Source organism: Pipistrellus hanaki (genome assembly GCF_964339955.1).
Source record: "Pipistrellus hanaki genome assembly, chromosome: 10".
Lineage (NCBI taxonomy): Eukaryota > Metazoa > Chordata > Mammalia > Chiroptera > Vespertilionidae > Pipistrellus > Pipistrellus hanaki.
In genome coordinates this window covers 40,842,882-40,973,824 of record NC_140512.1, presented here as the reverse complement: position 1 = coordinate 40,973,824, position 130,943 = coordinate 40,842,882, and the positions used below count along the sequence as shown (strand labels likewise).

General features: G+C 38.7%; 1 protein-coding gene and 1 long non-coding RNA gene across 5 annotated transcripts; one reads left to right on the top strand and one right to left on the bottom strand.

Moving 5' to 3' along the window:
* Positions 1-12,310: 12,310 nt before the first annotated feature.
* Positions 12,311-65,019, bottom strand: SP4 (Sp4 transcription factor). 4 transcript variants are annotated; one of them, XM_084896196.1, is made up of 6 exons: positions 64,230-65,019; positions 63,638-63,753; positions 61,586-63,140; positions 28,459-28,687; positions 21,539-21,735; positions 12,311-15,738 (listed from the first exon to the last, which is right to left on the bottom strand). In XM_084896196.1, the coding sequence occupies exons 1-6, from the start codon at positions 64,234-64,236 to the stop codon at positions 15,491-15,493; spliced, it is 2,352 nt and encodes a 783-aa protein (XP_084752322.1). In that variant the 5' UTR covers positions 64,237-65,019; the 3' UTR covers positions 12,311-15,490. The 4 variants fall into 4 exon arrangements, with proteins under 4 accessions (XP_084752322.1, XP_084752323.1, XP_084752321.1 ...); XM_084896197.1 differs by having other exon boundaries at positions 63,638-63,748; XM_084896195.1 differs by lacking the exon at positions 64,230-65,019 and adding an exon at positions 63,917-63,980.
* Positions 64,249-75,713, top strand: LOC311628709. The gene is made up of 3 exons (XR_014796059.1): positions 64,249-64,282; positions 75,055-75,146; positions 75,699-75,713. It is a non-coding gene; the product is annotated as an uncharacterized lncRNA (long non-coding RNA).
* The last annotated feature ends 55,230 nt before the right edge of the window (positions 75,714-130,943 follow it).

The following is a 130,943-nucleotide window of genomic DNA, read 5'->3' as shown; positions in this document are numbered from 1 at the left end:
TCTTCCTCTTCCTCCTCCTCCTCCTCCTCCTCCTTCTCCTTCTCCTCCTCCTCCTTTTCCTCGTCCTTCTCCTCCTCCTCCTCCTCCAGCGCGCCCGCTGCCTCCAGGCCGGAGCCCGGAGTTACCGCCGGGGCTGCCATCGGGCACGTCCAAGAGACACGGGGCTGGCCGGCTGCGCGCGCCCCTGCCCAACCCCAGGGGGCGAGGACACCGCTCCGCAGAGGCGCCCCTGCAGGCTCCCTACTGCTCCAGGGATCACAGAGCGCCCGCCCGCCCTTCCCCGCCTGCGGCTCCTGGGCAGCAGGCGTCGGCGCGCAGTGAGCCCCGCGGGAGGCGCGGCGCCGGCCCTGGAGGAGCAGCGCGTCCCGTTGCCCGGGAGACGGAGTCCCCGCCCCGTCCCACGGGGGTGGAGTCAGATCAGGGGGTGGGGCTTCTGGGGCCGGGCTTCGGGCTCCGGGCTGCAAACCCGACGGGGGAGAGGCGTGTCCTCGGCTTCTCGGCCCACTGGATGTCCCCGCGCCGCCGGGGAGGGTGAATCTCCGCCCAGCAAGGATGAGCAGCTGTGGTTTCAGCAGTTCCATCTTGGGCGGAGGTTATTGCCCTTCGCAGGTGTTGAGTGTTTTGCAAATGGAAGGCCAGGCACCCCTCCAGCAAAAGGGGAACAGCTGGCTTGATTGCGGTGGCCCAGGGTTACCTGCAAAAACTTCAACCCCTATGCCTCCCAGGAGAGCTACGAAGGAGTGTTGCCCTCAATAGTCCATTTTATAATTGGCTATTGATAAACAGGTGTTTCCAGCAAGATTCAGAGCCTCAACAATTTTTCTTTGGGGAATCGTTTTTTTTTTTTTTTAATATATGTTTTATTGATTTCAGAGAGGAAAGGGGAGGCAAAGAGAGAGAGAAATCTCAGTGATGATAGATAATCACTGATTGGCTGCCTCCTGCACCCCCTGCACTGGGTATGGAGCCCGCAGCCCAAGCATGTGCCCTTGACTGGAATCGAACCTTGGACCCTTCAGTCCGCAGGCCAATGCTTTATCCACTGAGCCAAACCAGCCAGGGATCTTTTGGGGATTTTAACTGTCTCTTGAAGACACCTACACGGTTTTTTAGTTACGTGATCAGAATCTTGAATTAACACAGGCTCCGGGAAAGCCTTGATCGTCCTGGGGCTCCAGTGGCTAGTTGCAAGTCTGGAAATCCCTGCAAACACCTCACAGTGCTGCTTATTCCAGTTTTGCGTCCTCGACCCCTGAGTAACAGGAATTCTGTAAATAAGAGTTGTATTAAGTTGAAAGTGAAAAATGAATTTCAGAGTCAGCAGGAAAGTTAGATAGTAGTGCAAGTATTAAAGTACAGGTTTCAAAAAACTATATAACTCCAAATATAGAATAGACATGTTTAAAGTCCCATTAAACTCAATATTAAGGAAACCAACAAAATGGAGAAGTTGGTTCCAACGAGAATTAGAAAAAAATTCATAGGCAGTGGAGAAAGTCTGTTGGGATAAGATTGCTAAACTAGAAAAATACTTTTTAATGTCCTGTAGGGCGATAAAATCTTAACTTTCTGGAGGGGGTTCTTTTTTTTTTTTTTTTTTTTTTTTGGAGTAATTTGTATTTCAGAAATAATCTACATCTGTAGTGAACAAAAATAAAAATATTCATATTCACAGAGCCTGGCTCTGTAATCAATAATAAGTAACCAGCCAAGAAAGGTACATTTCCCTAGATCCGTGGTCAGCAAACTGAGGCTCGTGAGCCACATGAGTCTCTTTGGCCCCTTGAGTGTGGCTCTTCCACAAAATACCACGGTCTGGGTGAGTCTATTTTGAGGAAATGGCGTTCGAAGAATTTAAGTTTAAAAATTCGGCTCTCAAAAGAAATTTCAATGGTTGTACTGTTGATATTTGGCTCTGTTAACTAATGAGTATGCCGACCACTGGCCTAGATACTTAAGTAATCCTTTGGTGGACGGATCAGTTAAACAATGTTAAAATGTAACACCAAAAGAGACACACTGACTTTCTTTACCGGAGTCCCACATTTTCAGTGCTTTCCTTAATAATAGCTCACATTTATCGGGTACCAGCCAACAAGGGCCATGTACTGTGCTGAGTTCATTTATTTGCTCCACAAATATTTACCAAATGCCAATTAAGTGCCTAGCACTGCTGTCGATGCTGGAACTACACCAGGAAAAGGCAGACCAGGTTCCTGCTCTCAAATCCAGGGATAAACTGGGTTTATACTGGTCAGGCTGGTGCTAGACCAACTGGGTCTGCATTCCACCTCTGCTAGGGACTAAGTGTATGTGCCCTCAGCCAGCGACTGGCCTTCTTGGTGCTTTGATTTCCTTACGTGGAACAGGAGCACTATCTTAACTACCATTGCACACTTTAAATTCACACCATGTTATCTTAATTACATCCCAACCTCAGGCCCGGTGCACAGATTTCCTGCATCGTTGGGGTCCCTTGGCTTGGCCTGCGGATGGACATCTCCCCAGGGGTCCTGGGTTGGGAGAGCGCACAGGCCAGGCCAATGGACCCCACCAGTGCCTGGGAGGGACCACAGGAGGGCTCCAGGGCATGCCCAGCCGTCTCACTCAGTCTGGATCGGCTGGACCCAGCAGCAAGCTGACCTACTGGTCAGAGCATCTGCCCCCTGGTGGTCAGTGTGCATCATTGGGACTGGTCTAAACGAATGGTGGGACACTTAGCATATTAGGCTTTTATTATATAGGATAAAGCTGAAAAAATATTTTAATATGGTATCTCATCTGGGTAGTGAGATGGGTATGTGAGGGGGTGAAGGGATATTAAAAAGGATAGAATCAACGGGTTCTGACACTGAGAGAGGTTAAATAACGTTATTCAGTCTCTCCTCTGGGAAAGTAGATTCCTGTGGAATACGTCCAAGGATGAATTCAGACTTAGCCCTCAGGACCAGCCTCACGTGTAAGAGGAGCAGATGATCTCCAGTCTCCAGAAAAAGCTTCTTGAGCCATTTGCCCTGCCTAAGATGCCCTTAACCATTGCTCCACACAATTCCTCTGTGTGGGTAAGTGATCCAATTGCACAACTCCTCAAATCTGACGAACAGGGTATTTAAAAGAATTGGGAGGTCTCTGGAAACAAAGGAGAAAAGAGCGCCCTGAGGAGAAGAATAAAGGGCAGCAGCAGAGGAGATGGACAATCATTTCACCGTGTGTGTGTGTGTGTGTGTGTGTGTGTGTGTGTGTGTCCCAGCGCAGGGCATAGTCCGAGAGGAGGCTGTGCTCTCCAGGGTAGTGCACAGAAAACCCGTCTCATAGCAGCCTACACCGAAGACGGTTGTCATGTCACACGACAGGTCTGGTTGTAGTGAAGTTGGGGGTTGGTTCGTTCAGTGACTCAGGGATGAGATTTGTTCACATCTCTTTTCTGTGGGTGACCATGTTCAGAACAGGGAGTGTCTTCACTTTTGAGCGGAGAAAACTTTCCAAAACCTCCCGGAAGTCTGCCCCTTACACCTGACTGGCTACAGCTACACCCCGTGCCCAGGCCTCAACCTTGCATTTGTCGAGGGCGATGAGACCTCCCAGGTGAGCTTCCCTTCTCAAGACCCAGCACCAGCCTCCTCTTAGGGATATGGCCACTAGGAGGAGCCTGCACAAACTCTGGGCTCTGTTCCCCAGGGCAAGGGGGGAAGCATGTCCATTGACAGCTATTATATTTCTCTCAGATTCCCCCAATACATATAACATCATGGAAAATACCATGTTAAACTACCATGATTCCCATGAGTTACAAGCATTTCTTACTTTTTTTTTTTTATGTTTGTTTGTTTTAAGTGTGGCTAAACATTAAAGGGACTTTATTCTTGAGCAAGCCCTTGACTGAGGTCAACTGAAGATTTTGAAAGGAGAAAAAGAAAAACAGGGGAAAGTTGAGACAATGTGGTTTGAGGAATTTTATGATCTGGATTTTCAGAGATATCAAGACACAGAAACAAGGGGATGAAGGGGAAATGTGACAGGGAGCCGCTGTTTATGTCCTCAGACACGTCACAGGGTCCGCAGAGACCCTGTGCCACTGAAAACACATACACGCAAGTCACAGGAAGGAGTGTCTGTGTGGAAAGCCAAGCCCATCCAAAGCAAAAAAGAAGGAACTCTTACCATTTGCAGCAGCATGGATGGATCTGGAGAGTATTATGCGAAGCCAAATAAGCCAGTCAGACAAAGACAAGTACCATATGATTTCACTCATATATGGAATCTAATGAATAAAATAAGCTGATGAGCAAATAGATCCAGAGAAGCAGAAACATGGAACAGACTGACAAATTTCAGAGGGAAGGTGGGGATGGGATTAACTGAGGAATTATATACATAACCCATGGACACTGACAATGGAGTGGTGAAGGCCTGGGAAAGGGGTGTGGAGGGGTTCAATGGGAAAAACTAAGAAACAAAGGGACATCTGTAATACTTCCAAAAATAAAGATAAAACATTTTAAAAGGACCCTCAAAGCAGACATACAATAGTTATGTTTTCTTTCCACTGTTGTTTTTTACTTTTTTTTTTTTAAGTGGGGGGGAGGCTAAAGCATTTTTGCAGAGAATGAGCATGAACTTAAGAATTAAAGGGGGAAATGCTGTAGAACAGTGGTTCTCAACCTTTCTAATGCCACGACCCTTTAATACAGTTCCTCATGTTGTGGTGACCCCCCCAACCATAAAATTATTTTCATTGCTACTTCATAACTACAATTTTGCTACTGTTAATGAATCATAATGTATATATCTGTGTTTTCCAATGGTCATGACCCACAGGTTGAGAGCTGCTAGCAGGGTCGCCTAAGACCATCGGAAAATACGGATATTTACATTATGATTCATTAACAGTAGCAAAATTACAGTTGTGAAGCAGCAACAGAAATAATTCTATGGTTGGGGGTCACCACAACATGAGGAACTGTATTAAAGGGTCGCTGCGGCATTAGGAAGGTTGAGAACCACTGCAGTAGAAAAACCAATGGATTTGCAGAAAGGCCTAATTTTGCAATACAGGGTGAGGCAAACATGGGTTTACAGTAGTTCATGTAGAAAATGCTACAATAATTAGAAACGACACTTAATAAATGGTGTTTCCCATGCTTACAACTGTAAGCCTACTCTCCCCTCCTTCCACCCTGTATTTAGGGAGAAAATACCGAGGTGCCCTGGAAAGGACTGACAGAGGCCAGGAGCTAGCCGGCAGCACCGCAGGGCTGTCGAGAGGAAACCCTCGCCCAGCACTCGGTTTTGCATTGCGGTGATCTGCTCTTACGTTTCTTATTGGGAGCTCAGCCCGTTGGAGGCGGGCCCAGAAAGGGGCCATGGCATTTTTAAAATCCCGGCAGCATCTAGCCTAGATCGCTAGCCACATTTTTGCTCAAATATTTGTTGAGTCGAAAAAAAAGCCCTTCAGATGGAAGGAGATTTGACTTGGGATGGTGAATACCCACACAATATACAGATGATGTATTATAGAATTGTGTACCTGAAATTAATGTAATTTTATGAGCCAATGTCACCCCAATCAATTTTTTAAAGGGGGGGGAGGGAAAGCCCTTCAAAGAAAAAAAAATGATGCCAGGAAGAAAAGGACTTCTGTGGCCCCAGCAATTTCAGGCAGGGAAAGAGTTAGAGCCCCTGAAGGGAGAAGGGAAAAAGAACTCTAAGAAAAGAGACTAATTAGATTACAGGCAATCAGAACAAGAAGGAAGCTTTATTTTAGACACACGAGTTCCAGAGAAGAAGATTTAGAGATTAAATAAATTCATCAAAAGAACATGAAAGGGAGTAAAGTTGTAGGGGGTACAAGCGCCATCATTTGTGAATCTTCCCTGAATCAAATGAAACACTAGAGGCCTGACACACAAAATTCATGCAAGGGGCTTGGCTCCCACCACTGCCGAGGCGGCCACCCACCACTGCTTTGTCCGGAAGGATGTTTGGTCTAATTAGCATATTATGCTTTTATTATTATAGATTATTATTTTATTCCTGCTTGTTAAACCTTTCCTTGACACCAGAAATGAAGAGCCAGCAGAGAAGGTGCTCAGAGTCGCACAGGTGGGAACTAAGTGAGGATTAGAGGTCCCTCCCAGAGGGAAGGCACCACCCATGTGTGTAATTAAGCATTGCATCTGTCTAGTGTCAACAGTTTCCTAAGCCCTTTCACTGGTGATGGCTGATTTAGTGGAGATATTTAATTATAAAGTACATCCTTTATATTGACATTAGAACCCATCATAACATCACAAACGTTTCTTCCTAAGCCAGTAAGCACTATTTGCATTCTTGCTTTTCTAGCTAAATATATATTTATATTCCTAACATGCTGATAGCGAATTGTTCCGGGATATAGGGAACTACACATACCTAGAATATTCCCACATCCCCAGGGATTAGCATGGCCTCTTTAAGGCCCGAGTCCTGCCAGCACCAAGAAGCCCCCATCACTCTCCCAGCATTCCCAGCCCCTTATAAAGAGGGCGTGCCTCTTTGTGACACAGGAAGGGTGGCCTGGGCTGGGGAAGGTTAGGGTTGCCAAAGCATTCCTTCGGATCACATCAGGGTTCCTTCCCTACGGCTACCCAATCCCTTCGCTCCCTGTGTAAACTCGGGGGGGGGGGGGGGGGGGGGGGGGGCGGGGCGGCAAATCCGGTAATTCCCTGTGAACCTCCGTAGTTTTGTCCTGAAATGGTCAATAAAACTGCAATTAGCAAGATCAAGGTCTTGGTGAAGGAGATTGATGGAAGTGGGAGGGAAATAGTAAACATAGCTCTACATGTATTTCATGGATTCTGTGCTGCACATCTTTTCACACTTTAGCATCTCTGAAACTGGGGGTGTGTCTGACATTTGTGGTCTGCAGAGAGGCATATCCGTTGTGGTTATTACCGTTCAGACACCTGCAGCAAAACTTGCAGAACAGAATGTTACTGGCGTGGAGGAAATCCCTGGACATGATCATGGAGCATTTGATTGATTGAGAAGTGCTGCATCATTCCTGCTCTTAATGGCATAGATGGCACCGAACATTAATGACTCCTGGTGTATTAGACACCTCTTGCTGCATGACAAATAACTCCCAAAACTTAGCTAGAAACAACAAACAACTAACATTAGCTCACAGACTTCCTGTTGGTCAAAAATCTGGCAGTGGCTTAGCTGGGCGCTCTGGTTCTGAGTCTCCCCTCAGGTTGAAGTTAAGATAGGGTCTGGGGCTATAGTCACAGCTAGAAGATCCACTTCAAGGTCACTTAGGTGGCAGTTGTCCAAAGGTCAGCTAGTCTGTGCAGTTGCATGCTGTTGCAGCCACCCCACTTAATTCTGTTCATTAGACGCAAGGGAGCGGAAGCAGGCTTACCTACCTATCCAAGGGAGGAGGATCAAAGAACTTATGGACATAGTTTTAAAACCACCACTCTTGGGCGAAAACGTGACTGAAAAGTTAGTCACTGAATAGGGCTTAATTTTATAAGGTTATCTTCCTGCTGACATAATTATAGAAAGTGAGAGGAAGCAACTACAATACAAAACCAGAGTAAGTTATACATTTAATTCTGACTTTCGAACTTGTAATTAGAAATATATGATACTTCACCAAACACACCACACACATTTCACACATACATATATGAATCTCACAAATAAGTTAAAACAAAACATAAAGCTTCAAAGACATAGTTCAATTAAAGGCATAGCCGTTTACAATATTTCTGAATTGAGTTAGAATCTTTTTCCAGTGAGCTTATTGTTTGCTTTGGAATTATTTCCCTCACAGCAGTTTTCAAACTCGTCAGGTTGACCATACACTTGGAGATCATGATGGCCTTTACACAGCACCATGAATTACTGATGTATTTAATTCCAACATAAAATTATACAAGCTAGGAATGATTTTACCAGCAGAAAATCTAACTTTATTATGGCTTCTACATCTCAAAAATAATACTACCAATAAAATATTTATTAAACCACATTTCATAGTAGGACAATAAATAACACAATTTGAGCCAAGCTAACCTAGAAAGGCATGATTCAAAGACTAATGAATGTTTGAGACAACTGCTCATGTTTAATTCCTCCTCTTCCCTGTAATTTGCTTTTGTGTGATCTTTGCTCCCAGCGTCTGACTTCCTGGCTCTCTGACTCTGACTTGAAACCTGTTCATCTTCATTTGGCCCAACATCATCTGAGCTTTGGCTCCTCCCTGTAACTGCATGCTTAATGCTCTTCTGCCTCTTCAAGGCCAGCTCCAGGAGCAGAGTGAGGGGATTGCCGAGTGCCCCAGAAACCTAGGGATGCAAGGAGGCAGGGTTAGTGCAGAAAAAAGGAACAACATCCTTTGTGCCTGAATCCGGTACAATCGATGCTCAATAAATATACTGACTGAACAACAAGATCTCCAAAAAGGTAAATCGGATTAAGTACAGGATCTGAAGCCAAGGTAAGAAAGTGAAATGGACAAGAAGGCTGGAAGCTGAGAGCAGGATCTAGCCAGAGGTGCCTGAGTCTTGGCAGGACACTAAGCCAGTTTGGCTGATTTGTTCGTATTGTATCTTATTGCACAAAGAATCTGAAAAGCTAAGCGAAAGTAGCTTAGAGCTCATAAACATAGAACATCCTATTGTTTTTTCTGAACCAAGACTAAGGAAGTTGTCTAGAATAAGAAAACCTTTGTGCACCAAATTGGACATTTTCTTTTTTGTGACTATAATTTGGTACGAAGCTGAACACACAGAGGTACTTTATCCCTGTAAACTTGAGTCCATTTATGATTTCAAATACAGAAAATTATTCTCGCATAAATCCACAAAGTTATTGAACTACACATGAGCAACTGTTTTTTTTCAGTCACCTGTTTGCTTGGCTCACACATATGGTTGTCTATCACTTTGAGGTAGGCAAGTAGTAGTTGGAATTAACATTTCAAAATTAGAAAATAACTAGGATTTGAAACCTCAGTTTTGCTTGGCATTAGGGAAAAATAACCACCATATAGTTTTGAGATAGAGCACCTCTAACTAGTTCATAGACAGGCAGATAGTTTGAGAAAAATACACACAGTTGGATCAAGAAATCCTGACTGAAATTTCTCCCTTATTTTTTTTCATACATTGAAAAGTATTCTTGCCTTTTTTTCCCCCAAAGCATTTTCCTTTTGGACCAGCTGGGAAATATCCCATGCCCTCCATCTTTTGGGTTAACTTATAATTAACAATACTTCTACTGAGCATTATTGTCAGGGGCATGATAGAGTTATCTTATTTGATCCCTTTAACAGACCTGTGCGTTATTATCCCCATTGTGAATAGGCCTCGGCCCTCCAATGCAAGGATCATAGGGCCTACAGGTGCTGCTTTACCCCCACCTCTTACCTCTCCTGCTGACCTTCCTGTTGGTCCCTCTAGAAGAGTCTAGAGTCTAGACTGTTATGCTGCAGCCATGGTCCAGCCTTGGGCTCCTCCCTTTTGCTGGATTCCTCTTTCCCCAGCTTCCCCTTGGACCCTGTTTTGCAGTGCTTGCTCCTCATTTCAGGGTTGGCTCAGACATCACTGTGGGAGACTTTCCTGAGCCACACCCACCACCTTTGTCCTACCTGTGTTCCCTTTGAACTCGAGGGCAGGGATAGGGACTTTTGTCTTATTCTTAGTCTGTGTCTGACACGTGGTACAAAGTACACACTTAATATTTGCTCAACGAGTGGAAACTCAAACTACCAACCCACTAGTCATTGCTATCGTTAAGTCTGTAGCAAACCAATGTCCAGAAATAGGAGGTCTACATAAAAATGTAGTTTTTGAAGACTATTGGTACCAGTCTTTATACAGAATTGGCCATAGACCATGTATGCACATTTAGGCCTAGATGTTTGGTTTTTTTTAAAGCTTTTTCAGCAGCTTTAAAAACAAGATAGTTTTATTTTGAAGTTTGAACTTAATCCAATTCAAATGTTGATATATATCTAAAATGTGATACATAGTATATATATATTATCTATATGTGTACTTAATTCTATTAAAATATAGGGAACAAAAATCCCTGTTATGCTTTCATTGAACAAAATTTTAAACAGTACCACAGCTATGCACTGAGGGAAACACAGCTATTTGTTTCCTTGAAAAAAATTATTCTGGTAAAATATTTTGTTTCTATGGGACATTTCAAATATAGACTCATGTGAAAATTTTGTTTGACAGCCATCCAATTTTCCTGGTTGACTTCCCTGGAGAAAGTACAATGTACCGTGATTTTTTCTTTATACCTAAAAATTTGGAGTATATATCAGTATTCTGAAATCTAGTCACCTCATTAATTGAAACATTTTTTACTTCCAGGAAAAATTATCCTAGCATTTGACAAACTATTACCTCAAATAAAAATAAAGGTTTACAAGATTTATTTTCCTCCCTCCCTTCTTTCTTAAGTTCCTTGGCACTTGAGATACTCTCCGGTATCAAAAACTAAACTATTTCATTGCCAACAGATAGCAAGAAGAACACAGCCTAAGCCTATACCAATTAGCAAATATTAAAAAAAAAAAAAAAGGAAGTATATGCCTTAGAAATCCTGCTACGCAATTACAAGTTAGCTGTGTGTATATCAAATAGATATTACTCCTTGAGCAGTAAATACATGATCCAGATGTTTTAAATAATGTATTTCACATTTCTTGCATCTTAAGTTTCTCCATCCCTTTAAGCATCTGAACTTTTAAATATAAATAGCAAACAAGCTATACTTTTTTCCTGATTTCCTGAAGTTATCTTTGTTGAAGGTAATAGTTTGTTAAATGCTAGGATATTTATGAATGGCATTCTAAATCACACCATATTATGTGTTGCATTCCTCTGCCAACAGTTTTATGTCAATAATCTTCTCTCTCTCTCTCTCTCTCTCTCTCTCTCTCTCTCTCTCTCTCTCTATATATATATATATATATATATATATATATATATAAAGCCTAAGCAACCTTTACAACAAAATGACTGGTTGCTATGACGTGCACTAACCACCAAGGGCAAACACTCAATGCAGGAGTTGCCCCCAACCTGCAGGCCCCAATCGCCAATGGGGGCTGCTGACCACCCTGTCGATTCTTCCCCCAGCCAGCAGGCCCTGATAGCTCAGTCGGGGTTGGGTCCTGGGCTGGGACGGGGAACTGGGTGAGGGTGGTAGTGGATACAGGCAAGGGAAGGAGGTGGGCAAGCAGGGAACCTGATCAGCCCCGATTGCTGGCCAGGCCTAGGGACCCCTCCCATGCACAGATTTCATGCTCCAGGCCTCTAGTCTATAAAACAAAAAGAATTTACTCTTTCAATTTTGTTCATGGTTATATGGTTCCCAGAATTCCAAGAATCAAACTGGTTTTACTAAATAAAAAACAAAACAGCCTGACCAGCGTGACTCAGTGGTTGAGCACTGACCTATGAACCAGGTCACGGTTTGATTCCGATTCCTGGTCAGGGCACATGCCCGAGTTGTGGGCTCCATCCCCTGTGTGGGGCATGCAGGAGGCAGCCAATAAAGATTCTCTCTCATCATTGATGTTTCTCTCTCCCTTAGTCTCTAAAATAAAAATATATATTAAAAAAAAACCCCACAAAATGTTAAAACTAATTGCATTATCCCCCCTTTTATACAAGATCATCCTGATGCTTCCAAATGTACATTTTTTTTCAGGTATACAACTTTAGTTTTCATACATCTTTACTTCCCCCTGCTGCCTGACATCCCCTACCCCTCACTTAGCTGTATCTAACCTGGCCTGGGCTTGGAAGCCTGATTTCACCAGTTGTTATAACAACAGTTGTATCAGTAAGGTTCTTCATGAGATTTGCAGGACCCTCCTAGGAGGAAAAGGCAACAGCTTTTGTAGCATATCTGTGGCATACCTTGCTTCTTAGTGTGTGATCCCAAATAATGTTTTAATTAGTTTTCATTTTTAGCACTTCCTACCATTTCCTAACATTCATTGTTCAAAAATATTTAAGTTAACAAGTGTTTCTAAATCACATTTTAATTTCCATAAATGTCTATATAGCAATGGTTACGAATTAACATGAAATCTGAACTGGTGCTCTCTGGCAGTCTGTTCAGAGAAATGGGGACCAGATCTTAATATCAGAAATTATGAAGAGTTGCCAATACGCTTTCTAGTGAGAAGCATTTTCTTTCCAGTGTTCATTGTGATAAGAAGGTTGGTAGTTCAAAGAATTTATTGCTGCTTTACAGTATACATTATTAAATGAAGAAACATGTTAAACTCAAGGGAATTTTTATAGGTTACTTGCAATTGTTATTGCAGGCAACAACTTGTACATGATTTTATTTCCAAATCCACAAAAAACAAAATTTATACAAATCAGCACTGTAAAAATGTCAATTACAGCCCCAGAGGCTTTGCTGGCAGAATAATAGTCTAAATCCTAGGATATGGGAAACAGGATTTTTTTTCTGAAGTCATCTTTTTTTTTCCATTTTTTTTTTTTTTTTTACAAAAAAAATTTACAAGTGAAATGTTACTACAAAACTTTTTATAAGGAATTTTTGCAAAACATTTACATTTTACCATCAACTATTTCTGTTTAAAATCATTATGTAGATTTAATACCCTATGCTGCACATCAATTTCTGTGGGATGACAACTTAGTGACATGCATTAAAAAAACAAAACAAAAAAAAAAACACCACAAGGCATTAAAATGAAGACTTAAATACAAATATTGTTGCAATAAAACAGTTATAAAATTGAAAAATAGGACCTAAACATCATGCTTATCTAAGTTTGACAAATTAACTTTTTCTCCTAGATTACACACTTTTATTACTGCTCTCATGAGAGTGTGATAAATAATGACTTAACATCAAGTTCTAATGTAATCAGCAACACATACACAAACCTAACCAAAGAAAGTATATCTTAAGAAAAAACTATTCTAACACTGGAGTTCTACCATGATAAATACATAGTTTTGCACTGATAATTACAATAAAGAAAAGTATTATAACAGTGGCAAAGGGAATGAACAGTGAAATGTCATTAAACAAGACTCTACTGCACATCTGTGCCCTATTACTTATAACAGCTATATCCCACTGAGACAAATAAAGGACACTGAAATTTACGATTCTTACAAGAGAAAAGTGGATTCAGAATGGTATGCAGAAAAGCCTGTCAAGATATTTCTAATTTCAGTGGTGAAATGTGCACCTGCTAACACAAATTAATATATTTTATATGCTATAAAGCTATCCAGACTCAGTTTGTTAAATTTATAATAGGCCTCATTGTTGATTAAAAAATAACTTCCATTTCTGAAGAGCATACATAGGTATGCATTAAAACTGGTTCATGGAATAATGGTGCAGAGAGCTCAGACTTGGTATTATCAACAAAAAGTGTCACTCTGAGAAAACATGATTCAAACATTAAGAAAGTTTCTTTGCATAAAAAAAATTATAGCACTGATTGTGTGGCATGATAAAATATATATTTGATGTTTCAGCTCCTATATAATAAAATTAAAATTAACACTACCAAATGCTCCTCTGTACCAAATGAAACAAACTGATTCTGATGTTTTAAAGCCAGATAGATACATCAGCTGTTTAAGAGTACATTAAATAAAATATACAAAACAATTTACAAAATCAAACTAAAATTTAAAGACTTTGTTACAAGTCTACAAAAGCTTTAAGAAACTTGAAATTTATAACCACAGTGTAAAATTTTTCCTTTAATCTCAAAGCTTTTTTATACAAACTGAAAGCACAAAAGACCTTCAGTTTTATATAACGCTACAAAGGGCTGGCCTAAAGTGTACATAGTGTAAACAGTGATCATTACAGTATTTCTCCTTCATCAAAAATACAAGAAATATCACAATTTTAGAAGATAATTCGCATGAGTAGTACTTTTCCTGAAATAATAGGGAATGCACAAGAAAACATGTACCTATATTCAAACAGTCCCTAAACTGATGATGTTAATAAACCAAGCAATTAAAAACTTTAGTTTTCAAATGGTCAATTCCAATTACATTATGATTCTGTGTAAATACATTTTTAAAATAGCAAATATCTTACTAATATTTAAGCTATTGATATAATCCAAATATTTTTCATATGAAACTTTTGGCCATCTTTCCTATAAAACCTTTGCATAAACAACAAAATACATTTTTTTTTTAGTCACTTACATAACTAAAAATGGTTCCAATTTTTAAAAAATAATTTTTGCTTCATAATATCACACCTGTTACATATTTGTTAGGCTGCCTTTTTAGGGACAATTCAGTTACTAACATAACATAAAAACATTACTGTGTTATAAATTCTTAATCAGCCTTCTAACACAGTAGTATATATAAAATAGGATTGGCAAATTTTTAGTAGAGAGGAAAATGGAAATTATAATGTAGTTACAAGATAATTTTCTGCTGGACTTAAAATTTTTTTTGATAACTCTTTCTTTGGCTACCAAGTCAAAGCATAAAGAATTTTGCACACTGTCAACATAACTCATATTTACAGAATATGAAACTACGGAATGACTGATACTCTATGCAAATATTTCCTATATAAACATTTAAAATGAATTTTGTGGTACAACCCAGGGTTAGGAATATAATCAATCCTAACTTCAAAACCTTATATATTGTTGTCTCATTTTTTCTGAAGCAATCATGAATTTTGTTTTAATCATTTGTCACCCCAGTATTTTCCTAAGGTTTTAATCTAAAGTTTAACGTATAGTTTAGCTCTAAGTTCCTCTTGTATCTCCAAATGGAGAAAGTAGTTAAACTTCACTGATTGTCTGCATACACACTACTATAATGTAGTGGTAATAAAGACCTGAGATGCATCTCAGATTACTTTTTTTGGAACTTTCCTAATTCAACTGTTGAAGAATTTCTAACATTTAGAAAAGACGGCCAAAACTATTTTCAGTTGATTTTCAAAAATCAAACTAAGAAAATAAAGTGTTGTCCCTACCGTCAGTTAACTATTTTGTTTTCTGTGCTATAGGAAAAAAAAAAAAAAAAAGGATCCATATAAATTATTAGTGACTGGAGAGTATTTAAAGAAAACAAATCCAATTAAGGTCCAGCCTGCAAACTACTAAGGTCTGTCTGTCTTTCTAAACATGTTAACACATGATGTTAAAAGAGGGGAAGATTCAGTTTAAACAATATGTGACACATTTCCAAATAACTACAACTTATAGTGCGGAGGAAATACTTAGCTGTTTCCAGTACATCCATTTGATTTTTTGTATTTTTAAAATTCAACACTTTACATGTTGACCCCAAATCTTGGAATACTTAAGGAAGCCAAGAATGAAAACATGATTTCCTACTCTGTAGTCCACTTGACCAGCCCATTTCCAGATTTCCAAAGGTGTGTAAACTTAAGTGCAGCACTAGCGGTCTCTGTTATAAATAGCTTTTCAGAATTCTTCCATGTTGGCCGAAACATTGGGAGTTGCTGGGTTTGAATCTTGAGAAATGGCTGCAACTGTGACAATTCTTGGGGAGCCAAGCACCTCTGTAACAGATGAGTCCAGTTCTCCCGAGGTAACAATGGCAAGAGCTGTCCCACCACCTTTCTTATTCTGATGCGTTTTGACATGTTTGGAGAGGTGATCACTCCGCATAAACCTTTTAGAACATTCTGGGCATTCAAATCTCTTTTCACCTAAACAGAAAAATAGCAAATAAATAGTAATTCATTTTATTCAAATAAAATTATAATGTTAAATAATTTCTCTTCAGATCACACTACACTTATGTTTAACTTTTGATGTTGTAAAATACTTTGTTTTTATTTTAAAATACGATCAAACAAGCAATGCAACACAATACAGGAGAAATAGCATGTGACTGGGAATAAAAGACACAAGATAAAGTCCTAGTTTTGCTAAGAACTGGAAGAAAAAGCTGAAGCAAATAAAAGAACTCTTCTGGGCTTCAGTTGCCCCATCTATCGAAGAAGAGGGTTTCTAAAAGATGATCTCAAAAATCTCTTCCAGGTATCATAATATATAATGTTCAAGGCATGTCTACTCTTCCTTAAAAACTACTGTCTTGCCGAAACCAGTTTGGTTCAGTGGATAGAGCGTCTGCCTGCGGACTGAAGGGTCCCGGGTTCAATTCCGGTCAAGGGCATGTACTTTGGTTGCGGGCACATCCCCAGTAGGGGGTGTGCAAGAGGCAGCTGATCGATGATTCTCTCTCATCGATGTTCCTAACTCTCTATCCCTCTCTCTTCCTCTCTGTAAAAAATTAATAAAATATATTAAAAAACAAACAAACAAAAAAACACTACTGTCTGGGTTTTGGTTATAATGCCAAAAAGCATGAAAATACCTTAGAACTATTTCAAATAAAATCACTTAATAATTTAATAGTTTCCTCAAAAGGCAAAGATGAGTTAGGCAAATGCGCAATTTAAACTAAGAGTTTTTAGGTTTCCAAAGAATCAGACTGTCAGATTCTGGTACACAAAGTGATCCTTAAATAAGCTCTCTTTAACATATAAGACAGTTCTACTGGAACTATCCACATCTATATTCTGGAATAAAAACTTGCCCTGGCAAGTGTTCTCAGTGGTTAGAGCCTCAGGTCACAGGTTTGATTCCCAATCAAGGACACCTACCTGGGTTATAGGTTTAATCCCAAACCCCAGTCAGGGCACATGAAGGAGGCAACCAATCGATGTGTCTCTCTCACATCAATGTTTCTTTTTCCTTCCACTCTTATCTAAAATCAATGGAAAAATATCCTCAGGTGAGGATTAACAGAACCCCTCTCCTCTACACTTAAGAAACACAACTAAATGTTACCAAAAGGAAAAAAACCTATTTCAATTTTGTATATAACAGATGAAGCACATAAAAAATTGATTAAGTGATATACTGTACTCTTCATGATGGATCAACTACTATCTTCTGTCCTTCCTTCTAAAATTGTTACTTAAGGCCCTAGCTGGTTTGGCTGAGGGTAGAGCATCGGCTTGCTGACTGAAGGGTCCTGGGGTTCGATTTCCGTCAAGGGCACATGCCTGGGTTACAGGCTTGATCCCCAGTAGGGGGCGTGCAGAAAGCAGCCAATCAATGATTCTCTTTCATAATTGATGTTTCTATCTTTCCCTCTCTCTTCCTCTCTTTGAAATACAGAGGTTAACAGGGGAAGATTATTCTCAAATACCTAATTGGCCCATTCTAATCACATGGCTCTTAAAAAGCCAAGAGACCTTTCTTTAGCTGGAGTCAGAGAGATGTAACAGGAGAAATATAACAGATTAGGAGCTGAGAAGGACTGGATCTGCTGTTGGTAAGAGGGGCGGGGGGGGGGGGGGGTAATATGAAAAGTATAAGAAGGGATCTAAACGGTTGGCTCAGTGAATAGAGCGTCCGCCTGTGAAATGAAGGATCCTGGTATGTGCCCACTACTTGGTAGTAGGCACATACCAGGGAGTGTGCAGGAGGCAGCTGATCGATGTTTCGCTCTCATCGATGTTTCTAACTCTCTATCCCTCTCTGTAAAAAAATCATTAAAAAAATTATATATATATGTGTATATATATATATGTTTATATATATGTGTATGTATGTGTATATATATATATATATATATATATATATATATATATATATATATATAAAGAAAACTATAAGAAGGAATGTTAGCAGCCTCCAGAGCAAACCCACCAGCCCCCCACTGACAGCCAGCAAGGAAACAGGGACCCCCATCCTACAATATCAAAAGCTGAATATGCCTGACAGTGTGAATGATTTTGGAAACAAATTCTTCCCCTGAGCCTTCTTTAAGGAATACATCCCAGCTGACATCTTGATTTTAATGACTTTGTGAGATGCTAACTAAGCAGACATAGGCAGAACTTACTCGAACTTCAGACATAAAGAAGCTGATACAATAAATGTGTGTAGTTTTAGGCTATTAAATTTGCAATATTTTGTTATGGCAACAACAGAAAACTGAGTTACGTATATAAAATATAAGTAGTAAGTTATATAAAATATAACTTTAAAAAATTAAATTTTAGCTGACATTAAGTTCAAGATCTGTGAAATATTATCATTATAAAAACACAAAGCATGTCAGGGATAAATTCAAAATTTTGTTTCTCTAAGACAGTGGTTTGCAACTGATATTGCATGGCACACTATTTAGTCAGGGGCACTGATCTCTTTTTCTTTAGATTGTTTTTTTGTTTTGTTTGTTTGTTTTAAAGACAACAGCCAACACAGTAGCCATCCAGCATAAAAAAATCCAAATTATACTTTTTTTTGTCAGATTGGCAGAAAATATAGTTTTTGGTGTGCTGCATAATTTTAGTAATTAGTTTATCTGTGCTGTGAGATGAAAAGGGTTGAAAAAATGCTTCTCTAAGAAAAATCTCAAAAACATAATCCTAACAATTTTGGTTTAATAACTGACTTTGGAAAACACATTTGTTTCTTTGCCTATATTAGTAAGAGAATGCCATGCTGTATTACATGATCACTAAAATATAGTAGTCTTTTAAGATAATTTAAGTAGAAAATTCATATTTAGAAACATTAGATGACTTTTTAACATGATATTCTTAACAGTAATTTTTCTCAGAAAACATTTGCTTAGTTTTCTAAAGGAATTGTAGATTTGAGGGATGAATGAAATAAATCAGATCTTTTAAGCCTTATTCACTGGAAGTTAACCATTAAGAGCCAATTATAGCTGTCACAGTTCTGCCTATAACCTGGTTTTTAAAATGTTACCCTCAAACCTAAGCTAATACAATGTATAAAACATTTTATGAATTATTAATGTTATTTCTAAATTTGTCCTTTAATAACATACTTCCATATTTATATATTAAAATTAATTTCAGGGGCAAATTAGGGAACTATATTAGTTTCCTGGGGCTTCTGTAAGAAAATACCACAAACTGGGTGGCTTAAAACAATATAGGTATGTATTCTCTCACAGTTCTCTCTTTTGGAGGTAGATGTCCAAAGTAGGGTATCAGTAGGACAATGTTCCCACCAGAGGCTCTAGAGAAGCACCCTTTGCTTGCCTCATCCTAACCTTCTGGGAACGTCTGGCAATCCTTGGCACTCATTGGTTTGAAGCTTCATCTCTCCATTCAGTGACTTGAAGCTGCATCTCTCCAATCTGCCTGTCTTTACACAGCCTTTCCCTGTACCTCTGTGTCTTCTCCCCTTTTTATATGGTCATCAGTCATTGGCTTGAAGGCCCATTAGGTCCTAAAATCTAGGCATAGTATCATTTCATCTTTCCAAATAAAGCTACATTCAGATACCAGGGTTAGGACTTCTACAGAAATCATTTTTTTTTATTTGTTCTAAGAAACCATTATGCAAACTAAGAGACTTGAAGTCCCTGGATTCCTCCAACCCTCCCCTCCAAGATCCTCAACCACCAGTCCCTACTGAATATTCTTACTTACCCAGCCTAGAATATCTAAAATAATCTTCTCATGAGTACACTCTATTTTATTATTACCTGTGGATAAAAGTAAATTAAAAGGGGAAGGATGATCATTTGAGTGAAGTAATGTGGCTTAAATTTTCTTGAAGTAAATGACTAAGAGTAAGGTGAGGCTGAGTGGAAGTTACAAAGGAAATAAGACTTAAGAAGGTTTAGGTAATTACTAAAGTTGACAAAAAAGAAAAAGATTAACAGACTGAGACTTATAACTCTACAGCAGTGGTTCTCAACCCGTTAGCAGGGTCACCTAAGACCATGTGAAAACACAGATATTTACATTATGATTCATTAACAGTAACAAAATTACAGTATGAAGTAGCAACGGAAATAATTTTATGGTTGGCGTTCACCACAAAATGAGGAACTGTATTAAAGGGTCGTGACATTAGAAAGGTTGAGAACCACTGGCATAAGAAGAAAGTGAACGCTAAGGCAGAGTTGTCAACTATCTGGTTGAGTGCTGAATGATGCCCCAACATTCGCAGAGCCCCACAACAACGAAAGTATTTATTGGTCTCAGGTATTTAAAAAAAGAGTAGATGAACAATATTAACTGGTGAATATAATAGAATCAGAGGTATGGAAGGGGAGTGGACTGACAATTCTCGGGGAAAAAGGGAGTGGGGAGTGCGGGAAGAGACTGAACAAAAATTGTGCACCTATGGATGAGGACAATGGGTGGTGGGGAAAGGGCAGAGGGTGGGGTGGGAACCTGGTGGAGGGAAGCAATGGAGGGGGAAAAAAAAGAGGAACATTTGTAATAATCCAAACAATAAAGATTTATTTAAAAAATAAATTAAAAAATTGTTTGAAATAATCATTAAAATTTCAAGAAAAATGAGAAAAGTAAAAAAAAAAAAAGTATTTGAAGAAATGATTTGATGAAAAACACTAACCTATACATCCAAGAAGTTCAATCAATTCCAAGTAGATTAAATGCAAAGAGATTCACAGTGAGACACATAATAATAAAAACATTTAAAGTAAAACACAAAGAAAATCTAGAGAGATCCTCTAGAGAAGTGACATCACCTACAAGGGATTATAGATAAGAATAACTGCTGATTTTTCATCATAGATCATGGAAGCCAGAAACCAGTGGGATAATATATTCAAAGAGATTGAAGAAAAAACCTGTCAACTAAGAATTCTATATACAGTAAAAACTATCTTTCAAAAATAAGAAATTAAGATATTCCCAGTTTAATAAAAACAAAAATATTTCCCTCAGCAGAGTGCATCTATAAGAAATATCAAAAAGAGTCCTTCAGGCTAAAACAAAAAGGTGATGGTAACTTAAATCCATATGAAGAAATAAAGAACACCAAGTAAGGTAGTCTATAGTTAAACATGAAAGTTGGTATAAATGAGTTTCTGATTTATAACTCATTTGGTCTCCTATCTGGTTTAAAACACAACTGTACAAAGCAATCATTATAAATCTGTGTTGATGGGTACACAATGTACAAAGATCTAACTGGTGAAAGTAACAGCAGATGGAAAGGCAGAGATATATAAGAAAAAAATTTGTGTATACTATTGAAATAAAATTGGTATTAATTCAAATTAGATTATTATAAAGTGTAAATTATAATCCCCAAGTAAGGCAACCACTAAGAAAATAACTAAAGGTGGAACTATTATTCTGGATAATTGAGTCAATTTTTTGAATAGTAAGAAAACAAAAAGTAATAAAAAATCACCAATCACCAATAATCTTAAGCCACAAAAAATTGAATTCATATTGCTAAAATAAAATATAAGCAAATGAAATAAATTCCAGATCATGTAATTATGCTGATGAAGTTGACAAAAGGTAGAATAAAATATGAGTTAAAAAATTTTGAACATCTTCCATATAACTGTTGAATTCTATTTAATGTCCATTATTTCCAATACGATAGCTTATTATCATTAAATTTTTTTTTGTAAGCACTGAAAAAATAGGTAGAAAATACAAGTCCAAAAAGAAACCAACTAACCTGTATGGGTTCTTCTATGTCTCTGAAGCTCATCACTCCTTGTGAATCTTTTACCACAAAACATCCAGTTGCACACAAAAGGCCTTTCTCCAGTATGCCAGCGAAGATGTGCTCGTAAGTGAGATGTTTTGCCATAAACTTTTCCACATCCTTCAATATGACAGATGTGCTGTTTCTTTTTTCCCGGTTCACTGCCTCTAACAAAAACAAAAACCAAACATAATTACACTCCCAACACCAAGCTTAGAATTATGGAAAAGTAAAAGGGAATCAAAGTAATTAAATGATGCTTTTCTGTTCTAGCCGGTTTGGCTCAGCGGACAGAGCATCAGCTTGTGGACTGAAGGGTCCCCGGTTCAATTCTGATCAAGGGCATGTAACTCAGTTGCAGGCTTGATCCCCAGGGAACTTCCTCCTTCTTCCACCCAATCCCAAATCCTGAGATTGCCTGGGGTAGGACAAGATGAAAACATTGGGGTTTAGATCACCCTTGACCCAACTCACCTATAGTTCATAAATCAGAGGTCCCAAGCCATGAGAGGCAAACCAAGAAAACCTTTTGCTACTGATGTCCCCTGCCAACAAGCACTCAGCTCCTAGAGCAAGGATGCCCCTGAGAGAAAGGTGCCACTCACTGTCTCAACCCCCACTATGACACAAAGATTTTGGCCAGAGAGAAAGCATACCATAAAAAAAAAAAAAAAAAAAAAAAAAAAAAAAAAAAAAAAAAAAAAAGCCCTAAATGGCCCCACCCCTGCTCCAAATTGACTTCATTTGTAGCAGAGTGTTGAGAAGTTGAGCCTCCAGGAGTTCTTAAAAGCAATGGATATTATTGCAAAAGGCAACTGGGAACAGACTAATAGATTCATTGGAGAACTAGGATAAACTGTAGGCTGGCTTAGGTTGTTAGAAGCCAGAAAAAAAGACAGCTGGGGAAGCCCTCTAGAGTCAGAATAAATCTCAAACACAGACCTAGTGAGTGACCAAGCACTTAAAGGAATTTGATTGGATCAGACTGCGGAGAAATATATGCTCCAGGGCATTGTTGAATACAACAGAGCAATCAACTGGCCGTTAGTTGAACTTAATAGCTGGGTGTGGTTAGGGAAAACAGACAATCAAAAGATCCCTGCCAAAACTACTGTCATCCCAGAATCACCATCAGAATACAGTACTCAAGTATGCATCCACTGAGGAGGGTTCTAAAACAGCAGCTGCCAACTAGTGAGGTCCAAAAAGTTGGCAACTGCTCTAAAAGAATCCAGCCAGTCCCTAAATAAATAAGCAAACAACAAAAACAAGTTGGGAGGAGGCGGAGGGCAGGGATAGTAAGAATTGCTACAATATATTATCTAATCTGTGGTCAGCAAACTGCGGCTCTGGAGCCACATGCAGGCCTTTGGCCCCTTGAGTGTGGCTCTTCCACAAAATACCACGGCCTGGGAGAGTCTATTTTTGTGGTGTTAGAAGAAGTTTTAAATTTAAAAAATTTGGCTCTCAAAAGAAATTTCGATTGTTGTACTGTTGATATTTGGCTCTGTTGACTAATGAGTTTGCTGACCACTAATCTAAACTATCTAGTTTCCAACAAAAAATTATGAGATATGCCAAAAATAAAAAACACAAAAGAAAGTGTGACCCATATACCAGAAACAAAAAAAAAAAAAAAAAAGGGGGGGGGGGGAGAAACTTCCTGTGAAAAGCAATCAAAATTTAATGAAACTTCAAAGTAGCAATTATAAATATGTTGAAAGAACTAAAGGACACCATGATTAAAGATGAAGCATAATGACAATGTCACATCAAATAGAGAACACTGGTAAACAGAAATGATTCAAGAAAAATCTATTAGAAATTCTAGAGATGAAAATTACAACTGAAATGAAAAATTCGCTAGAGGTACTTAAAAGAAGGAAGAAAATTGAGAAGTAGAACATAGATCAATGGAAATTATGCAATCCAAAAACAGATAAGAAAAAGAACAAAGAAAAATTAATAGTGTCACAGAAATGTGGGATACCAACATACAGTAGAGGTGGGCAGACCAGGGGGTGGACAGGGAGGACGAAGGGGTAAGGGTAGGGAGAGGATAGAGTAGAAAAAATATTCTAAGAAATAATGCCTGAAAAGTTATTGAAAAACATCTACCGTGTTTCCCGAAAATAAGACATCCTCTGAAAATAAGACCCAGTGCATGGAAAGATAAGACATCCCCTGAAAATAAGACCTAGCGCAACTTTGGGAGAAAAAATTAATATAAGACACTATCTTATTTTCGGGGAAACAGGGTACATATGCAGGAAGCTCAACAAACTCCAAGTACAATAAATGCAGATATCCACAAATAGATATTTATACCGAAATCTTGAAACCCAAGTATAAGGACAAAAATCTTGAAAACAGCAACAGAAAAATGACTCATCATTTACAAAAGGACCCCATTAAGATTAAAGGCTGATTTATCAACAGAAACAAGTTTAGATAGCAGTAGGAAAATATATTCAGAGTGCTCAAAGAAAACTCAGACAAGAATCTTATATCCAGCAAAGCTATCTTTCAAAAACAAAGGTGAACTAAAGACATTCCCAGATAAACAAAAACTGACAGAATTTGCAAGCTAGCAGACCTGTTGTGCAAAAAATGCTAAAGAAAGTTGTTCAAGCTGAAAACAAATGAACCCAAAAAGTAATTCTAATGCACACAAAGAAAAGAGCACCAGCAATGTAATTATGTAATTATAGAGGACAATATAACTGTGTATTTCTTCTTACCAAATTTAAAAAGCAATTTTATAAATAATATGCATAAAATGTATTATCAAACCTACATTACAGAAATGCAATATCTGTAATATATCTGGGGGGGAAAAAACACAAAGAAGAAAAGAAAGAAAGAAAAAGAAAAAACAAAAGAAAGCACAAAGGAGGTGGATGATAGCAAAACTGTACTGGGCTAAGTAAGGAAATGACCCCAAATGGAAATTCAAGTTCAAGAAACAAATACAGCGAATTAGAAGTGATATAATTAACATAGCAAAAGCTCTACATACTTTCTTGCCTTTTCTCCTCTTCTTTAAATGAAGTAAAGTTATATAAAGTAATAATTATAACAATGTATTGTTGTGTTTGTAGCATTTATACTATGTGTAAGAATAATACCACAAAAAGAAGCAAAAGAATAGACTTATATAGGGGTAACTTTTGTATAACTCACTGGAATTAAATTACTATAAATGTTAAGCTGATTATGATATTTATGGTAAAGCCTAGAACAGCCATTAAAAAAGTTACTTAAAGGAATATAATGAAAAAAATCATTAATGAAATTAAAGTACAAAATTACAAGTTAAAATGCTATATTATATTCACCTAATGCAAAAGAAATAGAGGAATAGAGAAACAAAACAAGGCAAGATATATGGAAAACGAAAGTAAAATGGTAGTCAGTTCAATTATGTCAGTAACATCAAACATCAAATGTGAATGTATTATACAATCTAATCAAAAGGCAGATATCTGTCAGATTGGGTTTTTTAAAAAAGGAAACAACTATATGCTTGCTGTCTACAGGTGACACATTTTACATTCAAAGATACAGAGATCGAAAGCAGAACGATGGAAATAGATTTGCCAACAAAAACCCAAGAAAGCTGGAGTGACAATACTAACGTCAGACAATATAAACTTTAAAATAAAAGAGGAAGATTTGTTAAAGATAAATGGGTCAATCTATCAAGAAGATATAACAATTATAAACGTACATGCACTTAAACCTAGAGTAGCAAGAGTGTACCAAAAGAGATGAAGTAAAAACTAACAGAAATTGAGAAATAAACAACTCAACAATGGTTGGAGATTTCAAGCTCTATTTTCAATGATATGTTAAAAAAAATGAGAGCAATTATATGCGTATTGCTTAAATAACAGATGAGAGGGACAAATTCCTAGAAAGACACAAATACCAAAACTGATTCAAGTAATCAATAAGAACACACACACACACCAAATAAAAAGACTGAATTAGAAGTAAAAAAAGTACCCATAAAAAAAGCCCAGGACCAGACAGCTTCACTAGTGAATTTCACAATACACTTAGAGAATTACCACCAATTCTTCAATAAACTCCTTCAAAAATAAAACTGGAGATGAAGGAAGACTTAGCAACTCATTCTATGAAAACAAAAGCATTCATTATAAGAAAGAAAACTACAGACCTACAGACCAATAACTCTCATGAACATAAATGCAAAAATCTTCAACAGAACACTAGCAAACCAAATCCAGTAACATATAATAAAAATAATTATAAAACATGTTGGATTTAATCCTATGAATGTAAAAGTACTTTAACATCCAACAATCAACCACTATAATATTGTATATCATACTGATAGAATAAAAGACAAAAACTACATGACAGCTCAACAGATACAGAAAAGCAATGGACAAAATCCACCACCCTTTCAAGATTAAATACACACACCACTCAATATAGTAGGAATAGAGCATGCTTTCTTAACACATTTGAAAAATTCAGAGCTAATGTTATATTTAATGGGAAAAGACTGATGCTTTCCCCCTCAGAACAAAACAATGATGTCCACTTTCTCCATTTCTATTCAACACTGTACTATAGGTTCTAGACAGGACAATTAGGTAAGGAAAAGAAACAAAAGTCATCAAGAATGGAAAAGAACAAAATCAATCTATCTCCACTGCAGATGACATGATCTTACATATAGAAAACCGAGGAATCCACTAAAAATATTACTAAAACTAATGAAAAGAGTTTAGCCAGGTTGCAGGACTCAAAATCAATATACAAAACAATTGTATTTCTATACATTTGCAATGAACAATCAAGAAAACAGCTCCATTTACATAAGCATCAAAAAGAATAAAATACTTAGGAATAAATTTAACAAAAGTACAAAACTTATACTCTGAAAACTATAAACCAATTTTGAAAGAAAGTAGAGAAAATCTAAATAGAAAACCACATATCACTTGGATCAGAAGACTTAATACTATTAGTTGGCAATATTCCCCAAATTGATCTAAAGATACAATGCCACCACCATTAGAATCTCATCTTCCTTCTTTATATAAACTGACAAGCTGATTCTAAAAATTTACATATTCCAAGGGTCTCTACACAGCCAAACAATACTGAAGATAAGTAACAAAGTCAGAAGACTCAAACTTCTGAATTTCAAGTTACTACAAAGCCAAAGTAATTAACACAGGGTGATATTAACATAGAGACAGGCATATAGATCAATGAACAGAACAGAGGTTTATTTCCGGACTCTCAGTTCTGTTCATTGATCTATATGCCTGTCTCTATGTTAATATAAACCCTAGACATAGAGGTTTATTTCCGGACTCTCAATGTCTAGGGTCAATTGCTTTTTGACAAGGATGCTATGACCACTCAGTACATGAGGAAAGCATAGTCTTTTCAACAAACGGTGCTGAGTAAACCCTTACCTCACACCATAATAAAAATTTAACCTCAAAATGACCAAAGATCCAAATACAAGAGCAAAAGCTATAACACTCACAAGAAAACTAGAAATTTTTGTGACCTCAGATTTGGTAATGAATTCTTAAATACAACACCAAAAGCAGAAGCAACCAAAGAAGACTGAACTTCATTAAAATAAAAACTTTTGTGCTTCAAAGGACAATATCAAGGAAGTGAAAGGACAACTCACAGACTGGGAGAAAATGTTTACAAATCATGTATTTGATAAGGGATTTGTATCTAGAATGTATAAAGAACCATTACAACTCAATAAGAAAAAGAAATAAAATGAACAAAAGATAATAGATATTTCTCCAAATATACACAAATTGCCACCAAGCACATGAAAACATACTCTATGTCATTAGTCATCAGGGAAATACAAATCAAAACCACACTGAAATACCATGCCATACCTACTAGGTTGGTATAATAAAAAAGTCAGATTATAACAACTGTTGGCAATAATGTAGAGAAATCAAAACCCTCGTGCAGTGCTGGTGGGAACATAAAATGATTTGGCCACGTTGGAAAACATTCTGACAGTTCTTCAAATGTTTAGACTAGAGTCACCACAAGAACCAGTAATTCCATTCCTAGGCATATACCTAAGAGAAATGAAAACATACATCTACCCAAAATGTTATATAATAATGTTTACAGAAAAAAAAAAAAAAAGAAAGAAAGAAAAGATAAAGAATGTTTAAAGCAGTAGAATAGCCAACAGGTGGAAAATGCCACATGTCCATCAACTGATGAATGGATGAGTAAAATATTGCATATACGTATAGTACAGATAATGAAATAATATTTTTTCATTAAAAAGATTAAAGTGCTAATGCATGCTATAATACAAAAAAAAACTTTAAAAAAAAAAGGCTAAGTGAATAAAACCAGTCACAAAGACCATATATTATATGACTCATTATACGAATGTTCAGAACAGGCAAATCTATAAAGCTATAGTGGTTGCCTAGAGCTGGGAAGGGTGGGAATGAGGGGGATAATGGATAAAGAATACAGGGTTTCTTTTGGGGGTGACAAAAATGTTCTAAAATTAATTGTGGTGATGGATGTACTACATTCATCTATGAGGATATTAAAAACTATTAAAATGTATGCTTTAAATGACTGAATTATATGATATATAAGTTTTATGTCAATAAAGTATTTAATGCTAAATGAAAAAATTAAACAATTGCAAAAAAAGTGTATGGTACAAGATGCAGAACTATTCCTAGAACGGCTCAATTTAATTCCTTCATAACAACACTGTGTATCAACTCTGGACTACGAAGCTAGTGCTGTTCTAATGATCAAAGTACCCAAGCAATGGCATGGCTTTAGCTATTTTATGCCTGCCAGAGAGGCAGAGTTGGTAATAGAGCATTTACCTTCCGTCTCCTTCCCTACAATTTGGACAGGAACAGGCAACTCTTCGAAGCCTCTTGCCAGGCTGTACCTCTTGATCAGAAGCTTGCTGGCCTTGCTGCAAATGCACTTGTGTGAGTTGGTCAGGACTAACAGCACCTATCGTTGCATTAGCAATTCCTCCAACTGCTACAGTTACAGGAGCTATTGTAGCTTGTTGGACTTTTACGCCATCTTGTCCTTGCTGCTGACCTAAAAATGGGGAGAGAGAAAAAAAAAAAGCATTATGTTTTCTACTCGAGAAAGGTAAACAATAATTTCAATGTAAACATTATAAAACTATCATATTTTTTCTAATAGGTATATAAAGTATAAACAGCAAAGGAGTTAATGATTTATACTATGCCAATGCTCCTAAAATAGAATATTTTTACTTTAGGCTGCCTCTATAGCCTGTTGGTGGGACTATATACATAAATCATCTAACCCTCTTGTGGCTTAATTTCTCCATCTGTAAAATGAAGATAATAATACTTGCCACCTACCTACCTCACTGAAGTGCTGTGAGGATTCATGAGACATTATTTGAAAAGCACTTTGAGATCCTCAGATGCAAGATGCTATATAAATACAAAGCATTATTATTACCATTTCCATAGTAAGCAACATATCTCATTCACTCCAAGAAAATGAATGAAAAGTAACTAAAAAGGATCAAGTTTATAGACATTTTCTCAATCCTAAATACCTCAAATTAAGCAAATGTCTCTTTATTGAAGTATTTTTAAATTATGCACATTGAGCTAAATATTTTTTTAATGCAGTAACACATGTTTATTATATACTGTTATTATAATCATAACACAGACTTTTAGGACATTGACTTTGTTCACTCATTTTCTATAGCTTAGACTTCACCTCTCAGGTTAGCACATATACCAATTTGCTTCTTCAGTTAGGGAAAAACATAAATAATACATACTTTGGAAAACATAGCTATTTACATGGCTTACATTTTTGATCCTTATGTGTACATGAGTATGCTTTATAATTTTCCTTTCTTTCAACACAGTCTACTTTGTCCCCATCAGGTGTGGGGATATAAATGGAAGTATATAAATGAAAGAAAACACCTATTTATAAAGGAATGCTTCCACCTCAGAGAGTTGATGAGGATTAAAAAGTTAATTTTTACAAATCCCTTATCACAGTGCCCAGCACAGAATTGTTCATTACATGTTAGCTACTGTTACTACTGAATAAAATATGGAAGCAGAAATAAACATGTGAGTACTGAGTATAAAATAAAAGGGATTATTTTAAAATGACATATGTAGTACTTTAACCATGTCTTGGATTGGGACTATTGGCTATCTGTGTGTATGGGGTGGGGGTAAGACAAAGACATTTAGATGATCCCGAATCACATACAAAAGTAAAATGCAAACAGATTTATATTAAAAATAAAACATGCCAAACCCCAAAATCCTAAATGTAAAAAAACTAAAACAAAACAGAACAAAAAATATTAGAAAAAAATACAGAAGAACATAGTCTTTTAAACAAAATCCCAAAACCAAAACCAAAAGGAAATACTGATAAACTTGACCATTATCAGAATTTTACATTTCTTAAAAGCATTCAATTCCACTTATCAATTTTTAGATCATAATCTGTGGAGTAATCTTGATTCTTTATTCCTATCTGTCTCTCATACTCTATTACCTACCCTGTTGACTGTTCCTTCAAAATAGATCTAGGATCCAAGCATTTCTCCACCATTTCCAAGCCACCATTTTCTCTTACTTGATTACTACAATAGTTTCCTAACTGGTCTCCTTGCCACCACTGCTCTCCTTCCTCTATAAGTTTATTCTTTAAAAAACATTTTTTCTATTTATTCATTTGAGAGAGAGGAATCTTCTAAGTGCCCTGACTGGGGATCAAACATTTTTTCTATTTATTCATTTGAGAGAGAGGAATCTTCTAAGTGCCCTGACTGGGGATCAAACTCACAACGTTGGTATATTAGGATGACACTTTAACCAACTGAGCTAGCTACCTGGCCAGGGCTGTTAAGTTCATTCTTATCACAGTTCCCGTAAGATTTGTTCTAAAATGTAAGAAACATCATGTCAGCTCTCTGCTTAAAACCCAACAAGTTCAAAATGTGATTTTTTTTGTGTGTTTGTTTGTTTTTACATATAACCTAGGAAATAAGGCCATCTACTAGAACTGATCAGGAAAAACAAAAACTGTTGATTTCTGTAATAAAAACCTGCCATCAAGGGCTAGAGAGACTTACTTGTTAATCACAATTCTTAACCGAGCCTATTTAAGTTTATTTCCTCTACAGACTAAATTTAGTCTGTCTAAATAAATGTCTAAGGATACAGGAAAGAATATATGTCTCTACATTGCCAATAAATACAGTATGCAGTAGACTTTGATTTGCTTTATAATCTGACTTAAAACAAACAAGGAAGCTGTATATTCCTAAAAATCCTATATAATAAAAGGCTAGTATGCAAATCAACCGGCAGAATGACTGGTCACTATGATCTGCAATAACCACCAGGGGGCAGATGCTCAATGCAGGAGCTGCCCCCTAGTGGTCAGTGTGCTCCCACAGCGGGAGTGCCACACAACCAGAAGAGGGGTTCACAGCTGGTTAGTGCAGTGGTAGTGGCGGGACCCTCTCCCACCTTCGAGGCAGACGGACATCCCCTGAGGGCTCCCAGATTGCAAGAGGGTGAAATTTTGTGCACTCAGCCTCTAGTAAAAAGATAACCAGGTATATCTATGGCTAGGGAGATGGGGAGAAAAAATGGGAAGAGATGATTAATGTGTCAAAATAAGGCTATGAAAATATCCTAAAATTATATCATAGTGATAGCTGTACAACTCTTGTCAATATACTAAAAGCCACTGTAAACTCTAAATGGCTATATTGTATGATATATGAATCATATCTCCATAAAGCTTTTTTTTTTTTTTTTTTAAGGTAACTATAAAAAATTTCTGCTTTGGTTGGTTCTAAATCTCAATTAGTGGTTCTCAATAAGGTAATTTTGTCTTCCAGGGTATAGTTGGCAATGTCTGAAAATATTTTTGATCATCAAATCTTGGGGAACTACTACTGTTATTTAGTAGGCAGAGAGTAGGGATGCTGCTACACATCTTACAATGCACAGGACAGGCCTCAAAATAAAGACTTATCTGGCCTAAAATGTCAACATTAAAAAGCCCTGCTTAAGCTGAATTTCCAAATAACTAATGATCATGGCTCTCATTTATTCATATTATTATAAATAAACTTAACTAATTTTGAAGTACATGAAAACTTATATGGTACATTTATATACCTATAAAAAAGATAAACTACACAACTGTGAATTAACACCTTTACAAACATAGTAAAATATTTCTTTACTATATTCAAGAGATGTAACTATGTTTTTCTACAGAACCATAAATTGAAAATATTAAGAAATAATTGAATACTCTCTGTACTTTTAAAAAATATATTTTTATTGATTTCAGGGAGGGAAAAAAATACATAAATACCAATGGTGAGAATCATTGGTTGGCTGCTTCCTGCATGCCCCCACTGGGGATCAACCCCGGAAATTGAACCACTGAGCAACACCGGCCGGGCTCACTGCACTTCTTAAATGAAGGTGACTATATTAGCCAATGACTTCCAGAACTATTTATATAGCATGGGTCATGTTAATTTGTAAACCAATATTGAGTTACTGAGTAGGCACAACAGAGAGTTTAGCAGACTATAGATTAAACAGAGCTTTGGGGTCAGGCAGATTTGTCTTTGCATTTTAATTCTCTCTGCAGTTTCTTTGAGGACCTGAAAGTGATGGAAATTAACTGAGATAACATATGTATGCAACACAGCACAATATCTGGAATATGACAAATACTCAAGAGGAACGTTAACTCCAATACAAAGAAATTGCATAATTTATTAAGTATAGATACTTAATAAGAATCATTCAGATTTCTACAAGTCTTAAATCTCTAGATGAGAATCTAGTGTACAAGTAAAATGTACTCATTCAACAAACATTTCCTGAGTACCTGCTATGTAAGTTTGCTCAAAATCCACTTCACTGACATGGTTTGAAATGGCTGTAATTTAATTTGGGAGATTTTTCTATTCATCTATCTGCCTATAATGCTTTTTAAAAAGTAGTGCAGTCATCACAGGGATTAACTTTCCAAAAGTGTTATACCAAGATGCTAGGACATTGGTAAAAAACATCAGCATGTAAAACTGTTTCTGACAAGAAAGAACATTAAATAAATTAAAGTAGTCATTGCAAAAATAATGTTTCCCTGAAGAATTTTATATGAAGAATTGTAAGACAGTTTAATTTTAAGATGCTCTTCTTGAGAAAATCTAATGACCTTTTTAATATTTAATATAGAATATAAGAAAAGTGAATAGTAAGAATAATTATTATTTATTTAGAACTATGATTTTTAAGACACTACTAAAAGGCAACAATATTCTAGTTATTAGAATAAACTCTACCATAGTGGATACAGCTTCCATCCCAAGAAAACTCATAATGACCACCATCAGACACCATGTTAGGCTCTTTCACAGACCTCACACATAACCTGCTGACCTACTTTCTTATGCTCTGATCCCATGTTCACCAATTAATTTTGATTATTTGGTTTGTCAAATACTTTGATGCCAGGAATAGAAGACTAAGAGCATTCCAGTATGGAAAGATTTATGTCTTAGCTTATATTAAAAATAAAATAAAACACCCAAAAAGTATTCAGTCTCTTGTGAATCATGACTTTATTAATCAATTTGTCTACAATTTGAACTTGAAAACCAGTTGCTAAATTTTCAAAGCTAGAAACTAAATCATAGATCTATTTTGATCCTATCAAAGAACACTTTGAAGAAGCCTACTTTAACACAAGAAAACTACCCAACCATGTTAAATACAAATATTATACATACACACTTCAATAATAAAAATATTCAATTTAAAAACAGGCTGACAACTTTCAAAGTTTATTTAAATAAATAGTTTGCAAATTATGCAAAAACATACAAAACCTGCATTGAGTCATTACAATTAAATGTGCCAATATAAGAGCTCTGAAAACACAGTGGTAGAAACTCCCAAATCAATGTCCCAGATATTGACTGGCAATATCCTAATGTCATGGGAAAGTTAACAGACCTCCATAATGCTTAGTTTAAAAAATATGTATGACACTGGCTCTTATAAATATTGAAGTGTGTCTTAAGTCATCAATTTCTAGAGCCCATGTTCTCAGATCCAATCTCCACAAACTATCTTTTTAATGATAGAAATATCTGATGTTAGTTTGTAATAAAAGTTCATATTTTCCTTCAAAATTACTGGGTTATAGAATATTACTTGGCAATTTTCAGAATTAAAAATTAACGAGCACACAAATAAAAGGACTCAATTTGTATGTATTTTTCCTCCTAATTTAGTAGGCTGACACACAATCCAATGTATAAAGCAAACCCTTTTTATGTATGCAGTACAATTTGCTACAATAAGCATTTAATGAGTGCCTCCCATGGTTTAGGAATACACAGATGAGTAAAACAGGAACGGGGAGAAAAGCTTAGTGAAAACAAAGACATACACTTCTCTCTGACTTCTAGTCATTTCTATTTATTCTGGTCTTTATATCCAGATTAAGGGTCACTCTTCTCAATTCTTTGTTCATATAGGGAAAAGTTTGCGTTGTAGAAACCCTCTCTAGTAGGCAAACAACAGAACCCAGATGAATCGGAATACTTCCTTGAAACAAAATTGCAATAAAACAAACAAAAAAACACCTTTTAATTTTCCCACATTCCATTCATTCTTCAATGAAGCATACTCATTTAAAAGGGTAGTAAGAAAAAAAAAATCAAATGAAAATCTGATTACTTCTATGTGGACTTTTAATATGTACTTAGTTTTTTAAAATCTAAAGCTTATTCCAGTTATTTAGAGGTAAATGGAGTCACCATAGGTAGGGCTCAACTGATATGGCCTCTATCATAAACTTTATCCTATTTTAGGCTCTCTAGCTTCTTAAAAATAAAATGTATTGAAGTTTCAATAACTTGAAATGTCTACAACTTGAAATCTATGAAGGTTTTGAGGGAAAAGTACATAATCCAATCTGAGTTTTAGAAAAACTCTGGAATGTCAAGTTATGTGACATAAAAGCTAGAAGCAGAGAAGCCAGTTAAGCTATTTGACAATGAGGCACAGAAAAAGAATACTGACAATAGAAAGAAAAAACTGGATATAAGAATAATAATTATTATAATAAGTAGCTGCTGGCACTTAGTGAAAACGTTCTGTGTTATATGCACTGTGCAAAGCACTTTCTATGTAGTATGCCAGTAAAATAACACGATTATTTCTACTGTATAGATGAGAACACTCATGTCTAGAGAAATCCTTGATCAAGATTTAAATAACAAAACCAAGAATTGAATTGAGGTCTAATTCTAAGGTTCAAGTATAAAACTATAAATGTGAAAATCCCAATTATAAAAATATAATCAGATAAGAATGCTGGTCTGGGTCACAAGGAGGACGGTGAGCCACTGGCTGAGACAAAGTAACCCAGGAGGGGAAGCAGCTTTGGAAACAAAAATCAGTTCTACACTCAAGGTGTTTCCTAATAAGCCCCAGCTCAATCTCTGTCATCAGTAAGAATTGCTCCACCTCCAAAAGGTAAGCTTGGTACTGCCTCTTCTCTGACCACAGTCATTTCACCTTCTGTCATTCCTCCTCCAAACACTTTTGAATGTCTTCATCAACACCTTGTCTTCTAACCTATTGACTGGAAACACATTCTCAATCCAGCAATCCTCTTCTGGCTTCAACTTCTGTCATATTTAGTGATAATTCGCCTCAAAAAACAATCTGATTTTATCTCCTACTACTGCTTCAGAAACCATATCGTTTTCTCCTTAATCTCCATTCTCTCTCTCCAGTACTTCCCTCTCCTCTATCTATGTTTCTATTGAACCAATCTCCTTAGCCTCCTGTCCTCCATGTCCAACCTGTGCAACCTAAAATGTAAATTTGACCATGACATCCCACTTCTTAAGGTCCCTCAAAGGCTCCCCATAGCTTTCAGGATAGCACTTAAACTTATTATGGCAAGGGAAGAACCTCCACAACCTTGGCCCCTTGCCATCATGACCATAGCACACGAACTCTTGTTCTGATCACATGAAATTATCTGTAATTCCCGAATCACATCATGCTATTACATGACTGATCTTTTGCCTGGAATATCCTTTCTCTGCCAACCTGGCTAATTTCTAGTCACTCTACTTGAGCTATCTGGTATAACCTCCTCAAGGCAACTTTCCCCACAAATTCCCTCTTATGATTATGTAGTATACATACTTCTACGTTCCTACAAAAGGCAGGTCCTTCTATTTAAGGCATTGTCACAGTATATCATAACTAACCTAACATCTAACCCCCAACATCCTTGTTCCAATTATATATTTCCCTACTCTTTAATGCCTTCTTCAGTATTGTGATGTAGATACTTAGCAGAGTACTTGGCAATTAATAGGCCCTCAACTGATTATTTTCTAAATGAATGCACATAATCACAGTTTGCTTTTATCAGCCCCCAAGATACTGTCCTTACCTATTTTCATCAAACTCTTCCAAAATGTATTCTACATAGGCTTGGTCAGTATTTTTAGAACTAATTCATCAATTTAAATGCTTTCAGCTTTGCTGTAGCATTTAGCTTTATAAAGTTACACTGTCCTATAGAACTTTCTCCAATAATAAAACTGTATTTTATGAGAGCTGTTTAATGCTCAGCCTCTAGCCATATGTGGCTGTTATTGAAATGTGGTTAGTACAAATGAAGAAATAAATTTTTAATATTAATTAATTTTACCTTAAACATTCACATGTAGCTGGTGGCCTTCATACTGAACAGCACAATTCTCAAGTCTTATCAAATGATTCAAACACTATATTCAATGACCTTTTCTTAACACTCACTTTCCAAGTCATCTTTTCACCATTCAATATTTTGAGATTTCTTTGTAATTGACATACCACCCTGTTCTCTTCCTCTCTCTCTGACAGCTCTCTTTTCTTGACTTACTTTCTCCTTTTGTTTTCCAAAAGTCTGAATATAACACCAAGGCTAAATACATTTCAAATTCAAAACTGCCTCCCCATCAATTTCACATACTGCCATAATTTCAACCATCAGCTCTATGCAAAAAACTTCACAACTAGAATGTCAACTCTTATCCCTCTTCTCAGATCCAATCTCCAAAAACAAAATGGGTATTTCCAATTGAATACTATTAACTCAAATTTAACAAGTATCAAATTCAGATTCATCATTTTCTTTTACTCAATGTCATGTCATGTCATTTTTTTTTTTTTTGTGTGTGTGTGTGGGGGGGGGGGGTGGGGGGGTAATCCTCACCTGAGAATATTTTTTCCATTTGTTTTTTTAGACAGAGGAATGGGGGAAGAGAGAAAAAAACCTTGATATAAGACACATTGATTGGTTGCCTCCCCACAAGTGCCCCAACCGAGGGGGGTGGGGGGTGGTCGAACCTGCAACCCAGGTATATGCCCTTGACTGGGAATCAAACCAGAGACCATTCATTGCATGGGCCAATGTTGTAACTACTAAAGGACACTGGCCAGGGCTCAATGTCATGTCTTTCAATGGTACAATCACTTTCATGGTCAAATAGGCTCATAGTCTAAAAATTACCCTTAAGTTATTTTTCCTCTCCATATTCATGCATTGAATCCTGTCAGTTGTTTTCTTAAAAGTTTCTTGAATCACACACTTCATATCCAAGTTCATATTTCTCATCACTGATATATGAACTAACTCTAATGGTCCCAAATTTACTTCCCTGTTTCTCCTATGTCTGCTAGATAATAAAACTCAAATAGCACTTTATAAATGAAACTTCCCTTTCCCTAATCCTCCAAAAAGACATAAGGACATTCACATACCTTCAATGACCTGTCTGTCACCTGTCCTTGTTGAGACTACCACCAACCTTGCCAACTTCATCTTCTACTATTTCCCTCAAAGTCTTCCCTAACTTAAATGGTCTACCAATTATTTCTTAAACATGTAAAGCATATTCCAGCTTGCTCTATTTCACACCTATTGTTTCTTCAGTCTATAATACCTTCTTTCTCTGTTCATGCTTTTTGGGGGCTTTGTTTTCCTTCAACAATCAATTCAAGTCCCCTCAGCTTCAATGTAGCCTTTTATTTCTACCCTGGTTCTCAGTGACTCCTCCTTATTTTTAATTTCAATATCACACTACCTTTTACCATTCAGTTTGCTTTTGGTATGTGCCACTGTGCTTCTAAGTAATATCTTTAAATTTTAATGAACATTTTTAATCAATTAAAATAGAAGCTTTCAGAAAATAAGGACAGTGTCTTATAGCATCTTTATGTTCTAGAAACTTAGTTTTGTTCCTATACTTAGTAAGAACTTAAGGAATAATCACACAAAAAAGATGTATTTGAGAAGTTGCAAGTAGTAAGAAAAAGAGAAAGTCAGGACCAACGTCACTAACAACTAAATGAGTAAAAAAGGCAATAACCGAATTAGGCACTAGTGTATTAACCATCTAAAAAGAGCAAAATCTTATACAACCATCATCAAATGACTTTTTGGGGTTTTCTGTTTATAGGCAGTTCATCCGAATAAGCAATGCTCAAAATAAATAGGTAAATCATAGAGTTTTACCTTTTATTAACCTACAATGGTATTTTTTTTAAAATGAAATCTGATATAATAAGGCAAGCTATTAGCTTGTGCAGGTGGGTATGAGAATTCCCAAAACATTAAAATGATAGCATTAACTGCACAGAGGTTTATATCTGATCTGTCCAGCCTGGAAATACAGAACTGGCATTCAGTGGCGGAGGGATACAGTATGCCCTGTCAGTTCTTAGGGTCACAGCTTAAAATAGTTGCATAGTTCAGGGCCAACAGAGGCTGGTCCAACACAGTTAGGCTGCCATGGATCAGTCAAACTTCATAGATGACTATTTTAAGCTATATTTCTAAACAGCAAATAGAGCAACCAGGAAATACTAGCTTTCTACTTTCAAGTATAGGTGAACTAGCCACAGATTTTCTCTAAAAAGGCGAAGGAGATCATTCTAACCATATTAAGAACCATTCTACATCCAAGCAATCCAGACCTATCTTCAGTTGTAGGAAATTCAGTTCTAATCATCTCTTTTTACTTCCAATTAAGATGAGGAGAGTATGAGAACACCTTTGGGGAAAAGAGAAAAAATTTAAAATTATATTGACTTTCTTGGACATAAATAACATCTGACAAATTTGGGGGCAGGAGATGATTAGAACATAGGCAAAGAAAACGTTTTTTCACTTACATGAATTTACAATCTGATTAACATATATAAGGAATTTACAATCTGATGTATTCAATTTCCTTATAGTCAATAATATTATAATAGCTATGTATGGTGCTAGTTGGGTACTAAAAATATGAGGGGGAACACTTTGTAAAGGATACAATTGTCTAACAGTGCTGTACACCTGAAATTAATAAAAAGTAATACTGAATGTAAACTATAATTGAAAAAAAATTTTAAAGAAAACCTCATTTATAAAAATAAATCTTGAGACAGATAGAGAACTGTTCATGCATTTGGTAGAAGAAACTAACATAAGCCATTGAAAGATGTGTGCAGACAACGAAAAGAATAAACTTCACTGTAAAATTATAATAAAGCCAAATTCTTTTAACAAATGATTTCTACATTTCCTATTCAAAATAGTTATAAGAACTCTTAACTATTTTGTCCTTTTAATTTCTTCATCACAATAAAGCTGCAAAAGGCCATGAATTTACAATACCTTTACTATTTTAGTGGTTCTTTTCATTAAATTGCTCAAAGTTAAGATACCTCAATATGTACATTTAATATGATACAAAGGGAAATAAAAGGTATAAAGTAAAATAACTAATAGGAAAAAGCCAGTGATTACATATATCTTCTCCCTTTGTCATAGTAGAGAAGGTTAATAATTATTTTCTATTTCTGTCCCTTGGAAAAATACAATGTGCTTTATCAGCTTGGGCAGACAATGATCTATTTATTATCAAATATTCTTTGCCTGCTTATCCTTGATGATTCTAAAAGGGAGCGGGACATACAAGTGTTCTTTATTAGGTTATTTCTAGACCTACTAAACACTATGTAAACTTAGAGAATGGCATGAAAAAATGCAATGAAACTACATTTGGTTACATTTTTTTAAAAAAACTTAAAATATTACGCCGAAACTGGTTTGGCTCAGTGGTAGAGCATCGGTCTGCAGACTGAAAGGTCCCAGGTTCGATTCCGGTCAAGGGCATGTACCCGAGTTGCGGGCACATTCCCAGTAGAGGGTGTGCAAGAGGCAGCTGGTCGATGTTTCTCTCTCATCGACGTTTCTAGCTCTCTATATCTCTCCCTTCCTCTCTGTAAAAAATCAATAAAATATATTAAAAAAAAAACAACTTAAAATATTACAAGTTCTTTCAAAGACTGCTAGTAGACTGTATCACATAAAATTTTTAGTTTTAATTAGCAAATAAATAATTGTGATTAATTTAAAATCCTAAACAAAAAAGCATAAAATATGGCCAGATTTACAGTACCTGGAATATGGCCATCCAGGTGAATAGCTAACATTTCAGTATGAAAAGGGACTATAGTGCTAAAAGACAAGAAAAAACTTAAATGCTTAATGTAACTTTCAGTAACAGTTACAAAGTCAATGTAAAACTGAAACATGTCATTAAGTAAAATCAGGAGATTTTAAAGTATTACAAAATAGTGAACTTTTCATACTCTCAGGGGACTAATAAAATGATCATATTTTACTCAATTACCAAAAAAAAAAAGGCAAAAGCATTCCAACATAGTGAAACCCAAAGTGTCTGCTTACCACAGCTGATAAATACTAGTCCTTAAAATAACTGACAAGTTTTTGAAAATTCCCACATAGTCATGGAAAATGGAATCAAATAATTAAATCAAAGCAAATTTTTTTCAATAAAGCTACATCTACTTAGTCAAATATTTATTAAGCACCAACTATGTGCAAGGCACTGTCAATGCACACTGGAGGAAGTCAAATAATTACGGTACTATTAAAAGTTGCACAGTGGCCCTAATGGGTTTGGCTCCGTGGATAGAGCTTCGCCTGTGGATTGAAGGGTCCCGGGTTCGATTCCGGTCAAGGGCATGTACCTAGTTTATGGGCACATCCCCAGTAGGGGGTGTGCAGGAGGCAGCTGATAGATGCTTCTCTCTCATCAATGTTTCTAACTCTCTACCCTTCTCCCTTCCTCTCTGTAAAAAAATCAATAATATATATATATATATATATATATATATATATATATATATAAATTTTTTTTAAAGTAACACAGTAGATCATTACTTAGCTCCCATTTATAGCTGTTTATTTTTCATTACAAAAGCTGAAAGTTTGTGGCAACAATAATATCTCAGGGCCTCTGCCAGACCAGGTATAAGAGATGGGAAGAAAAGGATACATAGTAAATCTGACAAGGAATGAAAAAATGATTTAAATCTAAGAGTTAACACCCTGACTGGACAGCTCAGTTGGTTAGAGTGTCATCCCAATACTCCAAGGTTACAGGTTCAATTACCAGTCAGGGCATATAATAGAAGCAAACAATGAATACATAAGTAAGTAAAACAACAAATTGTTTTTTTTCTCAAATCAATAAAAAAACAAATAAAATAAATCCAAGAGTTCCCCAACAAACTAGATTAATCTACATTACTATTCTATGATATAAAGATACTAGATAGAAGTTGCTAAGTGCTTTACTCTATGATCAAAAACTATCATTTCTCTTAGCATCTCAGAGGATCCCTGGGAGCAGCTGACATGCAGTTCTAGAATAAGCTAGGAGGTGGGTAGCATATGAAAGGTTTTCATGGGCAGATATTTAAGTTTAACATTCTTCCTTAATATTATACCCTGCATAATTACTTTCTTCAAATGTGGAAAAACCAAATATTTATAGAAAGACCCACCAATACAGAATAATTTCACCCTAAATCTCATATATTTACTTGGTACCTCTTAATAATATGTCTATTAAAAACAAACAAACAAACAAACAACCCACCACTAAGAAAAAACTGACTAAAATTCCTAACTATTTTTTGGTTAACTATAATTCACTGATCTCTCAACAATTTCCCCCCCATATTATCTCACTTCACAATGATTATTTTATCCAGTCTAATTTAAGATAAAGTACTGATACTGGAAAATGGTTAGAACCAAGAACCTAGCTTAAAATTTGTTGAAGTTTCTAAGTTTGTAACACCAAAAACAAAATTAAGAATAATAAAAAAAAAGAGTTGAGATACAAAAATGAGTGAATTTTTAACATAAAATATCTGGATTTAATACTTAGAAGTTTACGAAGTAAAATTTAAATAACTATATTAAGTTTTAGTTTTGCTAAATGAAAAAAAAAACAAACTGTATCAATTGGAACAGTTACTTAGCAACCAAACCACAGCCACTTGGGACAGGAAAAAACAAAATTAACTTTATGACTGTATTCCCTTAAGAGAGGAAAGAAACAAGAAAAATGTGCCTATAATTCTCTTCTTAATAAAAAAGCTATGACACTTGCATGTCTATTTAAGCCTTAAGAAGTTAGACCTGGTTATCCTAGCTTTGCCAACAACTACAAGTGTGAACTATTGTACATATCCACTTTGGGCCTCTGTTTTTTTCACTTTTAGACAAAAAGAGCTAAACCAAAGATGATCTATAAAGATATCTTAGAGCTCAGCATTTCTGTCATTTTCTAATGAGGTTAAATAAAAATTTTTATGTGCATACATACATATATATGTATACATACATATATACACACACACATATGCATATATTTACATACACACACACACTTATATCTCAATACTATACTGAATCTCTATTCAAGTTACTTCTAAAGAAAACTTGAAACTTAACAATATTTAATACTATTTCTAAATAATAAGACTCTGCCATACTACCAATCAAGAGGGGATATGCTAATTGACTGTCACACCCTCACAAGATGGCAGCGCCCAGTCCCCTCAGCCCCACGGGGAGGGCAGTTGGAGGCGATCGGGCCAGCAGGGGAGTGGTTAGGGGGCTATCAGGCTGGCAGCAGGTGAATGGTTAGGAGCCAGCAGTCCCGGATTGTGAGAGGGATGTCCAACTGCCTGTTTGTGAGAGGGATGCCCCTGTGGGATCGGGCCTAAACCAGCAGTTGGACATCCCCTGAGGGGTCCCAGATTGGAGAGGGTGCAGGCTAGGCTGAGGGACACCACCCCCATCCTATGCATGAATTTCGTGCCTGGGGCCTCTAGCAGGATTATAAAATGAATCAGTAGTCTACATTTTAAAACATAATGTATTAATAAAAAATCTGAGGTAAAGTTAACAGATGAGAAGACTGCCACTGAAAAGACAGTTTGCTATTCACTGTTCCCAAGAGGAGGGGCCACACCATGCCACAGGTGTTGATAGGGAAGCACCAGGTTTTGTCAGGAGGCAGAGGGAGTGGGAGGAATTGTGGGCAAGGCCTTTACTGTGCTTCCCACAGGGGGGAAAAAGGAGAGACAAGAGAAATAGGCTTAGGATTGGCTACTTCTAGTAATTTCAGGAGGCTCTGGGGCAGAGGGGCTATCTCTAGTTGGTATCTGACTTTGGGATTATGATTAGAATGGGGGAACAGTGGCCTGAAGTGTGAGGGCTGACAAGGATATAGTTGGGGATTGAGCTCTGGCTTGTTTGGTTTGTATTTGAAAAGCACATTCAAGGAGTTGCTTACTATCTCTAGGATTCAGTAAACCCTAAAAAGAGTAGTCCTGAAATCAGAAAGGCTCCAGATGTCAAAACATCCAAATACAAAAAATAAAACCTATAGTTAGCACACCAAATTAAGCTAAGTAATAAAGAAGTCTCATTTCTCCTGGATATCTATTGAACACTCACTGTACACCAGCATTGCACTATATGCTACAGATGCAAAAATGGGCATGTAATTTAAACTGCAAAATGCTAAACCCATACACATACGAATTTAGGAAAAAAAATTAAATTTATAAAAATTAACAATAGTCTACAACTACTTAGTGCTTTGGCATTTACAAAAGATTCTCACAGATACTAAATTTAATCCTCACAAAACACCTGTGCAGTAGGCAGACTGTTATATCTTCATATTATAGGTAATTATGACTAACACTCAAGAAATTAAAGGATATTCAGGCCAGAGAATTGAAGCCTGGCCTTGATTCTTGTCCCTTGCTATTTTCACCAATACCAAATTCTCCTTTATTTTAAGCTGAAGTTATAGTATTATTATGTAGGAACAAATAGTTAGCTATTCCTAATCACTGAGGATTGATTATTCAATGACCTTTACAGTAACAACTGGGCTAACGTGTAGAAAAACATGTAGGATTCTTAATAACTTATGAAATAAACTAGAGGCCCGGTGCACAAAATCGTGTGTGTGTGTGTGTGTGTGTGTGTGTGTGTGTATGTATGTGTGGAATCCCTCAGCTCAGCCTGTACCCTCTTGTAAGTAGGACATCCCTTGTGCAATCTAGGACTGCTGGCTCCTAACCGCTTACTCTGCCTGCCTGTCTGATCGCCCCTAACCATTCTGCAAGCTTGCCTGATCACCCCTAACCCCTCTGCCTGCCTGATCACACCTAACTGCTCTCCCCTGAGAACCTGCTTGCCCCTAACTGCTCTCCCTGCTGTCCTGATCGCTCCTAACTGCTCCCCTCTGCTGGCCTGATTAACCCTAACCACTCTGCATACCTGCCTAATCGCCCCTAACTGCCTCTGCCACCATGGCTTTGTCCGAAAGATATCCAGTCAATGTGGTCTAATTGGCATATTACCCTTTTATTAGTATAGATTCTTTACTGGGAGTATTTGTAAGTGGTATTTAAAAGCACAATTATCTTTGTTTTTTTTCCAACTTATGATAATAGTAGAGAGCTAAAATCTTACAAAACCTATGACATAATCTCCAAACAGCTCTTTTATTTCACAGCAATCATTGGAGATTAAATATGTAATTTTAAAAGAGTTTCTAATATTTAAAATAACCTGCCAAATGAAATCCAAGCAAATATTACATTGAAAATTCTTTTGAAATCCCTGTTTATAAAAATCCCTATTTTATCATTACTTAATTTTAAAAAATTCTTCACAGAAGTCATTTTATAAGTGCATGGTAACCTTAGTACAATCCAGCATTAAAATAAATACTTTCACATGTGCATTACCATAGCGCCATTGTTTAGCTACTAGATCAACCCCTAAAGATAACCACTAATCCTTTATTATCATAGATTACTTTTGCCTGCGTTTGAACTTCAAATAAATGGAAGCATATAAAATTAAACAACTAAATAAATAAAAGTACTTTCTTGCCCAACCAGCATGGCTCAGTGGTTGAGCACTGATTTATAAACCAGAAGGTCATGATTGGATGCCAGGTCAGAACATATGTCTAAGTGTGGGCTGGATCCCCAGGGTGGGGTGTGCAGGAAGCAAATGATCAATCATTGATGTTTCTATTTCTTTCTCCCTCTCTTTTCCTCTCTAAAATCAATGAGAATATGTATTTGTTTAAAAAGTAATTTTCTTCCCCAGGTAACAGATGGAATTGGATATGAAACTCCATTTGTTCCAATAGTTGTGAGGCTGGAAATGGTGTTCTCTCTGCTTTAACATCACTAGCAGAAAATTCTAAAATTCCAGCAGATGAAGATACTACTGCTCTGAAGAGACCTCTTTAAACTACAAATCAGCTGTGATATTCTTTACATTCTAGAATAAGGCATAAAAAAGTTTTCTCCTTTGAAAATGAAACACAAAGATCCACCTAACTCTTCTACTTCTAAATTTCTAGATTTTACACTATTATTCCTGAAGCAGGCTGATTAATCTGTCATGACATACTAAGGTAATAAAATGAATTGGTTGGTTGGGATGGTTATTGTACAGTTGAAGAACAAAGACAGCAAGGAACAGTAATAATCTTTGGTCTGAAGATCAGAAATTAGCTTTTGAAAAGGTTAGGCAGTAATACTGGATAAGAGAGCTCTCTGCAAAGCTACTGTGGCAGTGTTTACTCTCACAGGGCTCTCCACGCTGCTTGTTAGCTAGAAAAGCTCTGGCCTAAGCAAGCATATTCTCTGACCAGGCTTTCTCAATGTCTCTATCCACTGGCAAAGGCATTTTTAGTAGTCAGATGAGGTCCCAGAAGGCAATCTGAATGCCCAAGGGTTTAGGGCCCTGGCCCTCATCGTGGCTGATGCTGAAGGCTGGGCATGTGCCTAGTTAAAAGGATGGTGGCGCATCATTTTCTAAAAAATTTTGTGAATTCTTAATAATGACTCAAACTTAGAAGACTGACCTTCTTTAAAGAACAGCAGCATTAAATTCATTATTAGATTTGACTTCAAAGATTAGTCAAAACCAAACCAAAACCTTGCTTTTTTAAAAATACTGACAAATCTCATTCAGTTTTTCTCCAAAATATAATTTAACCAGTTAACTGCCAAGTGTCCAAAACAGAAATCACCCACACACACCATGATATTTTGAATTTAATTGCATCTATAGACGCTTATGGTGTACAAAGGGTTAAAAACTAGAAATATTATTAAGTGATATTTTTACCTGAGTTTTTCTCTTGGGTCACTGAAATAAAAAATTTAAGCTCAATTTGGTTTGCACACGTTTGTAGTTAAAATTATAGAATTTTAATACCATTTTATAAATACATACATACACAAATATTTTATTTTAATTAAGAGGAAAAACCCAAGACCTCCATTCCTAAAGGCAACACACTAATGATAGAAATAACCTACATAAAAGCACAGAACTATTTTCCTAAATATGTCATAGTTACTTCAGCTCTTCACAAACTACTTACAGAATAAAACATGTTACCTTTAAGTCTGAAAATTACACATAGTTATCTCTACCAGTTGAGATAGTTGTCAAAGAATACTTTTAAAAGCCCTGAAAATTGGCTGCAATCTTTGATTTCAACAATCAAGTTGTCATTGTAACTTCAGGTACAGATGGGAGTGTGAGGCGTGCTAACTTTTTAGAATTACACCAAAATGAGTTGATATCCTTAATTATAGGGAGAATAAGAAGGTGATGAATAGGTCACAGATATAAAATATAATCCCTTTAAATTTTTACTCAGTATGTTAATATAATGAGTAAAAACAAATATGTAAGTGTGCCCCCACACACATAGAAACTTACAGAGAGACAAAATGAATTCAATCTTGTCTTTTGCAAATATGGACTAAACTAAATTTACTCTATTCTCAAATCCTACCAATTTACTCTGGTGTATCAAATCTCTTGTAAAATGTAAATTGGGCTTTAATTTCTTCAGTAGTTAAAATAAAAATGAGGAGAAAAGTCTTTTAAATCTTCATGAGAACTGATTTCCCTGGCTCCAAGGATTTATGATGAAACATAAAAGAGTTGTGAAGCCAGATGGAAACTGAGTTCTTTTCCCAACATCCCCATGTGTTAATTCTGTAACACGGAGCAGATTATTTAACTTTCTCATCTATTAAAAACATCAATAATCTAAGACTGAGATAAAACAAAACTTACCTACAACAAAATATAAGCCCCATGAGTAGAGAACATATCTGTTTCCTTTCTCCGGCCCCTAGAACAATGTCTATTATACAGTGGCAGATATTTCTTATTATTTATTCATTAGACAACAAAAATAAAGTTCTAACACCATCCCTGTCAACTAAGATAATGTTCTATAAAAACGACATGCAGGATTATCTAAAGAATACAAATTCTATACATATAATTCTTATGGTCTTTGGTTTTTCTTAAGATTTTATTGATTTGAGGAAGGAGAGAAGGAGGGAGTTAAGGGGGAGAGGGAGGAAGGGAGAGAGGGAAGGGAGAGAGAGAGAGAGAGAGAGAGAGAGAGAGATAGACTTGTTCCACTTATTTATGCACTCCTTCGTTGATTTTTGCACGTGCCCTAACTGGGGGTTGAATTTGCAACCTTGGTGTATCAGGACAATGCTCTAACCAACTGAGTTCCCCAGCCAGGGCTCTTTGGTTTTTCTTAAATTTCTTAATGATATTTCCTTCAGAAAATAAATTCATATTTACTACATGTCACATATTGATCAAGAAGCAAGTCATGAAATATAGGCATTGTAAGTTTGACAATTTTATTACTTTTATATTAATATAGTTAATACTAATGTATACAAATGAATATTACTATATGCTGGTTATATTTAATATTGCTTAATATACATAGTAATACATTAAGTGTTATTATAGTTTACAAATGTTAATGAAAACAAAATACAAGATTCCTTTATGGCTTGTATTCCTGAATGTTTTAAAAACTCATTCAAAATTGGTTTGTAATATACATATTACTTACATACACTTAATAAAGGCAATGTCTTACTAGCCTCATATTCCCAATCAACACAGACAGCACAGAGTAATAAAACCTTTTTAAATTCCAACTCTTTCTGTATGTGGCATATATGTCCTATGCCCTAGAGCTGTGATCGGCAAACTGCAGCTCGCAAGCCACATGCGGTTCTTTGGCCCCGTGAGTGTGGCTCTTCCACAAAATACCATGGCCTGGGCGAGTCTATTTTAAAGAAGTGGCATAAGAAGAAGTTTAAGTTTAAAAATTTGTCTCTCAAAAGAAATTTCAATTGTACTGTTGATATTTGGCTGTGTCGACTAATGAGTTTGCCGACCACTTCCCTAGAACTAATTTTCAACCAGTGTGCCACAAGAATTTTTTAAAACATGCAATACCTAACTATTTAGTCAGGGGCACTGACCTCTTTTCCCATAAGACTGTAAAAAATAACAAAAAACAAAAACAAAAACACAAAAAGGCAATAGCTAAAACAACCATAGCTGTCCAGTGTGAATACTCTGTCTTGAATCTTAAATATATAGGTCATATAATAGAATTGCATCTTATTGGGTCATGTTGCATAATAAAACTGCATCTGATTGATACTAGAAATCCTTATATACAAGTTTAGGCACCTAAAGTTTTAAAAAGTCACTTTGGAACAAAAAGGGTAGATAATTACTATTATTATTTTCCTTTTTGTAAATCAACCACAATTATACCTATTATATTTTTTGGTGTGTCACAGAATTTTTGCAATTAGTTTATGTATGCCATAAGATGAAAAAGGGCGAAAATCACTGCCCTGGAGAGTAGAATGTTCAGCTAAAGATATAGGAATCAGTGCCTGTTGAATATACTACAGTTACAGTAAGATATTTAAGATAGTATTGCTTAGCTGTAAAGGTAGGCAATTGTCCTGTCTGCCTAGACCATCCATATAAAGTAGTCTCACTTACCAGCTGCCTAACATACCACATGACCTTGGCCAAGATATTAACCTTTGACAGCCCTAGTTTCCTGTTCTATAAAATACAGTCACCATCATTACATTTTTTATACAATTGCAAAAATTAAATCATATATGTAAAATGCTAAAATACAGTGTCTGACACATACATAACAATCACATAAAACAGACATAGGAAGGATATATGGAGAGACAGTAAGTGGTAATGGTTAAAGTTCAGGGTACTAAAAACAGAATTTGTTTGGATTATGTAGTCTTGAGCAAGTTCTTTACCACTGGGCCTCAGGTTTTGTACCTGACAATAATAACTTTATAGGGTGTTCTAAAGAGTAGGTGAGTTTATCAAGTGCTGCATATAGTTATCTGGCATACTATAAACATGCAGTAAATATGAGCAAAACATAAAACAAACATAAGGGTTAAAGAACCCTTTTACTTCTTGTTTCATTCATGAAAGAAAATTAAATTACTTCTTTCCCTATTAGAACATTATGGAAGTGTGAGTTCAATCCCATGTCATTCAACCTTTAAAAAAAAATACTTTTAATATGTTTTTATTGATTTCAGAGATAGGAAAGGGAGAGAGACAGAAAAATCAATAATGACTATCATCGATCGGCCACCTCTGCACACCCCCTACTCAGGATTGAGCCCACAACTCGGGCATGTGCCCTGACTGAGAATGGAAAAATTATCTCCTGGTTCATGGGTTGATGTTCAACTACTGAGGCACAACAGCCAGGTCCATGTTATTTAACTTTATAAATGAATACAGCAAGCCTCACACACAAAATGCAGATGCTGAATATCTACTTGCTGACTAAATTAAATGGATACAGTCTGCCAGCAGGGAGTTCATGAAATGGATGAAAGCCTATCAAGAGGTTACTAAAATCATTTACCTGCCCCATCATTAAAATCAATATAGGTAATGAGATTCTACTAATGAGGACAAAAGGTGAGAGAAATTCTATTGATAGAAATAAAAATACAGTGTTCTTTAACTTTATATAACTACATTAATAAAATCACAAATCAAATTACTGCTTCAACAAGTATATTATAGTTTTTAGTATTTATGACAAATAACTGTTCAACGCTAACATCACAAATTGGTTAATATGCACACTTAACTATATGGGAAAACACATAGAAATTACAAACCACTTTTAGTATAATTTTTCTCCTATACAAATCCAGTTAGAACTCATCACCATATGCATCTAGTCTTTTCCTCTTTCCTCTTCACCCTCAACTATAACCGAACAAGAATTTTCCACCTCCCTCAACTCCACACTAGGCACAGATACCCACTTAAAACAACACAGATCACTATCTGGTTCCTATACAACTCTGCAAAAGCAGCTCTGCCTATGTGAACAAAAAGCTATGGTAACATGACTCATTATTTACAGACCTGTACTAAACCCTCTCTGACCACATTAAGAACAGAAACAACCTGGACACTATACCTTCAATTTTTCTTACCAAAACTCCATCACTGCTAAGATTCTCACATCTACCAAAACACATCAAACACCATCAGATGTAAGTTCTTTTTATTTCATTTTACTAATCATTTTTCCCTTTATGATCACAAACTCTTTTCTTTTCATATATGTATCTTGAATCTATTGCAAGGATCTACCCATCCTAGTCTCCTGTGAAATCAAAGTTCTCGACCTGTGTCCTGACCCCTTAATATCAGGATATGCATTGAGCAATGTTCATCAATGTATGAAAATATACATAACACAGCTTCTGCCTACAGAAAGTTCACAAATCAACTATAATGTATACTGACATTCCTTGATCTAAGTCTAAATTATTTTATCTAAGTCTTATAGAAGACTCCTTAACTTAATTTCCAAAATCCAACATAACCTGAAATGACTCTTGTCATCCCAACCTGACAAACTTTCAGTTATTCTTTATAGGCAAGCCTAGGTATCAACCTCTCCATGTAACATTCCTAGAACCCTATAAGCACAAATAGTTTTTCTTTTCTCTGGGTTTCTATAACACTTTATTCATAGCCTCTATAAGTCATATGCCACACTGAAACTTCGTTAACTACATATTCATCTTATACCATTGAGTATAAGATACAAGTGATCATAAGGAAGAAAAAATTCTGCTAAACAGTGACATGCCTATGATTATAAGGTGCATTTCAATTTCAAAGATGTTAAAATGGAAAAAAAAAAAAAAAAAAAGGTATGTTTCAGAAGCAAAGAAATACCACCACAGAACATATATTCTATGATAGCAGCAAATATCTAATTCATTGTTAGGTTCTCAATGCCATATTATGCTTGATACACAGTAGAGAAAAAGAAAAAACAACCTGATATTTTTACCAAATCCCTTACCATTTCTTTCAGGTTAACATTCTGTGTATTAAAGAGAAGATGTTTTTCCTTTTTACTAAATTTATTGGGTGTCATTGGTTAATCTAAAGAGAAGTTTAACAACCTATTTTTTATATTAAACAACTTTACTGTCATATCCATTCTAGTCTAGAATTTTGAATTCATGATTAAATTTCCCCAACAACTGGGCTCCTGGTTTATAACTTTTCCACACTTTTATCTATAGAGAAATACTCCAAATATCATTACACCTCTTCCCAGAGCCTTAGTTGCACTTCAGTGAAGCCCTCAAGATATTCTTTATATACAATTCTCTCTTGTATAGCTCTGATTTAACTCAAGCTAATACCCATATCTAAAAAAAATTCATTCTTCCACTTTACTATTTCACATACTTCCAGTGGGCATTGCTATATAGAGATTTTACTAGGTTACTAATTTCCATATGTAGTTTTCTTTTAGCATTCAAAGCCTTTTTGATACATACTACTTCATCTGATTTTTGCAAATCTATGAGATAAAGAAGGAATTAATATCACTAAATTATAAAGAAAAAAGAGATAAAGCTCCAATTATACATGTTTGTCCAGGATGGAAAAACTAATTGGGAGCAGCACCCAAGCAAAAATATAAGAGTTCTAATTCTTAGTCCTGTCATTTTCTCCACCTGCCTCAACATCCCCACAAGCAAGCTGTAAGCACCCAACCCAGGTGATCAGGTGCGCCAGTGTGTAAGAGTGGCTCCTGTGTTTCCTTTCCTAACTTCCCCTAACTGTGATCTAGTAACATTTATACACATCAGTGAAATCCCCTCATACCTTTTACTTGTATACTTCACCCTGACTCCTCATCCCCCCCCCCCCCCCCCCCCCCCCCCCCCCCGCCAATAAAGACACTTGACCATGGGTCCTGGCTTTCTTCTCTGCTCCATGTTTGGTTGAGTAACCCTCCATGATGCTCCCTCACATGTGACCCTCTAGGCCAGTGGTCAACAAACTCATTAGTCAACAGAGCCAAATATCAACAGTACAATGATTGAAATCTCTTTTGAGAGTCAATTTTTTTAAACTTAAACTTCTTCTAATGCCACTTCTTCAAAATGGTCTTGCCCAGGCTGTGGTATTTTATGGAAGAGCCACACTCAAGGGGCCAAAGAACCGCATGTGGCTCGCGAGGCGCAGTTTGCAGACCACGGCTCTAGGCATACAGTAAAGTAACCCTGTCTCTCTAGACCAGTGAGTATGATAAATTTTTCTGTCTCTCCTCTTGTGGCCACGTCTGACCAACTAACATAAAATATTATACAAAATACCTGTGTGCTCTTGAAGGCCTCTCCATACACATTTGTTGTAATAAACCCACTACTGAACCACACCCCTGATCAAGCAGAGAGTTTCAGCATCTAACGTTCTTAGCTTACATAAGGAAAGGAGAACCTTCATTTGCTTGAATTATTACTTTTTCTATTCAAGAGTCTCAATTCTCAAATATTGTTTTAAAAATACTTATATGTTAGATAGTTTGAGCCAAAAAGGCAGGGATAATGGATTTACTTACTCCATGGGGTAAGTTAACAAATCTGAAGTTGTGAATGCTTCTCAGAGTTTAAAATCCATTAGAATCCTAGATTTTCCAATTGCTCTCCAATTTCACTCAAGAAAAAGTAATTACATTGTTCTTACTAAAGTGACAGTTTCAGACCCATGACTACAGTTAAAAGGCTACTGACATCAAATATCCTAACTACAAATTCAATCAATGTTGGACACTGAAGTATATATTTAAAAAACTAAGGCTTTGGTAGACATCAAATAAAAGTGCTAATGATTTAGAAAAATAGTATCTAAGAGTACAATCAAGAACAGAGAAATGTATTAACTTGTGAATTGAAATACTGCGTTTATTAATATATTTCATCTTAATTATACTGTTTTTGTAACAAGAAAAATGATAAATGTAACCCCCCAAAATTTCCTAAATACTTAATCATGTAATTTTAACTAAACCTATTGAGCACTCTCACCATATGCTGGATGGAAATACCCAGAACAGGATCATGTACTCAAATACTCGCTGAACCTTAAATTTTAGAATTAGATGAAGACTTATACTTTATTTAATCAAGCTTTCTTTATCAGCGGTCGCCAACTGGTGGCCGTGGACCATTGGTGGTCGGTGAGATCCGAAAGGTTAGTGACCACTGTTTTAATATAGTACAAAAATTTCTACATTCCAGTATTTCTGATAGCCTCCAGCCTCAGATGGTAAGATGATCACTACATCATGAACCAAACCATTTTATTATTGTACAGCTCTAGTCCATGTGTATACAGAAATACACACTCTATTGTTTTCCAAAGACCAAACAAAACAGGAGTATTTCAGTTACAAAAAGCCCAGCCCTTCATCCATCTGAAAACAGCTATCACACTTTCTCTTGTGTTCTTAAACAATGAAAATGACCACTCTTCAATTATTGCTAGTAAGAAATGTTTTTCCACACTTTTCATCCTGGGAATCCTTCAACACAATGTAGTTTGATTTCAGTATTGATAATTTTTTACAGAGAGGAAGGGAGAGAGGGAGTTAGAAACATCCATCAGCTCCCTCCTGCACACCCCCCCACTGGGGATGTGCCCGCAACCAAGGTACATGCCCTTGTCCGGAATCAAACCTGGGACCTTTGAGTCCGCAGGCCGACGCTCTATCCCAGGGGTCTTCAAACTACGGCCCGCGGGCCACATGCAGCCCCCAGGGGAGTCTGATCCTGCCCGCCAGGTTTTTTGGGCAGTGAGCGCAGCCGAGGTGTTACAGTAGGAATTAGTAGTTCATATAGTCCGGCCCTCCAGCTCTCTGAGGGACCGTGATCTGGCCCCCACTTTAAAAAGTTTGAGGACCCCTGCAGTCTATCCACTGAGCCAAACCAGCCGGGGCTGGATTCTATTCCTTTTTTTTTTTTTTTTTTTTTACTATATTTTATTTATTTCTTACAGAGAAAAAGGGAGAGGGATAGAGAGCTAGAAACATCAATGAGAGAGAAACATTGACCAGCTGCCTCTTGCACACCCCCCCACTGGGGATGTGCCTGCAACCAATGTACCTGCCCTTGACCGGGTCTGAACCCTGGGACCCTTCAGTCCGCAGGCTGATGCTCTATCAACTGAGCGAAACCGGTTTCGGCTGGATTCTATTCTTGATACAGTCTTGTTTAACTATTTTTACCCCTAAGTGCCAGATTGAAGGATATCATATCTACTGAATTAAAAAATGAGACAAAGCTGGAATAAGTTGTTAATAATTATGATAGAAAATAGAATTGAGATTCTGAGTAATCCTAATAGGCTCTCAAGATAAATATAACAGGAAAGATCCTAAGGGGAAGAAGTATTGCATATCCACAAGATGAAAAACCTAGCTTGGCAGCAGAGCATATGAAGATGATTTGGGATTTATGAACAGAAGCAGAATGGAGATGCTCTGCCTTTCTCTATCTTCTCCATATTACACAATTTTACGCAATGAGTGTATCTTGCTTTGAGATAAAGCCTTAACAAGTTGTTTAAAATAATTTTAAAAGCCTGACTTTATTATGGGTTTTTGCTTCCTGACATTATTCTTAAAACGTCAAGCTGCTTTTCCTTTTCATTCTTAGTCCTATGTGTCTCCTTCCATTTTCCACATACAGTATTTTAAAATCTGAGTTTAGCCGAAACCGGTTTGGCTCAGTGGTAGAGCATTGGTCTGCGGACTGAAAGGTCCCAGGTTCAATTCCGGTCAAGGGCATGTACCTTGGTTGCGGGCACATCCCCGGTAGGAGGGTGTGCAGGAGGCAGCTGGTCGATGTTTCTCTCTCATCGACGTTACTAGCTCTCTATCTCTCTCCCTTGCTCTCTATAAAAAAATCAATAAAATATTTTTTTTAAAAATCTGAGTTTAACACAGAGGTCTCTATGCAACCACCCTAGCTTTTACCCATCTTTTTTTTTTTTTTTTTTTTTTTTTTTTACCACGTTTGGTCATAATTGTTTGTCAGTGCCACACAATGTTAGGATTAGAAATCTTAACTGTACAGTCGGTACTCAATTTTCAAAATTGATCACCCTTTAAAGGATTTAAGTTTGCACCAGACAAAAAGAGATTAGAAAATAATCTTTATTTGTGGACTTGCCCTCTTAGCTTATGTCACATAAATAAAAGCCTCAGAATCAGAGATGATTTTAAATCACGGCTCTACCACTTACTGGAGGAGCAGATTTGCTTACAGAAATTGGAGCTCAGTGAGGCTACCTGTAAAATGGGCACAGTAATATCAATCTTACAAGGATTTTGTGGGTTTAAAAGTTATAAATAGCTAGCCCAAATTTAACACATACTAGGTAAACAATAAATGTTTGTCTTCTTCCACAAGTTTGTTTTTTTTTTTAAATCCATTTCTAACCTATAGTTTGGGGAAAGATACACTATCTCATCAACATGAGGATTTGCTTACCTACATATAAAATTTACTGATCTCTTTAGTTCTCAATTTGCTCTTTCAAGAAAGAACAAAATAGTACCATTTTGGTTCCACCAATGAATTCAACAACAAGGAAACCTAGAGAATTGCACTTTTCACCAATATTGTGTTCAACATATGGGGCTGAATACACGGTGAAAATAAACAGGCAGTCTATCTGCAAGAAGACAAACTTAAGCTGGATACTCTCCCTCTCAGGTCCCCAATCTAAGCCTCCTTACTAGAAAAGGACTTGTATAATAAAGTCTTAAATACAGCAAAAAGACAACTGGAGCAGAAGTCAAGTTCCTAGCCCTCACTTTGCCAGAGTACCAGGAAGTCATTCAACCTTTCTAGGCTTTAGTTTCTTTATTGCTAAAATACCACTAAGGAATGAGGGAGGGAGAGAAACAATCAATTATCTTTAAGTTACCTTAGATAATGACAAGCTCATTAAGCCTTTATCTCACCACCTCTATACTAATAAAAGGGTAATATGCTAATTAGACCAGATAGACCACAAGTCTTACAGAAGTCCTTGCAGACAAAGGTCCAGACAAAGCCACAAAGGCTGCGAGGGCCTGTGGCCGGCAGTGGCAACAGCAACAGGGTTATGGGGGCAGCACCTTCCCATGATCACCCCATTGCCTCCCGCAGAGAGAGGCCAGGCTGTGTCGAGCAGGACATCCCTTGAGAGCTCCTGGACTGTGTGAGGGGCAGGCCTGGCTGAGGGGACCCCCACAGTGCACAAATTTTCGTGCACTGGGCGTCTAGTACTTCTATAAGCCAATTTGTGGTCCAACAGGCTTACCTTTGCCACAATTTGCTCATTCACTAGGTAGTAAAATACAAGCATTACAAACATCCAATCACATCTCATACCTAGATCAGAAGAGTACAGAAGTACCTACATGTACATATGGTCTGGTATCAGGCCAGGTTTCCCTTTTACTGTCAATCCTTATTATGTCTTCCCTACAGTACTTCATGTAGCACTGCAGGACCTCTCACACATATTTCTGCTTTCACTCATAACAGTAAAAACACAAAATTCCTTTATAGACTTCAGCAATGCCAAAATGCTACAACTAGTGAGAAATAATCTCAAAAATCCTTTCAAAATAAATTACCACTTTGTATATCTGTTTTTCTACAAAATCTATATATAGCAACTTGTCCCTATCTTCCTTTTTTACCAAGCTTAAGCTTCCTTTTCTTTTTTCCTCTTCACCTTGCTTTGTCTGCTCCAATATTCCTTACTACTTAATATATATTATCTGATTTGGGTTTTAAAAGCAGATGATTAAGACTCTATTTTCCACTGTTTCTCTAACCTAAAATCCTTTTCAAAGATTCCCTTTTAAAAAATTAATGTGGCTCTACACAGTACTTTTTTTTTTTTAATCTTTTATGAAAATCTTAAAAATAGGCAAGGATACTGTTTGGCAGCATCAACAAACCTTAAAGGTCCAACTTGGTAGTTTAGAACCTAAGTCACTTGTACAGGGTACAAGTCAGAAGTTCCTCATAATGAATTCCAATCTATAATGAACAGAATTAGAAGATTTCAGAGAAGATTAAAGGAGTAAACCTGACTTCTCTTAAAAACAAAATAACCGCCACACACAGAAGGGTGTGTGTGTGTGTGTGTGTGTGTCCCCAAAAAATGTATACACACTTTAACAGCTGATAGCTCAATTGATGTTTCTTTCATTTCAGTTTTAAACCATTGGAATTAATAATGGTATTCAAGTGTGTATACATTTTTTGGGGACACCCTGTATACGTGTATATGTATATATGTGTGTATATTTATATAACATATATGTACATGCTATATTAAGATGCCTACTAGGAAAATCCAAATCAATACATTTGGCAAAGGAAAACCATACTGTATTAAACTTCAAGTCAATTTTCTACTTTAAATACCTCTGGGAAAATGTTTCATGTAAGAGGTTGATTAAGTTAGGCTTTAGTTTAATATAAATGTCAATTATTTTCTTTGTTCCCATTTTCAGCAATAAATGAAAAACTGGCCCTCCCATTCCTGGTTCTGCCACATCCACAGGTTTCATAATTTAAATCCCTCCAAAAGTAAAGGAAGGTAAAGAGAGTCAAGTTCTTGAAAAGCTAACATACTTTCCTCAAGTATGAACTTTCTTTCTGTGAGAATTACCATAAAAACCTTAACTGTCATTAAAATTGATAAAGAAATATCCACCCATTCAGCAAAAGTATGACCTGTTACTATATATGATGATTACAGTTCCCCCAATCAAATCGCTATCCAATGCACATTAATTACAGATTTAAATACCAATGGTCCCCGCATATTCTACATTCTTCAAGGAGATGTAACTGCTAAAGTTTTGCTTTATCTAGGGCTCTTTGGCTACCACAGTACATTGTGAAAACAAATAGTTCTTTATCAGCAAAGCATCTTCCACTTTGCTCACTTAATTAAAACAAAGGATGTTCTTAAACCAACAGCAGTACGATTGGTTGTTACCTTTGCTCTTAACTTAAAATAGGATTTCTGCCTTTCCTTTAGTCAAAGTCAAACTCACAATGTCAACGAAACAAATAATAGTATGTAGGGGAGACATGTATTTAGTTCCTACTACAAGTCTAACTAAATGCTAGATGCTCAGCCTGGAACTCAGGATTTCAAGCTGAGCCCAAAACACAGAAACATATTCTGAATACAGTATTAAGAAAAAAGGTTCCATGTAGGTTGTCATTATCAGTCTTGTTTCATAAAATCGAGTATTAAGCTCCCCAGCTTCAAGAATTGTTTCCTTCAATTTACCTTGTATAATTTTTTTCTTTTTCTGTTCATATCATGCAGTCCCTTCCCTACTACCTGAAGAGTAACATGAGGGTGGATGGTAGAAAACTTTCAGTCCCTTGTTCTTGAGCTAGCCATTACATTCAAAACTGACACTAATATTTTCAAGCCCTTGTACTATTACTATGTCATGAATATTTGTTTAATTTCCCCCCATAAATTAAACAAAACTAAACAATACCATTCTCCTGGGGGGCAGGAGGGCATGAAATAACAAAAAAGTACTAAAAGGTGAATGGGGACACAAAGTAAAGGATCTAACTTCCAGGGCTCATTTATAAAAGGAATATATAGCCACTTATTGCTCATATTCGCCCTTCTACAGACAGTAAAGTACCTCGTGTCCCCTTTTAATGTTTTTAAAACTCAAAGCCAAAAGAAATGAATGAAATCAGAACTATTTCATTAGCTCCATTAAAACTACACCAAGGCACTGCTCCCAATTCCAAATTGCAATCTTCTCCATCATCTTCTATACCTTAATTCAGCAAACATTTGTCAAGCCCTACTGTGTTAGGAAGGTAAATCTGCAAATAACTAGGCCCAGATGAACTGCAATGACTTGTAGAAATCAGGGTACATTTCTGGTCTTAGTAGCATGGCTATCATAATAGATATGATTGAGCATATCTATTAGAACATACACTCTTCAACAACAACAACAAAATTTAAGATCTTTGGTTTCAGGAGAAAAAGAAATCCAACTATGTAAAATTCAAATTTCCTCATATATTTAAGTGCCCCACACACCATGTAAACGCTTAAAAAAAAAAAAAAAGTATAGCAGAAAATGATGGACTAAACACAACTACTGGAAGTGCTCAGCACACAGCCAGTCAATAAATATTTATGGAATAAAAACTAAGTTTTATTTGCCCTCAAAATCCATTCTCTGAGGCACACACATATGAACTCACTTGACAGCCACTTGCTTCCACATTTTGCCTTCTGGTTCATTGCTAATGACTAGAACTTTGTTTCTCAAATTTCAATATGATTTAGAATCACCTAGAAAGTCTGTTGGAAAGGCAAATCCCTTGACCACTTCCCCAAAATCGCAGTTCCATAATAATAATACATCATTCAAGTGAATCTCAGACGGTCAGATCACACTCTCAGTTACCATTGGCTTACCTTCACAATGGGCAGATTCTGGGTTGTAAATGATAATAATTACAGAACAAGACTGATTATATCTAAATTAAACTGTAAGTCACTCGATTCTTTTAAAATTTCACTAATGCTTAATAGACAAGTCAAAATATAAGTAAAATAATTTTTGCTTTGATAACGGAAACTATCATTCAATCCACCCAGACACTTTTCTGAAATATTAAGTGATTGTCAATATTTAGACAAAGATTCAGAACAAAGCAAGTTAAAGAGTGTAATCAAGGGAAGTACTTATATAACAGTGCTATAATAGTTTTAGGGGGAAAAATACCACATTCAAAATACTCCATGTCAACACAGGAACTACTAGCCACACATGACTATTTAAATTAAAAATAAATAAAATTTAAAATTTAGTTCCTCAGTTGCAATAGCCACATTTTAAGTGACCAATAGCCACAGATGGCTTAGTGGCTAACATACTGGATAACAGATATAGACCATTTCATCACCACAGAAAATTCTACTGGATAGCTCTGGTTTGGAGATAATGGTATCTAAATAAAATATGTAATCTCTGTTCTCCTGAATCAGAGAACTCTATCGAGTAATTTTAAATTTTAAATATATACATCCACTTTCGGTATTAACTATAAAAACACACACACAAAAACCCAAAATTCTAGCAAAATTTTTCTGAAAGTTGTTTTAAGACAGGCCACTCAAAAGTGAAAGCTTATTCATGTCAGATTATCAAACACAAATATTTAAAGAGGTCTGAAAATATCAAAGGCACTAAAATGACAACTAGGTTTTCACCAAATCAGAAACAATGAAGAGTGTTTAAATATTAGAAAACAAATGGTATTAGGGTAAATAAGACTGGTTCAGAAAGATTAAAATACTTAAGTCTAGTTTTCCAAATACTTCAGAAATATTATTTATATGCATAACAAATAAATGCTTTATAACTGGCTTTAAAATGATCTTGCTACAATTTTAGTCAGTTACATTTTACTATCTTCAATTTCATTCCACCAACTTAGCACTAAAAATACCTATAAATAACATAACTATCATAAGATTTACTTAAATATAATTTTATATATGAAGGACTATTAACTCAAAAGCCTGAGCAACTTCTGGTTTTAGCAAAACGATAAGACAAAAGTTAAACAACTTGCAACGTAAAATGTTATCTCTCAACTGCATCAATACCTAGATTAAAACAATATTGTATTAATAAAATTCAAAAGCATGGGCAACAAAATGGGAAGTAACTACCAAGTTAAGAAAACGTAAGCCTTATTACAAAGTAGAATTAAAACTTCAACAGGCTCACAACTGTATACTAATTCAAATTTAGACCTACTTTCCCTGAAGATAAAAAACATCGCTTTGACTAGGGTTCTTTTAGAAGAGTTCAAGTGTACTCAAATATGATCTCTAAATTACAGAGGACTATACTGATTCTGGTCAGGAAGTTTTGCTCCACGGAAGAATTTTATATAACTGTCTTAACAAATTTAACACATAAAACCTAACACTTAAAATGTACAAATGTGAAAAGGTCACACAAATGATTAGTTATGATAGTATAGCATTCCCGCGTATTTTAGATTCCTTAAAATTACGTTACTTCAGAGATCTACATCAAATCTAAGAATTAACAAAGAAAAGCAATAACTGATGGTTATTAAAAACTGCATGAAAGGTCCTTAAAGAGAAAAGGTTGTAGTAACTTACCCGCAACACTAGTGATTGTAACTGGAACTCCTTGCACTTGAACGCCTGCCGCACCCAGGTTGGCAACACTCACTGTCTGAAGGTTAGGCACTGATGCAAGCTGGGCAGTATTCAAAGTTATTGGGGTGCCAGCAACAGCCACAGGAGCAATCTGAGCAAGAGTTGTGCCACCACTTGAAGACACTGGGGTGATGGTTAACTGTTGGGATAACCCAGCATTCTGAACTTGCAAATTGGAAAGACTCTGAATATTCTGAACCTGTACAGTTTGCCAACTGATTTGCCCTGAAGGTGTTAAAGTTGGAGCCCTGATAAGCACCTGAGTCGGATTTACTGCTTGAAGTTGAACATTCTGCAAAGGCTGCTGCTGGATGGTCTGAATCGTCTGCCCTGACTGGAGTTGAAATGACTGTGGTGGAATAGCCTGAATAATCTGCTGCTGAGGCTGTTGGATCTGGATCTGCTGTAGGATGGGCTGGCCTACAATCTGCACCTGCTGAAGAGAATTTGACTGATCCTGTGCATTCTGTATCCCATTGGACTGAAGCTGACTGGAGCTCTGGGCTTCAGACTCAGTAGCAGCAGGTGTTTGAGATTCTTCAATCGTGCGTTCTGAATTATTGGCTGATGTGCTTGCAAACTGGCCTGTATCTGCTGAGCTCACTAGCGTGTCACTGCTGGTCAGCGATGTTGAAGCAGTGGTTGTGCAGGTGGTGGAGGAGGAGGGGGATTCTGGCATAGTACTGGAAGCAGCAGTGGTGGTGGTGGGTGTGGAAATTAACTGACTCCCATTAGAAGTCCCACTGTCAGTAGTAGTAGCAGGCTGGCCAACCTGTCCGGTCCCCCCTCCTGCAGCCACGTTATTGATCACTGGCAAAGCTAAAGTCACTCCTCCAATGTTAATCGGTAGGGTTGTTACAACTTGGGCCTGAGTACCAGGAAGGGTCTGTAACTGCAGTGGTATTGAAACACCAGGTCGAATTTGGACTGGAACGGTCTGATTTGCCAGGTTTTGAGCAAGAATATTCCCAGAAGCTGTCCTGTTAGCAGCCGTGAGGATAGCTTGATTATTACCTGCAGAAATGAGCTGAATTTGACCCTGCAAATCCTGTAGAGATGAACTACTAGTTGGATTAATCTGAATTTGCTGGCCTTCCACCGTCTGAAGTTGTGGAATCACTTGGTACTGGACACTACCACCTGGATTTTGTACTTGGATGACTTGAAATTGACCAGGGGTGGTAGAATTACCTGATTTAGTTTTTGTAGGAGATGCGCTCCCGTTATTACTGCTGGAAGAACTAGATGAACTAGAAGCTGGCTGAGAATTGTTATTTTCCTTTGATGCAGGAGGAGTGGAGGCAACAAGTTGCCAAGCGTTTCCAGCAAGTTGTGTCGTTACCAGTTCTAGCTGTTGTGGTTGATTTTGAAGTTGCACCAATCCTTGGCTTGGATCTATAATAATTTGTTGTTGTCCAGTTGCTTGATTTTCACCAGGAGTCCCTATTTTGCTGCAAGTAGCTGCCAGTAAAGCCAGAGGAGAGGGCTGAGAGTCCTACCCAAAAGGGGATGGTAAAGGAGAGGGGGAGGGAAAAAAAGTGGGCGGATTTAGTGGAGGCCAGTAGTTGGGAGGGGCTTATTTATTTTGACAGCTCTACGTTTAAGAACTTAGGAAGGGGCAGAAATAAAAAAAGAAATATTAACAAAAGCAGTAAGATGTAGGAATAAGGAAGCTGATCCTGTAATATAAAGTTTAAATAAAAGAAAATGTCTAACAAACTTTCCTTAAAAGTGTTCTCCTGAACTCAAAATGTCCTTGGGGAAAAATACACACCGGTTTAATAGCCTGAGTTCCTAGTGTAATTTTAACCAACGTTACCTTCAAACGTAAAATCTTTACAAATTTACCATATAACTTCCTCACTCTCAGAAAAGATGCTTGGAGCGGATAAACATTTTTATTCTGTTCTTAACTTCTGGGCATTTAAAGGGCATAGCTCCCTCTTTCCCCTTACGTTTCGTGATGAATTTTTAAAATATGTTCTCTTTTACCTGGGAGCCTGAGGTTTTGTTTTTTTTATTGTTATTCTCCGGCTCAGAGGTTTTCCCTCCTTCTGTAGCCATCGCCGCCGCTGCCGCCGCCTCCTCCTCCTCCTCCTTCTTCTGATCTGCAACAAACCCCCCCAACACACACACACACACACACACACACACACACACACACACGACAACAGGTTACCAGGATTATTATTATTATTATTCGTCTTCCCCCTCGCCCCTCCTCTCCTTCCCCTCCGAGCATTAATCTCCATAAGCCCGCGGTCCACGCACCCCGGCGCGGGGTGGGGGAGGAGGAGGAGGGCAGGGAGGAGGGGGACATCACAAAACGTGGTCTGAAACCCGACCCATCGGCTCCAGAGCGACACCCAAAAGGAGGTTGTTCTCGCTCAGACATGAAGACAAAAACACAGCCCTCCTCCCCTCCCTCCCCCTGCTTCCCTCCCGCCCTCGCCTCCTCCCCTTTCAGCATCTCAGCAGCCCCGGGGGAGGGGGGAGGACCGAGCAGGGTCTGGAGCCGGAGGGAGAGGGAGGGAGGGAGGAAGGGAGGCGGCGAAGGAGACCGAGGGGGGTGGAGAATACGTACCGCTCATCCCGCATTAACAGGACAAACCCTCCGACGGAGACGCTGGGACGGAGGTGGGTGGGGGTGGGGGTGGGGGCGAGGCGGGAGGAGAGGCCGGTCCCGCCCGCCCGCCCGCCCGCCCGCCCGCGGTGGCTCGGAGGAGGCTGTAGCTGGCACAGGCTCTGCCTCTTTTTCCGCGAATGGCCGCCGCTGGGCTGTGGCGTAGCAGCTCCTCTCTCCGCCCGAGCCCGGCCGACTCGCCCTTGATTGACAGCGGCGGCGCGCGGCGCGGGCGGCGGCGCGGGCCAGGGGGCGGGGCCAGGGCGGCGCGAGCCGGGCCGACTCCCCACCCCCCTCGGCCTCCTCTCCGCCGCAGCCGCCGACTCTCCACCCCTTCCCCCAGCGGATTGGCCGCCGACCTGCCGGGGGCCGGGGCGCCAGGGCCGCCTCCTCTCCACCCCTTTTCTCGGGGTTATTCTTTTCGCGGCTTTTCCGCTCCCGTCGCGGCTCCTCGGCGCTCTTTCTCTCGGCGTCCTAGCGCGGGCGCGCGGCCGGTAGGCCCTCCATGCAGCCGAACTTGTTGTCTCAGGATATCCCGCCCCCTACTCATTCCCCGGCGCCCTCCCCTCAAAACCCCGCTCCGGCATCGCTCGGAAATGGCCACCAGAGAAAGGAGCAGGGCTGTCGCTTCAGGGGGGCGGGAGGGGCGCGCGCAGGGGCGCAGCGGCCGCGGACGGCAGGGCACGCCGCGTGCACTGGCCGCTGCCCCGGCGCAGGGAGCATGCCTTTCCCGAGGCGCATCCGGACCCGGGCGCCCTTTTTCCCTGGCCCGGTCCCCATTGGCTGAGCCCCCGGTGACGCGCGCTGAGTGGTGGAAGAAAGGGGGCGGGGAGGTGCCGCAAAGGCTGCTGGCCCTTGTAGTTTCCGCCTCCCGCGGCGGCCCCTCCCCGGCACCGCCTTCCCTCCCGCCCCCGACCGAGGCCGCGCAGCCGAGCGGAAAGCTGCCCGAGGGGGCGGTGGCGGCAGGGCGTGGCCCTGGCCGAGTGGGAGTTGAACCGAGAGAGGAGGGGGGGGGGAATGGGTGTTGTTTGCCTGGGCCTATCCGCCGCGCGGGCCTGCCCAAACCACCTCTGCCACCGCCTCCTCGGCTCCCAAGCCGCTCCCCGCGGGGCGAGCTCACACCCGGAGCGCTCGGCGATTGAGCGGGCGGCGGCATGGGGAGGCGGGGTTTGCTGGCCTCCGGGTTTGAATGAACCCGGCTTTCTCGGAGAAATGCGTTCGCCTTTCCTTTCTTTGCTCACCTCCCTCCGGGAGGCCCCCCGCTTCGAATCCGGGGCCTTGCTTTCCCGCAGAGAAGGATCTTCCATTTTATTTGTTCTCTGGCTGACTGCTGGAGCAGGGGCCCTCCTAACGCTGCATCATGTTTTGCCGAGGAGCCCTAATGGTTGGTGGGCTCACCAGCATCACAAGATTCTCGAAGTGAAACCCTCCCTCCCCCAGCTCTATTTGGGTCAGCACCGGTCACCCGTTCAGCCCAAGCTTCTGGGCGGGCGGAATTTACATCTGACGCACAAAGCATTTTATTGTCAAATGCACTTGAGCCGTCTCCAGGCCCCAGCTGTCCTCCCAAGTTCTGAAATCAGGATGATGCCATGGGGTATAATAAGCGCCTGGTTAAGTGTCTCATCAGAGGAGGAAGTGAATCAACATTGGCCTTGGGAGTCAGGGGCCCTTGCACACGCAGGCTCACTGCCACCTTCTCCCTTTTTACCTGGGCTGCACACACAGCTTTGAGCGTTCTTGTCTCCTGCCTAAGGCCTGCCATGTAGCCAGTGTGACGAGATCCCAGGTGCTGCTGCACTTGACTGGCATTTCCTTTGCTTGTTAAACTAATTGCAACATCCGCTGATGACAAAGCCAGCAGTGCAGCAAGACAAAGCAATTCGAATAAAGAATTAGATACTATTGTCTACGCTTTCTTTAAACAATGAGCTGAAGAAGATCCTTGGAAAACCTGCTCTCCTGCCAGTACAGTGCAGAAAGCTCAAAAATATTTACTGCATTTACAGACATACTATCTATCCTCGGGTCGTTTTCTCCCCAATTCACTATGATGAAGGAAGGAGGACATTTTGCAGTGTTATGAATATAGCTTACTTACCTTACAAAACCTGGCTCAGAGGGGCCATGCCACTAGCTCTGAACCACAGGTTAAAAAAGAATGCTTATCCATTCAGTATGGATCTATAAAGTGTCCTAAATATGCTGCACCCTACACTTAACAGGTAATACTGGTATTTGTGAAACATAGTTTAAGGGAAGAAAATAGTTTTTCTCTACCCTTTTAGCTGAGACTCCTGTAGTAAAAGAATAACGAGAAAATGCAATTTTATTAACGTTATACCTTATGTACACACGTGAGATAAGTGGGAAAATGGGTAATTCCCCATGGTAGCTTAAAACTTGGGATTAAATATCATTTTAATAGGAAAAGTTAGAGATGGGGATATATGCCTCTTGGAGGGAGAAAATAATTTTTAGGGAAAATGAATGGGCCTGTAGCAAAATAGATGGGAATGATGGTAATTTGTGACAAAGTTGTCTGGATTGGTATAGACTTCTGGTCTCTTCTCCTTTGATAAGAGTCAGTCTCCCATGGTTGATGAAACTCCCAGAGAGGCATTTATGACAAATGAGTTCCATTTGGAGGGTCTATCTTTAGGCAGATAAGAGGAGTTGAGAGAAAGCCTGCATTTGCTGTTTTTCAAGTGCCTACAGCTAAAAATAATCAATGTGCCGAAGTGGCATATTCTGCTACCCTTCAATAGTTAGTTAATAAGCCCTGAAAAAAAAACTTATAAGCCCTGATTTTTAGGGTGGGCCAAAGCTTCTGATCCCTGGCTGAGCCATGAGACCTGGGACAGGTGACGACCTAAAATTAATAATTTCTCAGGCACCATATCAATATAATAGAAGGTTTAGCTAGATGAAAGAGCTCCAAAATTATAATCATTCTTATGCCACCTTCCTAATTTAAGCTATGTACCATCTACATTATGATTGACTTAATGTTATTCTTCAAACCAATTTACTTTTATTCCTGACCCAAATAATTTAAAAAGTTGATATCACCATGGTAAAGGAAAATCCAGTGTCTTAGCTATAAGAGTAAGTATACATATAAAGCAACAAAATTCTCAGCCTCAGACCAGTGAGGGTGTTTTTGTTTTGTTTGTTTTTTCCCAGCGGAAGCAGTTTGTTGAAAAAGATTTCTTTCTACATTCCTATTTTTCATAGAACAGTAGCTTTCAATTTTTTATGGTGATCCACAAGAATAAATATATTTTATATCGTGACCTAGTGTATATACATAAGCAGAAGAAATGAGCCTTTTTATTAAAAATATTTAACAACGTTGAGCACTGACCACTAAGATCCAATACTGCCTCAGCTCTAAGAGGGTACCCTAGAGGCCCCCTGCCATGCGTTTCCCTTGCAGTAGCTGGGTGGAGAGCTCCAGAGGACGGGCAGACAATGTTGGCCTTGGGGAGAGGAGGACCGGACAGGACTTAGACAGCTTTTAGAGCCATATCAATATGTATTAGTTGAATATCAACCAATAATGTTAACTGAAACAAATCTTCAAGAAAAATTATTCATCTTCCTACTCTCCCTTTTATTATTAAGAAATCTTCACCGGAGAATATTTTTCTATTGATTTTTAGAAAGAGTGGGAGAGAGAGGGAAAGACAGAGAAATATTGATGTGAGAGAAACTTATCGATTGGTTGCCTCTTGCAAGACCCCTGACCAGGACCCAGGCCAGGGAGGTGCCTGCAACTGAGGTACATGCCCTTGACTAGAATTGAACCCAGGACCATTCAGTCCATAGGCGGTAGCTCTGTCCACTAAACCAAACCGGCTAGGGCTGCCTCCCTGCTCAAAAAAAAAAAAAAATTAGTAACAACCCAGAGTTTGAAAAAAAAACACACACAAAAAAAGTGTCTTATGGTCTCTTACAAACCCCCCACCCCCACCTTTGTGGAATAGAAAGTTCATATTCTAGTTATATGGCAGAATACCTTTTTTTTGCCCATAGCTCTGAATACCAATTGAACTCTGTGTGCATTTGAGAAAATGCTGATGGAATTTTTCACAGGTCTCTATTAGATGTATATCTCCTGGTCACCACTTTCTAGGGCCTGGAATTTCTCAGCTGACCATTCATTCAATCAATAAGTCATATAATTATACTGAAAGCACTATTCCTCCACTCCCAGTGCATGCCATTAGCTTATTATTATTTTTTGTTTAGGCCTTTAGCTTTTTTAGGGAAAAGGTGAGGGCGTTTAACCCCCCCAGTGCTAAGGATAAGTTTAGTAAGACTTTAATAAGTATGCTTATGGATGAATGTAATAGAAGCAGCTCCAGAGAATACTTAATATGACAGGAGAAGAAACTGAGGCCCAACTATGACAGATGACTTGAATTTTAAATATTAAAGGGACCAATTTTAAGTGTCTACATCAGGAAGCTGCTTGTTGAAAAAATTGTTAAGCTGCTTCACTTTTTCTTTGGGAAGCCAAAAGCAAAAGATTTGGAGAGACCACAAGCCAGAGAAAGATCAAAGTTTAACATCCACCTCTGCTCCTAAGTGCATCAACTAAAATGTAGCCAACCAGGAATGCAGCACAGGCTTAGTGTATAGTGTATAGTTCCTATAATAATAAAACTCTGGTATTGTTCAAAATTCCATTAAAAAATAAATTCCTTCGATAGATACTAACAATAATTGTTTTCAGGAAGCAGAGAACGTTTTCAAAATTTAATTGTAATATTACTGGGACCCAAATATAGAATATTTATGTGGAAACAGAGGCCCCCAAAAAGCCTGTACATGTGTAGGTCTTTTAAGAATTACAAAGTATGTGTGTAACTGACACTGAAATAGTGAATAAAGATTGACCCTCAGATTGCTTTATTTCTCCAGAATGAGTTGATGACATTGCTATTCCTCATATGCACTTAGCTCTTTCAGGGGTTGTTCATGTGCAACTTCAGAAAATTTGATTAACAACTTTTAAATATGATTTTAACCCAGTTACACTTATTGTTAATTAATATTTGAACATAATTAATAGCTATTGGCAGTTAATGGGGCATGAAAAAAATACCTATTGAATATTTCATATCGGTTTATAGAAGTATAATGAGGCTCATTGTTCACACAAACACATGAGATTTGATTAGTGTATAAGTTGAGACACAGATAAAATTTAAAAATTATTTTTTTAAGACTGAATATAAGCCCTGGCTAATTTGGCTCAGTGTCAGCCTATGGATTGAAGCGTTCCGGGTTTGATTCCAGTCAAGGGCATATGTCCAGGTTGTAGGCTTGATCCCCAGCAGGGGCATGCAGGAGGCAGCCAATCAATGATTCTCTCTCATCATTGATGTTTCTTTCTCTCTCCCTCTTCCTTCCTCTATAAAGTCAATTTAAAAAAAAAAGGACTATATATAAAATTAGTGATTAAACATCATGAAAGCATAGAGCACAAATTTATAAATGCTACTTATATGTGAGGGTTGTGAATTTGTCATGTCAGGCATTTAAAAATGCTTGGAAGAATTAATTATATTAAATTTAAGAATGTGGTTTGAAATATATAATGAATTAATTTATCATATGAGATTACTTAAGAAAAAATTATGTTATTTTTTAGATTAATATAGTACTAATTAAAGATCAGATAAAAGTAATTTCCTTAGAAGTAAAATAGTTCCAGACTTTTACAAAAAGATATGCAAATTGGACTTGAAGGCTTGAAAAAAATTGTGGCTTTAATAAATTGAATGTTAATTTAAAAACCCCAAACCTATACATGTATTGCTCCCTTGGACATTTAAAAAAAATTCACACTAACACCCATAAGATAATTAAAGGAATCAACCCAAAACTAGGTATCTAAGAATTTCTGTGAGTGTCCAAGATTTTAGTTGTTAAATTTTAGTTTCAGTTCTTCTTTCTAATAACATCAGAAACAATGATCTGCTGAGGCCACATTGTTTTGTGATACACCAAATCCTTAATCTAAGTATGATAGTCAAACAGGGCTCAGGGGACACACAGCCAGTCCATCTAAGAGGAACTTCCAAGTTTAAAGATATGTTACAAAGAAGGGGGAATGGTAAACCCAGCATTTGCTTTAAGTTGTTCTTTCTGCCTACCCAGATTCTTATGGGGCTATAAAATGCAAATTTATTAAGAACATCAGTAACAGAGTTCAGCAGCTGGGCCAACAGCTGAGTGAGGTCAAGTAGAATGAGCCTTGGCTGTTTTGGAAGCTGGAACATGTGCTCCCATCTTAGCTCCCACGCTGGTTACTTACCCTCCCTGAGGTTCCTCATCTCTGTGTAAAATCGGCATCACAATTCCTACCACATAGGTTATTAGAAAGATTATGAGGTAATCTCCATAGTGGGCACTTAATAATTAATTTAGATTTCCCTCCTTTCTGGTTCACAGTGTTTTTATTATATTTCATGAAAATTAACTCTTCAATTTTGCTACTCTCCTAGTTTTAAAATGTGGCAAACCATTTAACCCAAAGAAGGGTGCTTTCTATCAGGATATAATAGCTTCTGGGGTCACCAGTGGCCTTTTTGGGTCTCAGCATCTATATGTACTGAATTTTTTAAAGCAATCTATTTTATAGCTTACAGGAAACAATTTAATGTATTGGAGGGGGAAAGTCTCTACTTACCACCAAAATAATCTAACTCTTAAGTTTACTAATTTTTCTACCTAAAAGACTGAGCGAAGAGATTGTCCAACGAAAGGAAAAGGCATAAGGAAGGCATGAGCGGCTCAGGTGGAATGTGGAAGAAAAGTGGGGGAAGCGGGGGACGAAGGACAAGGAGAGCCACAGGGCTGAAATCTGAAGAACCCCGAGTTTGCTTCCCTCCAAAGGGGCAGATCGCCCGAGTGTGGTGTGCTCTGGAGGAGATACGTGGGCTTGGGTGCTTCTGTACCTCTACTCCACCAGAGAGCAGGACAGAGGGGATCCTGGAAAAACTAAGGAATTATAGGAGAGGAATTCATGCAAAAGGGAATATAAATGGTAAAGGTGACAAAAAAGAAAAACAGTAATTAGCCTGTTCAGTGAGCTCATCTTACAAAGATGTTTTCCAAATGTGGTCAGTGGCTTGAGAAAAGCTAGATTAAGAGTGTGATCATGGAGGGGTAGCACCCACCAGGGGGTGTAGACGGGGTTGTATTACATGCAAGGGCAGCTATATGAGTGCTATCTTCCCATAGGTCTGCATCTAAAATGGAAGCCTTCTTGCTAAATCCTGCCAAATCCAGCTCCCGACAGATTATGCAATGTGGACATCTCCACAAAAAAGGTAGGAAGCATCTCCCAGGACTATGAAGTCTGTTCTAGGAAACATATATAGACACAACATGATTGGGCAAGCTACAACAGTGAGTCAAATATAATAGGAATGAGAAATTTCCACAGTGATAAATGCAGTCTTCAATAAGTACGTTTAGGAAGGGGGATGCTTTATTCTCTGTCAATCAAGCCAAACCTGGAATTGTTTTGAAGAAAGAAGGACCCCAGCAACCAGAAGGAATGGTTGAGAGCATTGAGGATGCTTTGGGAAAACAATATTTACTAAAACAGCCTTCAAATGCTTTCAGACCTCTTAGATGGCAAGGGGCTAGGTTTGCTTTATGTAGTTTCAGAGGACTGAACAAGGTCCATAACTGGATGTTGCCAGGAGGTAGGTTTTGGCACAGTATAAAAAGAACTTCTGAAGACTCAGAACTATCTGAAATGAAACAAAAGCCCTGTGGGGTGGTGAGCTCCTCTTAATTGGAGATATTCAAGCACCGGCTGAACCACCAGTACTTGTTTGGAATGTTGTCAAAGAAGATTTATGTATCAGATAGCAACAGAAGCAGATCCAGATTTTGTGGAGCCCGAAGTTTCTAAACTGGGGACCCCTTTTTAAGGACAAAGAATACAAAATTAGGAATAAAAATTAGAGGCCCTTTGGAAGGAACTTTTGTGAGGAATCCTTGAAACTTAAGTTTCATTAGCTCTGTCGTAAATTCACATCAAGGATGTCAGTTGATTCAAATTTGAATTTGTTTTAAATAATGAATAATTCTTCTTAATTTTAAAATAATTATTCTTTTTATCTACAGGACAGCATAGAGGCAGTAGAAAGTGAGAGGTAAAGTTAGATTCTCCTGGGTTCCTAGCTTGCCTCTGCTTTTCATAGCTAGGTGACCTTGGGAAAATTACTTAACTTCTCTGAGCCTCAATTTCTTCATCTGTGAAATGCAGGTAATGATCTCTAATATGAAATATTGTTTGGGAAAAGTTAAATAAAATTATGTATGTAAAGTATCATATATAGAAATTGTGTAATTAATGACAGCTAAATAGAAGGACGAATAAAATTTGGGTAGTCATAAAGAAAAGTTTACTTAAAATGCCATTTGGAATGATCACCTGTTACCTTGAAGATAATGAATGATTGGGTTCCACATCCCCCAATTTAAGGCAAAAGTCTTAAGGACTCATGAAATGTCACCAAGCCACAACATTCACGTTAGGTTTATTTCAGACAACTGGCTTGTGAACTGTATGTATTGGAGGGGAAAAGTCTCCACTTTTCTGTGAACAGACCAGGAAAATCACTTATAGAACTGATTGGCCAAGATAAAAACCTTTGTCCTCCTTGTTCCCTCCTCACTCTTCAAAGTTTGGGGTCAGAATCAAGGACTTATCACTCCATCCTCCAAAAGCAGGTTGACCAAGTTCAGGTATAGACATGCGGGCTACATTATCTAGAGCAGGGGTGCGGAACCCTTTTTTTCTGCCAAGGGCCATTTGGATACTTATAACATTATTCTTGGGCCATACGAAATTATCAACTTAAAAATTAGCCTGCTATTTTTGGTCAAACATTTAATTCACTTGCCACTAATGACTTAGCAGGACCAGATTAAATTATTTCGAGAGCTTTATATGGGCCGAGGGTCTGACATTCCCTCCCTATCCTGATCTAGGGGATAGTAACTTAATGGGAGTTCCTGTGCATTACACAAGTATAGGTCACCATTTATCCAGGAAATTTGTTATTCCAAGTGAGGTCTTCAGCCAGCAGTGATGGTTAAAGAGCTCCTGGAAGCTTGTTAGAAGTGCAGGCTCCCATGCCCACCTTTGTATTTCAACAAGATCACCAGGTCATTTGAGGCACAGCAAATGTAGGCTACAATGTAACTGGCTTTGCCCCTGGAGTTGTGCAGGTGAAGTCCCCCTCTTTGGGCTCTCAGAATTCACTTTCTTTTAGGAGGTTAGAGAGGAGAGAAGGAGCAAGGGGCCTGCTATTTCAGGGAGAAGGCCCCATCCACTTGATTCTATCAGACCTTTCATTCTTTGGATTCTCTTCCTTGCATCTAACTCACGAAATAAGACAGTTCCAACTTGAGATGGCAAGATAAACTTGGTGGAGGGTCCAGACATCTCTCTCTGGCCACCACATTTCTTTCTGAGAGGTGGAAGAGAAAAGATGGGACCAAGGGTTGTCTCCCACTCAAGAGAGAAGCCCAGTCTCTCTAAACTACTTCTCTCTTTCCCTCTTCCCTTCTCTCTCCTCCCCCTCCCTCTCTTCTGTCAGTTGAGAAGAATAAGCCAGGGGACATATTTGTGAAAGACTCCTCCAGCACTGGAAAGGCCAAGGTGACAGGCCCGACTAGCACTGGGACTCTATTTCTACATAATTGTTGTGTTTGGATCCATTTTTCCTGGCCTTGGCTGTGGCCTAACAGAAAAGGGGAAAGAGAAAGAAAAACCTATTAGGCCTGAATTACTTCTAAACTTCCAGTCCAGACAAAATCAGTCCTCCATTTGTCACAGCACAGCTTACCAGGGGTGCAATGGGATTCTTTGGGAAGCTTATCTAGTAACAAAAAACATACCTTTGCTGCCAATGACTCTGTGCATATATTAATAGTGAATACTTATCTAGCACTCACTATGCTATATATACTGAGTGGCCAGATTATTATGATCTCTGAATGCATAATAATCTGGCCACTCAGTGTAAATCCTATATAATAAAACGCTAATATGCAAATTGTCCCCTTGACCAAGAGTTAGACCAGCAGGCAGGCCAGTCAACCACCCATGTCCCCTTCCTCTGGCCAGGCTGGCTGGACCCCACCCATGCACGAATTCATGCACCAGGCCTCTAACACACACACACACACACACACACACACACACACACACACACACACTGAGTGGCCAGATTATTATGCATTCAGAGATCATAATAATCTGGCCACTCAGTGTATAAGCACTTTACATATATCAGCTCATTTGATTGCCCAGTAACCCTATAAGGTAGGTACTATAGTTGTTTCCATTTTACAGACGTGGAATCAGAGGCACTCAAAGTGTAAATAATTTGCAAGGGAGCCCAGAAAACAAATAGTAGAGCTGGGATTCAAACCCAGACAACTCAAACCAAGACCTTGCTCTTAACCTGCCTCTGACACATGTCTCTCAGGACCCCTGTAGGGGGCGTTGCCTGGTTTGGGTATTCCCACTGCCCCAGCCAGTTACCATCCTAATCGCATTACCATCCCCTACAGAGCTCCTTTGTCAAAGCACAGCCTCAGATTTTAAACCACAAAGATGTGAATGACTATGGTTGTTTAGTTGACGAACCAGATTTACTAAGGAGAGAAGGAAGTATACTGTGGGCTCTGGAAGACTTCCCACAGCACCAGTAAGTTTTTTTTGTTTTGTTTTGTTTTTTTAAAGGAAAAGAAAAATGAAGCCACATAGAATAATCAGGATAATCCAGTCAAAGTGAGACAAAGACTTACTCTTTTCCTGAAGGGAATTTTCTAAGGGTAAGATTTGCAAAACAGAACCAATTAAATTTGCTTCCTGTCCTCAAGCGCAGTTCTTGCTTTGAGTAAAACAAGCCTGCTGTTTACAAAGAGCTTTCACAGATGTCTGCTCCCTGATCTCTGCAGCACCGCGAAGAGGCTGAGCGTCTTGCCTAAAATTACACATGAACTAAGTGGCAGAGTTTAGACTGCAGCCTGGTCTCTGGAGGTGGAGACGAGACACTCTAGCTTCCCATCTGCTCTCTGTTCCTTAGTGGTAAAAGTAGGGTGGAAAGAGGTATGAGAACCTCATGCTTTACATCTGGAAATTTCTAGTCACCCAGAATAACAGCTAGCAAGTCCTAAGGGCTTTATCATGCAGCAAATGCTGACCTAAGGGTGTCACAAGGTATAATCCATTTAATCCCACAACAAACGAATGAGGAACATGATATTATAAACCCCATTTTGCAGATGAGGAAAATGCGTTATTGAAAAGGTAAGTAACTTGTTCAGACTCACCCTTTTAGCAAGGGGCAGAGATCATTGTCAAATCAGGACATTTGATTCTAGGAGCTGTTCTTTTATCCACCAAGCTCTCTGGCCTCTGCTGGAAAATTAAGATTGAATTGCTTGACAGAGAACCCAACAGTTCATGGAAGCATCTATGAATGGAAAAGGGAGAGTACGCAACACCTTTATGGTAAGAAAAAATATCACAGTACTGTCCTTATGTTAATAATCATTCAAAGGTAAACAGAACTATCCTCTGGGTATTGGCATGAAATATTAATGATTAATGAATTAGAGCATATCAATGTGTATGATCTGAACACCTTCTCTGTGAAAGGGTCTATGTCAGGTAATACGGGGGCTCCAAGGAAAACAAAACCTGCTCCAGCCCTCAGGAAGCCTACAGGGAAGCTAGAGAGACAGCAAAGCACCATCACACACACACACACACACACACACACACACACACACACACACACAATTGCTGACAGAAGAACCGTCCAAACCTGTAGAGAATATTTTATTTGAGTCTAACTGAAGACATATACTGGGAAGCAAGATTTCAAATGCTCCGGAGAGTAACAGTTTTGCAACTTCTTTTATGGAGGTGGGAAAAATCAAGGATTGGGTTCCAGAACAGTTAACAAGATTATGTACTTTCTTGGGAGTGGTTAGGTTTATTTTAAAGGCACGTTAACCTGAATGCATAGGAACAATGGATAGAACTTGCCTAAGGCAAAGGTACACCTTTCACTGAAAGTTACCTGCTTGGGTTTGACTACCCACAATGATCTGCCCAGTTAGGAATTTATGATCAGATCACCTTGTGAGGTTACTTTCCATAGAACCTCCCTCCCCTGCATACCCCCCCCCCCCACACACACACAAGTGTACAACCCAGCAGGTATAAATAAGAGTTCAGCACAATCCTTGAAGAGAGATGTCACAGGGCCACAGGTGATTAGATATTATAATAAATGAATTCTACAGTTAATAACTGCTCTGGAAGTTCAAGGTATGGAGCAATCCTCCAGGAAAACTTTGTTAGGGAGATAGCATCTGAGTAGGATCTGAAAGGATGCCAAAAAGTGTGAATGGATCTAGGGGACAGGAAGGGTGATCCAGACAGAAAGAATCCTCTGAGCATGGGATGTGTGGAGGCCAAATAAAGAAATAAAAATGCTGAAAGTGCCTATTTGAAGTGGGGACAGTAAGAATAAAACCAACCAACCGGCCCTTGGTCCCCTCTCTGCCGGCAGCCCTGCTCTCGCCACCACCACTCATGCCAAGCGATCTGCCAGCAGTGGGTGCAAGTGGTGGCTCCAGCACCAGCTGCGGGTGCAGGTGGGGCCAGTGCTGGCAGCAGGTGTGAGCGCCAGGCGAGATTGCAGTGAGTGGGAGCAAAGAATTTTCAGTAACCAACAGAGGCTCACCCTGACGATAATGACTGGTGCACTGCCTTGTTCTGATGCCCCGCTCACCTGCTCTACCATCCCGCCATAGCCGATGCCCATCATGTTCGTGCTCTGCTGCCTGCTGCCTGCTGCCCACGCCCACCATGTTCCACACGAGCCCGCTGGTGGTTAGCGCACATCATAGTGATCAGTTGTTCAGTTTTTCATCCGTTCAGTCTATGTGCATGTTAGGATTTTATATATATATAGATGGTCTTTGATTACCTCCCATCCACCTACCCACGATTGGGGTGGGGTAGGGATGCGAGAGGTTGGCCAGCTGGGGAGGGACTGCGGGAAGGCTTCAGGGCATGTCCGGCCCATCTTACTCAGTCCTGACTGGCCAGACCCCAGAAGCAAACTAACCTCAGTTAAAGCATCTGCCCCTTGGTCAGTGCACATCATAGCGACAGGTTGAGAGGTCTTAGCATATCATTAGCATGTTACTTTAAAAAAAAATATTTTTAAAAATATATTTTTATTGATTTTACACAAAGAGGAATTGAGAGGGATAGAGAGTTAGAAACATCGATGAGAGAGAAACATCGACCAGCTGCCTCTTGCACACCCCCCACTGGGGATGTGCCCGCAACCAAGGTACATGCCCTTGACCAGAATCGAACCCGGGACCCTTCAGTCCACAGTCCGACGCTCTATCCACTGAGCCAAACTGGTTTCAGCGCATGGTACATTTTGATTGGTTGAATGGATGACAGGACACTTAGCATATTAGGTTTTATTATATAGGATATTTCAAATATTATTCATACTCTTTTTTTGTTCCCTCATCGACTTTAAAATCGAAATCCATAACTTCCTACCACCCTATCCACCACACTCATCTTTGCTTCTTCCTTGGAATCCCAGACAATGAGGCTAATAAAGGCTTTCATCTTATTCCACTTCTTAGCCTCTCCCACATTAGGCATCTCGCTCCATTGCTCTTCTTCCACACCACTGACTCTGGCTTCTTCCCTTCAGCATTTGAACTTGAGTCTCTCTTATCTTAGAAACACACACACATAATAACCCAAACACTCCCACTAACACACACACCCATCTTGCCCTGCCTCTTGCCCTGTCTTTCACATCACAGCCAAATTGATTGGGAAAATGTTCTATCCCCTTGTGTCTACTTCTTCACTTTTTATTCAATCTGGCTCCTACATTATTCACTGTAGCCTCTCTGTCTACATTCACCAGATTCCCTCTCCAAACCTCTTTTCTCTGCACCCAACCTATTGCCTGGGACACTCTTCCCTTCACTATATTCTACTCATCCTATTTGTTCAGGAGCCATGGCCTCAGGAAAGCCTCACTCCACCTTCTTATCATAAAACCCTTAATTACCGGGTAAGATGCTCTATGTGTTGGCATAGCATCTTGTGCTTACTATTTATGTACATTTTTCACATCACATGGAAATTTCCTGTTTACTTGTGAGCCTCCCTTGCTAGACCATAAGCTAGTCAAGGTCGGTACACCACAATTCCTCATACTGCTTGTCTGAATTATGAATTAATGAACATATCCATTACTCCCAAGTTTTCTTGTCCTCTTTTGTAATCCCTCTCTCCCATCCTTCCCTGATTCCAATAGGATGTCACATTATATTGATTATTTGAGCATTACCATACAAGCTGTGTTTTTCATGAAATGCAATTATGGCGATCAGAATGTATTACAACCATTAACTTTGATAATAGCAACAGTCCATTTATATAGAACAAGAAAAAAAAAACCACCAAAATATTTTGTGCCTATGAAATTATACAGTCTATTTGTTTATGGAATAAATGACTATCTAACAGTATAATTTACACTAAAGCCATGCTAATTCTTCATGAACCTGAGTGCGAATTATCTAAAAGTTATTCTGAATAAAAACTCCATTTTCTTCTTTCAGATCAATAATGTGAGCCATCATAAAGGGTGCTTCGAGAGTCTGGCTAGTGAACTTCATTTCCAGTTGGCTCTGGATAAGTATTTTTCAAACTAGAGCTGTGTCGGAATTACTGGGAGGGTTTGTTAAACACAGATGCTGAGCTCCATCCCCAGCGTTTCTGCTTCCATAATCTTGGGGATGAGGACCTGAGAATCTACACTTCTAATAAATTCCTAAGTGTTGCTGATGCTGTTGATTGGGGTACACACTTTGAGAACCACTGCTCTAATAGTTAAGAAGCATTAAGGATATCTAGATCACATTTCTAAGTTGGCCAGCATCCAGAGAATTCCAAGGATGTCCTAGGTGTCATTAAATCTACTGGACCTCTCTGGAGGATCCATGGAACTCCACACATCTCACAAACCATTTGGACTTCTTTCTAGATAATGATAAACCTAGGAGCATTTGAAAGAATGAGGATATAGCACTTCTTAAATTTCTAGGAAAACTTTAGGCCCTTGGAGGCTCTGCTGATTAAATCACAAGAACAAAGGGCCCTGATCCTGGCTGAACACACAGGGCAAGGAAAATGAGTGGGAATCCTGAAGTTTAAAATGTATGTATGTTGCTAGGGCCAAACTTTTCCAACCAACCAAAGGGGAAGTTAGTAGGGCACTTATTAACCCCTAGACAAAGAAACTGCCCCAACAACCTTCTTGGGTCCCCTCCCTGCAGCAGGGAGCTTTTCCGTAATAAAACTTTGCTTTCGCTCATCTCTTTGTCCATGAACTCATTCTTTGATTTCTCTAGAGAATGAACTCAGACCCAAACAGAAAATTTGGGTATCGCCTGGTCTAGTTGATTTTATTTTGATTTATCTTCCCTAGCAGAGCAGACCCTGTAACTGCATCCCACCCCTCCCCAACCGTTCCTTAGTAATGTTACAGGTCTATTATATATACAATCCTACTATTCTAGCCACTTTGGTGAGTTTTATGATGATTCTCATGTGCTTTCTGGTCTCTCTCATAATAATAGTTTTGGCTGCCTAGCATGTTTTTCTTCCTTTCCTCTTCTTCAGTAGTTGATTTTGTTTTTTCTGTCATCAAAAGTAAATATGTGACTCTCTACAATTTAATTTTAAATAATTTTTGCATAAAAATTTTTATAGTGGATTTTTTGCCAATGTCAAAAGAGCATATGGAATATTTATACTTTTGAAGAAGAACCTCTTCATAAGCATTGTGTGATTTCTGAAGAAAGACACTTCCTACAGCAGGTCAGGAAATGCCTTGACCTGCCTAAAATAGCTTACACACTGGTCTGAGAGTTACTTAGGATACAAATAAAATTCAATCCTCTATAAGAAAATTTAAGATTTTTGACCTATACTTTGCCATAATCATAGTATATTAGAGTATCTAATGTGGTGTTTTATTATTGTTTTTGTTATTGTTATGTTTTTAAAGAATCAATAAGACTTAATTGAACTTTTCAAGTAATCTAAAGTGTGGACTGTAATTTCTATGTGGAATCATTACTGCTATGCCACAAGAATAGTCCCTCAACTTAATTTCTTCCTATATTAAATTTTCAATAGAGTTCACTGAGTGGATTCTTTTTCTCTCACAAGTACATATTTAAATGAATAATTTAAATAAAGAGAATCTATTTATTATGTGAAATAGATTACTTTAAAGAGGGATTATCACAAATGTAATCATTTCTTAAATTGAAAGAGTCTCTCTGTAATGTTTTATAAAGATAACATTGGTTATATTTAATTACTTGAAGTAGCTCTGCCAAGTATTTCAGAGCTGAATACCATTTGCTGTTTTATAATGTAGTTACTTTCAGGATGATTTCTTTTGTATGTTTACTAAGACTGGGCTGCTAACTGAGATTCTGACCAACTATTATAATTGATATTTTTAATTTATAATATGTGTTTAGGTGGGAACTGTTTCCTTTTTAAAAACATCTGTAATTTTTCCCATGAGTCTTAATTCTAATTCCTATTTTTTTTGGCACAAAACAGAAATAATTATTAGAATTATCAGTCAAAATAGGAAAATGTAATAGTTTAGTCATGTACATTCCTATTTAATAACTAGTAGTATACTATTAATTTGATACTTTTATGACTATATCTAGTGGTCAATAATAATATCATCTAACCAGTATATTTCAATTCTATTTGTTTCAGTTTGATGATTTGCTTAAACCAAATTTATCCAAGCTAGTTTGTGCATTATGTATTTGTTTAATAAGTGAGTGAGTTAAAGGTCAAAGAAAGAATGTAATCCACTCAGTCAAAAATACAATAAAATCAGAAAATCTTTAAGTAAAGTAGGTTCAAGGCAAGCAACAACTGAGGTGGCCAAGGAATAATTAGGTGGTAGGAAACCTACTCTAAGAGAAACTATTTAAATTCAGTAAACAAACTTGATCCTGCATTTGGGACTTCTGATAGAAAATGAAATAGTGATGTGTTACAGATTATACCTGTGTATAATGATGAATAAACTTCCCTGAGTTGTACAGTAAAAGGTGCATAGCCCACAGGGTTCTTGATTGACACAACAAAATAAATTCAGAATGTTTTTTAAAGGGAGGATAATTTTATCCCACTAAAATTTTAGTCCCACTAATAAAGAGGATAAAGTATTGACTCATGGTTCTGTGAAATTTAATTGGAAACTAGCATCATCCAGGTTGCCAGATTACTGATGAATTGTTGTGAAGGGGCAAAAAGCTTAGAGAATCTAGGGCACTGGTTATAGGCAATTTTGTTCATATACAGCCTATAGTGCATTTGAAAAATCATATGCCCTCTCAAACATTTTATATTAACATCTAAAAATTCCCATGAGAAATTTTAAAAGTAAAAGGATGTGTTTTTAAAATATTTTAAGTATGACATTTTAAAGTTAAACTTTTTAATAGCACTTTCAAAAGTAAAAAAGATAACCCAAATACCATTCTGGTTTGATACCATTGTTATCCACTTAAAATACAAGATTTTCTAAAATAGTCAGAAATTGTTCCTATGTTCTTTGAACTCATGTTTCCCTTCTAGTTCCACTGTAGAATTATCTTTGGGGAATTAATTATCATTGAAATAACTATTGATATCCAATTGCTTCAAAATAATTAAATTGCATAAATTTCTAGAAATTATCCTATATATCATAATAAAAGGCTAATATGCAAATTAACCCTAATGGGGGAACGACCACTTGCTATGATGTGCACTGACCATCAGGGGGCAGATGCTCAATGCAGGAGCTGCCCTCTGGTGGTCAGTGAGCTCCCACAGTGGGAGAGCCACTCCGCCAGAAGCTGGGCTGACAGCTACAAGGCAATGCTAAGGATGTCAGAAAGTGGGCCCAAGTTGGTAGGTGGACATCCCTCAAGGGATCCTGGACTGTGCGAAGGTGCAGGCCGGGCTGAGGGATCACCCCCCCCCCCTCCCCAAGTGCATAAATTTTTATGCACAAGGCCTCTAGTTTTAATTATAATTGGTATATATGGCTGTTTCTTTCCATCCAGACTTTCTTCTTTCACATTTCCTGTTGTGTTGGGTATTTCTGAAGTCTTTGTAGGCATTTTTGGGGAACTAGCTAAAAGGAAGTGGAAGAGGGGACCCGTTTGGTGTGTTTTAAATAGATTATATATCTATGATGTTTACAGTCACTTTTGTGTACAATTAAGTAACAGCCGTCTCAAAGCAAGAGCAACACCTGCAGAACTAAGTCAGCTTACCTGGGGTCTTGACACACAAAATGCAGGGACAGAGGTTGAATGATGATGTGAGTGTGACCTGGAGGTGGTGGAAAGAAACAAAGCTCAGAATCAATGAAGATGAAAGCTAGTTTACAGAAAGCTGTCAGCAAAGGATTTGGTTTTCATAAACACCTGGTCAAAATGAAAGTTCTCACTTATCAGGAATATACTTCATAATTCAGCAAATATAATTTTTTTGTTTCTTTGATAGAAATCACACAAAATAGCATATCTTTGTCAGTCACAAATATGTTGCACTACAACCACAGTTATGTCTGTGACTAAAGTCATATGTTTTACACAACTAAATGTCAATAATTTTTATTGACATATTAGGGGAATACAAAACCATATTCCTCTTCTTCCTATTAAATTGATATGTTGAAATCATTATTGTACAAAGAGGTTATTAAAGAGTATGCAAGCAAAAAGGATACTTAAAAAAAGTAAGTTAGAGCCGAAACCAGTTTGGCTCAATGGATTGAGCATCGGCTTGGGGACTGAAAGGTCCAGGGTTCAATTCCGGTCAAGGGCATGTACCTTGGTTGCGGGCATATCCCTAGTAGGGGGTGTGCAAGAGGCAGCTGATCGATGACTCTCTCTCATCGATGTTTCTAACTCTCTATCTCTCTCCGTTCCTCTCTGTATAAAATCAATAAAATATATTAAAAAAAAAAAAGTAAGTTAGAGATGTGTCAGGCACTGCCATGATCTGAATATTTGTGTACCCCCAAAATTCATGTTGAAATTTTAAGGCCCAGTGTGATGGTATTAAGAGATGGGGCCTTTGAGAGGTGATTAGGTCAGGAGGGTGGAGTCCTCATAAAAGGCTTAGTATTCTTTTTCTAAAAAAATTTTTTTATTGATTTCAGAGAGAAAGAGAGAAGGAGAGAGAGATAACATCAATGATGAGAAAGAATCATTGATCAGCTGTCTCCTGCACACCCCCTACTGGGGGTCAACCCCGCAACCAGAGCATGTGCCTTGGCCAGGAACTGAACTGTGACCTCCTGGTTCATAGGTCCATGGTCAACCACTGAACCACACTGGCCTGGCAAGGCTTAGTATTTTTATGAAAGAGACCCCACAGAGCTCCCTAACCCCTTCTACCATGTAAAGCTGCTGGCTATGAATAAGGAAAAGGGCTCTCACCAACATTTGGCCATGCTGGCATTATGACCTTGAACTTCCCAGACTTTAGAATTGTGAGAAATAAATTTCTGTTGTTTATAAGCCACCCAGTGTATGGTATTGTGTTACAGAGCAACACAAAAGATTATGATCAGCACTTTATTAAAATATTATAATATTTTAGATTTAGAAATGTTTGTTATCCTAATAAAAGAGTAACATGCAAGTTAACCATCACTCTGTTACACCCACAAGCCACACCCACCAGCCAATCAGAAGCAAGTATGCAAATTACCCCAACCAAGATGGCTGCACCACAGAGTAAGCGGGAGGCTTGGGCTTCCCCCATAATGGAGGAAGCCAAGCTTCCGTAGCCCTGGCCTGTCTTGGCCTGTGCTCAAGACTACAATGTTTCAATTACAGAAGATAAATAAATCCCAGATACTAGGGCCTTCACTTGGATCACTCGGGGGGCATGGCTGGCCTGAAAACCACCACAGGTCCCTTGCCCAGGCCACCCCATGCCCCAATGGAACCCCCACCCTGATCCAGGATACCCTTCAGGGTAAACCAGCTGGCCCCCACCCTTGCACCAGGCCTCTATCCTATCTAATAAAAGCATAATATGAAAACTGACCATCACTCCAACACACAAGATGGCTGCCCCCATGTGGTCAAATATGGCTGCCCCCATATGGACAAAAGATGGCCTCTGCAAGATGGCCAGCAAGGGAGGGCTGTTGAGAGGGACCAGGTCTGAAGGGGAGGGCATTTAGGGGTGACCAGGCCTGCAGGGGAGGGCAGTTAGAGGCAATCAGGCTGGCAGGGGAGTGGTTAGGGGGTTATCAGGTTGACATGCAGAAGCAATCAGGAAGGCAGGCAGGTGAGCAGTTTGGAGCCAGCAGTCCTGGATTGTGAGAGGGATATCAACTGCCCGGTGGGATCAGGCCTAAACCAGCAGTCGGAACAGGTCTAACTGTAGAGTTGGACGTCACTTGAAGGGTCCCAGTTTGGAGAAGGTGCATGCTGGGCTGAGAGACCCTCCCCCACATGCACAAATTTTGTACACCAGGCTTCTAATTTATTATATGAAATTTGTAATGTTTTATAATTTTTAATTCTTAATAAATATTCACATTCATATTTAAATCTGTATTCCTTTCCTAAAAAGCCTTTACCCCTCCCTAAATAATATCAACCTCAAACATCATAAAAGCTATTCAGAAGTGGACAAAAATAGATTTATAGTTGTGATTATAGTTGTAAACACAAGAGTTTATTCTTATAGTGTTATTATTTATAAATTATTGTATTAGTTATTTGTATTAAAACCGTAAGCCTATTTTTGTCCATCCTGTACTTGGTTTGCTTTGATTTTGCAGGCCTCTTCCCCAGTCATGATTTGATGGATGATTATAGTTTCTATTATACATCTAACTTAGACAGCTTAGACTTTCTGAAAACAATTATTAAAATGAGGGTAATTAGGTGTGCTAAAGTGGGTTCACAAAATCCTACGTTATTATGAATAATGCTTCATGCTTATGTGGAAGATTGTTATTAGATAATTAATTTGGGTGGGCTGTGGCTAGCCTTAGGGGTGGGGACCAAGTAAACTAGCTGCCCCTAAACTATGTCCTAAATATTATTTTTATGAATTACCATGGAAACAATGTTTCCTGTGCTGGAGTACAGATCTAAAGCAATTTATAAACATTTTGCATATATTTGCATAATCTATAAGTCATCTATTACACTGTTAATAGAATGGCTATCAAATAGTTGTAAAGGAGATAGATGATAAATATATAAAAGGTTTTTGTAACCATGAAGGGGCTCCAAATTTAAATCTCTAATTTGAAGGCAAACTGCTGGATTCCTGTGCATGATGAATGCAGAATCCCATTTATCTAAATCTGCCAATACAAAATTGCATAAGGGTGAAATTTGAAATAAACCCAGGGAATAAGTGTTAGTGGGTGTAAAAGTACATGGCTGCTAAAAGCATGCTTTGGGGTTCCCCATGGCAAGCAGCCCTGGTAGCAAAAGAAGCTCAGATCTGATCCCACATTTTAGTTCCCCAATTCAGACCCAATTCCCAGATCTGTAGCTGTGTTTTAGTTTTGAATTTTTATGCAAGGAACTTGGCAGTGCTGGTGATCATAATTTTTGCTCTTTTGTTGGAAACTTGCAAAAATAAGTACAGAGGCAAAAGTAGGTTTACAGTTGTGACACAAAATGCAGTTTATTCTTGTATTATTATTTACTAAGGGCCTGGTGCATGAAATTTGTGCACTGGGGGGGGGGGGGGGTCGTCCCTCAGCTCAGCCTGCCCCTCTCACAGACTGGGAGCCCTCAGGGGATGTCCTACTGACGGCTTAGGCCTGCTCCCCACAGGAGGTGACCAGTTGATCAGGGGAAGGCGCTAGCCCCATCACCCCACTGCTGCAGCCACTGTCAGCCACTGCAGCTGCCAAGGTGTTTTCATCAACACAGACTCCAGTCCTTTCACCATGAAAAAATGACAACTTTCTTTAAGCATTTTCAAGATGAGTCTTTCATAGGATATGATCTCTCTTTCTCCCTCTCTCTCTCTCTCTCTTTCTCTCTCTCTCTCTCTCTCTCTCTCTCTCTCTCTCTCTCTCTCTCTCTCTCTCTCTCTCTCTCTCTCTCCTCTCTCTCTCTTTCCCCTCACCTGAGGATATGTTTCTATTGATTTTTAAGAGTGTGGAAGAGAGAGGGAGGGACAGTGAGAGGGACACTTTGATTTGATTGCCTCCTGCATGAGCCCCAACCTGGGTCCTATCCAGGGAGGAGCCTGTAACCTAGGTAGATGTCCTTGATCAGAACTGAAACCAGACCCTGTGGTTGGCAGGCCAAGGATCTATCCACTGAGCCAAACTGGCTAGGGCAGGTTATGACATTCTTAGCCCCTAAACTATGGGCTAAGTAGCAGACCTTAATTTTTTTTCTCCAGAAGTGAGGTGGAAAAACCCTCGATCACTTTCTTGGATTCTTATTATCCAAGTTACCAAGAACATTGCAACTGGCGCGTACAGGGAGTTTAGTCAATGAGCAGTCAGAAAAGGTGTTTATGCTCAAACTGGTTTGGCTTAGTGGGTAGAGCGTCAGCCTGCAGACTGAAGGGTCTCAGGTTTGATTCCTGTTAAGGTCATGTACCTTTGTTGGGGAGTGTGCAGGAGGCAGCTAATCAATGTTTTCTCTCTCATCGATGTTTCTGACAGTCTATCCCTCTCCCCTCTTCTCTGTAAAAAATCAATAAAATATATATATTTAAAAAAAATAAAAGGTGTTTCCTCTGCAGCCCATGCACAGAGGATCTCCTGTGTTGTGTCCACTGGGCTAGAGGTGTGTCCCTGGCCCCCAAGCCTGGCGGCCCCACGTTCACTGTGTCCGTGTGCTCGGGGGTGTGGACCCGGCAGACACAGCGCAGCAGCTGCTGGGGGCATGCCCCGCAGCCTGGTAGCTGCGCATTCACTGTGTCCACCAAGCTGGGGGTCTGTGGACCTGGGCCACTTGGTGTGGGAGCACACGCAAATGGTCACCCCAATCTGTGGCCACTTGTGCTTGGTGCCTCAGCCCCTTGTCCTGGGATGCAGCCCACTTGGTACCCCTGGCCACTCGTCCCGGGACCCAGCCTGCTTGGCACTGGTGCCTGTAGGCCACTCCTTTAGCTTATAAACTAAAGATTACTTTAGTTTATAAGCTGGGCTTAACAGGAATATGGTATACCTGAGAAAAAAATCTTAAATATGTAAGTTAAAATATTTTAGGGAATTTAATGAGAAGTTTTTTGATTGGGTGTTAATAATATAAGATCACCTAATTATTATACTTACTAGTTTAAAATTAATAGAAGAATAAGTAAAAGTGATTATACTTATTTTAATAAAATAATTTAATTCATAAATCGACTAGTAAGAATTATGAGTTGAATTTATAGGTTTAATAAAAGTTTAGTCTTATAATTGACTATAGTTACAAACTGCATATTTAGACAGTTTAAGTGTTTCATTTTGCACATAAAAGCCCTCCCTCAGACATTGAAATAATCACTGACATGCTAAACTCAATAATTTATGTTTCTTATATGCAGTTTGAAATGAACCTGAATTGACAAATGTCTGCGTCACCCTGGAAAACCCATTCCATTATACCATGTCCATTTAAATAGTGACATTTGCATTTTAAATAAATATTAAAGTTCAAGTGTTCTTTTTATTATAGAAAATTTGTAAGATAAAGTATAACAAACAAATAGACATTACCAGTAATCTGCCAAAAGAAAACTACTGCTAATATTTTGTTGTATTAGCTCTTAGTCTTTTTATATACTTTTAAGCATTAATTAAAGTAAATTACTGACCTACATATTAAAAAACAATGTACACTGTGGGTTATTTATTTATTTTTTTGTATGATGTTTTTAACTTTTTACTATGACAATGCTGGCAGATTTTACATACCAAGAAGAGAGATTCAGGAGGACTGGGTGCCGTTTGATGCCACATATGGAGGCTAAATCATGATTTCAAGATAGATTTTGGGTTTCTAACATCCCCTAGCCTCAGTTTCCATACCTGTGAAGTAGAGATGACAATAACTACCTAATTTGCTTTTTGGGGAAACAAAGTATCTATTATTTAAAGTACATAGGGCAGCATTTCAAAGTAATAGTTATTTTTGTGCTTTGAATCCTAGAGCATGGTTTCGGAATTGATTTTTTGCTAAATGTGTGATCTGAGGTGCTTCTAAGGCTAAGGGATGTCTGAGACAGGGAATAGTTTCGTTCTCTTAGTCCCACATGGTATAACTAGCTAGAGCTGGTCATGTGATCACAGCACAGCTGGGAGTGCCTTGCAATAGCTATATAAGGAGAGCAAATGCTATCTCATGACAAGAAATTCACAATCAGAAAACAAACCAAAGGAAAAAAAGGCTAGGCACAGTAATAACTTCTGGACTGCCATAAAAATATTTGTTCTTAACCACTTTTATGTATAGTCACAGACAAATATTAAACAGAACAAAAAAGGAACTTTGAAAAGCTCAGCAAGCATCCAGGACCCTGGAGAGTAATAGTCATGAAGGGAAAATAGTCACAGGGTCGCCCACACTTTTCAATAGAAAAACTGGAGGCTGTATTTGTGTGAGTCCAATTAGTGCTGCTAGTCAGATTTTGTCAAATTACGGAATTATGTCAGTGTTTAAAAATAAAATTTTTATGTAATCCTAAGAATTGTCTGTGTCCTGCTGTGACTGGGAACAAACCTTCCCAAGAATGGTTCTTCTCAGAAAAGCACTTTATGTACTGGACATTCTGTCTTTTTAAAAGAAAATGAGCCTAAAAAAACCTTTCTAGAAACAATCAGGAGAAGCCATTTTTTCTCCACATATACTAGAACATTCTGATTTCCAAGTATTCACCATCGCCACCTTGGCTTTGATGCTCTCCTCTACTCTACCTGGGGCTGCACTCACTGTCAAACTTCTCTGACAAGATTTTTGCTCTTACTTGTCACTGTACTGATGTCCAACGTCAGAACATTGTGGATTGTGCTGGAAACACTATCTAATTACACAGGCTTTCTGTTCTCAAAGTTACCTCACCCGTTTCATCACTATGCTTTTACAGCTGGGAAAAAGAAACCCAAGGTATAAGACATCAGTGGGAAATTGGCACTGTTGGATATTGGAGAACCAATGATACTGTATTAAACTTCAAAATTAAAGAATACTGATAGCAAAATTCACTTGCTTCCACTTTCAAAGGTCAACAGTTAACATCCTAAAAGTCAAGTGATTTTTCAAGTGATCTGTACATACTTCATTCCTTAGAAATAAATATTGTAACCTAATCATTCTGGTGGCCCAAAATTTTCAGACCTTGCTCTCCATCTTCCCTTGTATCTGAGAACTTGCACAAGGTACAGACTACATAGGTTTATAACTAAAGGAGACTATTAAAGTGAGGTGCCTGCATTTTTAACCTATTAAACATTTGAATACAATCTACATACATATATAAAAAGCCAGCAACTGTAACAACTAGTCACTACGATGGCCACTGTAGCCAGCGAACTGGCCTGATGGGGCGGGGGGGTGGGGTCAGTGGACCAACCTCCTTCGGCCCCTCCCCCCAGCCAGCCCTGCCCCTGATTGGCCTGTCCCACCTAAAGGGGAAGTAGGGCCGGTGACCCACCTCCCATGGCTCCTCCCCCCAGCTGGCCCCACCCTTGGTCCCCACCCTAATAAGGCACAGGGCTAGCTAGCCAACCTCCTCAGCCCCTCCCCCACCCCAAATTGGTCCCCCCCACCCTGATCAGGGGCAGGGCCTGCTGGCCAACCACCCATGGCCTCTCCACATGGCTGGCTCCACCCTCAATAGGCCTCCACCTCAATTGGTGGTGGCCTGCAAGCCAATCGCCTGTGACCCCTCCCCCCCAGCCAGCCTGGCCCTAATCAGGCCCTCGGCCCTCATTGGGCCCGATCAGGGCAGGTTTGCCGGCCAACCTCCTGCCATCTCCTCCTTCTGGCAGGTCCGGTCCTGATCTGCCCCAATTGGGGCCAGGCCAGCCAGACCCCACCAGTGCATGAATTTGTGCACTGGGCCTCTAGTTTTTAATGTGGGCAGATTAAAAGTATTTTAATAAAATAGAGTTTTAAGTACAAAGATATTCCACTGTCTTATTTGAAAATAATACTTATTCTTACAAGTTGTTTTTAATCGTGGTTTGTTTTTTTTTGTTAGCAGGAATAAGTGTTGAAAAGAAAATAAAGTGGAAATCGCATTAAAATTTTAAAACACTCTATTTTGGCATTAAATGACATTGTTGAGATTATTTTATCTCTTCACTATTGAAATTTCTAAAATCAATGTCTTTTCTACATTGACATGCAAAAATATCATTATACAGGGTGGGGGGGAAATGTAGGTTTACAGTTGTGAGTATGTGAAGCAGAGTTTATTTTTGTGTATTTATTTATTAACTATTGTAATATTTTCCATACTACCAACTGTAAATCTCCTTTTGCCTACCCTGTAGAAATTTAAAAATAAAAACACTAAGAATTATTAAAGTGAATAAGTCATACAATTTTAGAATCTTTCTAAGCAGGTAAAGCAGGATGCTTTAAAAATGTTGCATGATTAATAACATCACAAAAGTAATAGATATTTTTCCTTAAGTAAAAATCCTTTGACATCAAAAGCTTTGTCTTCTCTCAGTTCAGTAAAAATAATTTTTACTTCATTAGTTAAAGATAAAAAAACTATTGTCTGGCTGATATTGCTCAGTGGTTGAGTCTTGACTTATAAACCAAGGAGGTCATAGTTTGATTCCCAGTCACAACACATGCCTTGGTTTCAGGATCAATCCCCAGTGTGGGGCATGCAGGAGGCAGCCAATCAATGATCCTCTTTCATCATTGATGTTTTTATCTCTCTCTTCCTCTCCCTTTCTCTCTGAAATCAATAAAAAATTTTTTAAAAGATAAATATTATTGTTCTTACTACTGTGCCTCTGTCAAAGGTCTTGTTTGATATAAAGTGACGAACAAAAATAGATCCAGAGACAGAGAAGCATTGAACAGATTGTCAAACTTCAGAGGGATAGCAGGGGAGAAGGGATAAGAGATCAACCAAAGGACTTATATGCATGCATATAAGCATAACCAATGGACCCAGGCACTAAGAGGGTGAGGGCATATGCTGGAGGGGGGTGGGTGGCCTGGGAGAGGTCAATGGGGAAATAAGAAAACATATGTAATACTATATGTAATACTTTAAATAATAAAGAATTTTTTAAAAAGGGGTCTTGTTTGACTGGATTGGTCCACTTAATGGTATTTTCAAATAATAATATGTATGTATATTAGCTTCTGTTTTAAAATCTAAACATTTCTTTTTGCCTGTGTTTCTTTCTTTCTTTTTTTTTATCCTCACTTGAGGACAAGTTCTTTGATTTTTAGAGAGGGGAAGAGAGAGAGAAAGAGAGTGAGAGCTAGAGAGCAGCATTGATGTTAGAGTGAAACATTGATCTGTTGCCTCCCACACGTGCTCCTTTCAGTGTATGGGGCGACTTCAACCAACTGAGCCACAGGAGCCAGGGCTGCCTGGGTTTCTATTTTGAGGAATCTGGTTTGTCTGTAAAGGTCCAGCACTTATCTCTGTCCTCGAAGATAATGAACTCAATCAAGTTCAATTGACCTATTTGGTTAGAGCAGAGTGATGATTAAAGATGAGGGTCCTGTGCAAGAACCAATAAATCTCACGAAGAGAAAAGCTTTATGGACAGCTGTAGCCCGTATGCCCTAACACTAGCAGCCTAATCCATGCTATTGGCTACTGAGAAATTAGGGAAATAAAAGTGAAGGTTTTGTAGATCCCATCATAAAAAGTGGAAACCGGTCAAGTGAATCCCCAAATGTTTTGGGGTCACTATGGTCATCTCTATATGCACAGAACAGGACACATATTTAATTGTTCTAGATCTGCTTCTGCTAAAGCTGGGCCTTCAGGATGGACTACTTCTAGAAAGAACTGTAGTCCCCAAAGAGTGCAAATGAGTTTCTTTCCTTTGCACACAGACAACATTTTGGGTGCATAGCTTCATCAAAAAATAAGACAAAAGGCAGCAGAAGCAGCTGCAATAACAACAACAGCAGAGATACCTAAGGCAAAGAAGGTATAATCAGCAGGCCAAAGGTGAGTTCAGATTAGGAGTCAGCAAACTATGGCCAATTGCCTGTTTTTGTAAATAGAGTTGTTTCTAAAAATTGTGGTAAAATATACACAACATATAATTTACCATTTTAATCATTTTAGTATACAATTCAGTGGCATTCAATTCATTCACACTATTGTACAACTATTGCCATTATCCATTTCCAGAACTTTTTGAAATCATCCCAAATAGAAACTCTATATCCATTAAACACTAACTCCCTCGCTGAAACCCCTGGAAACCATTTTTCTACTTTTCATCTATGAATTTGCCTATTTTAGATACCTCATATAAGGGAAATCATACAATATTTGTTGCTTTGTGTCTGGCTTATTTAACATGATGTCTGCAAATGTTCTGCATTGTGGAACATGTATAAAGTGGTATTGGAACCAGCCAAGCCCATTCGTTTGCATATTGTCTATGGCCACAATAACATGACAGAGGCAGAGTGATAGTTAAAGATGAGTCGAGAAGTTGCCACAGAGATCTGACCCTTCACAGAAAAAGTGTAAACCCCTGCTTTAGATTAACAACCATAAACACCTCATTTTTGCATACTGTCACTTGCTTATGGCAATTTTTGGATTATTTCACTGTCTGATAAATAAGATTTATGAACTATTTATCACACTGTTAGTACCAAACAGGCCCAAATGTCATGATTTAAAAGTTCTTTCCTCAGGCCTGGTCACAGTGAACAGGACTCATTTTCACACTTTGCTGATACACATTTTACGGAATGTCTGGGAGAGACAGTTGATGAGCAAACCTTGGGGTATAGGAAGCTCTAAAGCACATGCACAGTTGCAGAATCTCCAATGTTTACTGTTTCATTGCCTGTGTCTTCTTTGGTTGTGAACTGGTATGAAAGGTCACAATGTTTATGCAACATGTACTGATAAAAAGCATATGTTTTTACTTGAAAGTTTAAAACATAATCTTCTACCTAAACTATCTGCTATAGTTCATTATTTTATTGTGCTATATTAAACAAACTTAGGACTCTTTCAATTAGTGCTACTAAATTAAATTATATCTGTTACTTTGACAAGTACAGAGTAACCTTACAAGAACATTTTCTTCTCTGTTCTCAAAGCAACCAGGAAAAAAAATTTATATTGCAGTTGTAAAATACAGATGAAATGGTAGATAATGCTGTTTCCCATGAGGTCAGGCTTCCGTATCAGCCCCAGGTTAACAAAATGGAGCGTGGGAAAACATTTCAGAGAAGACAGCTCCCAGTTCTTTCATATATGATAAAAGTGCAACAATCTGACAGACACTTCATGGAAATTGTCAAAGTAATAATAACAAATCAATAATAGCAAACATTTATATGGCATTGACTGTGCCAGGTACCATTTCAAGGACTTTGTATATAAACACATTTGATCGTTAGGCAAACCTATGAAATAGAAACTGTTATTATTGTTACCCCCACTTTATAGATTATGCATTTGAGGTACAGAAATAAATATTTTTATTTTCACTGCTCATTTTGAGGGGGAGGAAGGATGGAGACAACTGCTGTATTTATTGTTTCACAGTCACTTCCTCCATCCAGAAACCCAAAGGACACAGTTCATATAGGGAGGGGCATGTAAAGGGGGAAGATCCTGACTAAAGTACCCAAAGATGCTATAAATAAGTTCAGGTCCACCTGCAGAGCAAATTAAAATTAGATAACAGGTTCTGAGTATCTGTTGCTTATCATGATAGGTATCATTGGGGGAATAAAGATTATAAGATAAGGTTCCTACTCTAAAGGAGTCTTCAGACTTATACATAAAAAGAGACATGTAACACAAAAGAATATATCTTAGGTGTTTCATGGATCATACAGATTGTATATAAATTAAGAAAAGGGGAGAGGAGGAAAAAATGGCAAGAGAGAGACGGGAAGACCATTTAGATGTTTATCCTTTCCAGGCGCCCTTTACTGAAACATGCCTACCTGGTTAGCAGCAGTTGGAAGAGGATGCTTCAGCTAATAGGTACACAGAATACTGTCCAGCCAGGAAGCCAAAGTGGTGTGTGGGGGGTCTGATATGTGATCAGTTTAAACATAGGGATTCTTCTAGCAAAGGCTCTGGGCAACACCAAAGTCTGTGAGTTAAAAAAGAAAAAAAAAAAGAAAAAGTTTGTGGATTTTTATTGGGCTGCTTGTGAACTTCTTTGTAGTGATATTAATGAGACAAAAATTGTTCTCTCCAAATTACATGCAGCTAGGAGGGTACTTCTTTGTGTCAGAGGTAGGGGTATAGTACATGTGGGCAACCAGATAATGGGCTAACTCGATAGATGGTCTATATAGAGACAAAGTAGTCTTGGTGGAGGGAGGTATGCAAACAATAAGAATTTTCAAGACCAGGAGACCAAAATGCATTGTGATATGAGTGAGGGTTAATGGAGACAGCCAGTGGCCAAAAATATATTCATCTGTCAACAAAGGTCAAATCAGCTAGAACAAAGAACATAGTCTAAAAAGTGATTAGTCCAGGAAAACAGGAAGGCTTTAAGTTTAGGGCCTCTTCGTTTTAGAAGAAAGCCACTGTAGCTTGGGTGATAGAATGGGTCCAGAGCCCGATGAGAAATTCCCAAGGACCCTCCAGTTTCAAGGTTGGTGTAGTCACCAGTGGACCAGAGGAGGACATAAAGAATGAGAGGTGTGTAAAGCTGCAAGGAAAGAGCCAGAGAGAGACTGCACCTGTGTTAAGTTGAGCACAGATAATTCATGCTCAAGTGGCTGTATACCAGCAATGAGAAGATCTGTGCTGTCTTGAGAACCAATAGATCAATGCTAACACAAAAGCAATAGAGAACAGCCTAAAAAAAGAAAAAGTTTGTATTTCCATGGGGTTGGTATAATGATAGGAAGTCTTCTCATTGGGGGCACTGGCCTCTTTATTAATCTAATGTGCATGTAAGTCAATTACCCTAAGATGGTCTTTCATTTTGCTCTTATTAGGGAGCTTCTGGAACTCTGAACCCCATACAAAACTGGGACCCATGTCTAGAAAGTTCCTACATATGCCACCTCACTTTCTGCATTATAGCCAATATATATATATATATATATATATATATATATAGATAGATAGATAGATAGATAGATACTAGATCAGCAGTTTTCAATAGGTATGCTGCAAGAATTTTTATTTATTATTTTATTATTTTTTTAACTTTTATTTTTTAAAATATATATATATTTGTATTGACTTCAGAGAGGAAGGGAGAGGAAGAGAGAGACAGGAACATCAATGATGAGAGAGAATCACCAATTGGCTGCCTACTGGGGATCAAGCCTGCAACCAGGACATGTGCCTTTGACTGGAATTGAGTTGGGGACCTTTCAGTCCTCAGGCCGAAGCTCTATCCACTGAGTCAAACAGGCTAGGGTGCTGCAAGAATTTTTAAAACATGCAATACCTTACTGTTTAGTCAGGGGCAGTGGCCTCTTTTCCCTGAGACTGTCAAGAGAGAGAGAAAGAGAGAAAGAGAGAAAGAGAGGAAGAGAGAGAGAGAGAGAGAGAGAGAGAGAGAGAGAGAGAGAGAGAGAGAAGCCAACATAACAATAGCAGTCTGTTGTGAATGCTCTGTCTTGACCATAAATATCCTATCTAATAAAAGAGTAATATGCAAATTGACTGTCACTCCAACACACGAGATGGCTGCCCCCATGTGGACACAAGATGGCAAGCAGGGGAGAGCAGTTAGGAGGGACCAGGTCTACAAGGGAGGGCAGTTGTGGGTGATCAGGCCAGCAGGGGAGGGCAGTTGGGTGAGGCCTGAAAGGGAGGGCAGTTGGAGGTGATTAAACCTGCAGGGGAGAGCAGTTAGGGGAGACCAGGCCAGCAGAGGAGGGAAGTTGGGAGCGATTGGGCCTGCAGGGGAGGGCAGTTGAGAGCAGTTAGGGGTGACCAGGCCTGCAGGGGAGGGAAGTTAGGGGCAATCAGGCTTCCAGGGGAGTTGTTAGGGGGTGATCAGGCTGGCAGGCAGAAGCAGTTAGGGGCAATCAGGAAGGCAGGCAGGTGAGCAGTTGGGAGCCAGCAGTCCTGGATTGTGAGAATGATGTCTGCTACCAGTGTAGGCCCAATTTCTGTGGACAGATAGCCTTTGAGGGGTCCCAGATTGGAGAGGGTGCTGGGTGGGCTGAGGGACACACACCCTTTTGCACGAATTTCATGCACCGGGCCTCTAGTATGTCATATAATAGAGTTGCATCTTATTGGTCATATTGCATAATAAGGTTGCGTCTTATGGGTTAATTCTTTGTACCAGAAATCCTTATATACAGGTATAGGCACCTGATTGTTTAAAAAGTCACTCTGGAGTAAAAAGATTAGGTAATTGCTATTATTATTATTATTGTAAATCAAAATTATACCTATTTTTTGGGTCAGATTAGCACAAAGTGTATTTTTTTAGTGTGACACAGAATTTTAGTAATTAGTTTATGTGTACCATGAGATGAAAAGGTTGAAAATCCCGGCCCTCGATTATTTCTTTGGTGCTGGGGCCAGTGTGCTGGGAATTACTATAACATGATAGAGAGAACACAGGTTTTAGTATCACAGAGTTGTATATGAAGCTAATATCATCAAGTATTAGTTGCAATGCTCTAAATACATTTCTGATCTTCACTGAGTAACTATTTCCTCTTCTGTAGAACAAAAATAGTGAAATAGTAATACTTATAGTTTGTGGTTATTAGTGATAATTTATAAAAAGTGGTTAGGGTAGCACCTGATACTTATATAATACTCAATAAGCAATAGATCCTTTGGAATCTCATCAGTACTACAAAACTCATACTATCTCGTGGAAATCTGTCATTCTTCACATTTCTTTCTTCACTGAGTACAAGGTGATATTTCCAAGACAACTTATAATGAGTACACTTGACTGTTTTTATGGTATTCTTTTTAATTAAAAAAAATGTTTTTATTGATTTTAGAGAAGGGAGAGAGAGAAAGGAATATCAATGATGATATTCCTGCACACCCCACACTGGGGATCAAGCCCACAACCCAGGCACGTGCCCTGACCAGGAATCAAACCATCACCTCCTAGTTCATAGGTTGAAGCTCAACCACTGAGCCATGCCAGTTGGACATTTTTATGGTATTATTATTTTTTTTACTTCCCCTGGTATCACTGAAGTTGGCTGGATTTTCTAATCTTATTTGTTTATTTGTTTATTTATATTTTTATTGACTTGAGAGAGAGAGAGAGAGAGAGAGAGAGAGAGAGAGAGAGAGAAAGGAAGAGGGAGAAACACTGATGTGAGAATCATTGATCAGAACCCTCCTGTACACATGTGCCCTGACCAGGAAGCAAACCAGAAGCCTTTTGTTGCATGAGACAATGCTAAACCAACTGAGCCACATGGGCTAGGACTTTTCATTTTTATTTTGAGCTTCTTTCTACCAAGCAGGTAGGAAAAAATTTTACTCCCTCTGCCTGGACAGAACAATATACAACCAGTATTGTTCCACTAAGAACTATATCAAATTGTCCTTTAGGTTCCTTTTTTATATAAAGTCTAATGGCAGTGACAAAACGTATATAAGAATATCAATAGAAAAATTTCTCTTCCCTGATCAAAGAGATCTCCTGACTATAAGAAATCTTAACCATCACTCTGGCCAGTGTGGCTCCTTTGGTTGGAGAGTTATCCCATGCACTGGAAGGTCACAGATTCGATTCATGGTCAGGGCACATAATGGATTGCATGTTTGATTTCTGGTTGGGGCACGTGTAGGAGGCAACCAATCAATATGTCTCTTTTGCATTGATGTCTATTTCTGCTTTCTCTCTCTCTTTTTAAAATATGTTTTTATTAATTTCAGAGAGGAAGGGAGAGGGAGAAAGATAAAGGAAGACCATGATGAGAAAGAATCATCAATCAGCTGCCTCCTGCATGCTCCACACTAGGGACTGAGCCCAAAACCCGGGCATGTGCCCTGACTGGGCCGCACTGGTCAGGTGCACCCTCTCTGTGTCTCTCTCCCTCTGTGTCTCTCCCTCTCCCTTTTCCTCTTTCTTTAAAAAAAGAAAGAAAGCTTAACCATCTAACCCTATTAAAATTTATCAATCCCACTTGTCAAAGTAATACATGTTGACTGTTGCCATTTAACTGTGTCCCTTCTTTGATCAAGTGTTCCACTTTTAATATAGTGACTAGTGATACAATTTAATGATTTTAAAAATCGCTTCTTGACTTCAAGAAAAGGACTGCCACTTCATGCTGGTCATATTTCCCTGTACTCTTCTTCAGTGATAGAATGATGGTTGCTGTTGAAAGAGAGTTGTTATTTTGAGTGCCTCATGCAGCTTGCAATAATTCACTTGTGAAGTGTTTAAACAAGGTGGCTGATAAATCACAAAATTCTTCCCTTTCCTCCAGGGATTAGCTCCTAAAACTCATGAGGAAACAGAAGGGATTACTTTCTGATATCTCTTGGAATTATGTGGCATCATAAGGTGCTGTTCCTCATGGGAGAAAAACAAACAAAGCTCTATCTATTTTGTGGGGGAAAAAGAGCAGAACCATGATCAGAGTTCCATCTAGTTCAAAATACACCTTGATTTATCATCATATATTCATACATATTTTCAGCATCTGTCATGCTCTGCATTCAACAGTGCAAAAGGACTACGTGTCAGAGGAAGTGATGGCTCTGACATTGCACACATATCCAGTTGCCTGACATTGAAAGAGTTTTTCTAGTAGTCCATTTACTACACTTTGCAGGCCCCAATAACTTCCCTTTGCTCCAAGCAGTCCCACAGAAGTGAACCAAATTAACTTGACACTGAGCAGCCAAGTTATTTCAGCCTGCTGCCAAAGAGCTGCCGAAGAGTTTCCACGTCAGAGCTGAGTCTCTAACGGTGGTTAACGACTCTGCCCTAACTAGATGTGGCTGTGGGTTACTGCTGCTCGGAGAGCGAGAAGGAAAGCATAAGTCATCTGATATGGCTTTTTAGCATTGATAAATGGCAAACCATTGTGCAAAATCCCAAGTGAGTTGCATGTAACTAGAGAGCCAACACTTCCTCTGACACGTAGTCCTTTTGCACTGTTGAATGCAGAGCATGACAGATGCTGAAAATTCGGAGGGGACTGATTTCTTTATAAATAGAAAATGTCAATGTACCCCATAAACACACACACACACACACACACACACACACACACACACACTACAGTTGAATCTGGCCGATATGATCACTTACATTAAAATTATAGCTACCATAACTCTTTATTCTGAATGCTTCCTAATTCATTCAGACATATGGGCACACACACAAATAATATGTATTAAATCTCAACTATGTGTAAATTATTGGACAAGGAACTTTGCAGGGTTTAAAATGGGTATGTGTCCCAAACTCTCTCTTTCCACAGACAATAGTGGAGATACAAGATAATAAGAGCTTGGGTCACTGAATCACCATGTGGAAGACAGCCACCAACATATGTGGAAACCTGCAGTAGTCTATAACTACATAGTCTCAAACTTCTATTATTAAGCTACTATAAAATATTAATACTTCTATTAATACTTCTATAAAATATGAGGTTTATTTGTCATAGTACTTAGCATTAACTTGGCCTTAAGATGTTATAGGAAAGATTATGATACGAGTTTCCTAAGAGTGCTGTAACAAAGTGTCAGAAACTGGATGGTTTAAGACAATAGAAATGTATTTGTTCATAGTTGTGGAGTCCAGTCTGAAATAGAAGTGTCTGCAGGACCATTCTGCTTCCAAAGGCTATAGGGAAGAATCCTTCCTTGCCTCTGCCTAAGATCTAGTGGTTGCCAGCAATCCATGATGTTCCCTGACTGGCAAATGCATCACTCCCATCTGTGCCTCCATTGTCACATGGCCTTCTTTTCTCCTATTTTCTCCTATTTTTCCTCTGTCTCTGTGTCTGAATCTTTTTCCTTTGTCCTATAAAAATACCAGTCATTCAAATGTTGGGCCTACATTAACACGTTAAGCGCCCAGTCAGTCACCGGTGACTGACACTATACTTTCCATCCAGAAGCCAAAACAGGCTGCGCGCTTAATGTGTAATTCCAGTATGACCTTATCTTAACTAATGACACCTGCAGAGATTCTGTCCTCAAGTAAGGTCATATTCTGAGGTTCCAGATGGGTGTTTTTTTGGGGGGGGATGGGGAGGGGAGGACATTAGTCAATTCAGTTCAGTCATCTAGTACAAAATGTGGCTTTGTAGATATCATAGGCATGTTAAGCATTAGGATCTACATATTTAGAGAAGTACCCCTAAGCCAAACATTAAGAGAGGCTTGCCCTGTGTGTTTGTGCAAGTTGAGCGCTATACATGGCAATCTACATGAATTGTGCTCCTGGGTCTTTTGCAGAACACAGTCTATACATCTGAACATGGTAACCCTACTTAATAAGGGGTAAGAAGTAGATAGAGAGTGTGATGCAGATGTGTGTGTGTGGCTGGGTGGTGGTGGTGATAACGCTGAGCAAGAAGACAGACACTCAAGGTAGAGGGAACAAGACTCTGATGTGGGAAGGTGCTTCACCTTCCAAGCTACCTGACATGGGAGAAATCATCTAAACTCTCAAAACCTCAATTATTGTATTGATAAACCTGGGGATACACGGGCAGAGTTACTGTGAGACATCAGTGCTCTGTAAAGAAGTGCAGAGCCCAGTGTAGAGTAGTGTTCAGTCTCTGTATTTCCTTCTCCTTTATTTCCTAGAAACATGGTGAGCTTGGGTCACCAGTGTGACATGAACAAATAGCAGTTATGTCATTCTCACCTCCACCACCAACACTCAGGCTTTAGGGCAACCAATGATGACTAAATAAGGCTTTCTTTCCAGACAGCCTGTGTGAGAAAGGAAGGCAGTTTCTACTAGTAGACAAAATGAACAAGTTATTGTAGGCTCAAGATAGCCAAAAAGGGAACTGAAATTATGACATTACACCTCCCAGCCGCGCAGGCCACACCCCTCCCCCTCGCCCACAAGCATCTGATATCTCTGACCCAATCTGGCACTTTGATCTTTCAGGAGCAGATTATGCTGCTCTTTTTCTATGCCCTCAATCTATCCGCCCCCCCCCCCCAACATTTTAATTTCCTTTTACTGTGGTAAAATACATATAACATGAAACTTACAGTTTAAGCCAAAAAGTGTGCATCAGTGCTACTATGTACGTTAACAATGTTGTGTGGCTGTCACCACTATGCATTTCTAGAATGCTTTCATCATCCCAAACAGAAACTCTGACCCACTAAACACCAATTCCCACTACCCCCTCCCTCAGCCCCTGGTAACCCCTATTCTACTCTGTCTCTATGAATTTGCCTAGTCTAAGTACCTCATATAAGTGGAATCACACAACATTTGTCTTTTTGTGTTTGGCTTATTTCACTTACATAATGTCTTCAAGGTTCATCTATATTGTAGCCTGACTGAATAATATTAAATTGTGTATACACAGAACATTTTATTTACCCACTCTCTTTGTATAGTTATCTTATTGTGATGCTGTTGTTGGTCTGTCCTCACTAGATTGCAAGCACCTAGATGGTAAATGCAATAGATAGAATTTCTACAATGGACCCCTACAATGTCCTGGTGATCTGTGAATATGATGAGCTATCACTCCTGAATTATGTTTTGTTTTATAGGAAAATTATACTGAATTAGCTGGGGCGGTCCAATGTAACAAACTACCACAAATTTAGTAGCTTAACCCAATATCCATTGACTAGCTCCCAAATCTGTGTCAGAAGTCCATCATAGAATGGCAGGATCTCTGCCCAGGATCTCACACAGTCAGACTAGGTGTCAGCCACACTGGGACTTTAGGGACAGCTTCTGAGGACAAGTCCAATTGCAAGTGCGTTCATGATTTTGGCAGAATTCAGTTTCTCATAATTTCATAAACCAGCAATTTTCAACTATTTTCATCTCATGGCACACAAAACTGAGTACTAAAATTCTGCAGCACATTTTTTTTTTTTCCTATCTGCCCCCCCCCCCCCCCCCCCCGCCAAATAGGTATAATTTTGATTCTTTCACACTGCACAGCTATTGTTATGTTGGCTGTTCTCATTTTTTATTTGACAATCTATGGAAAAAGGCATAATTGCTCCTGACTAAATAGTCAGATATTGCATGTTTTAAAAATTCTTATGGTATACCAGCTAAAACCACTGATATAAACCCTTAAAAGTAGAGAGTTTTCTGAAGAGGAAGCAGAGATATAAAAAACACGAGTGCTACTCAACACACTGTTGCTAGCTGGAAGGTGGAGGAGCCCTTTGAAAATGAATGTGGGTGGTTTTAAGAGCTGAGAGAGGCCCCAGATGACAGTAAAGAAACCAGAATGTCATCCTATAACTGCAAGAAACAGAATTCTGCCAAAATTACGAATGGACTAGCAACTGGACTTGTCCTCAGAAGCTGTCCCTGAAGTCCCAGCCTGGCTGACACCTGGATCTGACTGTGTGAGATCATGGGCAGAGAGAGATTCCTGACATGCCACGATGGACTTCTGACACAGAGTTAGGAGCTAGTCAATGAATGCTGGGTTAAACTACTAAATTTGCTGTAGTTTGTTACTGAGCAATTGAAAAGTACGATAGCAGGCACTTAGCCTTTTCATCTTTAATCCCTAGTATTTAGCCCAGTGCCTGGAACCAATTAGCTTCCCAGTAAACACAAAGCAACTAATTGACTGAAGGGGGAGGTGGGAAGAGGGGACAATGGAAGGAAAAAGAAAAATGAAAACAAAACAGAAAATAGAGGGGGATTTTAAAAAGAGAGAGAGATCAAGAAGAGGGGAGAGCATTTAAAAGGGGATTTTCACTGAAAAGTACATCATGAAAAGATGTCCAAAAAATATCTATATTATCTATTAACTCCAGGAATTCAGATTTGTCAATGATCTTTTTATTTTCACTAGATGTTTTGATTATTTGTGTAAATCAGCCATTTACTTAGTTTCCTGTTGGCATACCTCATGACTTGAATAAACAGAAATCATATACATGATTTTACTTTAATTAAGCACAGTTCAAATTTAAGGCCCAAACATTCATTTTCTGACCTCTTATGTGCCCAGATAGTAAAGAATGGCCTGCTGGTAAAAGTCTCTGAGAGCAGTAAGTCAAGGGGAATTGGGACATTAATGTGTCTGAATTTTGAAGGAACTTGGCAGAAGTAATTGTAAATTATTTTTGTGAAATTGTGTACCTTGTTCTCCTCTAAGAAACAAAAATGAGTTGATATCCTGCATGACCACATATCTGGATTTTTAATAATATAACAAGAGCACAACCTTCTGGTACCTAAAATGTCACATTTACATCTTCCCATATGAACAGGAGAATAATTTCCTTGATACAAAGTATCTTCCTCATCTATACATATAGTCCTTGTAATTTTACCATTAGATAAGCATTTTTTTAGATTAAGTATTGGTGTTAACCCTTATGAAAAATGGTTCTCTTACTGGAAGGAATAAAATGCAAGTTAATTAACCTTTAAACATTAAAATGTATCAGATGATTTTTCTCTTCCATGCACATACCAAGCAATGAGAACCTGTATGGGAACACGTTGAAGAGAAACTACATCAGAGACAACTTTACTTTTTTGGAATTCTCTATAGCAAGAGCCATGGAGGAAAGATTATAATTGAATTCCAATTTAGATTTCACAACCTAATCTACTTCATGGTCAAGGGCATGTTCAAATGTCAAAGCAAGGAAGGTTGCTATAGAGCTTAGCTTATTCCTTTATCTGATTAGAAACAAGGTGAATATACTCATCAAATGTTTACTTAAAAAAACAAAAACTTTATAATAAATACCACTCCTGTATTGCCTCATTAAAAAATTATAAATCATAGCCCAGACTGTGTGGCTCAATGGTTGAGTGTTGACCCATGAACCAGGAGGTTGTGGTTTGATTCCCTGTTATAGGCTGGCAGCCAATCGATGGTTCTCTCATTGATGTTTCTATCTCTCTAACCCTCTCCTTTCCTCTTTCTCTAAAATCAATAAAAACATATCAAAAAATTGTAAATTATATTTTCTCCCAGCTTTATTGAGGTACTAGAGGCCCAGTGCATGAATTCGTGCACGGGTGGGGTCCCTCAGCCTGGCTGGTGATCGAGGCCTATCAGGGGGGCCGACTGGCCAGGTGGAGGGGCCGTGGGAGGTTGGCTGTGGGAATACACTGACCACAAGCGGGCAGTTGAGCAGCTTCCCCCTGGTGGTCACTGTGCATCATAGCAACTGGTTGACCGGTAGTTCTGGTTGTTCTAGTCGTATTGGTTGCTTAGGCTCATATATATATATATATATATATATATATATATATATATAAAATTGACTAATAAGATTATTCTTTTTCACAGTGACAGGATGACAACCTCATCTAGCTGAAGAAAATAGAAACCTTTGGGCATGTAGCTGAAGAGTCCAGAAGAGTGAAGACTTTAGAGCGAAGACATTTGGAGGATCAAATGTCAAATGTTCATTCAAATCTTGGTCTCTCTGGCTGTCTCTTTCTTCTATACTGTCTCTTTCTCTTTTCTCACTTTTCCCACTTTCTACCCACTCCAATCTCCTCTCTCCCTTTCTATGTCCCAAATTTGCTTTTTCCTGTGTTGGTTTTATTCTCTGAGTATTTCTTCTCTCTGTTAAATTACATGCATCATATGGTGCACAGGGATATATTCTGCTTTATAGCCTATATTTCCAGAGAGGAAGAATGCAGCACAAGTCTTGGGAGTGACCCCAATGGGCTAAAGATGGGTGTTTTCCCATCCCCAAACACGGAGATTGGTTCTTCGTATAAGAGAGAGGTTGTCTTACTAGAAGAAGTGGGAGGGAATGGGGGGAGGAAAGTATGCATAGGAATCTGTAGCTTCCACAATTTAATTTCTGAGGTCTGATTACATTGGTGGGATTAATCAACACTTGGCTTTCTTTTTTTTCTTTTTTTCTTTTTAAATGTTTTTATTGATTTTAAAGAGAGAGGAAGGAAGAGGGATATAGAAACATCAATGAGAGAGAAACATTGATCAGCTACCTCCTGCATACCCTTTACTAGGGATCAAGCCCACAAAATGGGCATGTGCCCTGATTAGAATTGAACTATGACCTCTTGGTTCATGGGTTGATGCACAATCACTGAGCCATGCCAGCTTGGTTCATGGGTTGATGCGCAATCACTGAGCCACATCATCACCATCAAAATAGTAGCCCAGAGAGAGGTAGGTGTGGGGGGCCCGCGGATGCAGGTTGGCCAGGCAGTTGACTGCAGCCTCTACCTCGGTGCAATAATTCTGAAGAATTTCGAGCTCATGGCTGTTCAGCAATAAGAAGTTAAGGTAGAAAAACACACACACACACACACACACACACACACACACACACACACACACACACAAACAGTGTTTTGGCTGGTCCCAGAGGTGGTTCTGAAGGTGGTGACTGGATGAGACACAGGAGGGTGGTGGAAGGCTAGAAGAAGAGGTGTCCCTGGGTCTGTTTCATCCAAACACTGTTGAAGCAAGAAACAGCTCCAGGACCACCAAGGTTTTATTTATTTACAACACTGCCTGGTTTTATTTATTTACAACAGAGGGCAAAGTTTTTACTTGACGTGGTATGCTTTCAACACTTATTCAGCTGAAGTGGAAGAGGAATAAGAAGAGGAGGGGAAAGGAACACTGAAATTTTATTATCTCTTCTATAAATACAACTGCTAAAACACTGTGCTTCAAATTATGAAAAAATAATTTCAACACTAAATACATGCACTATTTTTGATGAAGTTAGAGATCCAAATTCTACTTGGACTACTGTATTCTTAGGGTTAAAAGTTAGTTATATCTGTCAAAAATTAAATGCTGAAATAAGATATTTAAAACGAAAGAATTCTAGGCTTGGGTCTGACTCCAGTTCTTTAAGAAATCTTTGTTGCATATTTTTAAAATATATATATTTGTTGATTTCAGAGAGGAAGAGAGAGGGAGAAAGAGATAGAAACATCAATGATGAGAGAGAATCATTGATCAGCTGCCTCCTGTATGTTCCACACTGGGGATCAAGCCGTAACCCGGGCATGTGCCCTGACCAGGAAACAAACCCTGACCTCCAGTTTTGGCCCTTGATTCTCTTTCAGGCTATCCTGTTCTTCACTTCTTGCGACTTGGAGTGAAGGAAAGGAAGGGGCCACCTGTATTTTGAACACTAGGAAATTAACTGATAAGCATTTAATAAAGGTTTGCCATGTTTCAGGCATCGTTGATTATAAGATTATAAGTGGGGGGTTTCAAAATTTTAACCATGTAACCACAGTTTCTTTACTGTGAGGTTAAATGATCTGAGCCAGCCCAAGTAGTAGCCAGGCATCTGGAGTTCCAGGACCTGGGATAAAAGAGTCAATGTGTTACATCTGAAATTTGCATTATGGGTTTTTTTTTGTATTTCTTCATATATCATCATCTCAGTTTATTTTCACAAAACCCTATGAAAAAGATATGACTATTATTCCCATTTGACAGATGAGAATGTTGCAACTGAAAGAGGTCAGGTGCCTTGCCCACGGACATAGATCAGTGTTGTTTTCAACGCTCGCCCAGATGTGGCTCAATCGAGAGTAAAAGCAAATTTATCAGAATCCCAGCCTGAGATTATAAATATGGGCCCAAATTTAGGGGAAAGCCCTCTCTTATGTCCATAAAGCCAGAATTTTAATTCAGGGCAGCCACAGGGGCTCAGAAATCAGTACTGAGATGGGAAGCTCTTTGTCTTCTGTCAAGAATGACTGAGAAAATGTGGCCTTGGACCCTTCAGGAAGGGAAGTCAGTGCCCCTGAGGGGAGTTACAGACCTAAGAGAAATGAGGTGAAGACTGATAAGCCCATCAGCGCTAAAGACATTTTAAACCAGACAGACATTGTCAGAAATAAAACGACTCCATATATCACAGCCCTAAACAATCCTGACATTATTTTTGCGGATCCTTGACAACTGCCCAAATAAAATTGATACTTGATTGTACATAATATTCATAATAAAAATCTGTTTTTTTGTGACATTTTAAAAGTTTTTTCTAGTACCTCAAGTAGCTTAAAGGGAGAGTTTTCTTTTGTACTAGTATGGCTACATCACAATAATTGGTTGTAGACTGAATGAAGCACACTGATTACCAATTAAGCAGTGGGAGTGATAAAAATGCAACACTTAGCTATTTGTTTTCAAGCTTTTTCTTTATTCCTGAGATTCCACATTGATTTCTATCAATCTAGTGATTAAAAAAACAAAGTTCTGGTAAATGAAGAAAATGCTATGTGAATAAGAGCTAGGGGAGCGAAACTGTACTGGGCCAAGTAATGATGCTCTGTTCCTTTCAGTGTGTTTGTCAGCACGTGCACACAGCAATTTTCATTAGGAGCTTTTACTAGAAATAAATACAAACCCAAATTTAGGGAAAAGTCATTAATGATTTTTCCTCCGGGAACCCCATTTGCTGCATCTTCCAATGTGGGACTTCCACATTCTGTTGACACTGTTGTAGCCAGCAACATACAGAGTAATTTGTTGAGGTTTTGTGTACACAGCACCAACATAAGCAATTGGAAAGTGAAAAATTCAGCCAAATAAGTGGGCTTTGTGTGTGGAAGTTCCTACATGAGTAAACAGCCAGTTAGCTCTTTTTTTTGTTCGTTTGTTTTTTGTTCACTGAAAAGAAAATGCATTTGGACTAACCGGCTCTTTCTTTGCCACGTGGACCACATGATCAACAATTGGCCCAGGATAGTTAAGTATGTTAGAGAGTTTCTTTGTGATGGAAAAGGGAAGAGAAGGAGGCAAAAGGTTGCTGAAAAAAAAGGTAAGGACCCAGCGGGTTAGCTGAGGAAGACCAGGGGAAGGGTAGGAATGAAGATTATAAAGGTGACAAGCAGGGTCTACTCAAGATTTCACGATGTGTTAGCAGAACTGTCCTTAGTTCTCTTTATGTTTTTCCCTCATCGCACAAATAGAGCCATGGTTCTTGAACTTGAGCATGTATCACAACAACCCACCTGCACAGTGTCCCAGGCCATAGATCTGGGGTCGGACTCAAGCAGTTGCATTTCTAAAAGGTCTCAAAGTATGTCAATCGAAATACATTTACAAAAAAGTAGAGAAATTATAGTAAATAAGACACCCACTTGATGAGATGATTATCAAGAAGAAAAAAAAGGCTCTATTATGGTAGATAAATAACTCTTAGTAGAGTCACATCTGTCTTTTTTTTAATAATATATTTTTTAAAAATATATATTTTATTGATTTTTTTGCAGAGAGGAAGGGAGAGAGATAGTTAGAAACGTCGATGAGAGAGAAACATTGACCAGCCGCCTCCTGCACACCCCCTACCGGGGATGTGCCTGCAACCAATGTACATGCCCCTGACCGGAATCGAACCTGGGACCTTTCAGTCGGCAGACCAATGCTCTACCACTGAGCCAAACCGGTTTCAGCAAGTCACATCTGTCTTAATGAACCTTGAAGAAGCCCAAAGGACACTGCTTCACCTCTCTGACATTGTTGTGTTGGCTGCTGTCATTTTTTTTACTTGACAATTTAAGTGAAAAGAGGTCAGTGCCCCTGACTAAAGAGCCAGGTATTGCATACTTTAAAAATTCTTGTGGCACATGAGTTCAAAAGGAGCTCTCTTTCTAGAGCTCCTCCAGTGATGTTATAAGCTACCTATCTTCCACAATAAGCCCCCTGAGTGACACTAAAGGGAAAGTGAATCTCTTACCTACATCTCAGAACCCAGCTCACTACACTTGCTGTTTCTCAGTATGTCAGCTGGATCTACGGTGTTATTTATGTAACAAATGTTATTGGAAATTACACAACCAAGCTCATCAAGGCAATAAGCGTATTATATACTAGAGCCCCAGTGCACAAATTCGTGCACCAGTGGGGTCCCTTGGCCTGGCCTGCGGGATTGGGCTGAAACCGGCTGTCCAACATCCCTTGAGGGTCCCAGATTGCAAGAAGGCACAGGCCAAGCCAAGAGACCCCACTAGTGAATGATCAGGGTGGGGAGGGATACAGGAGGTTGGCCAGCAGGAGAGGGAATGAGGGAGGGCTCCAGGGCATGTCCAGCCCATCTCACCCAGTCCTGATCTGCTGGACCCCAGCAGCAAACTAACCTAACAGTCGGAGCGTCTGCCCCCTTGTGGTCAGTGCACGTCATAGTGAGCAGCTGAGTGGCCTTAGCATATCATTAGCATATTATGCTTTTATTGATTGCACAGACGACTAGACACATAGCATATTAGATTTTTATTATATAGGATCTGAGCATCTAGTTTAGTGGTGCCAGTTTTTCTCTATTTTAGAGTATAGTGCATAGTTTTTTGTTATTTTTTAACTTTACTCTAAAATAGATTATCAGAGGTACAGTTCAGGGAACCGATGGTTAAAGATGTCTGGAAAGGCAGAAATTAATATACATTGGAGATAGAATGGAGAAGTATACAAAGTAAAACCCTCTAACTCTAAAAGGTAAGGAATTACTTATATGAAAAAGAAAAATTCAAAATATCCAAATATTTTCCAGGTTTTAAATTTTTTACATGATTTTTTAATCTTTTCTCATTGAATATATCCTCTTATAATAGCATTATTTATTTTATCTTTATTGCTGAGAGTTATAGATGTCCTCCCTCCTTTTTCATTGCCCCCCTCCACCTGGTTCCTATCCCACCCCAGGCCTTTACTACCCTATTGCCTTGTCCATGAGCAATGCATATCTACACTAATAAAAGAGAAACATGCAAATTGACCATCACTCCGCTACACCCACCAGCCAACCAGGAGTAAGTATGCAAATTAACCCAACAAAGATGGCAGCAGCCACGGAGCTGGAGAGAGGAGGAGGGTTGCTCCTGGTATTGGAGGAAGCCAAACTTCCTGCCTGCCCTGGCCAGCCCTGGCCTTTGCTCAAGGCTACAAAGTTTCAATTATAGAAGATAAATAAATCCACAGGCTTCCACTGGCCCTGGTCTCCACTCAAGGAGGCACTGAAAAAGAAATAAAGGAAAAAAAAGAAGGGGCTTGGAGCTTGGGTCACCAGGGTGTGTGGCCAGCCTGCAAACAGTCATCAGCTCCTCACCCAGGCTGGCCACACCCCCATGGCTCAATCCCTGTAAATGGGCAGTTGAACATCCCTCAAGGGGTCCCAGATTGGAGAGGGTGCAGGCTTGGCTGAAGGACACCCACTTCTCCCCCCTCCCCCCCAGCCCCTGTGCACAAATTTCATGCATCGGGCCTCTAGTATACATATAAGTTCTTTGTTAAATCTCCTCCTGCCCTTCCCTCAGATTTATCAGTTTGTTCCATGTTTCTGGTTCTATTTTATTCATAAGTTTATTTTGTTCATTAGATTTCACATATACTAATATGATATTTGTCTTTCTCTGACTGGCTTATTTCATTTAGCATAATACTCTCCAGATTCCTCCATATTGTCTCAAAGGGTAATTGATCCTTCTTTTTTACAGCTGCATAGTATTCCATCATGTATGTGTACCCCACTTTTATTTTTATAGTTTATCACAAATCTTATTCCATGCCACTGCCAACTAGTTATACATAAATTGGGGATGTATACTATGAGATTAATATTGAGACTTAATGTCTGAGAATCATATACCATAAATACATTGATATTAGTAGCTTCTAAGAGCTGTCTAGATTTCTAATTTCTTACTAAATTTAAAAACAAAGTAAACATGGAAAAAAACAATATGTGCTCAACATTTAATAACCAATTTATAAAGATGATAAAAATTAGGTATGAGTATTAGTATAAAAACAAAAAGGAACAAATAGAAACCTTTATAGGATAAATAAAATAGAAAACTTTATTATATAGTTCTAATTTATTTAAGAAATACAAGTTTAATAATGATATTATGGAAAGTACAGGTATAGCTATAATTAACTCTGTGATATGTTTAATTCAGTATTTATTCTATATTGTTATACATGTATCCTATATAATAAAAGCTTACTATGCTAAGTGTCCAGCCGATTGGTTGGCCGTTCAACCAATCAAAGTGTAATATGCTAATGGTATGCTAAGGCTGCTCTACCTCTCACCATGATGTGCACTGACCACCAGGGGGCAGACACTCTGAGAGGTATGTTAGCTTGCTGCTGGGGTCCAGCGAACTGGGACTAAGTGAGATGGGATGGACATGCCCTGGAGCCCTCCTGCAGTCCCTCCCTGGCTGGCCGACCTCCTGCATCTCTATTCAGCCTTGATCATGCACTGGTGGGATCCCTCAGCCTGGCCTGCACTCTCTTGCAAACCAGGACCCTTCAGAAGATGTTGGATAGCCAGTTTCAGCCCAATCCCTCAGGTCAGTCTGAAGGACCCCACTGGTGCACAAATTTGTGCACCGGGCATCTAGTGTGTGTGTGTGTGTGTGTGTGTGTGTGTGTGTGTGTGTGTGTGTGTGTGTTTGTGTATATGAACATGGAAATTCTATGAGCTATTTCTTTTACTTAGTTTTATAAGCATATTGTTTTTATTTTTACCCAAGTCATATAATGTTATGAGTGCATAATATCCCCAGTTATCATGCAATGGTTTAAGTTCTCTTATTAACTATTACCAAACTTTGGGTTGTTTCCAGTCTTAGGGTAATATAAATAATTGCATAACAAACATCTTTGTGCATGCAGCTGTGTTTCATATTTAGAATTCTCTCCTTAGGAGAGATTCACAGAACAGTAATTAGTGGATCTCTTGATTAAAATTAGCTAAGAGCTTTCTGAAATGAATATTCCAAATTATACTCCATTTAAGGCTCCAGGTCTTTTGATTAAAAACCCCAAGGAACAAAACAAACCACTGGGAGCAAAATAGGGTGGTGGATGGGCATTTGAATGGCTTGATTTAATTTGAATTTTATAATTACTAGTGAAATTGAACATTTTCCCATATATTTATTACCTACTTGAAATTTCTCTTTATAAATTATACTCTTTATACACATATTAATTGGGGTCTTGGTGATCTTTTTAAAAACATTTTTATGGAGATAAAATTACAATATGTGACCTTATTCAAGGTCACAGGTAGTGGAAGGACAGGAAGATCCCAGAGTCCAACTAACAAGCAGAGACACTCATGCCAAATAAATGGAAGTCAGAGAAGACACAGACACCAAACAAAGATACAAGGAACAAAGTCTGATGTCAAATCTAGCTTCCTGGTATTCATGTGGCCTCATAAAAGAGTTAGTTGAGTTAATTCATATTTTGGGGTGCTTTATTTTGAAGTGGCAATGTAGTATGATGAAAAAAGTGTGAGTTGAAAGACTTAGTACCAGGTATATCTTTCAGTTAAGTGTTCATATGGGTTGGATGTCACCAATGGCCACACATTCTTTCTGTCTCTATAATATACCCCATTTGTAATGTACTTTTGCAGTCCTTTTCATCAGAGATGGAGCCTGTTTTTCTAATACTTGCATTTGTGCTTTGTCATGAGACTGCTTTAGCTAATGGGCCAAACATTAGCAAACAAATAGGGGCAGAAGGAAACACTATGTTTTTTAATGGAAGAGGGACACTTGAACTGTGATTTTTAAGGCAACCCTGATAGTGGTATAAATGAGGGATTACTGAGGGAGAGATTAGAGGCAGGGAGATGCATCCATCCATTGGAGGTATAGGTAAAAGATAAGGAGAGTCTAGGTAAAAGATAATGGGAAGTATGGGTGGCATTACCACTGAGGGAAGAGACAAGTTATTTTGGAGCTAGGATTGATTGGAACTTAGAAAGTGATTAGATATGTGGGGTTAAGGAGAGCACTGAGTCAAAGACAACAGTGGTTTCTACATAATAGGACTGGGAGGGGAATGCTGCAGGCTTGAGGTGCTGACAGGTCATTCATCTATAATAATAAAAGCATAATATGCTAATTAGACTGGGCATCCTTCTGGACAAAGCTGGGGCTGCGAGGGAAGCCTGGGTCCCAGGTGCCAGAGGGAAGCAGGTGCTGGCAGCCAGGGGAAGGAAGGCCTACTTTTGCACGAATTTCGTGCATCAGGTCTCTAGTCTGTAGATAATTAGGAGGCACTGAAGATGACGCCATGGACATATCTCAGCCCAAGTCACAAAACTGCTCATGTTTCAGCTGCTACGCTTGATTTTGTTATGGGTCTATTCCATGAGTCTATTCTGGGATTCAAAATACTCAAAGGACATTTGTGGGGGGGAAAGCTATCATAATTTGAACTTATATTTCAAAAGTATAGAATTACTTTGTTCTATGGTTCTGATGTTGTGGCTGATTTATTTTATTCATTACTGCATAACACTAATGACCATATTTCCTGTTCCAATGATTAGATGGCACAATAGAATAAATAAAATTGTAGTTATGCTTTAGAATTACTCTTCTTGCATTTTATTATTCATTGAGTGCCCACAGAAAGGGAAGACAGTAACCAGTAAAGACCAAGGTTAAGGTTATCAGATTTAGCAAATAATAATATAGGACACCAGTTAAATTTGAACTTCAGATTAAAAAATACAAATAATTGTTCTGTTTTAGTGTGCCACATATAATATTTGGTATATACTTAAACTTTAAAAAGATTTTTTTTTAAATCTGAAATTCAAATTTAACTAGAAGACCTGCATTTTACTGGCAGTGCTACCTGCGATGTGTTTTATGTAACATGTTGATGCATATTAAACAGAAAAAAAATATCCTATGGATTAAAATATTAGGGAAATGCTGGAAAAAACGAGGTGAAACAGATTTCCTTTCCTTTAGAACTTCTCAAAACCTTTAATCAACTACTATATAAAATAAGTCTCCCAAAGAAAGACAGTTATGAACAATGCCTACCTTTTATTTGACCAGATATTTCCTTGATGCTTTGTAGGAATTGTGAGGAGAATGGTGTTAATCTATTTGTGTTTCCACCAATATAAATAACAGGAGGTCAACATGGCATAAGATACAGATTCAAAAATCTAGGCTCAAGTCCCTGGCCCATCAGTCGCTGAGTATTTGAAACCGATTGAGTCTCCAATGACTGTGCATCACTATTTCCTCTAGAAATATTTAACACAACGCCTAATTCACAGAATTCTTCTGGGGCTTAGAAGACGGCACATGGAGATCGTTTTTACACCAAAAAGCACAATAATATTATAACTAGAGGGGAGAAACAAAACGAAGGATCAGGCCCAAGGACGAATATCCCAGCAGGGGCTGGAGCTGCACAGTTGGCAGCACACCTGCTCCTGGGCCCCCCCAGCCCCAAGATTCTAATTCACAGCTGCCTGATTCACCGCATTGTACTCACGCGAAGTCTCACCAGTGGCAGATAGTGCTGGGTGTTCATTGTCTGGGGGGAGCTGCCCTCTCGCTGTGGTGCCTGGATGTTGCTCCCTGGGAGAGGTTTCACCCAGTTCTGTCCCTGAACACGAAGCTGCATCCTAGGATTGATAAAAGCACAAAGGCAGCAGTTGGTCTGAAATCCAATTTAGCTAATTTACTTGTTTTCATTATTTATTTAGTTTCAGCTGACTGCTTTTTACTGTCATCACTATGGTAGTTATTTCTGTAAAAAACACATCAGGAAATATTGAGGGATGTTCAGTTTGTCCTGCCCCAAGCTTCTTCCTGCAGCTGGGAAGTGATGGTGAGGCGGGTAAAGAAAAAGGAGAAAGACGGAGAGGGGAGACAGAGGGATTAGTTGATTATGAGGGATTCCTATGGAACTATATTTCATGAAATTATTATTTTTTAAAATTAATTTTTCAATTACACTTTACTTTCAGTATTATTTTGTATTGGTTTCAGGTGTACAGCATACTGGTTACACAATCAAACACTTTACAAAATGTTCCCCTAGATATTTCCAGTACCCAATTGGCACCATACATATTTATCACAATACAGTATTATTGACTATAAAGAGTCTTCAGACCTAATACTGGTAAATCATTTATCTGTTAATGGTTTTTATGAATCTCATCTACTACCAAACAGAAACATTAACAAAGATTGTTGATGGTTCGTGTTTTCTGTTTTGGAAAAGCCTTTGAGCCTTCCATTTTGCTTTGTTTTTTGAACCTGGAATAAAGTCCAGGGAGTCACCAGAGGAAGCTTCTTGGCGCTGAGATAGAGCGAGCAATAGCAATTCACATGTATGTATTGTACATTCTTAACCTTCGATATCTTTAACCAACAAAATCAGGAAGGTGTCAAGGAAGCATTGTCAAGGTGTCAAGGTTCCCCAGTACAATTTCTGAAGAGAAAGGTGGGCCTTTCAGGCTTCTGATAAAATTGATACTGCTTATTTCTTGAAACTTTTCATATGGTGATTCTACTGCCCTCACATCAATCAGTTTTGACTCCCAGATAATTCTGGTCTCTGGTTCACTGTCTGTGGAATGGGTTTGTTTTGTTTGATTGATTGCTTGTTTTTAAACATATTTTTACTGATTTCATAGAGAGGAAAGGAGAGGGAGAGATATATAGAAACATCAATGATGGGAATCATTGATCAGCTGCCTCCTGCACACCCCACACTGGGGATTGAGCCCCCAACCTGGGCATGTACCCTGGTGGGAAATTGAACTGGTGACCTCTAGGTGCATGGGAGGAATGCTCAACCAACTGAGACATACCATCAGGACTGTGGAATGGTTTTTAATGGCTATACTCAATGGGGCTTCCTTCTGAATTCTACTAGGTGACCTAACAGCAAAGGGCATGGTTTAACTTGCCAGCTAAATGCATAACTGTAACTATGTGGAACAAATGAATAGAGCATATGCTACAAGCTGCCATGCATGTGACATTTAACATTTCAGTGATATATGGCTGCTGTGAACAAAACTGAACTATAATCAAGAGAAAATAATTTATCTTCTCTCTTCAAAGTATCATACTCCTAAAAGCATTCTCTCATCCAATTTGGTAACAGTAAGAGCTTACAACAGTAAGAATTTGAAAAAAGAAGACAGAATGAAAGGATTTCAATGTATTTTGCCAAAGGGAAATTTACCATCTGCCTGTCTCCATGAATCACATATGCTGAGAATAATATTTTAAAAGATACTGACAACAAGACACAGTAATTTGTAAATGAATATTACTGATGCTGCCTTTTTTTTTTTTAAGCAAACTGCAGAATAAATCAGGACACCAAGCTATAGGATTACAAGTCACAGACTTGAAATAAGGGAATAATAAACTGTATTATTGGCTTTTTATAATTGTAATAAAGATCCAAAATCTTTAAAATGTAATTAATTTGACTCAAATTGTACTGTTTTCATATATATCTTTTCATTCTGCCCAAGATAGGTAGGATAGGAAAATACACCATTAAGCCAAGACTACAATAAAGACTTATTGGCAAACATTGTCAGACATGCAATTAACAATCACAGAGATAAGTCACTGACTAATCTGGTTTTCAGAAAATATTCATTCCCTACGGCACAAATCTTAAAGTGTTATCAGTGGAAAACTTCAATTTTTGATGTGGAGAGCTAACTCAAAAGAAATTATTTTAACTTAAAAAAAAAGCAAAATATAATTTAAAATTATGGAAATTTAGTTAGGATTTTGGGAATAACCAAATATTTTCTAACAATTGTCTACTGATGTATTTGCTTTATAAATTTAGAATGGAAACTATTCACAGATGATGAAAATTAGGAAATAGGTATCCCCTCTTAAAAACTGGCTTGGAAAGCCCTGGCTGGGTAGCTCAGTTGGTTGGAGTGCCATCCTACCCACCAAAAAGTTGCAGGTTTAGTTCCCAATCAGGGCACATACTTACGATTATGGATTCTATCCCCAGTAGGGGCACATTGGGGACACAACAGATGGATGCTTCTTTCTCACATTAATGTTTCTCTCTCTCTCACTTTCTCTTTAAAACATCAATTAAAAACATATCCTCAGGTGAGGATTTTGTAAAAAACTTGGTTTGGAAAGAGGATTAAAGAAAAATGGAAGAAAAGAAGTATTATATAGATTGATAATTCTTCTAACATAAATCAGGTGATTTAAACCTCATTGTATGTGGGCTGAGAAACCAAATTTTAAACAATTTGCTCTTCCCTCACCATGCCAGTAGTGGTGCTGAAACTGCCTTACTTTCTTGTTGCCTAGTAAAAGGTCTTAAAGCAGCTTTCCTAATGATGGAGGGTGACAAGAAAACAAGTCTGTGGGCAGAGAGGAGGAGGACTTTGACAACTACCATTTTCCAGAACAAGAAGTAAATATTTTTCTTCTCTGAAAATTGAGTAAGAAAAAAGCTTCTTCATTTTAGCAATTTTAATGCATACTTTTTCTTTTGTTTCATTCTTCCATCAGGCGAAATTTTTGTTTTTGTTTTTTTCCACAAAGAGTAACTGTGTTAAATACATATAATGGAATCTTTTAAAATAGATATATATTTCATCGATTATTTTACAGAGAGGAGGGAAAGGGATAGAGAGTTAGAAACATTGATCAGTAGCCTCCTGCACACCTCCCACTGGGGATGTGCCCGCAACCAAAGCACATGCCCTAGACGGGAACTGAACCTGGGACCCTTCAGTCTGCAGGCTGACACTATATCCACTGAGCCGAACCAGTCAGGGCTATATAATGGAATCTTACTCAACCATAAAAAGAATGAAATCTGGCCATTTGCAAAAACATGGAAAAGGGTATCATGCTAAGTGAAATAAATAAGACAAAGAAAGACAAAACCATGTGATTTCACTTACATACAAAATTTAAAAAACAAATGAACAAACAAAACAGAAACAAATTCACAGATACAGAGAACAAACTGATGGTTATCAGTTGGGAGGATGTGTGAAAAGGTGAAGGGATTAAAAAGTACATATGGCCAATTACAAAAATAGTCATGGGGATGTAAAGTACAGCACAAGGAATATAGGCAATAATCTACCTAATAAAATAGTAACATGCTAATTGACTGTACCTTTGCAATACCCACCAGCCAATCAGGAGTGAGTATGCAAATTAACCCAACAAAGATGGAGGGTTAATTTGCATACACAGGCACCTAGTAGCCGGAGACAGGGCAGGATGCTTGCATCTTTGCCATGGCGACAACTCAGGCTTCCACACCATCCCAGCTGCTCCAGGCTTCTGGGCAGCATGGGGAGGCAGAAAGGTGAACCAGGCCAGAGTGGAAAGGCTGCTCTAGCCAGAGTGAAGGTAGTGCCAGCAGCCAGGGGAATGAAGGCCTATTCTTGCATGAATTTTCATTCATGCATTGGACCACCAATATTATAATAAATATGTATGGTGACAGATGGGTATTAGGCTTACCAGGGGATGACTTTATAAATTATATAAATGTCTAACTACTACGATGTATATCTGAAACTAATATAATATTGTATATCAACTGTAACTGGAAAATAAATTAATTAAAATATATTAGATATTGATCTTGTGAAAAAGTCCTGCAGTTTCATAATTATCACTATAACATATGATAGTATATGTGTGTACAGTTATCATATATCACATATAATTATAATTATAGTTCCTTTCTGAAAATAACCATTTGTATCACAGTTAAGTTCATTTTGGGGTATATATTCTGTTTTCTTAGTCCCGTGAGTATGTATAATTGCCAATGTTTTTAAAAAGTACATTCTCATTTAGCTCTATTTTCTTCAAAATCGTAACTTTAAGAAGAAAAGATACTTAATAGCAACTGGGTGTAGAATTAAATGGATTAGAATTTCAAGCTGTTAGAAATTCCAAAAGTGTCAAAGTGCTTGTGGAAGATTTTTTCTTTTTTTCTGAGATATAAAAAGTACTATATAAATGTTTGGGAAGCTTCAAAAAAAGATTGGGGGTTGGGGTGAGGAAGCACTGTTCCCACAGAAGAGTGTAAGTCTCAAATTAGTGTCTAAGATTATCCTTTAAGAAAAAAAAATTTTAGGAACAGAGTTGTAGGCAGAGAAAACCCAAATATGTTACTAATTATTTTTTATTCTGCTTATTATTAGTGAATATGGAAATATGGTCCCAAAATTTATTTAAGAACAAGCTTTGCAAGCATATGTGAGTTGTAGACTAAGTCCTCAGCCAGTGAATTATTTATACTTATCTAAATCAGCACTGACAAGGGTAAAGATTAAATATAGTAGAAATACTATTTGGGGATTAATCTGGCATATGACAAGTATAGGCAGAAAAGGTAAAGAAAAAAGAATGTAAAAAAATTGTGACCAATATGTTGTGGTAAATTACAACTTACTTATGATTTTGACATTAGAAGGCATGACAAATTGTTCTATTTTAAGCTTTAAAAAGATGCATAAGTGTTTCAGAGTAATAAAATTGGATTCTTATTTGAGTCCATTTAATAATAAACTCTGCTTTATCTAGCAGCACCATAGGATATAATATTTAAATTGTAAGTTAATAAATAAATAAATTGTAAGTTAAGAATAAAGTAATATTTTGATGAAGCCATAATAAAACTATAGAGAAAATTAAGTGAATGTGCGATTATTTTTATGACTGTGAAGGTGTCCAAGAGCACATAGACGACAAAAATAGTATGACCAGAATATAGAGCCCAATCAGGCAGTAAAGAAGTTTGAAGACTATAAATAAGGCCTATAGGAAATTATCTGCAAACTGAATAAAAGTACAGAATTCTGTTAACAGATACAAGGTGCTAAATTAAAAGAGACTACGAATGAATGGATGACTGATGAATGCTATAAACACTCAGGAGGCAAAGTTTATTACAATCACTTCCAGCTATATGGTACCAACTTGGGAGTCTCTGTTAGCACAATGACCTTTAAAAACAGTTCGTTAAAGCCCTGGCCAGTGTGGTCCGTGGGTTGGGCCATCATCCTATGCACTGGAAGATTGCTGGTTTGATTCTTTTTGATTCCCTTGTTAGGGGGTGTGCACGAGGCTGCTGATAGATGTTCTCTCTCCCTCTTTCTTTCTCTCTAAAAACATCTATAAAAATATTTTTATAAAAAAACAGTTCATTGTATTCATGAGACTCAGATAAAAGCATTCTAAAATTAACTTTTGATCCCATATGTCGGTCTTAAATTTTTCACGGAGGAGTAACTATAACTAACTTTCTCCATGTTTTATGGGAAATATGTTTTCTTAATTAAATGACATTCTAGTCAGAGAAGATAAACAAATAAGAATAGAGATAAAATAGAAAATTGTGTGATATCTTTGTATTAAAGTCAAAAGAATCTGGGTGGTAATTCTCTGAAGACATTTTAAAAATCTTATCTATTTGAAGCAAAGGGTGTAAGAGAATTTTATTAAGCATATAAGTAGAATCAGAATCTTTGAGATAACATGAAATTTTAATTTCTAAATTAAATGTATTACATTTATAAGAGAAGGTTTGCTTTTTTAAAAAATTTATTTGAGAGAGAGAGGAAGGAAGAAAGAGAAACGTTGATTTGTTGTTCCACTTACCTATGCATTCTTTGGTTGCTTCTTATATGCGCCCTGACTGGGGATTGAACCTGTAACCTTGGTGTACTGGGACAACCCTCTAACCAACCAATTAACCTGGACAGAGCAAGACCTAAATGTGAAGTTTTAAGTTTGTTTTAGATATCTGCAGTACTTAAAAAGAAAATGGTCTAACTAAACACAGTTTAAAACATATAACTAATTTAATTAATTTAGAAATGGAGCTTATTATATAATTAGAGGCCCAGCGCACAAAATTCATGCACAGGTATGGTCCCTAGGCCTGGCCAGTGACTAGGGCCATCTTCCTTGGCTGCCCACAGCTGCCCCACCCCTGATAGGCTCCCCCACCCTTCCCCATTCACAACTGGGGATTGGAGCCTGACAGCCAGGGGAAGGGACCAAGAGGTTGGCCGTTCCCGCCCACTCACTAGCCAGGCCCTGCTGTGAGTGCCCTTTGTGTGTGGGGTGACCAGCAGGGCAGGTGCCACCCATGTACCCTGCCAAACGTTTCTCTTTCTTCCTCCCTGACTGGTGGAGCAGTTGTTCTGCCCGTAGGGTCAATTTGCATATTACCTTTTTATTACATAGGATGGGATTTTGGTCTATTCAGTTTTAAGTAATCAAGCATTGATCAAAGAACCAGTGAAAGTAATTTTATGCAAAATTTTATATATAATTTTTTTTTTTTGTATTTCATCACATATAAACTAATGAGAATGGCAGACAAAGACATTTAGAAGAGTAAGATTTGTCCAAGGTGGTTGTGGCCAAATTATACTTTTTCTTTCAATGTCAGTGACCAAAAAGAAAGCATGTCTGTGGAGCATATTCCAAAACACAGAAGGCAAGAGGAGAATGTATAAATCAATGCATTTAGCAGTAGTGAAGTAAATAAGAAAAATCACTAGGTGTATGTAGATGAGCTCATCATTAACACAGAATGTCCATACATTTCATTAGTGGAATTTGAGAAGCTGCAGAGAGAATAAAGATTTGTTGCAGTTAGTATTTTAGTAGTGATACAGGAGAAAATTATCAATTAGAGTATCTGGAGAAGGCCATATTATGATACAGAGGAAGATAGCTCAGTAAAAATTGGTAGATGACTATTAAGACCAAGATAAATGTTGAGCCATTCACTTATGGCTAAGAGCTATACTAATATGTAGAGAGGGACCTAAATGTAACCTCACTATCCTGCCTTATTATATAGTAGAGACCCGGTGCATGAGTTCATGCACAGGTGGGGCCCCTTGGAGTAGCTGCAGTGATTGGGCCCCAGCTCACACCTTAGCCTCCAGCCCCACCTCATGCCCCCAGCCTCACCGCCCTGCCTGGCACCCTGCTGTGGCCTGGTGCCACCCCCTCACCTGCTCTTCCATCTTGCCTGTGGGCAATTGATTGGGGCTGGGTTCCTGCCTGGTTCCCTCAACACCTGGGAGCCCAGTGGTGGCCCTGCCCCCCCACCGCTGCTGCTGTTGCTGCTGGTCACAGTCTGCAGGGCGATCTGGCCCCTGCTCACACCCATCTTGGCCTGGTGCCACCCACTCACCTGATCCACCATCCTGCTGCGGCCCCGCTCTTATAGAGGCCCACATGGGCCTGCAGCATATCAACTGCAACCTGCTGCCAGTGCCTCATCATTGACGCCTGCCATGTTCTGCGCTGCCCCCAGGTGGTCAGCACACATCATTGCGAACAGTCAAAATCCCTGTGGAACAATTTGCCTATTAGGCTTTTATTATTTAGGATGACTATAGCATAACTGTGTATAGTTTATTCAAAGTGTTTAGATATTATTTTATTAGACATTTATAGGCCTGTATAAAAGAAAGCCTTTAAACACCTAGAGTTCATCACTCTTTGTGATTGGACAGAGCTTAGATAAGATAGCATACAGTATTTCTTTTCTAAGAGAATAATTTTGTTAGGGTGACTCAGAGGAACATCTTTAAAATCTCAATGAAATGAGATTTCACTTCAACACTGATAAAACATTGGGGTACTAGATTTCAGAGTCCTGATGCCCAAAGGCCTTAAGTCTTAAGGCTTAAGAGCTCTTAAAAGAATCTATAATAATAAAAGAATAATTTGCTAATTAGACTGGACATCCTTAAAGACAACCTTCCTAATGAAGCCGGGGCTTCAAGGGAAGCCTGGGTCCCAGGTGTCTGCTGGCAGCTGGAGGGAAGCCCGGGTACAAGAGGAAAGCGGGTGCTGGCAGCCGGGGGAAGGAAGGCCTACTCCTGCATGAAATTTGTGCATCGAGCCTCTAGTCCTACCTAATAAGAGAGTAATATGCAAATTAACCATCACTCCACTACACCCACAAGCCACACCTACCAGCCAATCAGAGCAAGTATGGAAATTGACCCAACCAAGATGGCTACAGCTACAGAGCGCAGGAGGGAGGCTTGGGTTTCCCAGGCAATGGAAGAAGCCAAGCTTTCCGCCTGCCCTTGCCGACCTAGGCCTCCACTCAAGGCTACAACGTTTCAATTATAGAAGGTAAATAAATTCCAATAAAAATGGCTGCCAGCCACAGAGTGAGCAGGAGGTTTGGCTCCACTCCAGGCTACAAAGTTTCAATTGTAGAAGGTAAATAAATTCCAGATACAAGGGCCTCCACTTGGGTCACCAGGGGGTGTGGCTAGCCTGCAAACCACCAGAGGCCCCTCACTCAGGCTGCCCTATGCCTCAAGGGAACCCCACCCTAATCCAGGACACCCTTCAGGGAAAATCAGCTGACCCTCAGGCATGCGGCAGGCCTCTATCCTATCTAATAAAAGATTGACCATCACTCCAACACACAATGTGGCTGCCCCCATGTGGTCAAAGATCCTGCTCCCATGTGGACACAAGATGGCCAGCAGGGGAGGGCAGTTGGGAGATACCAGGCCTGCAAGGGAGGGCAGTTGGGGGCAAACAGGCTGGCAGGGGACCAGTTAGACTTCAATCAGGCTGGCAGGGGAGTGGTTAGGGGGTGATCAGGCTGCAGACAGAAGTGGTTAGGGGCAATCAGGAAGGCAGGCAGGTGAGCAGTTGGGAGCCAGTAGTCCTGGATTGTAAGAGGGACAGTCAGACATCCCTGAAGGGGTCCCAGATTAGAGAGAGGTTGCAGGTTGGGCTGAGGGATACCCATCCCTGTGCATGAATTTCATGCACCAGGCCTCTAGTATTGACAAGAAAATCCCATGATACTGCTAATTAGGATTTTATGCAATTAGTGATTGGCTTTCATTCTCTGCCTAGCTTGCATTCTCAAATTGGGATGGGTACAGCAGGCAACTCAATCTTGGGAAATGGCAGGTAAAAGGATAGCCTTGCAACTCCAATATTTTTCTTGCCTAAGTACTCAATCATACAAATGAATGAGACACCAGCCAAAGCTGAGGTTCTCAGGATGATGCTTGTGTACAGAAAGTCCAACAATTGTTCCCATTGACATTTAAACCAGATTAGACAATCATCACCAGGTTAGAGGCACAAAATTAGAGGGAACCAGAACAGTGTTGATTCATGTAGCTGGACCCATAGAACTCTGGACCAGCTAAGTGGGCAGGCTTCCCTATTCATTCCCTTGAAATAATGCAACTCTGGATTTTATGCAATTTAAACTATTGGACTCCTTTTGCAATTTAATGTTTAGTGTATCCTTCAGTTTTTTAAAATCTTTGAATAGTTATTTGCAGTGTGTTCATCATTTTATAAAATAAATGTTTGCACCTTGTGTGAGTCATTTAGCTGATAATCTTTTTATTTTGAAATCAATTATGCAGTTTAGGGAAGTGAATATCTGGATGTGTGCAGCTTTTTTCTTTAAATATCAACAGATATGCACATTGCACTCAAAATTGGAAAGCCTGACATTGAACTTTTTCCCCAAGGAAAATGAAATGCAAATAAATGGTCCATTAGCAGGCAGATTAATGCTTCTTATTCAAGCAGTGTTTCCACCTGCTTAGATATTGTGCTCTTTGAGATGAGTCATCCAGACTCATATTTCCTCCCTCGCTCCCAACTTATCCAGATGTTTGAACAGAACATGGACCTAGGCTTAAACGAAGATGTTTGACTTGGAATTTAATTCTTGGACAAATTAGCCAGATTATATGTTGCTAATATAAGAGATGTTAAGAGTGACTTGGATTTACATCCAAGTGGCAGAATTAAAGGAGAAATAAATAAGTGACCAAACTATTTTAATTTCTATCTAATCAGTAGGGAGGTCTCTATCCTCCTTCCTAATGCTCCGGATTCCTTTTATTTTCTAGTTATAGAGATGAAAGGCACTCAGCACATGTTTTAATTTTAGCCATTCACTTGGTATTGGAATCCTAAAGACTGGGAGTCTATTCTCAAATGGCCGACAAATGGAAAGGATCCGCAAAGTAAATCACTTAACAACTGAGAACATCTGTGTGTGACTGCAGGTCTGGAATCTCATTGAGAGCATTCTTCGTAGAAGGCTCAATTTGTTGAGCTTCACACTGTAGCATTCTACTACCATACAAAGTGGTGTGTAAATTACATTTCACAGTAATGCCAAGGGCTTAAGCCTTCCCTTTGATATGCTAAGAGTCACAGCACATTCTTCAGGATTCACTGAGACACAAGTAAGACAGGGCAAGACTGAGCCCTGGCAAGTCTGTTTCTTCTAGCCTGCCACACAGCAAGCCAAAATGTTCACAAAGGTATGTGAAAAGAAATGTGGAGGATCATATTGTATCTTGATATACCATGTGACTTTTCACTTATCCCTATATTACTGCATTGGTTGTTGTATTAACAGAACAAGACAATGGTGAATTCTTTTAACAGGAAATATATATATATCCACATGCATATTTCCAAGAGCAGATATGGCTTTTCACCAAGCCATAGCCTAACATGTTACAGTTAACATTATGGTCTTTGGAAAAAGGGGGCACCTTGTCATCTATAATATATATAAAAAAGCAGTGACCATAATGACCAAAGGCTCAACTGAACACCAGAAGTCAGTCCTACAGTCGGTGCTGAGTTGCTATGGCGACCCAGCACTGACTGCTGAGGGGACTGCAGAGCAGGTCCAGAGAGAGGCCTGGAGAGAGAAGCAAGGTCTGATCCGTATCCTCCATGGCAGCTGTAGATCAGCACTTGCCTCTTTCTCTCGAGGCTTGGCCAGCAGCATACCTCTCTGTGCAGGCCTCTGTGGGGGCTGCTAATCAGTCCTGCCTCTCTGATCAGGCCAGGAGACAGGCCTGGAGACACTGACTGGCATAGAAACCGACCAATGAGAATCAAATCTGGGTTAACTTTGAGGAGCCAATGGCTGCCTAGGAGGCAAAGCTTTTGATGCTGACTGGCATAGAAACAAACCAATCAGAACCAAATCTGGATAAACTCCGAGGAGCCAATGGCTGCCTAGGAGGTAGAGCTTTTGACCTTAACTGGTATAGAAACTGACCAATCAAAACCAAATCTGGGTGAACAGTGAAGGCAGAACCTAAGGTGGGGGCTGAGGAGGGGTTTTAAGGCAGTTGGGGGTGAGATCAGGCTGGCAGGGGAAGGCCATTGGGTCAAGATCAGGCTGGCAGAGGAGGGAAGTTAGGGGCGATCAGGCAAGCAGAGGCAGTTAGGGGTGATCAGATTGGCAGGTGAGAGCAGTTGGGGGCAAGATCAGGCTGGCAGGGGAGGGCAGTTAGGGGTAATCAGGCAGGCAGAGGCAGTTAGGGGTGATCAGGCAGGCAAACAGGTGATCAGTTAGGAGCCAGTGTTCCCAGATTGTGAGAGGGATATCCCTGATTGGAAAGGGTGCAGGCTTGGCTGAAAGAACCCCCTACTCCCGTGCACAAATTTCATGCACCAGGCCACTAGTCTATATATAGTTTGCTCGATATTCTACAATTTCATTATTTTAAAAAGCAATGTGAAGCTCAAACCATGTGAAATTGCTAGTGTCAACTGTTTTACCTAAAAAATGTTCTCTACCTCACACTTGGAATAAATTCAAAGGTTGGAATAAAAAGAGAGGGAGGATAGTGGGTAGTTTGTTTGCTAATTCTTTTTTCTTTTCTTTTTGAGAATAGATAAGCAACTTGAATTAAATGTTTGTTTTTATTAAGAATCACATTATTGATGCTAAATGTGAAGGTGTTTATTTTCCCTCCCTTTGTTAAAGAGATTGACAAACTTTATTCTGTTTCAGATGCATTTCTAATTCCTAAATAAACAAGCCATAAACTTGACTTACAATGTGTGCCTTTTCAATCTTAGAAGTGGTCATCTTTCCTTGTTTTAGAGGCTCCCAATCCACTAAACAAGGTACACAAAGAAATGATCTTCCACATTTCTTTTCACAAGGTAACAGATTAAAAAGAAAGAAAAGATAAATTGTGTTCTTCTTTCCTCTCTGTTACCCCTTTGGCCCTACAAGATGTAAAACTTATATTTTCCTCAACTTTTTAAAAACTCAGCAAGTGCCCTGTGGGTCAGCTTGGACAAAGTCTGGCTTCCCTTAGCATCATCTTGCTAAAGGAATTACAGAGCTCTTCTCAGGAGGTGGCACGCTTTGGGGTTAATACCCACATTAGTAATTAAAAAAAAAAAATGGTATCTGCCATTTAAAGAACTCCTGTTAAGAACACATTTCTGTATTAAAAATTAAATTCCATCTAATCTTTTAGTTAACTTCCTTCTCCCCAGAGACTGTCTTCGATAAAAAAATATTTGATTTGCTAATGCTGTGCAGCATTTTCTTGCTGACAGTTAAAATTAGACCTTTCTGAAGTGAAGCAAACAGGAGAGAAAAAGGAGATAAAATGTCAGACACCCTTTGGGAACTTGCTGCAATTTGTTGTAATCTATCAGATGTTTTTTTTTTCTTTCTTTTTAAATCAACTGAACTCAGGATCTGCCATTTTAATAATATTATTTTGAACTAATTTTTGTTTCTTCTTGCCAAATGGAGACTCTGTTTATGGGAATACTAACTTTGAGATTTTCATTTGGAGCATTAGAAAAACAAAACTGAAAATTTAAATGATACCTTTACCTTCCCCATAATTAAAAAAAAATTCTTATTATCTTATCACTCTCATGGATTTTTCTTTTTCAACTTGTACTCTGTTGAGAGTCTTTTATAGTATGAGGTGGTGTTAAAATGGTTAATAATTATTATTTTTTCTACTTACACAATATTAGTTCAAGGAGCTTAATGCACATTCTAGCTCATTTTGTTTGCAAGTAATAGTGTCTTTATTTGGATGACAGAAAATCACAGAGAAGTTAGGCATTTCAAATAGAATCACTAGTAGTTACAGAAATGAAATTTGGAAGGCAAATTATTCTAAAAGACTGCATGCCATCAAATACATTCATAGAATAATAGGATTCAAAGGCTCTTAACTGTTGCATGGTAAAAAGCCCAGATCAAATCAGCATTTTAATTTCTTCTATAACATCCTGATCTAGTGTTTATTTTATCTCTTGATACATTTGCTTCTGTGGCAGCCTATTCCAGAAAGTGAATCACAAAACAAAATATCAAATCATTGTAATCACATATGCAAGTAATTGCACAAGTGATCTGCCAGGATCTGCCTAAACTGGCAGTCAGACATCACTCTCACAATCCAGGACTGCTGGCTCCTAACCACTCACTTGCCTGCCTGTCTGATCACCTCTAACTGCCCCCCCTGACAGCTTGATCACCCCTAAGTGCCTCTGCCTGCTGGCCTGATTGCCCCTAACTGGCCCACATGTTAGCTTATTTAATTGCCTAAGCTTATAGGTATTTAAGTTTGGAACCAATTTTTAAGTCAAAGAGTATCCTATCTAATAAAGATGGAATATGCTAATTGTCATCATGCCCTCACAAAAATGGCGATGCCCACAGCCAATAAAGAGGAAATATCCTAAATGACTGGCATGCCCCCACAATATGGCAGTGCTCACAGCCACAGGATGGTGGCACCCAATCCCCTCAGCTCTGCCTCATTCTGGCAGAGTCCCCTCAGCCCTGCCTCATCCCAGATACCAGGGCCTCTGCTTGAGTTGCCAGGGGGTGTGGCTGACCTGCAAACTACCACAGGCCCCTTGCCTAGGCCATCCCATGCCCCAAGGGAACCCCCACCCTGATCCGAGACACCCTTCAGAGCAAACCAGCCAGCCCCCACCTATGCACCAGGCCTCTATCCTATCTAATAAAAGAGTAATATGCAGATTGACCATCACTCCAACATACAAGATGGCTTTCCCCATATGGTCAAAGATCCTCCCCCTATGTGGACACAAGATGGCCACCACAAGATGGCCAACAGGGGAGGGCAGTTGGGAGGCACCAGGCCTGCAAAGGAGGAAGTTGGAGGCCATCAACCCTGCAGGAAAGGGCAGTTAGGGGTGACCAGGCCAGCAGAGGAGGGAAGTTGGAGGCAAAGAGGCTGGCAGAGGAGCAGTTAGACATCAATCAAGCTGGCATGGGAGTGGTTAGGGGGTGATCAGGCTGGCAGGCAGAAGCAGTTAGGGGCAATAAGGAAGGCAGGCAGGCAGGCAAGCAGTTGGGAGCCAGCAGTCCTGGATTGTGAGAGGGATGTTCGACTGCTGTTTAGAAAAAGTGAAAGACAGGGAGGGAGTGGGGAGGAAAAAGAGAAAGAGAAAGAGAGAGAAGAGAGAGAGAGAGAGAGAGAGAGAGAGAGAGAGAGAGAGAGAGAGAGAGAGAGAGAGAACAGTAATGTGAGAGACAAATCGATTGGTTGACTCCTGTATGCACCCTGACAGGGCTGGAGATAAACCTGCTACTCAGGTATGTGTCCATGTCCAGGAATTAAACCTGGGATCCTTTGGTGTGTGAGCCAATGCTCTAACCACTGAGATACATTGGCCAGGTCCACTGGGTGATTCTTTTTTCTTTTTTTTTTCTTTTAAAAAAATATATTTTATTGACTTTTTACAGAGAGGAAGGGAAAGCGATAGAGAGTCAGAAACGTCGATGAGAGAGAATCATTGACCAGCTGCCTCCTGTACACACCCCCACTGGGGATGTGCCCACAACCAATGTACATGCCCCTGACCGGAATCGAACCTGGGACCTTTCAGTCCGCAGACCAACGCTCTATCCACTGAGCCAAACCAGTTTCGGCAGGGTGATTCTTATATATGCTCTGGCCAGGGATTGAACCATAATCTTGGGGTATTGGGATGATGCTCTAGCCAACTGATCTACTTGGCCTGGACCAACCCATATTCTAAATGCCTTCTAGACCATCAGCATCATGAGAGTAGATACATGACTTATCTTGTCTTCTGTGTATTTTAGAGTTGCAAAAATAGGGCCTGGCACATAATAGTTGCTCAATAAGTTTGTGTTTAATAAATGAATAGGTGAATGGAAATGAGACAGGAAAGGGAAAAAACAAATTTTTTAAGTTAAAACAATCCTAAAAGATGTATAACAATGCTAAATGTTATTTGTAGCAAAAAAAAAAAATGAATTAAAAATAATATTATTAAAAATACTTAAATTATTAATGAAGATTTAAAAGTGACAATACAGTGTTGCTGAAGGTCTGATGAGGCAGGGACTGTCATTTTCTGCTGATGGGAGCGTCTATTAAGTAATTAAAGCCTTAAAAAAAGCTTTACCCTTTCTCAAACAATATACTTGTGGTGCTATTTTTAAAGAAAATAACTTGAAATTCCAAATGTATTATTTATAGTAGTACAACGATTAGAAAAAACCTAA

Bases quoted from the DNA above. Each gene is read 5' to 3' on its own strand.
- SP4 (XM_084896195.1), bottom strand. From the start codon at position 63,965: ATGTCCCCCTCCTCCCTGCCCTCCTCCTCCTCCCCCACCCCGCGCCGG. The intron at 63,754-63,916 runs GTGCGTGGACCG...GGTTTGTTGCAG, and splicing joins CTCCCCCACCCCGCGCCGGG to ATCAGAAGAAGGAGGAGGAG. The intron at 28,688-61,585 runs GTAAGTTACTAC...CCCCATTTTTAG, and splicing joins TACAATCACTAGTGTTGCGG to GTCAGCAGCAAGGACAAGAT.